This window comes from Dreissena polymorpha, chromosome 5, assembly GCF_020536995.1.
Source record: "Dreissena polymorpha isolate Duluth1 chromosome 5, UMN_Dpol_1.0, whole genome shotgun sequence".
In the NCBI taxonomy this organism is placed as follows: Eukaryota; Metazoa; Mollusca; class Bivalvia; order Myida; family Dreissenidae; genus Dreissena; species Dreissena polymorpha.
The window spans coordinates 28,080,602-28,224,780 of record NC_068359.1 but is presented as its reverse complement, the minus strand read 5'-3'; the positions used below and the strand labels follow the sequence as shown (position 1 = coordinate 28,224,780).

Sequence of the window (144,179 nt, the reverse complement as noted above, 5' to 3'; positions counted from 1 at the left end):
AAATGGTGTCGCGCCTTACTTAAACATAGGATTGTTATAGCAAGTGTCCCCTTCATCATTTACCTTAGAGGGATTTTTTTGACAAAATTTGGCACTTTCAGCAACTTGTTTTGTTTTTATTTGGTACATGCTTCTCTCATTCAGTGATTTAATGACAGTATTGTCCTTATTCTTTTTTCTTTGCATAGAAAGGTGACATGAATCATTGATATTTGTTGTGTTGAGAATTCTGCAGGAAGCTGTGTCCCCAAAAGAAGTACTAGAAACCCCTTTCAGGACACTGCCTTGATCTGAACTGCCTTTCTACCCCTATTACTACATGGAACATCATTGCTAAGCTTATAAAGCTTGCCTACATATGTGTTTTTTGTTCAATTTAACTTTTCCTTCCAGCTTAAATCCCCCCCCCCCCCCCCAACAAATGAGCATTGTATTCTTTCGCTTGGTTGCAAACTCCCATTTGGACCAGATTGCCACCATAAAAATAGCCTAAAGTACATATTTTGTGTCCAAAATATGAAAATTTGTATTGTCTTGAACCTCTAAATGAGAGCTGGCAATGCATTTTGACCATCTGCTGCAGTTAAAAGGCACCCATGACATTATATGCTAGAATATTTCATTGGCGGCTGGTAAATAAATGGGCACCGATCGACAAGGCGCTTTCAAGATTTTACACTTTTATTGGTGTGAAATAACAAGTTATTGGAAGCTTATTGATTTCTACACTTCAAAGTATCTTTGATCTCTCATTTTGACTAATAAGTTTATTGTCTTGGATGAAATTGGATTGTTTTTTGCTTTGAAATTGGCATTTTTGGGATGATTAAAAAAAAACACACAAAAAAGACATTATCAAAATTGCTTAGAGTGAAAATATCTAACAAATTCATTCTTTCCCCACCACACATTAGCCCCACTTGCATGTCTTTTTGGTTTGTTTTGGTATTTTATTGCAGATATTGAACACAACAGCTTTAAATCTTAAAGGGGCAGTTAAGCTTTAACAGGCCTAATATCGCCTTCTTCGGACTGAAAACACCCGCGTGTGAAAATATGATACAGAATGGCCAAATGGACAGCTAATCCAGCCAAACTTAATATATTGGTGCAATATGGATGGGATGATAATAATATGAAAGAAAAACACATTTCAGTAAAAATAAATTTCTCTTATAGGTTACAATACACTAAATACTTTTGGTGTTCAATGCTATACCCTCTAAAAACAAAATCTTCATTTATTTGAAGACACAATTCTCTGTACGGGCACTTGCCATGACTTTATTTTTGAATATTTCTGTGTTCATGTGGTAGGGAAAACATTGTTGTATACTACAAATTCCCTGTTTTGCTTTTAGGTTGGAGACTACATAAGACTTTGACAGTTGGCGGGAAACCATCATCAACTGGAGAGATGCCGGTAAAAAGATGGCCATAAAACAGTGACCGCTGATTCGCATTGAGTTCTTTCTTACATATTGGATGACCTATGTTTTTTATTGTTTAAATCATTGCGGCTTGGAATGCTCTTTAAGAAAAGGTATGGTTATGGGGGTGTCTACGCGCAAAAGTTTGACTTTATTTTTTGTTAAAGTTATTGCTTTTACATTGAATTTGTGCAGGAAATCTTTTGGTATGTTGTGACCTAAACTAACTTATGATAAAATGAAATATCATCTGCAAGTGCAAAATATGACTGGGAAAGCAGATTTTTGGTTATTTCTTAGCAAAAGGGAAGAAAATAAGTGCATTAAATGCATGAATTCAGATTATTTGACCTGGAATAGTTGTTTTTTCAAGTTGACCCCCCACCCTTATATAGTGGAATAAGGGCTAAATTGCTTTCCGACTTAAATTCAACCGCATATTGGTTGACCGTGTCGCGTTAATGTGTTACATGAAGTTAGAATTCAACGCCAGGGACTCCATGATCGAGTAACGCAACTAAAACTTTTGCGAAAAGCATGAACATTCAAACAGAGCCCCATTTCACCGACATGGAATGGCAGGCATTTTTACAGTATGGACAGTGCAGCAGATGCTTAACTGAGCCAGCCTTCATATTTAGTACAATCATGAATTGAGCAAGATTTTATCACTTCATATTATTCATAAAAGTACACTTAAAATACATAAATGCATGTTTTTGTTTCATTTTTTTATCTTTTTCTATTGGGTATTTTGACTTTTTCAGGAAGAGGAATGTCTGCGACTAAGTCAAGGGCCACTGGATAAGGGTTGTTGATGGCAAAACAGGTAATAATATCATTTTGTTATCATGTACACAAGCAAATAAGCATATGTATGATGCTTTAGGTGTGAAAGACTGTCATAATCAGGATTGTGGTCACTCACACCCTTGCCGTCATGTAATTCTCCTCGCAGTTTGTATTGATAGTTCCGCGTCCTGACATGTAAAGCTCGTGCTTTGTTGGCAGCTGAAGTTGGCACTTAACAGGGTTATCCTTGTTCCTGAGCATGTATGCAGTACAGCTGAGTTGATTTGCTACTTGTTACCCTACAATTAGCTTGTTTTTGGTATTGTTTTCTCACAATATGCTTATATTCATGGTTCCGGCTTAAAATGGTGTCGCGCCTTACTTAAACATAGGATTGTTATAGCAAGTGTCCCCTTCATCATTTACCTTAGAGGGATTTTTTTGACAAAATTTGGCACTTTCAGCAACTTGTTTTGTTTTTTATTTGGTACATGCTTCTCTCATTCAGTGATTTAATGACAGTATTGTCCTTATTCTTTTTTCTTTGCATAGAAAGGTGACATGAATCATTGATATTTGTTGTGTTGAGAATTCTGCAGGAAGCTGTGTCCCCAAAAGAAGTACTAGAAACCCCTTTCAGGACACTGCCTTGATCTGAACTGCCTTTCTACCCCTATTACTACATGGAACATCATTGCTAAGCTTATAAAGCTTGCCTACATATGTGTTTTTTGTTCAATTTAACTTTTCCTTCCAGCTTAAATCCCCCCCCCCCCCCCCCCCCAACAAATGAGCATTGTATTCTTTCGCTTGGTTGCAAACTCCCATTTGGACCAGATTGCCACCATAAAAATAGCCTAAAGTACATATTTTGTGTCCAAAATATGAAAATTTGTATTGTCTTGAACCTCTAAATGAGAGCTGGCAATGCATTTTGACCATCTGCTGCAGTTAAAAGGCACCCATGACATTATATGCTAGAATATTTCATTGGCGGCTGGTAAATAAATGGGCACCGATCGACAAGGCGCTTTCAAGATTTTACACTTTTATTGGTGTGAAATAACAAGTTATTGGAAGCTTATTGATTTCTACACTTCAAAGTATCTTTGATCTCTCATTTTGACTAATAAGTTTATTGTCTTGGATGAAATTGGATTGTTTTTGCTTTGAAATTGGCATTTTTGGGATGATTAAAAAAAAACACACAAAAAAGACATTATCAAAATTGCTTAGAGTGAAAATATCTAACAAATTCATTCTTTCCCCACCACACATTAGCCCCACTTGCATGTCTTTTTGGTTTGTTTTGGTATTTTATTGCAGATATTGAACACAACAGCTTTAAATCTTAAAGGGGCAGTTAAGCTTTAACAGGCCTAATATCGCCTTCTTCGGACTGAAAACACCCGCGTGTGAAAATATGATACAGAATGGCCAAATGGACAGCTAATCCAGCCAAACTTAATATATTGGTGCAATATGGATGGGATGATAATAATATGAAAGAAAAACACATTTCAGTAAAAATAAATTTCTCTTATAGGTTACAATACACTAAATACTTTTGGTGTTCAATGCTATACCCTCTAAAAACAAAATCTTCATTTATTTGAAGACACAATTCTCTGTACGGGCACTTGCCATGACTTTATTTTTGAATATTTCTGTGTTCATGTGGTAGGGAAAACATTGTTGTATACTACAAATTCCCTGTTTTGCTTTTAGGTTGGAGACTACATAAGACTTTGACAGTTGGCGGGAAACCATCATCAACTGGAGAGATGCCGGTAAAAAGATGGCCATAAAACAGTGACCGCTGATTCGCATTGAGTTCTTTCTTACATATTGGATGACCTATGTTTTTTATTGTTTAAATCATTGCGGCTTGGAATGCTCTTTAAGAAAAGGTATGGTTATGGGGGTGTCTACGCGCAAAAGTTTGACTTTATTTTTTGTTAAAGTTATTGCTTTTACATTGAATTTGTGCAGGAAATCTTTTGGTATGTTGTGACCTGAGCCAAACACAGAGGTGAATGTAATGTGACCGTCGTGCAAGAGAATGAGATTTAACCGGGAGCGAAGAATTTCTAGATGCGTCAATACGGTCACATTTCAAAACGGTACCAACACGCAGTCTGGTTCCCATGATTAAAGTTTGTTAAAACTTTATTTCTATTCAAGTTTTTCATGCAATAAAATGAAAAAGCATCCGCTCCTACCAAATGCCAGTAAATTAATTTAAATTGCCATTTATTTCTTTTACCAAAAAAAGAAACGCAATTTTTCAAACAAGTAGATTTATACACCATGTCTTTCCGTAGTATCGGCCCTCTTAATGAATACATACGGATTTTGGAAGTGAACAAATACAAATCACGTATGTGTTATATGTCAATCTATAGTTAAATGTGTATTCTTGGACATAACAACGAAAACTGCACCGCAATGTTTTCACAAAATACTCGCTAGACTTAACTCCCTGTAGTAAGCTGTTTCATGTAAAACTGTCTCATAGTATCGGCCCTTCTGATTGGTTGCTTAGATTTGTTAGTATGCACATGTGCTTGTTCTAAAAAAAAGTAAATTGATGGAAAAACGAAACTCTTGCTCATGTTGTTCTTAAAATAGTTTTACATTTTATTCAAAAATAATCGGCATATAAAACATTTGATAAAGCTACTACTACTACTAATCCATAAACAAACTAACAGAATTGTGTGTTACGTAATTAAAAATCAAAGCATCACCCTGGAATAAACATGACCTACTTTCCAACGAACACTGGAAATCATGAGAATGATCGTTGTAATAGTCATGGATAACCATCAAATAAATTACAACTTCCAAAAATTGAAGAAAACATTAACTTTCCAGCACTTCTTGACGGTTTTCGTTAAAGGCGCGATACTATGAGGAGGAGCGATACTATGAGAGTGAGAGATAATACCTCTATTACCGACTTAATAGTATGCAAACTAGGACTAAATATTTATTTGGTGATTATTTCGTACACACCAGAAATTAATTGTAAACCTCTAAATAATCTGAAACAGAAGAAACAAACAAGATTACAGAAATCGTCTCCATCGTGGAGATGTTGAAGATGGTGTCCGCATAACCACCGGGAGGTCACGAATAGTAGAAGAGGCTATACAAGTTTTCAGCGCCACAGACGTCAACCTTCAAAAACCACAGGCGTCGAAGCTCATCCTCAAACGTGCCCAATGAGAAGCATTACTATACATACTTGCAATTGAACAAATGTACTTATTTAATATAACAAAGGACAAAGTTCACCACCACCAAAAAGCTGACAAGACTTCAGCAGTTCAACGGCACTTTCCACGTCGTCCGCAAGCCGTTTTGTGAACTGCAGTCTGTACAGGCCTTATTGCGACACTAAGATTCATAGAGGCAGATTCCCCGGCCTACACTTGGTCATGGTGTCAAGAAGAAGAATTCCAAACTATGTCACAATATTTCGCCACATTTAAGGCCTGTGCGAGATTAACCAGATGTCCAAAGCTTTGTGACGGACTTTGAGGTCGGTTTGTTTTACCTTTTTCAATCATTTGGTAGCGTTAGTCGCGTTATTCATGAGGTATTATGTTTTAGCTTATTCAATAATGTAGTAGTGTGAGAAGAGTTATTCCATGTGCAATTATGTAAAAAGGTAGATGCCAAATCTTCATTCAACCTTTACATTTAATATTTCAGCACTATGGTGTGCGCTTATGATGGAGCCAGGCCGTTGTGAGGTGCATAAACGCAGCGTGCCTTTAGGCGACGTACGAGCGACGCGAGGCCGTCAATACATTGATGCCACTTGATGCGAAAGTTAGTGGCAATTCCATTTCTGCCCGGAATACAGATTACGCTTTCAACAGGTACACTTTTTAATTCCAACATGTATTCGCCCAAGTATACAAGTACTAGTATATACAGTAATAAGACAGTGCATAAAAATTTCGTTTTCAAATATTGTAATAAATTTATCCAGGTATGCTGACCGGGCAATGTCAATAGAGACAGAAGCCGTCTTTGACTATGTTCTTTCAACCTGGCTGGACAGTACCGTATGGAATACTGGTCCATGAACCGGAAAACATTGGGAAGTAACAAAGATGCAGAAGCCATGTTATAAATTCGGTATGTACACCCGCTTGATAAGACTGTTGCCTTTTGTAGGGATGTCATTATCAGGGTGCAGGATTACGTGACTTTGTTGGGTTCCCAATAAAACGTTAATGGATGTATACACACCGGTTATTGCTGCTTTTTTTTCAAATAACTTTTAAAAATAATTTTAGTAAGAAAATCAACTAGACCATAAAAGACCAATTTTTATGCTGCCTATGGCAATATGAAATACATCAGAATTACTTTATTTGATAAACCTGTGTTCTTGTTCAAAAATTTCATGTGTACTGCACGATAATGCTTTACGCAACGTGAAATTTTGTCACCGATTTTAGACGTACTCAAAGCTTTATCCTTATACCTGAAGATATCGGCACAAACTGCAAGGTCTTTAATGCACTAAACAATTTTGCAAAATTTCAATTTCAATATCTTAAGATATTTGCAAAAATAAAGTTCTTTACGGTTTATTTACACTCTGTCCATCCCGTGTACAAATTCCTGAAAACCCCGTTGATTCTGCACCCTGATTATCGTGTCTGGGTCTGCAGGTTTATTTATACTCAGCAATTTTTATATAAATATTCATTTATTTATTTATACTCAAGTATAAGAACGATATCGATTTTTATGCAAAGCATGGCTTACATTGACGATAAATGTGTTTAAGACTTTCAAAAGAACAAACGTCCTTCATTTTACACGAGTTTATGCACCAACTGAAATGGGGGAAGGGATAATAATCATTGAACATGCGCAATTGACGTATCGCGATGTGTGAGCATTGAGTTATATTCATATTAAGTAATAACGAGCATAATCTCTAAGAGGAAAAAGGCGTATGCCTCTAAATCTTACCGAGTAATATTTAAATACTAAAGAGTTATTTTTAGCGAGGCTGTTTTCGGAGAAAACCGAGCTATTGTCATAGCCAGCTCGTCGTCCGCCGTCCGACTTCCGACGTCCGCCGTCCGCCGTAGTCGTCGTGCTAAAACCTTAACATTGGCTCTAAAATCAAAGTGCTTCCACCTACAACTTTGAAACTTCATATGTACATGCACCTTGACGAGTTCTACACGCCACACCCATTTTTGGGTCACTAGGTCAAAGGTCAAGGTCACTGTGACCTCTAATATCAAACTTAATATAGGCTCTAAAATCAAAGAGCTTCCACCTACAACTTTGAAACTTCATATGTAGATGCACCTTCATGAGTTCTACACGCCACGCCCATTTTTGGGTCACTAGGTCAAAGGTCAAGGTCACTGTGACCTCTAATATAAAACTTTAACATAAACCTTAACATTCGCTCTAAAATCAAAGTGCTTGCACCTACAACTTTGAAACTTCATATGTAGATGCACCTTGATGAGTTCTACACGCCACACCCATTTTGGGTCACTAGGTCAAAGGTCAAGGTCACTGTGACCTCTAAAAAAAAATCTGACAAGCTTTCGCAGCCGAGCGTGGCACCCGTTATGCGTTGCTCTTGTTTAAATTCAATATCCTTGTTTTATTCAGTGCTTAGTTTCATTTGCATGTCATTTATGACATCAAACCAGTTATTCTTCTGAATGGACATATTACTTAGCTATGCTACTTTCAATCAAACCTGGAAAAAAAACTTTCCGTTAGAAAGCTTTGCTCGCATTAACGGCTGATTGGATATCGAGATGCTTACAACTAGATTGTAGGCGGAGTCAGAAAAAAGGTCAACTTGCTGAAAAATGCACCGCCTATAGTGGCTCATGGGCAGAGCTTACGTAGTGCGAGTGTCCAGATTTACTGTTGAGATTTGTACGTCATGTGCATAAGATAATAGCGTCGGATGTCCAATAGACATAATAACGCTTTAAAATGGACATTTTACTTCAGATAGCGCGCGTTAGTTAAGCCCGGAAGTCGATTAGACGTAGCGCTGCGATGTCATCGTCTAGAAGAAGACTGGCGAGTTGCCGGTGTCGCTTCTCCGGTGTGCCTTCTTCCTGTATTCCCTAGTTAAGTGACAGAAAAAGTGCGCATTCCAGTTTTCGATAGACAGGAATGAATTTCTGTGTTCTTGCGTATAGTCCATTTTGTTTTATTTCCTTAGCCTGGTATATTGTTCCTAAACCAAGAGATACATCTTTATTTTGAACAAATATACTGTATTAGGCCATATAAAACAATCTTTTATAACAGTCAAATTACATATAATCGTTAAGTATAGAATGCATGTTTATCTATATTTTAACTCAGCGAAAATCTTCTACTTGAACATTGGAACCTTACATAAATTTCAAGATGCACAAACAATGATGATCTCACCTCTCCGTGTCTGACCCCGAACCTCAGCGGCCTGCGCAGCCTCTCTGGTAGGTATGGGCAGAAAACGTCGAAGAACGGACATACCAGCTTAGGGTCAAGCTCCTTCGGATCCTGAATGCCACGGTTACACGAATCAAACCAGTAAGGAACACATGAAGGCATTTAAAATTGCTTAACATATTAAGGCATTCATAAATGGTTTTAAGTAAGAAACCATGCATGTGTTTTTTAAAGTACATGCATTCGAATTAAAAGTCGTCTTATATAAATCACACGGGGATTTGCACCAGGATTTCAAACAATCTAGTTGATCAATTTTTTTCTTATAAACCGGTTGCCGCTCTTTGATTTTAAAGCAAATTTATTGTGCTAAGAGTACTAAACAGAGTACCATATTTTTTTCAAAATAAAACAAGCCAACGAACAGACCGCTACACCAGTCACTGTTGAAGTTTAAAATAAACTTGCAATAATGTCAATACGGGTCTCTATAATTAAACATATGGTTGTACTTGAAAACAATGCCCCATCGTTATTGACGAACGTCTCGAACAAATGACTCACCGGTGACAATGCTGACAAGGAGGCCGATAACGACGCACGTGAGCACGGCAATGGCACTGTACCACATGTAGGACACCGTGTAAAGGCGGTTGATACCACTGCGAATTGAAATATAGTTATCATACATAGTCTACAGGTATGCACCTGTTTTATACTCATAACAAATAGGGAATTAATTAATTAATTGTGATGATTCTGTTTGTGGTTGTTGGTTCAAACTGAAAAAGACCTTTGTTCTGAACATAATTATTTAAATATGCAAGTTGAAGCTTAGTGATGTCACCGCACTTAAAACAATGACTTACTCGTATTTATCATAATTCGAAGTGACGGGATGCGCAAAGTCCGGCGTGGTGGTCGGTAGGAGAGGGATGGGGGTCTTTTTGTTAATAGCAGTCCAGTTGCAGCCGACAGTCTCCAACGGCGGCGTGATCACAACGCTGGTTCTTGTGATAGCTTGGCCAAGTCCACTCCAGAGCAGAAGAGATAGACTGGTTGCCAGTCCTACAAATCCACCCTGAACACGAGAACAGTTAATAACAGGAGAATATTTTCATACTCATACATGTTCATTGTATGTTAAAAAAACACTTGGAAAATAGTGCAAAATCATAATAACTGTAATACATATACAAATGTACTTCTGAAATATGAACACTGTTTGTTTCTGTTATAAACTTTAAAACTATTTGGATTCTCGTGGTAATTGGTATCTATTGGAACCGCAATGTTGATATATATATTTTTATATATTTCGTTTCATATGAAAACGATTGGAAAACGCGATCGCTTACCCATTTGTTTGCCCAAGGAAACAACATTCCCAGGCAAAATAACCCCAGCAATGGTCCTCCCATAATTCCGAATAACGCCCCGGTCAACTGCAACGAGTTATCAGTTTTCATTAAGGACCCTACTACCAGAAACAGATAATATGTCGGGTTTTGCAGCTCGATCAGTACAACGCGGAAAAAGAAACAGCAGTTTCGTTCAAATAAACGTTGATGCTGTGCGTCTATAAATAACTCACTTACAATATAAGTATCTTACATTATTTTATCAGTTTATACTAAAATCAATGAATATCTTTATACCGGAACGTATTTAACACGCACGCTAGTCTTATCTTAGCGGAACAGCGACTTTGTCACACTTTTTGGCGCTTTTTGACATTTTCAACCTTGTCAGTAAGTGCATTAAATTGCTAGAGAGTAACCAAGGAGCTGGAGATCTCAATTGTAAAAAAATTTAAAAGTTTCCCACGAGAAGTCCTCGAACCAGTTTTCTTTGAATGAAAGTGCTATCGCTATAATACATAATGTCTATACGTTAGGTCAATGCATACCTTATAGTGTTGCAACACAATTTAACGATTACAACTTCATTTTCTTATTCATTCGATCGATTCGCTAATGCAACGCTTTATAACGTTATGAATTTCTTATGTTGATAATTCATGTACGAAGCTGTGTTTTCAGTATCTTCATTTTCAAAATCTGTTAACATGTCCTTTAAGTAGCGTTCCATGACAAAACCGTTATCTTTTTATTTTGGAATGAAATATAAGAAAATTTAATATATATAAAGTAACTATAGTTTTTGTGTCACTAATGTGTTTAATTACGTATTCGGGCAATAACAAATAAAGGTTAAACATAAATCAAATGAAACAAAGATAACAAGATAACACAATTAACGTAAAGGATCGGAAAACACAGGGGCACACATAATATGATCAATTTTTAAGAAGATCCATAAATGCCTTAAAACATAGAATAAATACGGTTTAAAGTTTTTGTAATGGAACTCTCCGAAGTCCTTCGTGTTTTTACAATTGCCTTACCGTGAGAATCATCGTGCCCAGAAATGATGCAAGGAAGGCAAACGTCAGACACAGTAGTCCAAACAGGATCACTGGAAATAATGGATTTCCGATGTAAAGGCACAATGTGGGCTGAATAAAATATACGGAAAAAATATATTTTGTTGAAGAATTTGCAAAATCAGTCAACACTATTTAAAGTTAGTGTTGTTCTTGATATAAAAGTTAATTTTGATGGTTGAAATAGAGGATATTTGTTGGATTCGGTGGATTATCGATTTCAATTCACGAGTGATGATAGAAAATAATATTTTCACGAGTGGCACATATATATTTTCTATGAACCACCGAATCCAAAAAAAATTCTTTTTATTTTATGGGTTTTTTTCACCGTTTCTATACATTGTTACAGAGTTTAACTAAAGAATTTCGCTGGGATAATGACGTCATTTCGTCAAAAAATGACGTCATTTCACAGTAAACAGTGGAAATTATCGATAGATTTCACTTTGAATTTTACTGATATTTCTCTATAAACCACCGGAAAGCATAAAATAAAAGCACCTCATAAAAGCACATTTGTAAGGTTCTTGTAAATGTTTTAACACCATTATTGTTTGTGGAAATTCCGTTTTAGCTTTGGACACACAATTCATCATCGCGCATTGGCGCAAGGAATATTAGACTATTTGGTTTATTTTCGTTTGAATGCTACAGTCCGAACAAATATTAATCATGCCCATATTTCAAACATTTACATTGACCGTTTAGTTAAGGACGCATGTCTTGCAGGCAACATGTCGATACCAAAGGTTGTGTTATTTTATTTTACAATTGACCTTGTTAGAGATTGAACTAAGTTGCATATCTTGCATGTGGCATGTAATCTTCGCATGCTTTACAATTATGATAAGTTTTAAATTACCTGTTAAATAATGAACTTACAGTCCAACACAGCCATAATATTCGAAAACCTGATCTTAAAGTGTGGCACGTTGCATAAAGTTCTGTTATTTTAAAACTTCATTGTGCATAATGATATGCATGACGTTAAAGTCCGGATAACCCTTATTTTACACACATTTTACCGTGTCCATATAAGTTTGACATTTCTAGTGCACACATCCACTTAGGCCATATAATAAACCAGACTGAAAGCTATATTAAGCGTCTCTATGAACATTTGTCATATTGTCCGTGATCATCACCCCGAACAACATACTGATAGAAGCATGATCGATTAGTCTTTCGACTAGCACGTGTACCGAATACTTTGGAGAGGAAAGTAGCCCGTGCCGGAGTAATGGCCTTGCAGCGCATGGGACGCACGAAGTCCTCGAGTATCACCGCGGCAACGGCGTTCAGACCGGACGAGATCGTACTGCAAACCACATGCGTATACGTAAATGAATACGTGATGTATACATGAACCATATTATATGTATGAACAATATCTAGTGTGTCCTAAAGCAAGTACAGAAATGAGCGTCGTTGACGTTCAATAAGGATAATAAGGGTCCGGAAATATCAGGGCCCTTATGATTAGACTTCAGAATAAAAGATTTAATATGCCTGAATAATTGTTCATTATTCGTGTGCAAATAAACTCTAGTTCAGTATTTTATGATTTGATTGGGCCATATCTGAGACTTCCGCTGAATATACAAGAGAGCATAAGTCCCGGCAGTCCGTGGTACTGGTTCAGGATGTCCATCATGTACAAGGGAACCAGCTGCAATATAACAATCAAAGCTCTTGATACACACTTGGCACATATAAAGCGTATGTACAGCGATGTTTAGACCTATCTCGTAGATGTAACTGCTGAACGTGTGTCTTTCATGTGATATGGCTCTGGAAATATTAATTTAGATGATGGTTCAACGTAACAGATTTTATACATAATGGCCGATACCATCTGGAAGAGAAAGTAAAATACCTGTAAACGTAAGTAAGATTTGCACGCATAATAATAGAAACGACAATAGGTACCTGATCAGGCTTGGATATGATCCCAAATTGTACGGGGTCACATCTGGCGCTTGCATAGAAGAACATGACAAGACCGGCAATGACGCTGAGAGTAATAATGAACGCCATACCGGGAACATTCAGCCAGATAGAACTGGAAAATTTATTATTTTCAAACGATTGTCGCAACATTTTAAATCGGAAAGTAAATAACACGACAAATAGTTACCAGTGTAAATAAATGGATCATCTGACTATTTGTCCGTATACCAATAATATTATTCCAATACAGGCTACTGTATCGAAGACGTCTACCGTAAAATGCATAGTCGCATAGGCATATGTTTGTTCTTAAGAACATATAAATATCCGTAAGTCGATCAGTTTTAAATAACATTTAATATGAACTCATTACTTTTACAAATAAAATGCACCTGTCAGTTTGGTAGGCTAGCATAATAACGGCTGATTCATTCGATGGTTTATTTCATTCCTAGTTAATGGGTCCGTCGTTTGCTTCAAAAAGGTCTGTTAGCCAGTGAACTAACCTACCACTTTGCTCCGGTCAGTGACTTCACGGACATTGCTCGCTGGACCTGGGCCTGGTTGGTCCCAAACACGCAGCACCAGTGCACGGAACCGCCAAACAACACAGTCCACACAGAGTGTCGCATCCTGGGGTCAGGGTCAAACCTTCAGCGATACAAAAGTACGCGTCAATGCGAGCGTGAAGTACAATTTCATACAGAACATCTTATTTCTTTCCAAAGAAATGTGAATGAACATTTTCAGTTATTTGATCATACCGTCGACCACAGAAAACATTGTTTTTGTTAGTGTCAAAGGGGTTCTGCGTTATAAAGATGACAGCTCGCACCCATACCCGTAGCCAGGGGGGTGCGTTGGGTGCGTTCGCACCCAATCATTTTTGACGAGTAAAAAAATGTACTTTAAGTTGCAAACAACTTTATTTGACGCAGAAACGGTTATTTATTTTTTCAAGGAACCCATTCAATATGCAACCGACAGGTCACCATATAATTAATTCCTCTATTAAGTCATTCCCAAGATAGCGCGTGATTTTTATTTACAATTTATAACCGTAGAATTGTTGAAATCAACAGGAGTTTGGACAGCAGAATTTGAGAAGATCTAGGAAGCCGGTCCCCGCAAAATGGAATTGGAATCTTTGTTATAAATGGATATTTGTTTTCTGTATAATGCATAATTATTAACCTGGCACTCTAATCCGTATAAAATCGATACTTATTTATAGATATTTGATACTTAATGATTGTTTTGTAACTTTTGTCATTGTTATTAATGTCTGTTAAAGCCATAACCTTAATAGATATCATAACAAAATTATGAAGCTCTAACGTATAACAATTACACATCGTGCACAGCATTTTCGACAGACTGCGTTGTCTTTTTGTTATATCCCCGTACAACCATTTTCGGATCCCCTAAATGGTTTTCCAGCAACAAAAATATCAGCTATGCTCAAGACAGGCTCATTTTGTTGTTGAATGACAAGAAAACAAATCATTTCTACAAAGCAATGTAGCTTTTTTGTAGTTTACCAACACTTAATGGCATCTGTTCTGCTCTACATACATAACTTTCCACAATGTTTTAATTATGTCAAACTTGACACTAGGAATGTTCTACACTCAAACAGTTGTTATAATGAATTTAAAACGTTATAACATATGATCAGGTGGACGTTAACGTTAAATGTTTATCAACTTTGACGGATCTTGAGCATATAATGGGCAAATAAGTACATCTTTTTTTTTTCGAAGTCCTGGTATACATTGTTAAGGACTTTGAGACCATAGGGCCAGTAGTAGTTTGTGGTTATAGGGTCTTAATGAAGCCTTAAGTGCTATATTTTTCTGAAATTCGTTTAGAAAAAGATTACTTATTTGTTGAAAATAGTTTAAAAAACAAATAAAGTAACCAGTCATACAATTTTGATTTATTTTTAGTATTGATGCAGATTAGAGAAGACCCAATTTTGTTGATCAGTGTTTGTTGTACAATACACTATTAGCACGTTTAGAGCAATGCTAATCCTCTGGTACTATCCATAGTAGCAGACAAACAATTGTTTTGAAAAAAGTCAAATATTTCCATTTAATTTGCTCGATTTATGAATGGTAGAATGTTGGAATGGTGAAACACACCAATTTTATCACGATTCCAAGAAATAATGCTATTTTATACCGTTCTTATTGTTTGATTTAACATTCTATAAATTTGTTATTGCATATGTAAACAAAGTGTGTACGCGCATACTAGTGTCGGATTAAACACCGTATAAAATGATGTATATCCGTGACTGATCAAAAAAGGTGGTTATTGAAAAACGTGGTGGGGAATACATGTATGTTATATCATATTCATGTCGATCAGTCACTGAGTATGGTCAATGAAAGTGAAATTTCATATACAAAATTCTCTGTAACTTCACTCTCTAAATACAGTTAAAAAGTGACCAGAATGCAGTAGTTTACGTTTCATTTTCAAAATTTTCTAGGGGGAGGACCTCCAAAGCCCCCGATTGCAGGAGGGGGGCATCCCCTCCCGCACATACCCCCTTCGCCACTTCGTTGCTCAATAACAATCGTCGATGGCAAAAATTCGCACCCCCCTTTTCAAAACCCTTGCTACGGGCCTGGCACCGATGGCGACCCTGAGTTAAGTGTAACGAAAAATCAACCTGCCACAACAGGTTGTAAAACCTTGTGGCGGTAATGCATTGCTTTTGATTAAATAACACTTTGAAACAGCGTCCGATATGTAGATTGTGACGTAAATCGTTCGATAGTCGAGAAGGGAAACATGTTCCCAAAGTGTTTACATCATGATACAAGAGAAATAAAAATTGTGATTTCATAATGTTGTAGTTCCAAGCATTTCCAGAATGAGCTAACTCTAGAAGTACGATGCGGCCATGGCTGTTGGCGATTCTCCAGACCTCGCCCATTCCGCCGAGCAGGTTAGAGCCAACGGCGACCAGAGTGATAAGTCCGGAAAACACGATAACCATCTGCACCGTGTCCGCCCACAATACCGCCTTCATGCCGCCCTGCGGACAAACAGACAGACGGACGGAATTGACGAGAATGCTCAATACACCTTCATATGAATTCACAACGATCGGGAATTCGTCATTATGTTCGCTAACGTTTATCAAGGTAACGTGAAAATACTGTTTGGTATGAGGTCGATAAAGCTTATTCCTATGTGAAATTGTAAATGAATCAAAACGGTCTTCTTTTCGAAACATAGCATATTAAATATAATTATTTTTTATATTACGATACTGTAAAATATACGATACTGTAAAAATATAGTTTAAATATGTATTTAAACCATTACCGAAAAAAAAGATTATCGATGTTCACAGAAAGACACTTTAAGGTCAAAGGAAAAGTAAATCACAGCCTCACAATTTGATCATCCATTCGGTTTTTAAGACACTATACGATTGAATAAGATTGGGATAGCAGTGAGTAAATCACACTTACTATAGCAAAATAGGCGAAGGTATTTAAAGTGTTCATTCAGTACTGGCAATACACTTAATATAGCAGTATATCCAATCGTATTTAGTCCACTTTAAATAACCACGGGGTGCAGTGTATAAACTTAGAACACGTACAATAGCAGTATACAAGGTACAGACGGCACCGACCGCTATCACGGATCCCCATAAATGCAACCCAGTTACTGAAACATACGTTCTTCAGTTGAACATTATAAATCAAGGGTGTAAACAGTGTGTTATTTTAATGTTTTAGTCATTTTACTTCAACTTTTCATTTTAACATGACTTACAATGGTGTGCGACATTTGTCGTTAATGTTGCGACATATATCGGCAGTTTAAAAATTTTCGACATTTACTAGTATCGTTAAAGTTGCGACATATATCGTCAGAAGGATTTGCGACATCAATCGTTCCTTGCGACATTTATCGTCACCGTTGCGACAAATCTCGTAGCCTGCGAAATATAACGGCGATGCGACATTTAACGGCGCTACAGCCACAAATCTTTGTTCTGATATATATTCAATATTTTAGTAAGTACATGTACCTAGGTGTTACCATTTGTTATATTCAAACTTTAAATCCACAACGCGAAGTTGATAGCAATCTACTCGGTCATCATATTTAATAACAGGTTTTCGCGCGTAATTTCTAGTCTTTGTAACACAGTCGTCTGGTATTTTTGCATAAAAAGCAATCATATGTTTGGGTATTCAGTCGAATTCAGATTTAAATATGAGGTTATTCATTGGAAACGTTAAGACTAAGTACCTTTAGGCCGTAAAAATACGCCGAAAAATTAATTTTTTTCTCTACGAGTCAGATAATTGCTTATTTTTGCGCCCGCTGGTTGATGGTGTTTCCCGTTATTTGTAAAGAAGCCAGGCTGGTTCCCTTTATTCGTGGTTTTAAATAAACACTTCATGGAGTCTCTGGGCAAAGGGTATAATAGCCATTACTTCGATCAATGTCCGCACCAATATATTCCCATGTTTAAACGTGCAAGATTGGCAAGAACTTATGACATGGATTGGATGTCACGTGACTTACGGTACCTGCGTTCAGGGCTAGCGACGGCGCATACAAGACAATGGCCATGTACAACACCTGAAACACAAAACGTATGTTCACGCTTTATTTTAATTAATGTTCGACACGTGGGTCGCTTATTTGAAGTTAAAATTTAAATCACTTTAACGAGCCTGAAGAGTCAAATTGTTAGTGTTAGCCTTTTGATCCATATTAACCAGAAGCGAATCTATTGGAAACAACTTTGTAGTTTATATTATTCAATTACATAGTTTTCGTTATTATAACAGTACTTCAACTTAAAGTTGCTGTGCTTAATCTATAAAATTAATATATTGAATATTTACCTTAAAAGATACCAAAATCTTTGAACAAGTTCCTTTGAAATACACATACATTTTACTACATTACCGTAATGGAAATGAAGATTTGCAACGTTGACAATGCGTTTTTGTACTGAAAACATTAACGTACTAAATGAAGTATCAACCATGTATAATTTATATACCGAATTCGGATTGTGTCAATATTCAAAAGACATTGACAGGAAATAAATTAACATGGTTTGAGGCAAAAGTTAAACATTTTCACACTATCGTTATTGTAATTTTTTAAATGTTTATTTATGTTGATTGACTGATTATTGTAAACGTGAGGGTTTATTTAAATAACTGTTTAAATAAGATTTAAGAGGAAATCTCGAAACGTTGCATAAACACAGCGAAATAAGTAAAGCATTAATGCCAATTCTGAGACTCGTAAAATTAGATGCTGAATAGCCACGCCCTGCGTAAGCTAAGATTGATATATGTGAGTAATGTATCGTCCAAAGTTATCTTCTGCGATCGGAACAGGATAATCAGGGACGACACTTAACGCGTTCATGGAATTTGTAGTTGGAAGGAATCATTGTCTCAACGGATATCAGGTGTCGGACGAAAGTGTCGGCCCTGATCAGCCTATGTGGACTGCATTAAGTACTTTTTTTTAAGAGCGCGACTCTATCAGTGTGTTACTCACCATCCGCAGAAGGTATATGATACTGGCGAGCACCCGGGTAGGCCGTCCGAATCGTTTGTCTATGTCCTGGACAAATAAAGAATAAACGCTGGTAGATAACAGTACACGTTTACCATTCATAGCGATGGTATTCTAGTGAGGCGACTACACTTTCAGTTTTATGGATTTTTTTAGTAAAAAAAAAATTCTTTACCAAAATCCTATTTAGGTGGAAAATGTCGTCCCTGATCAGCCTTTGTGTACGTGCATTAAAGGGGCCTTTCACAGATTTTGGCATGTATTAAAGTTTGTCATTAAATGCTTTATATTGATAAATGTAAACATTGGATCCAAAAAGTTCCAGTAAAAAACAAGAATAAAATTAAAGACAGATAAAAAAGTAACCCTCAACAAGGCTCGAACCACTAACCCCTGGAGTAAGTCTATCGCATAAACCACTCGTCCATCCGTGCTCATACAAGAAGCGATGTATTTTATACTTAATATATACAATCCTCGTAGTATCCCAAAACATAACGACAACAACAGAACTCTCCAAATTATTAAATCGATTCGCGTTGCAATGCTTTATATTTTTCAGTTTTTTAATCGTCATACGATGCATATTATGGATATTTTAGAGCATGGTAAACGTTCAGTATTACTGTTTCCTCGCAAGTATCATTACTACAACGAAAATGTGCGAATCTGAAACAATTTTTTTTATTTTGTCAATTTACCAAAACGTGAAAAGGCTCCTTTAAGCCCAGTTGTAATTTTGATGTTGAAAATACCTGAAATACGCTGGTAATCCCAAGTTTGTAGAAAATCGGAATGAAGATTTGGCCAGCCCCCAGTGCCGTTATCACCATGGCGACGGAAATCCACCAGTACATCGTGCTGTACACATACACTTCCGCCGGCGTTCCGAGAATCGTGATCGCGGGAATAAAACTAGAGAGGAGCGACATGGCAACCGGAATTGGATGCATGGAGCGGCCGGCGAGCAAGTATTCGTCTGTCGTCTGCTTCTTCCGGTCTTTGATCGCATAAAAGATTCCGATAAACGCGGAGATGGCCAGAGTGCAGGCGAACACCGTGTAATCTGCATCGTGAAATGTCGGCACCGACCCCGTGTTATAACTGTACTTTCCGGATTCTTTCATAGGTCCGTAATGTGATGTTACGTAATAAATTCAATCTTAAAGTGTCCTGTTTAATTACCAGATTACATGTATCTGAACATAGTAAGTTGCAAAATTACATCAACAGCTTGGGCAACAACGTTGGCGTGGCGTCAGCATGCCATTAAAAAGATACTTATTGCATTCATTTATTTCAATGATCATTTTATGAGATACTGCCATATGTGCTCAAAAGTCAACGACATTTAAGTTGAAATTAATTGAATTCATAATGTGCTTAACAGTTAACAACATTTTAATTGACAATTAATTGCATTCATAATGTTCACAGATGTGTTACTGAGATACTGCCACATCTGCTTAACAGATATCACTCAATCTAGACAAATAGCGTCGCTCATTCTACATTAACTTTATTATTAATGGTATTATATACAAATACACTTGCTATCAAAGTGAAACAAATATTAAGTACATATGTATACAAATAGGATCTTACCGGGGTATGTCATCCAGTGTGGTCAGTTTCCGACAAGTGCGAGCCAGAAAACTGAGCCTACCCAAAGTAAGTCGTTGCTGGCCTTTTTCCAATTAGTATTTGTCTGTGAAAAAATGATAACTAATTTAAATATATATGTATTTAAGAAATTAAAAACAAATTACGCTGCAGTAAAGGTAAAGATGAAAATGTGTTGCTCAATCATTCTAAAAAAGAAAGGACTCATTTTAAAACCTTATATTATTTTTGTGTTGCAGTTGTTTGAATTTTCTAATAAATGGTTAACCAAGGAATGGTAGAAAGTATGTTAAAATTCTTCCATCATGGATAAAACTTTCTTATAACTGATAATAATAATTATTATAAAAAATAAATGATTGTTAGAATGGTTATGATATTATGCATAATCTGTTATTTTTCAGTATCTTTGATATAAATGTAATTCTAGTGTTTTATAAATGTGAGTGTATCAATCTCCATGCAGAGTTGTTCCTTGCTCTTGTATGCACCACAGCAATCAAATTATTGTATTTGTGTTCTATGGTAACTTTTTGTTTTGATGTAGACATTTTAGTTTACATAAATATGCTGTTTTATTTTAACCATTTTTTGTTTTTATAATGCCCATGAAATATATGTGTGAGAGGGTGGGGGGGGGTTCGTAAACACATTATAGAACCCTATCTTTCCACTGGCTTTCCCGCCTTTTCTTATCGACACAATATTATAGCCAATAGGGTATACGGACGATACGGACCATGGACCATACGTCCCAGATTTGTGGACCATACGGCCCAGGTTTGCGGACTATACGGTTCAGGTTTGCGGACTATACGGCCCGGATTTGCGGACCATACGGACCATATGTCTTTACGCCATGTAGATCATTTTAATACACAAAATACTACACTGCATAGTATGCTGTGATACTAAACATTTTAAAACTAAAAAACGGGTAATGAAACGTTTGTGTTCTTGATTATTTACCGTTTTCATTCATTTTTTTTTCAAACTTTTACAGTGTTTTCATATCCATAAGTACTTAACCCCTATCGTAAATGAGCAACGTTAGAATAAGTTCAGAAACATCTCCCCTTGAAGTTGAGAAAAATATGAAATTACGCTTACAAGATGAAGCAGATTTTTTAAAACAAACACGTTCTGTGCTATCCCTCCCCCCCCCCCCCCAAGTTGGAAACTAGGTTAAATCGAAATATCTTGGAGATGTATTGACAAACGTTGAATAAATAACAAAATTGAATTTATTTTCGTATAACAGTTTTTGAGTCTGTGTTATAGAAAATTCACAAAGTAAAACATTACGGTTAATAGTGGCTGTTTTTATTCTCCTTGAATTAAATCGGTCCGCGAAACTAGATACATGCCTGATGCTCGACCAATCGTTGGCCCGACACGCGTGTCAAAATCAGGCTGACTTCACACAAATTGACAAGATGTTTTCGCCACACATACAGATCGTAAAACGAAATAAGTATTTGTAGTGTTGCTACACAGTCTCCATGTTTGCCGGCTCTGACAAGTAGCCATAATGGTTTTAATTTAGTACAATTAACCATTGGGTTGGTAGAAAAGAGCAAATAAAGCCATGAAGCGCGATCAAATGACCAAATCAAAACACAATTCATAGAAACACTTCTTATTTATAAATAGATCTAAATATACTATACTTGCTGTTGATTGTTGCCTAAGGTTATCGTCTCAGATGGTTGCATTAGATTGTTGCATACGATTGTTGAGGACTTAAACAGCTAACCGAATGGAAGAACTCCAACTATATGGGCCTGGATCTGGTAAAGCTGGGCTTAATGCATATGCATGAAGTGTGATACCAAATAAAGCTCTGAAGTCTGCACAGGCTAATTAGGGACAACACTCTTCGACTACACTGGATTAGTGTTTAGAAAATACACTGAAACGAAAAATTCATACAGCGGAAAGTTTCGTTCCAAATAAGCATGTGTTGACTGCACAGGCTAATTGGGATAACAGTTTAGGTACATGCTTTGTTTGTTATCCAAGAGTGAAAGTTGTAATTGCACATCGACATTGTCATGGGTAGGTGTTATTAATCACCATCTCAATTCAAGGGCAACAACTGGGTAGTATTAAGATTTTATTAATAGGAAATAATTGGCAGTATGTGAATCTTAGGTTTGTATGGGGCGAAAAAAGTTCAATTAATTAAGACAAACATTTGTTTGTTATTCTGCTCTCTCCGGTGGCCAGTGATTGTATCGAAATTCAAAAGTATTCAAACAGGAACAATTTGTTGTTGGATTATCGGTGTTCAGAGAATATTCATAGATCAATAATGAAAGGAATAATATAGTTAGAATTGAGGATTGAGGAAATATGAATGGAATATTTGATGAGTGTTATGGTTGACAGATTAAAAAAACAATCTACAAACGATCACCAATTCGCCGTTGATAAAGCTCAACAATTCATGTGACAATCGGAATCCTTGATGTGCTTCAAACCGAGTTTTGTAAGTGCCAATTCAACCACGCTCGGAGCTTGACAGGATCTCCGCTTGATGTAAATTAGAAATAATTTTAAAACGTAAGAGGAAATCTTCAAAAAGGCAGCTTTAAATAAATGTATTCACGCTGATGTTTTTTTCTATAGATTCTTTATGTATTGTTTCTAAAGCATTCATGCCAAAGTAATTATCCAAGTATTTCCTCAGCATTGTGCTCTGACACAGGGGAATATACCTGCAAAGAAGGTATCTGTGGTTGGATGAGGTGGTCCATCCGGAAATATTTCTTTTTTTTACACATTTGATACAACTAAATCAAGATTAACAATATTTCACAACTAACAAAATCATAGAAACATACAACGGCTTGTGGCGGCGAGCTTTCGTGGACTTTTTTATTATTGATCATAATATCATTCTTTCAAATCTAAAAACATGAGACTATATTGTTCTTGAAAATTAAGCAAACTGTCACTTGTATTCAAAGATGCATGATCAAAAATAAATGAGAGTACATACCTGCAATGTTTTGTACCTTTTTACTTTAGCAAATCACTCAGCTCAAATAATATAATACAGTTGTTTAATACATATATGGCATCGTTTTACTTACAATAAATTGAATTATATGTCCAAACCAAATCGCTTGACGGTCGCAAGGAGGGGCTATAGTGGGCCCACAATTTTTGCCGTAATGTACCGGACGTTCTCGCTGGTTTTGTGGTTCATGTAGGAAATGCGGAGCAGTTTTCGAAGAAGACACGTTTGTTCAACGGCATGCATTCTGCGATTTGTGTGCGCGTGAAGCGATAAGGTCTTGCAGCCGTAAAGTAGGATGTCGACTACGAGGGACTTGAAGAGCGTATAATTTGCGGGGAAACTTATGGAGTTTCTTAACCACAACTGCTTAGTCTGGCAAGCGTTGCGGTCTTTGTGGCAAGGTTTATTCAGATCTCAGCAGTTCTGGTACAATCCTTGTACAGCGTTCATCCAAATTACTTGAAGCTGGTCACCTCTTCCAGCTTCTCGCCATTCATTTTAGTGTTTTCACTGGAGATGTTGGCGCTGTTCACCATGATCTCCTACTTTTCATTCTGAGCTACATCCCGTATTGAGGTCAAGGAGTTTACTGCTGAGTCAACCCATGTTTAGCAAATATCAAGTTGCGCCGGATGTAGTTGGGGGTGATGGTCTTTTAGCGTCTCATGGATGATGTTCTCAAGGAAAATGTTAAACAGGATGGGGATACTATACATCCCTCAAGGACCAAAGGACGCCCACTGATTTCCTGACGAAATCTTCAATCTGTCAATTGAGAAGTACTGCGCTGTTTGCGTGTCCGTATGGTACTTAAATGACGTGCACGTCCTTTCGACAATGTTTAATCATCAGAACCTACCAAAGGCCATCACGTGAGCACTAAAAAGGAACGCCTCAACTAAAATGAATGGTCTTTATATAATTTTATTTAAATATATAATGCATTTTCCTACCGTTCTTTCTTCCCATCGATACAGGAACACCTTATGTAAGCGTATGCTTTAGCCTGCGGAACTGTGTATCAGGCGCTATTGCAGGTGTATCTCGATGACTTGAAGTTTCTAAGTAAGTCCAAAAGAAGAAGAACCTCTCTTCATCATTTCGCAGTCACTCATGAAGCGACCAGTTCTTTCAAGCATGTCCTTGCCTTGTTGTTCTTGCAATTTCTCCTGGATCTGGAAACTTGTGCGATGCCAAGATCGCTTTCATGTAGCAGGCACACTACCTTGTTTGTAACAAGAGACTTTATCTATGCTAAATAATTAGTTACCTCACTGAGTGCATGTTATAACATATCATGATAGCGTTGACATTTACACTATTTTATATATATCTATAATCATTATGACCTATTCTCACAACTTAAATCATAACATATAACATAAGTATTCAATCACATCATATCCTATTTTGGTAATAATCATCATACAACTATGTGTGTACATTTCATTAAAAGTATGGTTGTTTTTACAACAAAAACAATAACACCAACAACAATTATTTTAGAAATAAAGCTTACAAAAAAGCTTCTAGCGTACGTTAGTGAAATAGTATAATACTTTCGACTGTATTGTATTAGTTGAACAAGAAGGTTGCACTCTAGGAATTGAATTGAGATTTAATAAAAGTATCAACTCGGTCGAATCTAAACTTTCATTTGTTAGGTTATTGAAATAATGACCTTGATATAGAGTATCAGTATAGATATGGTTATTAGTTATAAATTCACACGTAATTACTTATTGGTCGCGATTATTTGATGTAGGTGTTTGAACTGAAAGTTTCTAAGTGTGATGTCGATTGTTGTTTTGTAAGACTTAAAAATAGTTCTTTCCAGTTAAATTCATGCTCTTGGAATATGTTTTGCCATTTTATTTGAAATTTAGGTGGTTCGTTAATGATGTTGTTTATTTTCATTCTGTATAATGGTTTGTTCGGTTTCTGTTTTGTTGTTCGTGTTTATAATAGATTTTATATGTGATGGAATACTTTTGATTAGCGTGTAATACATAAGGAAGTATATCGCTGGGATCTCATACAAGTAGCAAATATTATCAAAGGAATAAAAATCGTTTATTCGGTAATCAAATAGCTGATCGACATATTTAATGTTCTTTTCAAACCAGTCTTTATAGAAAAAGGTTAAACTTTGCGTTTATGTTTTCATTATTCCATAAAATTGTTTTACTATTGCTTTTTTCTTCTAACATATTTGTGAATTGATTCCATGCTGATTGTATATTAGATATAAACATATTTAATTCTATCTGTTATACTAAGTTTGGTGTGTGTCGTGTCCATATAAAAAAAACTCTTCCTTTGGAAGCACAAATAAACAGTAACGTATGATGTGAGAATATGCATACATTTGGCAAAGGTTAACAATATGTTTAACTATCAACGTGAAAATATAAACGAAATAAACACAAACACAAAACATCACGAAATACCTGACGACGAAATACAAAGACAATTGGGAAGATCTAAGCACACCCAAGGTTACTGTCACTGCTTTTATTTGGTTGAGCTATTGTTTGAATTGTGATAATATGATGTTAAGTTTGTTTTACGCTTAAATACGTTGTTAATGACTCTGGGCGTAGTAAGTTGTTAGGGCGTTGTTAGGCAAATTACTTGTCATAAATAAAGCACCATATGTTATGACAAAATTTCTCTTCTGTTTGTGCTACTGACTTTGTAAGTCTCCAACAACTATTCGCATTTGCATTTATTTGCATATAAACACAGAAAACACTCAAGATGCACTCTAATATATTACACTTTATTACATCATATGCAAAGTGAAATACTTTAATCTGAAACAATATTAACATCTATTACTTCTGCTGTGTTGTTTGCTTAACTGTTTAAATGATAGATTAAGCATGTATTCGTTAGCGTACATGTATATGCTAACTCATATTTAACATGTTCGATTCCATACTTGAAAATGTTAACCGAATAATCCTTAAGTAATTATAACGAACAGTATTCCATCAATGTCACTGCATAAACCAAATCATGCATTCCTTCGATATTTCTTTTTTTAAACAATCCCATGTATGCCAAATATCTGAAATGAGAGCTCCCGAATACGCGTGTCAACCACATTGTAAACGAATTATTTCTTTGGGAAACTGCCAAATATCGGCCGGTCATCTCGTATGAACAACTATACGCGTACAAAATCCTCAAAAATTAGTGCCCCTAACGTGTTATTGTACCAAACAAATGTACACTTAATTTTAATTCAAGATATGTCCACGTTTAGCCAGAACATAAAAGGAATAGTTTAAAATATAATGGCATCAAACAAGCTGTTGTTCGAGGCACGGTCCAATATAAGCAAAATATATGATGACTTTCCACACATGTTCTAGAACCATCCAAACTGTACAAACATATTACGTAGGGAGAAGTCAAATATCAGCTTAATATTTTCGAGTAAGCTTATTCGTGCCCACTATTTACAATCGCTCTCAGAAATGACTCTGCTGGTGCTGGAGGAGAATCTCCCACGGCGACATAAGATCTCTGGAATGCTGGTTACCAGCTCAGAGAAAGTCGGTCTGTCGTCTGGTTCCCATTGCCAGCAACGCAACATCACCTGGTACCTGCAACATACGCACATTTATTTATGCATACGATGTCACGCAGTGTTGTGTTTCTTAATGGATTGTATAAGGTGTGTGTCTTAATGAGTTGGTAAATAAGGTTTATTTTGTTAATGTTGGTTTTGATTGGGATGTTTAAATGCGTTAAACAAAGATCAATATTTGAATCGATGAGGGATTTAACCGTGTGAAATTAAATTTCATTGAAATATAGCACGAAAGTGTGTAGACCTGTATGATCTACACTTTGATAAACCGTACGTCAAATACGAAATAATTTGTCGATGGTATGAATACAAGTGAACGATTATTTGAAATGCAGCTCACAGTCCTTGGAATTATTATTAAAGCAAACCATTGGGTATTTTAGATATGAAATCGAAATAAAGGACAGTGCGTACTTAATAATGCTATTTATATTTTTTAAATTCAATATTATAATCTCCTCTGAGGGTAGGCGCAATAATAAAAAGCAATCAAAACAAACAGCTTCACTTTCCACAATGCGTTTACCTAGTTCGTCGTATCACATTTTCCTTAAAAACAACAAAATAGTTCGACCATTGCGAGACAAAATGGTATTTACAACATGATTGCACATATTGCGAAATGATCTCCTGATTTTCAACAGCGATGCCCATACCGATTAATCCAGTAATAATTTGATACATGTACGTACACTTCATCCGGGCAGAAGTCTGGTTTCTCGAGCCGCCTGTTTGTCTTCAGGTAACGCATCATGTCCCAGTTGTCCACGGCCGGGTAGGGACACATGCCTCTCGTAAGAAGCTCCCAGAGAACAACGCCGTACGACCACTGAAACACACACGGTATTTGAATGCATGAATATGAAAGGAAATGGCTACGTAAGCGAACTAGTAATATAATATATAATATATTTCAAATTTTACCAAATTTTAGGTAATCTAAAATTAAAAATATACACATTCTTGTTATTATATTGATAAAGATATATTAGCATGACAAAATTAGACAATATTCATCTGGGACTGCATGTCATTGTAGGTGCAACATCTATATTTATATGAATCCGGTATTAGCGAAAGGCCGATGTCATGTTTAGTTTACTTATTGGTACAATTACAGGTTATATTATATTTATTTCATAATATATCACGTGGACGATCTAGATCTAGATATCTTATTAGTACGTTTTTGATGTCGTGATACTCAATACAAAAAGGTAGTCAATAAGCATGATACTTAATCGGATGTGTACATACAACGTCCGATTTAGAGCTGAAGATTCCGAATTCGAGACTTTCCGGACTCATCCATTTAACCGGAAGTTTCGTAGTCTTGTCACCGGAACTGTAGTACTCCTTCTCGTATACGTCACGTGACAATCCGAAGTCAGAGACCTTAACCGTCATGTCGTCGGCAAGCCTTGGAACATAGGTGAATACATATGTTCTTGTAAAAATAAGTATATTAAAGCATGTTTGCAAACTTTCCAACGTAATTTAACGTTTGACGAGAGGATATATTGTATTTAACGCAAATTATTAAGATATTTGCTTATGCTTTTCATAAATAGTTAAGACTAAACCATCCTATAAAAAAGTCGAAGAAAACAATAAAGCAAATGAGTAAATGGCCATAAGCTTTTAGTTTACGAGAACGCCTTTTAAAGTAAAAATCTATTGTAAACATATGTTTCACTTTACGAATGTTTGCTTATTCACAAATGTTCGATTGTTCTGACTTCTTTAACCGTATGGTTTAAAATTTTCGTAAATAAGACCATTGCTGAAAACTGGTACACGTAGTTACAGTAGCTCCCCGTCATCTTTAAGATCGTTAAGCTAAAACAATCCACATACCCACATACAACAAGATTCTGTACTTCTGTTATGTCTTAAGTAGTTAAAACGTTTACCATGTCGGTACATTTGATCTCAATATATTGCACAAGGTCAATAAATATATTCGGTTCTCCTGCTGAATGTGCATAAGTTAGGCCACTCAAACCATCCCGTACCGTTTTTGGTTCGACAATCTCGATGGAAGATGGTCTTAAAGAACGTGTTCCAAAAAAAACAACAGTCAAATCCCTATTTAGGTAATGATATTTGGCTTTTGAAAAAATCATAATTGCACTACTCACATGCAATTTCTGGCAGCTAAGTCTCTGTGTACAAACTTCAGTTCTGCGAGGTACTGCATTCCATTTGCGATATCAACACCGTACATGACAAGGTCACGGACACGTGGAACCTACCAGTAACAACTGCCAAAAATTATGCTATAAAATGGCATTGCTTTCCGAGCTGAGCAACTCTTATAATTGATATTCATATGACTTCTAGCGGATTCACAACTACAATACACAATATGTGAACAATACAAATAATTTGTTATCAAAATGAACCTTTTTGCTATCTGATTAAAAATGTTCATTGTTACCCTATCAAGACGGCTAGCCAGTATTGGTGTTTAAGTTCAGATAAAATATCACATAATCGATTAAGATAATCCCACACCGTTCCCTATGGGAATGACCTTATACATGAGGGCAAACCCTTTCATGCTTATCAAATTTTAATGGTACGATTTCAAGCATGCTTATCGTCAACTTAGTAATTGTATAGATCCAACGAATTGTCATATCTAGAACGTCTACATTCAAAATACAAATTGACCGTCAGCTGACGCGTACGTTATTGACGTTACGTATGTAGGAGAGAAGGTCGCCGAGTTTCAGGAACGGCAGGACGACCAATGGAAGCCGCTCGATTCCGAAGCAGATACCGACAAGCTGCATGACGTTCTTATGCTCAAAGTCCTTCATAATGAGAGCCTCTTTAATGAACATGTTCACATCCATGTCCTTTGGGTTGTTTCCTGTTACATCGGAAGACATTTTTTAAACGGAATTTACTGCGGAATTTAATCCAAATGCTGTGCTTACCTTAGATAAAATGTTATAAAAATATTTTTTAATAACTCATTAAAATTAAGTATAAGTGAGGGTTCAACAACGTATGAATTGACAATGTCAATATGTAAAAAACGCTCAAGCAAAACTTTCAAATTAATGAACATATTTACGATGGATAGTCTTCGCTGCGACGGTTTTTTCCATATTCTCTCCAACTTGTCGAAGGTATGCTTTGAACACTTGACCGAAATGTCCTAGACAGAAGCATAGGTACATACATAATGTGTACTGATTTCAGTGCTCGAATGAATTAGTGATGTGGTGTTTTAAATATACTTGTGTGTTTTTTTTACGTAAGTTAATGTATTTTTGGTGAAAATATTCTTAAATTAAACAATAGTTGTCCTTCGAAATATAATAATTCGTATACGCCTATGACCAGAAAAAACCGATGGCTTTTAAACGAAGATTTATAACTCAAAATGCACAAACACGGTTACATTTATAACACATATAATTCCACATAAGCGCCAACCTTCGCCAACCGGCTCGCCAAGGATGAGGCACTCGCTGTTGATTAGAAGGCCTTTCTCTTCAAGTACCCTCAGAATCTCGGGCTCCATCTCGGGCAGAAGCGGGGATGTCTCTTTCGCGTCCGAGCTGTGCTCATGTGCTGATGCCAGCTGAACAACTAGGCGCTGCCTGTAATCTGAAATACGCGACCGGTGGTTTGTACCTCAAAACAATGAGTTGGCCAAAGTATGTGACCGTGAAATTTCATTTACAGGATTTTGCGTTTTAAAAGTCACCATTGATATTAATGTCATCAAAACTATTTACTTTTTCTTAAATCGTTACAAGAACATTCTACGCATTTTTTCTAACCATTCTGTCGATTCTGCAGCACATCTGAAGATTGGTTCTCCGACAATCCCTCCAAGGACAGCACGTGCTCTTGCCGTCGGAAGTGCACGTTCAAAGAGTCATGCTGCAGACGACGTGACTTGTTCCTGGTAGAAGTTTGAACCAGCATTACAGTACGTATTTCAAAAACTAAATTACCTCTTTTATCATTTATAGGCATGTAGAATTTTTCTCAGCATGCGTAGTGATTTATTTCTTTAATTACTCGATCTGTGCAGGCACGTATTTTTCATAAAAAGTCAATGTTAAAAAACATACGGATTACTATATGTGTGCTTTAAAAAAAAAGTAGTCAAGCAAGTCCCTCCGTATGGGATGTGTGACTGGCATCACATTGAAGTTTGCTTTGATGCATATTCCTAACCTGAACGCAATGCAAATATCATCGATTGCCTATTTTAGTCTACCTTATTTATTTTAAGTATTTTAAGTAAAGAATTTTTGCGTTCCGTTTATGGTTGCAAATACCTGTGTATATGTGTATCTGTATTGTGTGTATATGTGTTTATTTAAAATACAGCGTGTCATACAAATATCATTAGAAATGACCGTAAACTGTATAGTACGTGAATCTTATAATACAATCACTTGTTAAATGTTAAATTTTTACTTCCCTTGTACATACGGACATTTAAATTGTACTAAGCATATAAGCATATCGACTGTTGTTATGTGCAGGCAGGAAAAATAGGTACCTGCTGTACTTGACGACGGAGATAACGATGCAGGTAACGAGCGCAAAGCAGCCGATGACAGATCCGGCTATGATGCCATACATCGTGTAGACATTGTTACTGTGCGGTGCCATAGATTGCCGTACATCTGGTTCTTCCTGTTCGAAGGCTACTGTCCCAACGTCATAGTCCCGAAATCCAATGGAACACTGAAAGGTCACGAGGAGTATTAATTGCCTCTGTCAACAATATATCATGTGTTTAATGTCAACCAAAAAATGAAATATATTATACAATATAGCGTTAACTAAGGAAATCATAATTTCGCAATAAGATGTTAAATACGATATCATTAATTTCCAAACTCATGCGAAATAATTACTGGCTTATACACGCAAAAAAACGCGGCATTGGGCGTTCGGGGTTGTTTATGTATTGTGACACCAAGGTTTTATGTTGCGCTATTTCGGGTTCGATTTAAAGCTCAATATCTGACTAACTCTTTTGGGGAAATCTGAAAGATTTTATTAAATCAAAAGTTTTTCTGACGTGGCGTATGTTAATAACCGTATAATTTTAGCAAACGTTTACCTTCACTGTCAGATTTTTTCCTTGTGGGAACACGTTACTTTCAACATCCACTTCACACACAATGCTCTCATTGACGCTTTGTACGTGGCACGGAATGTCTTTGTTGACAGTAACACGAAAGTTTTCGATTGGAATGGTCGACCAACCTGAGCCCTGTTTAACACAAAAGTGTACACGTTTATTGTCCAGTGATATTATTGCCATTTAACGAAACCACTGGTTTGTGTTATACTCTTACTTGTATCTTTAAATGTTGTGTGCTAAATATATTGCAAACATTTACAAAAGCATTTTACCTTGATCTCAATAATTGGCTTTTCGATGGAGATGTATCTCCAGCTCTCTTTCAAGACAGGGTCTTTGATAACCCTGACACGCTCAATACTGTTGTTGGTTAGCCAACCGTAGCTGTTAACCAGGATGGGAATGACATGAGTGTCATTCGGGTCTCCTCGAAACTTTCCCGTACTGCAGACTAATGAAGTATCCCCATACGAACAGTTGCCTGGATCCTGGATTTAAACAAGTTTCCTAATGCTTAGCTTATTTCATATAAATAAGTTCAAGAAAATCACTGTATTGTGTTATATATTGTATTACTAATTTACACAAACTCTTAAATAATAAATATTCTGTTAATAACGAATTGTCAAAAAGTATTTAAACAATGTAATGCATGTGTCGTGAATGTAGTTATATGTTTTCAAAGTATTGTCTTTTGTTCTGAATAAAGTTTGAACACTCGTATTCTTATCTGCTCTAAATTTCATTCAATCAAAATCCAATCAAGGGGAATAGTTCAAAGACTGTCACGTTGCTACATATAAAAGCACAAACCATGATGCACATAACAACGCAGCTAGTAATAAGAGAGACATTTAGAAGAAGAATAAGATATTAGTATTCATAATGTACTATAAGGAATTGTTTATATTAAAAAATGGCAATTGCATTTTTTTAAATACCAAAGAAAAAACGAAACAAAAAATCAATGTTAATACATGTTTTATAGTGAAAAAGTGACATTTATTACAAGAGCTAATATTTACACCAGGCTATTGGTTTTGTTTTATCATTAATTGGTTTCAACCATTTTTCTGATGTTAACTTCAGCCATGAACATGATATTTATTTTTGCAAACATGGTAAAAGCATTCACTATGCACGGACGCTGGATTGGTCATTGTTTTGTCAGGATGTACTCTAAACTACCTCGGATACTCTTTAGCATCAAACAAAGTGCCCGAGGTACGGAAACTATACTGATATTACCCCGGAGTATGGCCGGGTGCCTGTAAGCTTGTTTTCCTCACCCGGGTACATTATAGTAAACTTTAGAGTACCCATGCCTTTTAAGCGTATTACAAGGAGAGAAACCATGTAAGAATTATTTCTTTCGTTTCAATCCTTTTCTGATATCTATTGTATTGTGTATTTTTATATATTGTACTTGACAAAAGAAATAAATATGTTTAAACTAAGCGTATTTTCCGTTCCCGTGTACATTATGATATATATTTAAGAGTACCAAGATTACTTTTAAATAGCACCTTAGCCAACAACGACCAATTGAGCAGAACTGCTTGGTTTCTGATACACGGATACGTTGTCATTTGGCCAACCGTTATGTGATAGAGTTTTCTTAGACATCCGTAATTAGACCGACAAGATCAAGCATCAAAGAAATACATAAAAGAAAGTGCTGAAGGCACTTGATTTTATTTCGTTAATTACACACTGCACTGTACGGTTTTTCGAAGACATGTATCAGCATTGAACTGATATCAAATCATTTGAAACAACATCAAAAATTATAACGCACCATATAAACAATGTCTTATTTTGTTTCATGCACTCGATGACTACCTTAATGATCTTGCCTATTTTAGCTCAGTTATAGATAAGAACAGAGGCATTCATAGTGAAATAAAAATCGCACATGCCATTTAGGGATTAAAGTCTATTGTGTAATTTAAAATAAGAGAAAATGTCATATATATGTAGTGTTAAATAGAAATACATTTTTACAAAAAAATAAGGTCAGAAATATGTAATTATACCTATATTTGTAAACCTATATGCATAACATTGTGTGACCACTGTGTATTAAACCTATCCATGTACCATTCTCACGAAATATGTTCACGAACTATGTTTATTTCGTGTTTATTTAGATTATTTATTCTTTAAAATGATGTGTGTTTTTGTGTGTACTTCAACGCATGCTGTTATCTATATGTATGTTAATGACGATGAGCTTTACATGCTTAAGTCAAAAATAAACTATTCTGTTCTGTTCTGTTCTGTTCTGTAAAGAATTGTTTTGTATGCAAGTCTTTCCATTTTGTGCTGTCCACTTCGATGATCTCATCGAATTCTTTTTTCCAAACTGATTGCTACCTGTGTAGCTTGGAATTAATGTCTTAAAGCAGGGAAATGTTGGATATACAAGCTTTGCTTTCGGAAGTTTAAAATGTGTTTTTATTGTGAATAGCCCCGTGAATTTAACTGACAAATAATCAATGCGCTTATTTATTCATCCTCTATATATTTCAAACTCATATATACTTAAGTTTACATGATATTGTGATGAGCTTCAGAGTCCCTGTACAAAATGCAGAACGAGACCAGAATAATCTAATAGCACAACAATACCAGAACCCAGGGCACATTAGGTCCATGGCTGTCAACAGCAGTGAGTTGCACGTTTCTACCAAGGCCGTTTAGTCTCTCTCCTGTCACAGTCATCTTTATGCCGCCGCTATGAATCATAACCACGATGTCATATGTTTGATGCTGTTAGGATATTGTTATATCCCCGATTTAACTTACAATACATGTTTTTTAAATACGATAACACATTCCTTTCGGTTAAGCGCTTAGGTTTTCATTACAAAAATTGTTCAATATTGATTTGTATTTACTTTAGAATGTAAAACTTGATAAATTCTAATGAAGTTTAGAATAACCACTTGGTTTAACAATGATTTTTAAATGAATATTTTGCATGTATGTATATGTTGGTGAGTCTTATACATAAATTATAAACTCTGATTATATCTTAATAAATTAAACACTGGAAAGATTAGTGTGTGTGCGCGGAAAGCACAATTTTAGAGCGAAGTAATATGGTGTTGATCACTGACATAGATGGTCTCTTGAAGTTCTTCTGTTAAGTACTAAGCAGAATTGGTTATGCATATACTTGTTTCATAAACTAAATGCCAGAAATGAAAATCTGAAATGGGCGCGTACATGCTAAAACCAATGAACAGAGGTTTAATGACTCTTATGACATTTTAAGTGCCCCTGTTTAAAAGCGCCATGTAACATAATTTTACCTAAACAGACCATGAGTTTCCATTCTTAAAATGGACCGTGGATTGAATTTCATGTGGAGGCACAATCGTTCAATTTACGTTCAAATCTTAAGATAATAGTATAGGCTATTTATTTGCTATTACCTTTTAGTTGTGACCATTGGATGAAAGGTCAGAACATCCGCATCGGTAATGTAGTGTATTGAAGCCCCTGTCAAAACTGCAGCGTCGATGTTGAGGGAGACATTGAAAACACCCGACATTTTTTTTGTCGGCGTCCGACATGTAATTGTATCATTCGATAGCCTGATAAACAACAGCAACATGTATTCGTTTGCATAAGGTTTTTATTCGTTTGCATTAGGTTTTCTGAATAACAGCTTATTGGCAATGGAAACAAAAATAAGTAAAAATACACCTGGAAAACCAGATATTCAGACTTGATTATGGATGGTAGTATTACTTCCGATTACTTGTAATGCATATACATGTACATTCTATTCATAATAGAAACAAACTGTAACAACAATGGTTAGCACATTTAGGCCAAGTCTCATAATAAGATAACATTAAATTTAAAAAAAAACATAGAAATTAGAAACAGATTGCCATACATGTCCTTGTCTGTGACGTCACATCTATCCTGACCAATGGCAATAGTCCGGTTGCTGCCTGTATTGAGGTGGCGACCACGCAGTACCATCTGTACACCTCCCGACTGTCTGCTGAAGGCGTGGTCGCTGATGTTCAGCCAGGGTTCCTGAACATGTATTTCACTAATGCATTGAATATGATCCCCAATACGTTCGCACTAAATTATAGTTAAATGATGGAAAGACGTTACTTTTTACTTCTTAATAATGTTCTGCCTAAGAATAGCTAAAAATATAACTTCTATTGAAACCAGCTTAATATGTTCTAGACAATCTGAATTTCAGATTCCCAAATGTTATTGTCGGCATAGTTACATATTATACAATTTAAGTATATGCTATTTACTCAAATAAATATATTTTACAACTCAAATTTTATAATTTGGTCCATACATCGGAGCTTAGAACGTTACCCAGACTGTTGTCTCAACAATTCTCATTATTGTAAACATTTTATTCTGCAACTTGTTCCTTGTCTTATTTTACAAATGCCATGTAAACTAATTGGATCCGGTTACAAAAATTAAGTATATTTCATACGCATAATTTAATAAGTCTTCTTTACATTTATCTTATCAGCATGAGTTAGTACATGAATACATCTACACATCAAAATGAAACTAAATATTGAAATATTATTAATATATTACTCAATATAAATGCATTGCGAACCAAATGTAGGTACAAACCAAGAACGAAAATTCCTTATGCGATGTGGCTTCCCCATTGACAGGAATGGTCGAAGTCTGCGTCCTATTTGCCGTGATGCTCACACGAACGAACATTTCATATGAGACGCCGCTATGGTCGAAATCAGACAACGGAGTAGTCAAACATACCAGTCTAAAACAGGAAAAAAAATGTGTTGTCAAAACACACCATAAAATCCTTCATAAAATACCGTCATCAAACAAGACAATGCTACGTGGAATAATATATACCATTTTAAAGCAATTTAATAAGTTACACATATAAGTGTCAAAAACACAATGTTGTGTGCAATCGCTATATATGGAACGAATGAATCGTTAGTTATAACAGTTTTTTTCCACATGTATGTTCATGAAATCTAACTGAACTGATTATTATTGAAGCGTTCAAATGATATGTGTGATTGGTATTAAGAGTATAACGTCAGCAGCTTTAACGGTAACTGTCGCTCGATTGGGCATTGTCGGCCCGGGTAGCACTTTAATGTACTCAACATTTAACTATACTAAATGTACCCCGGGTACGGCAAATATACTGAAACGTACAGGGCATTATAACGCTAAATTGGTCGTTGTCGGGGTTTTTTCCGAATTAATTATGTTCATACGTATGTCAATATTCTGTAAAATGACCTCTATTTGATCGAAACTCTTACTAAAAAGCATGTTGAGGCAGGTTTCGTTCCAATAGAATTTTGTTTCGTATTCCGCAGCGCGTTTTACGACATCGGAGTTTGGGCGGGAATAAAACTCGGGTACAATCTAAAATGGCCGAGCAGACAATGACCAGCCGAGCGTAACTGACTATTTGTAAATAAAGTTAAAGATTGATTACTTGGTTGGAAAATTGCTTCGATCAACGTTATCACATGAGTTGTTGCCTATGAAGGCATGGACTTGTTTTGTCGCATCGTTAGCCCCGAAGTGTCCATGAATGGTCAGCCGGGTACCACCAGCTGTGGGCCCCGTTTCCGGTGTTATCTGAATTAGTATTCGTGTTTTAACATGAAGCATCTGATAAAGATATCAAATGAGCTAATCGTCGTAGCTTTACAAATCTATATAATACTCTTTCTATAAAGTCATCCATCTTATCATCATCTTCTTCATTAAAACATATATAGGCTACACAAGATTTTGCATTTAATAATATGTATAATTACAATAGTAAAAAACGGCAATCTATAAAAAAAATGACCGGAAAAGAAGCTAACCACTCACCAGGTTAATAATCGGTGGACAATAATGTTGAAAATATTTTGTATCATTTGCGATAGCCGATGTTGTGTTGACGCATTGTCCATGACCGGTAGTAGAAATTATCCAATGGCATGTCAACACCTCAGTCCTGTCTCGAAGACAAGCCGCACACTCCGAGTGTATCCCGCAGTCGTCCAGTGACAGCTTTATGACCTTTCATCAAAAACAAAAGAATCGTTTGATAGTATTCCCCGGAATTCAGTTTGCTTAGTTTGTTCTTTACATTGTAACTAAAGTGCTTTAAAACCTGATGCTGCACAGTGGTCTTGCTTTACAAACGTATGCTGCAGTGTGGTCGTGCTTTACAAACTTATGCTGCAATGTGATCGTGCTTTACAAATTTATGCTGCAGTGTGATCGTGATTTACAACGGATGCTGCAGTGTGGTCGTGATTTACAAACGGATGCTGCAGTGTGATCGTGATTTACAAACGGATGCTGCAGTGTGATCGTGATTTACAAATGGATGCTGCAGTGTGATCGTGATTTACAAACGGATGCTGCTGTGTGGTCTTGATTTACAAACGGATGCTGCAGTGTGATCGTGATTTACAAATGGATGCTGCAGTGTGATCGTGATTTACAAACGAATGGTGCAGTGTGATCGTGATTTACCAGCGGATGCTGCAGTGTGGTCGTGATTTGCAAACGGATGCTGCAGTGTGAGCGGGCGTAAGAAACGGATGCAGCGGTATGAGCGTTAAAATAGTCATCGGTATTGCAGTCTTGTAAAGTGATGTGACGTTTTAAAAAACTACAAAAATGCATTAAGAATCAGCATGAGAACTGGATAGCGATATAAAAACTGCATATGATACTATCTGCCCATGATATTACCATGTACCTTCTCCGCCGTATAAACAGATACAATGTTTCTCTTAAATAAAAAAAATAAAGACTATTTTATTTAAAATTGCACGTACGTTGCCGCTGGAAATGTAGAATATCGCTCTGCCCGCTGGGTCCATTGTGAGACTTTCTACGCGAGATGAAGTTGGGGACACCGACAATAGGATATCCAATGTATAATTCGTGTCTAGTTTTGCCTGTACACATGTTAAAATGAAAAAAGATGTTTTTCACTGTGATATGATTTTAATTAATACTCTTCGTCAAATGTGGTCTTTAAATATTAAAATGTTGGAAAGTATTGGTCAGGAAAATTTATTCTTATGATTTGGTGGAATAGCTCTGCGAGATTGTCTATTTGCATTAAATTATCAACAGATCAACATTGGTCATAAACGGGTCACTAAATATAATTCAACTGTATTAATTATCGTACATGATCAATGTGCTTATAATTATAAAATTTCTTTATTAATAAAGGGCAAACATAAACATATGAAAGCGTATATATATATGTAAACTGTTCCAACATTGGAAGATGTGTTGCGGTAAAAGTGTGGGGTATATAACTGTGAATAAACCATCTTTTTTATGGGGATGGGGATTTCACAGTATGTCTGCTTCATTCTGCACCGTAGCTAGGCGCACACGCCGAAGTCTCCAATAGGAATATGTCTGTCTGTTTGTCTGTCTGTCTGTCTGTGTTTGTATGTCTGTATATCCGGTTGTTCCGCATATCTTTCTCCATATATATATATATATATATATATATATATATATATATATATATATATATATATATATATATATATATATATATATATATATATATATATATATATATATATATATATATATAGCGGCGATCTGTATCTTTTCGTTAAACGTTGACTGACATAATATTATTTGTTCTTTCTGACGACACATACCTTGGTTATATCAGATTTATAATTATATCAAAACTAAACTCAGTTCACCTTTCCCCACCGTTTTATCTTATGAAATCTAATCTAAATGCCATCATTATCCATAGCGCTTAGATTTTCACAAGAAAAACGCAAACTTAACAAACACAAATTGAAATAGGCAGTAGTTCAGCGTCGTTACAAAAACAGACCTTCAGAATAGTGCCGTTGTTTGTTCCAAGGACGAAGAGGGCGTTGCCCTGATCCCCATCCGCCCGTGCAGCCAGGCAGGTGATGTTCTGAGAGAAGGGTATGTGGGGTCGGATAGAGGGTGTAAGCGATCCGCTGGTCAACACCCGGTGGTTATATTTTGTGAATCCGCATTTGATGCTGTTCAGGTTGCGCTAAAATGTACCTTTTACCATGAAGCATAATGTTTCATATTATGAAAAGTCGACGTCACAAAGAGAGAGAGAGATTGTATCATGTATTATTGCTAAATTTTTCACTTACAATGTAATTCATCTAAAAACTTAAATTACTATGTAGGGGGGGGGGGGGGTTGGGGAGGTAATGCAATCAAATTGCACAATAAGGTCTTATATGGAAAATCACAATCAGGTCTAAAATTGAAATTGTATATACCCCGCAATTAATTTCGCTATATATCTCCTTGTATAAGACGTTAAATAAATGACGTATATTTAATAATAATAATATATTAGGTACCCCTATATACCTTAAATTTGTGTTTATATCGGATAAAAAAGGGTATGGAGATATATGTTTTTAAAGTGGGACCCCCTAACCTATTTCTAAATCAGAGACCCCGTAACTGGCAATATGTGTGAATATATATATATATATATATATATATATATATATATATATATATATATATATATATATATATATTCACACATATGACCAGTTACGGGGTCTCTGATTTAGACATAGGTCATGGGGTTCCCACTTTAAACACGTGTATCTCCATACCCTTTTTTATCCGATATTAACACGAATTAAGGTATATAAGGGTACCTTATATATTGTTATTTATGAACACGCCATTTATTTAACGTCTTATACAAGGAATATATATAGCGAACTTATTTGCGAGGTATATACAATTTCAATTTCAGACGTGATTGTGGTTTTCGATTTAAGACCTTATTGTGAGATTTGATTGCATTACCTCCCCTACACCCCCCTCATAGTAATTAAAGGAGCCTAGATTGCGGGGTTGTATATAGACCCCGTTTTTTTTATTGACCTCGTAAGTACAGTCTGAAAACTACAGAGACCGCGTAACTGGCACTATGTATTGGTATATATATATATATATATATATATATATATATATATATATATATATATATATATATATATATATATATATATATATATATTCGATTATTAATAGTATCGGGAATCATTGCGTCCATGCTCAACACATTGGTCAATATGGTGGAATAATTATTGTTAAATTAAATTAATCAAAATAGTATTTATCATGGAATTGTTGAAAAAACATTAACAATTTAATTGACACCACAATTATATCGCCGAATATCCTCATTTATGATATTACTGGTCCAAATAAAAGTCCAGTTCACCAAGTTAACGCGATAGCGTTTATATTATATAATCCTTTTACTGACCCTGATACCTTGCGAGTCGGATTGCAATGCATTGCGATGCATTAAAGTGAGGTCAAGATTTTACTGCTGGTACGATGACTTGTTTAAAACATTATACTTTTAAATGATAAACGTTTAAGTTCGAAAACTATGAAAAATAGTTCGGTCCAAACGAATATCGGGGTAGTGAAAACAATAATTTTATAATATTAAATATACTAGTACACAGAAGCATTATGGAAGTAATTACTAGATGTGAGTACATAGTTTGTAAGAAAAAAATGCTCTGACGCTGAAAATCTTCTAAATATAAAGGGGCACACACAAACAGTAGTGATGTCGAGAGTTGAGTGTAAAACTGTTCTATCCTCAAGCCTTTGCATAAGAGATAAAACTGACCACAGAGTTAACAAAACGCACTGTAGTATCCCTGTCTGTACCCAATACTTTACAAATAAAAAGTCAATTGAATTACCTTTTAAATTAATATAAATGTGTTTACTGTATTTTGAGCGTTTTCTACTCCGAAAAGTTTCTGTCCTACCGGTGGGAAATGTTTATTCAAATTTCATCGCACGCTTTCAACGGTAAGCCAAGGTTGAAAAGCTGGGTTAACGGTTAGCCAAGGTTGAAAAGCTGGGTTAAAAAGCTACGCCGAAAAAATACATCGTGTTTACAGTTTTAACCCATTTATGCCTAGCGTCTAGAAAAAATGCCTTGGCAAACAGCGTAGACCCAGATGGTCTCATCAGGGTCTGCGCTGTTTGCTTACAGGAATTTCTGTAAGAAATATTCTAAATATAGAAATAAAAATACTAGACATCCCTAATTTTGGAAATAAATTGATCCAATTTAGAAGGATGGGAGAGTCCACTAGGCATAAATGGGTTAGACTATTTTAAAAACATATATGGTTTACTGGTTACAAACCACATATTTACACCGCAACAAATATTTACAATGATGGGTGTAACCTTTGCGAGATTTAGAGGCACTTTATTTCATTGTAACGGAAATATTTATTTTTTTTACCCATGGTTGTGTACATGCCGGCTCAGCTCCATCTATCCAATCAGGCGTTGATCCACTGGTGTTGTGAAAACACTGCTTTAACTGACCGTCGAAAAAGTCACCAATCGACGTAACGTTGTACACGCACAGAACGGAATGTCCCTGATGCTGTAGCGTTCCACCGTCTAATACAACGTATAACATATTCATTAACATTGTTGCAGCAACGATGGTAGTGTATCCGTGGCAATCTATTTTTGCCTCCATATAAGCTCTAAAGTTAGAGTCATTTGCACAAATCTGTATTATATAACCGATCTCTTTCCCATCATGTTCCGGTCTATTTTTTAAGAAATAGGCGTTGTGGTTATTGTGACTATCGATGGCATAAAATCCGTATATATATCGAAAAGAGACGTTGGGTTTAGCTTTTAATGTATTTGTACCTTCATAGTGAACGTAGAAAGACGTGGCATTTCCGCGAAACAATAACCTTCTAGATAGTGCAAAGCGGCTTGTGCAGTTATTCGTGCTGCAATCAGAGTGCATACTGTTGCTCGCAGGCGAAATGGCTGAGAAAACTGGAAGGAGTCTCGACGGACTGTGAACAATCATTGCCGACACAGGGCTTCCAAACTGGGCTGATGGTGGTATGCCATTTGAGGCCACTATGTAGTTCACAGAAGATATATTGGAAGCTAAGTGCAACAGACACGTAGCGTTGTACGCTGAGCCGCACACGATCATATACAGAGTGTTTTCGAGGGTGATCATCTCAAACACCGAAGGCGGGCATGCACTGGGATTTCCTGGGTCGCAATCAGGGTTGGTCACTTTGTACATAAGATTAGATGGTTCGAGCGACAAAGTGTTGTATTGCATCAAAGAGTAACCATTGTGAATGTATACCTGTCTGTTATGACCCACCAAAACGCGATACGCCTTCTGGTCGGTTGCGTTCAATACTTCTATGACATTTCCCGATGATAACTTCGCAATCGTGAAAACGGTAATCCATGCAACACAAATCATTTTGAAGCGTCCGTTTGTACCAGCATCGAAATAAAAAATGAACAAATTAAAAAAAAACGATAAAAGTCGCTAGAGAATAAATTTCCTTTTCTTGACAATTGTTCTAAACATCACGCACCGCTTGTAACAAAATGTATTCAGAAAGTGTATCCATGTTTCGTTCAAAAGAAATGTTAAAGGGGCCGTCCAACAGATTGGTAAATTGACAAAAAAATTTAAAAAAGTTGTTTCAGATTTGCAAATTTTCGTTTTTGTTATGATATTTTTGAGGAAATAGTAATACTGACCATTTACCATGCTCTTAAATATCCATTATATGCATCTTTTGACGATTTGAAAACCTGAAAATTATACAGCGTCGTGCGACGCGAAACGATGGAATAATTTGGAAAGTTATGTTGTTGTAGTTATATTTTGGGAAACTACGAGGATTGCTTATATTGGCAAAAATTACATCCGCTCTAAGCATGAGCATGGATGGTCGAGTGGTCTAGGCGTGAGACTTTTTACTCCAGGACTCCAGGTGTCAGTGGTTTGAGCCCTGTTGAGGGTTACTTTTTTCCTTTTTTAAATTGCATTCTTGTTTTATTTTAATGGAGATTTTTAGGTCATATGTTTAAATTTATTAATTTAAAGCATTTAATGGCATGATTCAATACATGCCAAAATCTGTTGGACGGTCCCTTTAATGTATTAATAAAAATTCACAAGAATTTAAACTTAACTTAAATAAACCAGGATATTAAATGCTAGTGCGACCCTTAAAAAACTTGACACTACTTAATATTTTATGCTGGAAACAATAAAACAATCCGTCAATTCACAATTGTTCGGTGTGGTTTTAACTTTCTTTGTCCGCGTTGTCCTCACGTTGTCTGTTTCTTGGCATCGATGAACATCAATTATGAGCACTTGAAGACAGGATGACCTGACTTAGGGAGGGCGTATTGTTAAGGGTTTGACAAAAAATTAAGGGCATGAAGGTCAACATAATTATTAAGATAAGTAAAGGAAGATGCTTACAGTTGGGAAAACGACCCTTTTCAACAAAATGTCATAGATTCAAACATGAACATATAAAATGCATTCAATCAAGCGTTTTATTTATAGTTCCATAGATACAAACAATATTAACAAAGCATAGATTACTCCCACATAAAACACCAATTCAAAAACATGTGTAATATTGTATAGTTATACAATGTGACATAGCATACGTAATTCAACTTATCGTCATAAACATTCAAATATTTTTAACGCATTTATACCGATTAAAAAGACAATTCATAATGTATCTGACTAAGACATGCATTTCATAAATCGTCTAACGGTGTAACCAGGGGGGGGGGTTAAAGGTTAACCCTAGTTCCGTCAGTGCATGCGTGGGTCCATGTTCACGTGTTTCCCTCCGAATTTCGATCCTGAGATAAATCAAGGTTTATTTAAGCTTTGTTTTTTAAATAAGTTATTTCGTGTTGTTGTTTTTTTCCGTCAGACATAAACACTGAGTTTGCTTTTCAGCTGTGCTACCATATGCCAAGGTTACATAAATATGTGAAAAATAAAATCAACTATACGTAAGCAAGATTGATGAAAATAAGTATTTGGATTGGGGGCTAAATATGGATAATACATTTCTTTCAGTTGCTCTGTAAGAAACAAATTATGGTGAAATGATTGAACACTAAATCTTGCCCCTGTGAAAACTCAACCCGTACTTAAGCTCAGTTGATGAAACTGTGTATGGAGATATAAGGTCATATAGTAAGTATGTGGATTATTTCGCCTGTCTGTTTGTACGTCCGTCCGGCTGGCTATCCAAACAATCTAGATCCTGCGATTACTCAAAAAGAGGTCAATGCATCTCGGAATGAGGATATAAAACTTTGCACGGAATATGAACGCATTTTCAGTCTGTTTGTGTGTTTGTTAGTTTTTTGTTGTTTGTTTGTTTTGATATAGTTTTTTTGTAAGACGAAAGTGTGGTTGTTATGGTTACAGATATAAGTGAAAAGTAATTTCTGGATCCGGCGACATATCAGGAAACAAATTTTTAGTTGATAAAATTCGATATGAAGATAGAGGGACATGTGTTGATTATGCAAGTTATTTCAGTTTTTAGTTCGTCCAATTTTGGTATGGTCTCAGAAAATGTTAAAAAAACTAATATTTACATCCTGACATAACTTAAACGTATTTAAGCTATGTTAATGGAGCTAATGGAGATCCTGTTTTTACGCCGACAACATTAACCTGTTCGGTGGCTTCTGTTGTGTATGTTTACCAGAGATGTAGACGTTTGTGATGTAACTAAGCTCTTATTATTATAAATATATTTAATGTATTAAATTAAGAAATTATGTTAACTATAGATTACTGCACACATTTTGTTTTAATAGAATCAGTTTATACAGATATCAGATTTTTTTTAACGTACATTTTTCAATTTAACCAACAACAAATACCAAAAGTGTGCAGTGTGTGCAGCTGTTCTTGCTACAACGGGCTTAAATATGGTTTGGACATAATTGAATCAATCACTCACGAAAATTTCTTATAACATACTACGACACACTCACATACACTTTAGGACATCACACATTTTAAGAGCTATCCTTAGCTCCAGATTAAAAGTAAACGCAAATAGATTCCATATGAATGTTCGTCGTATTAAAAACTGCTGTTTAATTTGTTGGCCTTTTTAAGCATTTCTTACCGAAGTCATAAACATATGTTTAAACAAAGTACACACTAGTTTAGTATGTGTTGAAAGTGAACACTGTAACAGATCGTAAATCAAAGTATGAAACATCGACATGATTTACAACTACTACTGGAACAGTTTACCGAAAACTCAATTTGACATTAAGCTTCTAAGCTTCTTTTCTGTACCATTTCGTCGATATAAAACGTACATTTGTGTGTTGTCGGTACTGTCGTTTACAGTAACGATTGGCGTCGGATTGTTTTAATTATACCTATCAAGATGTGTACGGACAAACACAAAATTGCTATTCCAAAATGAATATTGAACATACATTTAAACTACAATAATATAATATGCATACAAGCATTGAATCTGGATTGTAGTTTTTTTAATGTGTGTCTAAATGCGGGAACCAGTTGGCGCAAGTGTCGCTTCGTTATTGGTGTGTAGCCTTTTCTAGTTCCCGAATTATTCTGACATTTTGTCGTCTGCATCTTCGTTTCCGGTTGTCTTGAACCACATAAATTATATGCATTCAGAAAAAGAGGAGCAAGTGTTTACCTTCTACATATTGTGATTTTAATTATTTGGACTTTGACAATGCCATTATTTGCCAGGAAAAGCAGTGCTAATAGGTATAAGTCAAAATGTTATATTCCTCTGGCTCTGGTGTCTGGTTAGTCAATATTAATTGCCGCCTTAGAGTCTTTTGATGATTTTTGCTTTGGCAGACTCTTGGCGTCAATAGTCCACTCTATCTTTTTAATAGCGAGAGTTTTCCTTCTTTGTCTATATTGATGAGCAAGGAATTTGGTGCGCAACATTCAAGCCCCGATATCAAACAGTTAATATCAACGGATTGCAATAATATTTACATACCTGTGTAGATAATTCATTTCTCAATAATGTTCCGTAAGAATTATGTAATGACTCTTTCAATTTTGCACGCCTGACCAATTTAAATCAACACACTACTCACATTTTCCATTCCAATCGCAGTGCCCGCTGTATACCGCAGGTAGATTTTAATCGATAACGCAGCCTATTACACTGTAATGCCTTCTTCTGATATGGTTGATATTTAAATATTTCATAACATGGCGAGAGGTCAGTGATTGTATTGCGATTTAAGCAAAAGTTTAACTGAAACAAATTATGCCTTTTAACTTCAATTCAACGCTATTTGAGGTAAAAATGGACTTCTTAACTAAAACTTTATGAGTTGGTAATGTTATTTTGCAATTTTAAGCATATTGATATAAAAGTATTGTATTTATTTTTCGTTATGGTTTTAACAGACCGGAGTTTCAGCGTTCAGATTTATTCTGAACGCGAATTATTTCAGCTAGTGTCTGGTGACCGAAAAGCGAGTGAAAAATTATGTATTTATGCAAACAATACACTGTAACTCCAATATAGCGCGGTCAATGGGGTCCAAGCCGCGAAACAGCGTTATAACGAATCCGCGTTATAGGTTTTGAGCTCATTTACTTCAGGGCGCTATAAAAAAAAAACAGGTATAGAAAAGCCTATAATATAGGTCATGTATATTGCCATGCTGTGTTGACGCAAATACATGCATATAATCCGAATCGTATCGATAACAGTATACATCCCGCTTTTCTTATGTGCACATTTATCCGATAATCCAATAAAATTGCAACATCACTTAAAAAATAATAATCTTGAACATTAATGACGATATATGTTTAAGAAATTCGTAAAAACAACAGTACGCATATATGCCATTTTCAGAAGTGTTAAAGAGTACAGTGCATTATGGGGCAGAGCTTTCATTGGACGAGCGACTTTATATTTAGATTGAATGCAATACGACTCATGTACAAAAAAATGTTTAATTGCGTCATACGCATGCAAAAAACGTGTTTCCCGGGGACTTTCTGATACCGCGCGAAAATGAAAGTGAAACTCTGTTAACAATTGCCGGTACACTGTAAATAAATCGTCTGCATTATTTAATTTTTTATTCACGAACTGAAAGATTAAATGACATAATACTAGTATGATAATGAAATGACAGAAAAAGTTGTTTTATACAGTAGGCAGTATATTTCACAGCTGCTCATTTAATATAGTCAAACTGCAACCATATCAAAGTAAGAATGTTTCAATCGTTTTGAATTACTTGAATTGTATAACTATCCCGCTTGCACTTAACTTACAGAAATTATCGCACTGAAACGCTCTGATGAGGAATACATGTAATAAACACTGACACGCGAGTTTTTCACACTTTTATTGACATTACACAACAGATTAACACCAATTAGCTGTCGGTATTGTTTAACCTCGAGGAGATTATAATCGGTTCAACAAACGGTTGAATAAAGCAATCAACATGACTGTGATTGCCGCCATCTTTGAATTGTCTGAAAATACATGAAGTTGCATAATACGGATTTGAATCACAAATCAAATGGAAGGTTGGAGAAAAAATGGGATCCAAGCACCCTCCGCGTTATATTGGGTTCAGCGTTATAACGGAGCGCTTTATATTGGAGTTACAGTGTACAACAAACAAGTATAAACGTTGAAAGATTAATTAATTCCCGTAAAATTCATGTAAGATTTGTTGATTTACAGCATGTTTACTTTAATCTGGAGAGGCCGTTAGTTCCACACACAGCAATATCATTCATATTTTCACTACTTGCATGGTAGCTAAAGAAACTTCAGCGTACAGTTTAAATAGTATTGACGTACCTGTACGCTGAAGCCAACCCCGTATCGAAAGTCAACCAGAGTCGTAACATATTTATGTCACGCTATAAATCAAAGAATGCTCATTTTCTTGGATACATTTCTACATATATTGGTGAATGAATATAAATTACTGCATCGAGGAATATTTTAAGGTTCAAATGTTTCAAATGCATCTTACAATAGACGAAAATAACTCTCATCAGTCTGAAATTCACATATTTGACGCCATTGTCGCTTTGTCACGTGACGAGTTTTCATTTGGATACTTTCGGATCGACCTTGACATTTTATGCTGAAATTGTGAACATTGCTTTTGTTTTCTGAAATCTATTATTTGTGATTAACAACATACGTCTGGTGGATTATAAAACTGATTTTAATGTGAATCGAGTAGTTTTAAATAATATTTACTTTGAGTTTGTATTTACACTACAATTTGTTAACAAAACAAGCCAGAATAATCTAAAATACCGGGAAATGTCATTCTGAATTTGAAATCACTTGAGCACATGGTATTTTACTAAAAATAGAAATGACGTCATATGACCTTTAATCTCGGTAGATTCGCATTTCAAGAAAGTTTGTCAAATGGCTGTTTTTCTCGATATGTAAGAGCAGAATAGATAAATTTTAAATATTTAAGATAGTATTTTGTGAAAGAATATATCAGTTAAATGTGAAAAGGTCAATCTTTCCAATCAAGTGGTTGATTTGGGCCAATAACTGCATTTAAAAGCTGTTTTGGACCGATCTTTGTTAACTGTCAACGTTTCTGGAATTTCTGGTTGACTTTCTTAATGAGTTCGGTCCATAACTATAAAGTCGCTTCAGTCAAAAATCATAAAAAGCGACATTTAAAGTTATGGTAGCCAGAACTACTTGCATGGTTGACCTAGTATCATGATGTCGCATTGAAAAGGAGAGTACTTTACAGTGATTCATTTTGAAATCTACATCAATGAGTCCCTGGGACTCGCATATTTTGAAACAAATTACAATGGGTCCAAACTGAAAACAATGGGTCCCAGATTGTGTCTTTGTAAATTCGTTACAAATAATCTACTCGTTTTGAATTACTTGAATTGTATAACTATCCCGCTTGCACTTAACTTACAGAAATTATCGCACTGAAACGCTCTGATGAGGAATACATGTAATAAACACTGACACGCGAGTTTTTCACACTTTTATTGACATTACACAACAGATTAACACCAATTAGCTGTCGGTATTGTTTAACCTCGAGGAGATTATAATCGGTTCAACAAACGGTTGAATAAAGCAATCAACATGACTGTGATTGCCGCCATCTTTGAATTGTCTGAAAATACATGAAGTTGCATAATACGGATTTGAATCACAAATCAAATGGAAGGTTGGAGAAAAAATGGGATCCAAGCACCCTCCGCGTTATATTGGGTTCAGCGTTATAACGGAGCGCTTTATATTGGAGTTACAGTGTACAACAAACAAGTATAAACGTTGAAAGATTAATTAATTCCCGTAAAATTCATGTAAGATTTGTTGATTTACAGCATGTTTACTTTAATCTGGAGAGGCCGTTAGTTCCACACACAGCAATATCATTCATATTTTCACTACTTGCATGGTAGCTAAAGAAACTTCAGCGTACAGTTTAAATAGTATTGACGTACCTGTACGCTGAAGCCAACCCCGTATCGAAAGTCAACCAGAGTCGTAACATATTTATGTCACGCTATAAATCAAAGAATGCTCATTTTCTTGGATACATTTCTACATATATTGGTGAATGAATATAAATTACTGCATCGAGGAATATTTTAAGGTTCAAATGTTTCAAATGCATCTTACAATAGACGAAAATAACTCTCATCAGTCTGAAATTCACATATTTGACGCCATTGTCGCTTTGTCACGTGACGAGTTTTCATTTGGATACTTTCGGATCGACCTTGACATTTTATGCTGAAATTGTGAACATTGCTTTTGTTTTCTGAAATCTATTATTTGTGATTAACAACATACGTCTGGTGGATTATAAAACTGATTTTAATGTGAATCGAGTAGTTTTAAATAATATTTACTTTGAGTTTGTATTTACACTACAATTTGTTAACAAAACAAGCCAGAATAATCTAAAATACCGGGAAATGTCATTCTGAATTTGAAATCACTTGAGCACATGGTATTTTACTAAAAATAGAAATGACGTCATATGACCTTTAATCTCGGTAGATTCGCATTTCAAGAAAGTTTGTCAAATGGCTGTTTTTCTCGATATGTAAGAGCAGAATAGATAAATTTTAAATATTTAAGATAGTATTTTGTGAAAGAATATATCAGTTAAATGTGAAAAGGTCAATCTTTCCAATCAAGTGGTTGATTTGGGCCAATAACTGCATTTAAAAGCTGTTTTGGACCGATCTTTGTTAACTGTCAACGTTTCTGGAATTTCTGGTTGACTTTCTTAATGAGTTCGGTCCATAACTATAAAGTCGCTTCAGTCAAAAATCATAAAAAGCGACATTTAAAGTTATGGTAGCCAGAACTACTTGCATGGTTGACCTAGTATCATGATGTCGCATTGAAAAGGAGAGTACTTTACAGTGATTCATTTTGAAATCTACATCAATGAGTCCCTGGGACTCGCATATTTTGAAACAAATTACAATGGGTCCAAACTGAAAACAATGGGTCCCAGATTGTGTCTTTGTAAATTCGTTACAAATAATCTACTTAACATGATACGCCTTAGCCAGGGGCTCTTTTATGCAATTTTACAGCTTAAAAAAGAAATAGGTTTATAGCAAGTAAAATCTTTATTTGTTTTACTTAAATAACAAACAGTGAAACTTATAACATCTTAAACAGAGAACTTTTAACTTATTTAACAATTTGGACTGACTACAGTTTTGATAAATTGGATGACTAGTGTTTATAATTTTTTGGTCAAAATTATCCCTTTCAAACAGTGTGACAAAAGACAATTTCTGCTTTGGTCAAAAGGTTTACACCTTCAATACAGATTTAGTGTAACAACACTCATACTGTATTTAAGGTGTATAGCCTTCTCGCCTTGTTTTTTCTTCAAACAGGGAGAGCATTTTCCATAAATTCATTCCTGACAAAATTGCACAACTTCACTCTCATAAGTTTGTCTTGGTTCCCTACAGTTAAAGTGTTCCTGAATTTGGTCAAGACCTTATTCTGTACATAAAAACCCCTCTCACATCCTGCAGTATGAACAGCAGAAGCCTGTGTTGTTATATGTACTAACATTCTACGTTACATAGGACAGAATGCTGTACGATCTGTATCACTATTATGTATGTACCGTATAAAAATAAAAGATGCTATTTATTTCAGAACTTGCACATTTTTAATTGTCACTTTAGAAAAAACAACAATGATCAATTAATCAAGAATAGTATAATAACATCGCTTTACAATATAACTGTCTGCGCTCACAACAGACAAACACAAAACGTGTTTTCCGCCGTTTATTCTTCACATTAAACCACATGTTTAACATCGAGGCTGCGTTATCAATAAATATCTACACACTGAGCGAGTTTTAATTGTTGAGGATCAATTTTGAAAACCTTTTTGGTTGGCATTTTCTTTGTTTACCATCCGGGACAGCAAATTAAACGTCCAATGAACTTTTAATAAAACGCCGTAACTGATTGGATAATTGATATATTTCAACCAATCAAAATACGCGTATTACATTCTGAATGTAGTAATGTTACTTTCGTTCTACTTTTCAAAACGGTGTTAACATGTGTTTCGCTTATCTCCACGAATCGAACTCGGTATCATGTACAACTTTGACGATGTTGAAAATCGGACTTTTTAAACAATGAGTCCCGAGTACACACATGTTTGAGAATGATGCGTCCCCAGAAAAAAACGTGCGTCTGGCACGCAGGACGCACATCAAAATGAATCACTGACTTTATTGAAATAGACAATAGGCCAAGTAAACTTAAAATTTTGTTTCCTTTAACATATTATATGTACCGTACTAATCCCTGATATCGAGCGAGTCTAATTTTTATCTTTGTTTACATGATGAACGCGGCTCTCTTGATGACGTCACCCGCATGCATCCGAGTATTTTGTTTCAATAACATTACTACGCTTGAACATTAATACAGACACAACTTAAATGAGGAAAAACAGGTATAATTGCATTTCAAAATCTTACTTCCAACTGCACTATTCCAAATATTATTGAACCCCTATTTCATGCAATTGTTTCAGTCCTCTTCATTAAACTTCCACATAAATTGCAAAGCAGAGCCCCAGATATGGATTTGTGAAATTAGTAACAGTACTTCCACTGACAGAAAGAAAAGGAGTAACGCATAAAATCAATTAGTACCTGTACTACCATATCCAAAAATACAGGTAATACTGTACTACCCGTGTTCTTGGATATTGAAGGGTGTATAACTGACTTTACAGAAACATTTGCAGCAATTAAAATAAATATATGTAGCTTCTTAAACAGTTACTGTATTAGGTTTTCCATTCTGAATTATGATGCTAATACAACTACACATTAAAACTCATGACTAATACTATTTCTTCATTTTTGTTGACAAGAAAACACAAGCCAACTAGTAAGCTAAGTAAATAAACACTTATTTCACTGTCTCATCCGTTTCCCATCGTGTTTTCTAACGTTTTACGCCACCGATGCAATCAAATCATTTAATATCGGGGCGACAATGTCTTTTTCTGGGTTTACAGATTTAATGTCAGGATGGTTAGAAGACACCGTATGTAGTCATTATATGACAACAAAGTGTTGTTTTGAGCCGCTTTCGGTTAAGCCGGCATTTAATTGCGCACAGACATATCGTTTTTGACGGATTTACAAGTTACAGGAAATCACGCGACAGAATAGACAATTTTATATGAACCCAGTCTACAACTTTTCGGTAATTTAAATTAACGAAAAGCGCCGTTAGGTTAGAGACCAACAAATCACGCCGCGCTGACGCAGACGTATCGGTACGGCCAGATTTTTTTCGTAAAATGGATATTAATGTCGTAATTGTACGTCCAGTTTATAAAAATAAATGTGTAAATCTTCATGAAAAAGGCGTATTTACGGCTGTACAACCCTTATCTGGAGCTCTGGCAAAGTGATGCAGACAACTGCGCTTGTGTAAACAAAACACTTTCATGTTTTTGATTTATTTTAAAGAAAATTCTTTTGCTTTTTCCCAATTCTCAGAACATGTTGCGTGGAACAATCTGTGAATGAACATCACAAAATATGTAACATAATGATATACACATGTTCAGTGGGTATAACCCGTCCCGATTGGATGCTAATTTGATCAAATATTTAAAAAGTAACATATATGCCGAAATTTTATTTGTACAAATTGCAAACTTTTGTGTTTTTGCAATTTTTGAGCCCTTTAACATGTCAATGCTGTTCAAAGAAGATTGACCGATAAAACAGAAACTTGTTAAATCAGGATGCAGGATCACAGGACTTTGTGGGTTTCCCCCTTTTAACTTAAATGGATGTGTACAGAACAGTAAGTGGTGTTTTATTTCAAATAACTTTTTAGAATTATTTTTCTTAAGAATTTCAACTTCTGCATAAAAGACAGATTTTTATGCTGTTTATGGCAATGTGAAATACATAGGAATTATTTAATAAGCTGTGTTCTTGTTAAAAAATTCTGTATCTACTGCATTCATTGTACATGGTTATCCTTCGTGCAACGTGAAATTTTGTCAACGATTTCAGACTTATTCAAGGATATATTCTTATACCTTAAGATATCGGCAGAAACTGAAAGAAAAACTGTCCTTTAGAGTTTAGGAACTAAAAATGTTTGCAAATGTATTTCAATAACTTGAGAATGATGTTTGCAAAAATAATCTTCTTAACAGTGTGTTTACATTCTGTCCAGCCCGTGTGTAAACTGGGAAACCCTGTTCATTCTGCACCCTGTAAATTGTAAATGGAAGTTAAAAAAAAAAGTTCAATTACTGTTTCAGTTTGTAAAAATATGTTCAGTGAATAGAATTTTCGAAGTTTTGATGGCCTAATGCTTATTTTTATCAAGTACTCTAGCTTTTCGGATGTGACGTCTCGATACCAGGTAAACAATGCCCTTAGTGGATGTAATTTGCGGGTTAAGGTAGCGCACCTCTAATGATTTCCCGCGATTTATTTTACGATCATTGCGGATCTTCAATGATCGGTTATTTCCGAGAGATGCATTATATTTTTTACAAAGTTCGAATTTTGTTATATGTTTACGTAATTCCTTTAGAATACATTATTTTCACAATAAATATTGCCTTTGATCCAAATATCATCTGAAAAAATACGATTTCGCGATTTCTTCATAGATTGGCGAGCCTTTTTACCTGTTTACTTATGAATATTTAATTTACTTTTTGCGACACATTTATTTCTTTTCTAACATAATTTGATTTAATGTAGCATATATGCTATGTTTTTTGTTTAATATGTTGAAATTTTTATGCACATCCTTCAATTTTTAAAATTAAAACAACGTTATGGCTAAATTGGGTGATTTACTGCTGAAAATACGAATGATGCATGTTGCATTTTTGTTATTATTTCAAAAAGTAAACGGTAAATCTGTCTATTTCTTGGTATTTTTGCTGTATATAGTGTTTCTATAAAAACTATGCTTAAAATATAACTTAAATGATACTATTTTGAATTTTATGATTTTATAATTTACCTTAGATAAACATTTGTAAATAATAAATGTCTGTAAAAGAATACTTATTTCATCTTGTTTAAATTTTAAACACCTTTACTGCATCTATACACACCAACAGCATGCCCATATTTGGAAATTTGAATGAATTATGGAACTTTTATATACCCCAGGGGTGAAAATAAACTGTACAAAAGCTGAGCGTAGGGTGGTTTTGAAAAAAACGGTAATTTTTTTTAAAAAGCATGGAAAGCCTACCTACAAATTTGCATGTAGTTCAGTGAAATGATGCTGATTAAGAAAATAATTAATTAGATTATATTTGGATATGTGCCCATTAGAGGTGCGCTACCTTAAACACGCTGTAACACTTAGGAATTTCCATAAGACCATGTGCTATAATAAGGTTTCTCCTGCTGGTGCAACTGACGTTTTATTTTGTGTGTATTTGCATGGTTTTAGTCTTCCATTGCCTTTTATTGGAGAAAAAAAAACATGGTTTTTGACAGTGAATAATATTGTTTTAAATTTGCGTTGGTTGCCAAGATCACTTTTGTTACTTTATACCGATAACTACTTAAGAAGACATTTTACATGTGCATTTTAGTTTTGCTGGTGATACCGGGTTCCAGACTGACTTTTCACAGCTTCAGAATGCCCAGTTTACACAGTTTGAGCTGTCAAACTCACAAGGGCAGTCACAAGATTTCTTCTCGCAGCCTGAAGACATTCCTGCCAGACCTTCCACAGAGGTACTGCTGTATATAGTTACGTGGTGGTGTTTTCCATATGTTTCAATGACTGCCAGAACATAAGTTAAAATGATTTTTTCACACAGTGTAAAGTTTATTTCCCAAATTTGTAAATTATTGCTTCACATTTAATATTTTGTTGGATGCTTTTAACATCTGATTGTTAATGTCAATTAATGATTCAAACCTTGTTAAATGTGTTTGTTGTTGGATAACATTTGATTGTTCTACAATATTTACTTTCCTGCAGAGTAACATTATTTTTGCAATGGTTTGTCATTAGTAATGTACCATGAATTTGAAACTGAACATTAATAAACTTTGTTAATCTGCTATTCATGGAAATTATTTGATTTTACTCATTGTTTCTTCTTATTTTTTTTTCTACTAGGGACATCGCCAACAATATGAAAAGTATATATCCAAGCCTGCGTTGTTTCGAGGTCATGCTCGTAGCCAAAACAGTCAAAATAACACAATATCTATTCCTCAAACGGTCAAATCTGTAGATTTTAGCAACTCCAATTCTCAGCAACAATTAAGCATCCAGAAAGCAAGAGCAAAAGAAAGGGATGACAGGTACTACCTATTATTCATACAAATAATTCTAAATAGCAATAATATGTCTGTTATATTATTACATTAGTTCATTATATAAGGACAAAAAGCTGCATGAATGTTTCAGCAATTGATATTAAAAAGGGCCTTTGCACAGATTATGGCATGTATTGAAGTTTGTCATATAATACTTTATATTGATAAATGTAAACATTGGATCTTAAAAGCTCCATTTAAAAACAAACCAGAATTAAATTCAAGAAGAAAAAAAGTTAACTATCAACTGGGCTGGAACCATTGATCCCTGGAGTAAAAGTCATTCGCTTAGACCACTCCGCTATCCGTGCTCATACAATAAGTGATTTATTTTATACTTCATATAAGCAATCCTTGTAGTATCTCAAAATATAACAACAACAACAGAACTCTCCAAATTTTTCAATTGTTTTGCGTTGCAATGTTTTTTTAATTTACAGGTTTTTAAATCGTCAAAAGATGCATATGATGGATATTTTAGAGCATGGTAAATGATCAGTATTACTGTTTCTTCACAAATAGCATAATTTGAACGAAAATTTGCGAATCTGAAACATTTTTTTTTTTGTCATTTTACCAAAACGTGAAAAGGCCTTTTTAAGAAAAGTTGTGAGGGTACATACAGGGGTGGCGAAACAAAATGTCCAAGTAGCCTGAGTTGTACATTTGCTTGTCTGGGCAACTGATTTTTTTTCTATTAAGTTGTCCTTGGACAACCAGTTGTTAAAAAAATTGGGTCGAGAAATACAAAAAAACATAAAAGCCATAATTACGTTTAACAAAACTGAATGTTGACACGAGATTACATTGTCATTGCTATTTTTGGAGCAATAAAGCAAAAATATGGAGTTAACCGGCCCACAAAAAAGGAACCCGTCTGAATTTTCAACATTCGACCCGAATGTTAGATAGTGTACAGACTGGTTTCTTTATTTTTACAATCAGACAGAAATGAAAGTATAGGATTAAGATAATGAACTCACTGTCTAACGTGTTATTTCAGACGACTTAAACAGAAAAAATGGAGCGTTTTTTTAATTGTATTAGATTATGATGGAACTTCTTGAGTCTACTTCACAGTTTCTGACAGAAAGTTAAAACTTATGTGACAACTAAATGAGACCGTGTTAGTAATTTGACACACTTTGATAATTTATATAATCATTAACAGACAAGTGTAGTTCGGAAACGGACCAGTAAAATTTCCTAAATGGTTGTCCGTGGACAAGTATAGTTTTTAGCCGGATTTTTTTCGAAAAAATCTCGGCTTATAGATTGATGTTGTCGGGCGGGCGGGGGGGGCGGGCGGGCGGGCGGGGGTGGCGGCGTGCTCGAAAATGTTAAAGTTCTTATTTCATGGTATAACTTTGGTATGCTTGGACCTAGAGTCTTCAAACTTGACATGAAGGTTGGCCAGGATTAACAGATGACCACTGGTCATTTCAAGGTCATTCATTTGAAGGTCAAGGTCACTGTGACCTTCAATATAAAAAATGTTAAAGTTGTTATAACTTTGGTATGCTTGGACCTAGAGTCTTGAAACTTGACATGAAGGTTGGCCATAACTAGTTAGTAACCACTGGTCATTTCAAGGTCATTCATTTGAAGGTCAAGGTCACTGTGACCTTGAATGTAAAAATGTTAAAGTTCTTATTTCATGGTATAACTTTGGTATGCTTGGACCTAGAGTCTTCAAACTTGACATGAAGGTTGGCCAGGATTAACAGATGACCACTGGTCATTTCAAGGTCATTCATTTGAAGGTGAAGGTCACTGTGACCTTCAATATAAAAATGTTAAAGTTGTTATAACTTTGGTATGCTTGGACCTAGAGTCTTGAAACTTGACATGAAGGTTGGCCAGAACTAGTAAGTAACCACTGGACATTTCAAGGTCATTCATTTGAAGGTCAAGGTCACTGTGACCTTGAATGTAAAAATGTTAAAGTTGTTATAACTTTGGTATGCTTGGACCTAGAGTCTTGAAACTTGACATGAAGGTTGGCCAGAACTAGTAAGTAACCACTGGACATTTCAAGGTCATTCATTTGAAGGTCAAGGTCACTGTGACCTTGAATGTAAAAATGTTAAAGTTCTTATTTCATGTTATAACTTTGGTATGCTTGTACCTAGAGTCTTCAAACTTGAAATAAAGATTGGCCAGTACTAGAAGATGACCACTGGTCATTTCAATGTCATTCATTTGAAGGTCAAGGTCACTGTGACCTTAAATGTTAAAATGTTAAAATTGTTATAACTTTGGTATGCTTGGACATAGAGTCTTCAAACTTGACATGAAGGTTTGCAAGCACACTTAGATGACCACTGGTCATTTCAAGGTCATTCATTCTAAGGTCAAGGTCACTGTGACCTTGAATGTAAAAATGTTAAAGTTCTTATAACTTTGGTAGGTAAAAATGTTAAAGTTCTTATTCCATGTTATAACTTTGGTATGCTTGTACCTAGAGTCTTCAAACTTGACATAAAGGTTGGCCAGTACTAGAAGATCACCACTGCTCATTTCAATGTCATTCATTTGAAGGTCAAGGTCACTGTGACCTTCAATGTTAAAATGTTAAAATTGTTATAACTTTGGTATGCTTGGACCTAGAATCTCAAACTTGACGTAAAGGTTTGCAAGCACACTTAGATGACCACTGGTCATTTCAAGGTCATTCATTTCAATGTCATTCATTTGAAGGTCAAGGTCACTGTGAACTTAAATGTTAAAATGTTAAAATTGTTGTAACTTTGGTATGCTTGGACCTAGAATCTCAAACTTGACGTAAAGGTTTGCAAGCACACTTAGATGACCACTGGTCATTTCAAGGTCATTCATTTGAAGGTCGAGGTCACTGTGACCTTGGATGTAAATATGTTAAAGTTGTTAATACTTTGGTATGCTTAGACCTAGAGTCTTCAAACTTGATATGAAGGTTGGCCAGAACTAGTAGATGACCACTGGTCATTTTAAGGTCAAGGTCACCGTGACCTTGAATGTAAAAATGTTAAAATTCTTATTTCATGGTATAACTTTCTTATGCTTGGACTTACAGTCTTCAAACTGGACATGAAGGTTGGCCAGCACTAGTAGATGACAATTGGTCATTTTAAGGTCATTGAAGGTCAAGGTCACTGTGACCTTGAATGTTAAAAATTAAAAGTTGTTTTAACTTTCGTATGCTTGGAAAAAGTTTGATATCCGAAATATTGGAGTTACATTATCTAGGTCAAGTTCGAATATGGGTCATGCCGGGTCAAAAACTAGGTCACTGGGTCACTTAGTGCATTTCAAGGATTTAGCATGGTGTCCGCTCTCTAATTGAAGTAGTTTTCATCTGATCTTACCTGATCTTACCTACCAGTTTGAATATGGGTCATGCCGAGTCAAAAACTAGGTCATGGGGTCACTTAGTGCATTTCGAGGATTAAGCATGTTGTTTGCTCTCTAGTTTATGTGGCTTTCTGATTTATTTTGATATTCTAAGACATTTTTATGCCCCCGAAGGAGGGCATATAGTGATCGGACTGTCCGTTCGTCTGTCCGTCCGTCTGTCCGTCAGCCTTTGCGTTAAGATTTCGAAAAATGCTCATAACTTCTATGTCGCTTCAGATAGCAATTTCATATTTGGCATGCTTGTGTATATGGACAAGGCCTTTCCATACGCACACAAATTTTGACCCCTGTGACCTTGACCTTGAACTTAGGGTCCGCGTTTAGGTTCGAAATCTGCGTTTAGGATTTGAAAAAAGCTAATAACTTCTACCAAGCGTTTACACAGTTATACTTTTATGTAGTGACAAAGTTACAGTTGGGGGCATCCGTGTCCTGTGGACACATTTCTTGTTGGATACTAAATGTCAGAGTTGCATTAACCCTGACACCGTTTTTGCCATATTAAATGTTATTGTTGTTCATGTATATGCATGCATTCAAAACATAACACAAGGTTTGCTCATGCCTTGAAAAGTACTTACATTTCATTTTGACCTTTGAACAATATTTCAGTAATTTAAGTATTGCATTGACAAAAACACGAAAGGTACTTTCCTGTCATTTAAATCAAAAATCCGGCTTCAATGCGGTCATCTCCGACCGCGGAACTCTTGTTTTTAGATTTCGCCACCCCTGACATAGAAAAGAAAATTGCCAAACCAAAGTTAAAACTGGTAGAAATTTATTGACAAAATGTGTCTTTGAAAATAAACAGTTTTGAAATTAAATTAATAAAACTATGAACACAAAATATCTGCATAATACTTGTAGAACTTTTTCATTTTTCTATTATCGAGTAACTTTATAAGTTGCCTCGGTCGATAGATACATAATAAATAAATATTGCGAAATTATTAAGCAATACAAATGGGAATGGGATTTAAAGGTCTATCATAATGTTTGTTATTAAAATGCCATTATTACCATTGTAGCCTACTGTATCCTTTTGACTTCAGCCTGTGGACTCCCTTATTTCATATTTCAGAGATATGCTGAACAGCATTGTTAACATAGTGAAGGAATGTTCAGATGAGGTAATGTATGCTTTTAGATTTGGATTATCTTTCCAAAAGTGGATATGGTATCTTTTGAACTGTTAGAAAATGTACTGAAAACGTTTTGGAAACATTGTTTTGGCATGACTTTATATTTTAATGGTTGGTTATCAGTTAATAACAATATAGTGATAATGGTGGTGAGGTGGTGATTGGACCAGGGATATTTATTTATGATTACTGGGTATCAAGAGTTAATGGCCAAATTTGTTAGTGATCTGTCTACTAAAAAGATGTTCTACAAATCCAATTGAATGTCACTTTGGTAAATGGGTCCTAGTTATTAAAACCCAGAAGTCAGTTATGAAAGCAAATTGATTGCTTTTTAAAGTCTTTTTCATAATGATGTTATTGTTGCTCTTCAGGTGAAGAATAATCTCAGCACTTTGAAGACATCCGAAGACTTTAACAGCGAATGCCTCAAAAATTCAATCAAATCATGTAAGGTATTTTATTATTTTTGTTTAATTCTGAATACAATTTTTCAGAGCAAATATACTATTATGATTTACATATTGTTCAGGGTGTGGGAGCGTTCTTTAGATTCCCTCCAAAGACACCAAGTATTGTCAAGACCCAGCAAACAGACTCGAGAGGGTTTCAATAAGTCTGAGGCTTTTGATGCAATCAAGCTACAATAAATAGGTTTAACTTAAAAAGGGTGTTACAGTTAGTAATGAGCATGTCTCAAAAGCAATAGATGGATCCGAGATTTGTTTGCAACTCCTGCCTAAAGGCATTAATTTCTATTCATCGCATCTAAAAATCACAAACATCACCATATGCTCATTTTAAAATCACAAACGAAAAATTTAATGTGTTGTTTTTATAAAATGGTAGAATGCCCAAAAGGGATGATTGGACATGACAAATTTTGCTCATAATGTATGATTTTTTATGCTGCCCCAAAATTTATTTTGGGGGGAGCATATAGTCGCCGCTTCGTCTGTCCGTGCGTGTGTGTGTGCGTCTGTCCGTCCGTGCACAATTTTTGTCTGGGCTATTTCTCAGCAACTAATGACCGGAATTCAATGAAACTTTATGGGAAGCTTTACTACTAAGAGAAGATGAGAATATTATCAGCGGGTTCTGGTCGGATGATTTTTCACAGAGTTATGGCCCTTTGAAATTTTCCATTAACTGTACATATAGTGCAATTCTTGTCCGGGCTATTTCTCAGCAACTAATGACCGGAATTCAATGAAACTTTACGGGAAGCTTCACTACCAAGAGGACATGTGCATATTATCAGCCGGTTCTGGTCGGATGATTATTCACAGAGTTATGGCCCTTTGAAATTTTCCATTAACTGTACATATAGTGCAATTCTTGTCCGGGCTATTTCTCAGCAACTAATGACCGGAATTCAATGAAACTTTATGGGAAGCTTCACTACCAAGAGGAGATGTGCATATTATCAGCCGGTTCTCGTCGGATGATTTTACACAGAATTATGGCCCTTTGAAATGTTCCATTGTACATATAGTGCAATTCTTGTCCGAGCTATTTCTCAGCAACTTATTACGGGAATTCAATGAAACTTTATAGGAAGCTTCACTACCAACAGGAGATGTGCATATTATCAGCCGGTTATGGTCGGATGATTTTTCACAGAGTTATGGCCCTTTGAAATTTTCTATAAACTGTACATATAGTGCAATTCTTGTCCGGGCTATTTCTCCCCAACTACTGACTGGAATTCAATGAAGCTTTATGGGAAGCTTAACTACCTTGAGGAGATCCGCATGTTATATGTGGGTTCTAGTTAGATGATTTATTTAGAGAGTTTTGGCCCTTTGAAATTTTTAAGTTGCTAAACCATCCATCGTATTATTTTGTCCAAAGTTATGCCCCTCAAGACGTTACCTTTTATCTGAATATATAGGGCAATATTGTGACAAAAAATCACTTTGGGGAGCATCACCCGTCACCGACGGTTTCTTGTTTTTCAGGACAAGCTGGTCATTTCACAGGACATGTTATTTAATAAATATCAACAATTGTTACTGTATATTGTGCATGTGTTTAATGCCTTATAATTGCTTTCCCTGTGGCTGAATTGATAATGGAATTACATTATTCTACTTTAAGTGCCTTACTGTTCTAGAAAATTACCCTCAAAAACCAATTAGCTATATGGTGTCTGCCTTGAAATGAAAATGAGTGTTAATATAGTTTTCATGACAGTGCTATTTACTTTTATGATCTGGGAGAATGGGGCTTAAATCATGTGCATAAAGTATCTTCCCAGATTAGCCTGTGTAGTCCACGCAGGCTTATTAGGGATGGCACTGCCTGCTTTTGTGGAAATTTTCATTTGCAGAAAGTTTCTTCTAAACAAAAAAACAGTCTAGGTGGAATGTGTTGTACCAGACTGCACAGGCTAATCTTGGATTAGCAAATGCATTAAGCCCCATTTTCCCAGAGCGAGGCTCACATGTAAATACATATCAATGCTGTTAAGTGACAGAGAGGCTTGAAGAGTCTAGCACAAGAATCCTGAAGGCCCTGCAGAAAGATGAGAAGAACGAACACATGGCTCAGATCAACGCTCTCAAAAAGGAAATTGAGATGGTATCATGTTCTGTTTAAAGTTTAAAGTTTGTTGAGTCACTGCAGTAATTTTTTTTACTTTTTTCTTTATAACAAATTGAATTAACTATTTATTTATTTTTATTCTTTAAGAAACTCTTTGCACAATTATTGTTTACACTGAACTATTTATCAAATGTCTAACATTATTATATTAAAGCTCTGCTCATTGTTATATGAAACCTGTCTTTAAAAAAAACACACGTTTTTACATCAGTTGAGAAGTGACTTCTGTACAAAGTACATACGGGTTATATATTTTGGCTATTGCAGATACTTGGTTAGAGGTTTTGAATCTGAAGGACATGTCAAAAACTGATACACTATTATATTTTTAAAAGGACCAATATCTTTCAATACTTTATAAGAAAATGATTATGTATATAACCCAAATGTCTTGTTTTAGCAAATTATTTATTTGTATACTTTAAAATAATAAATAGTTGTTGCTGGGTATCATTGTTGACATAGAAAATATAGCAATATTAGTAAAAATGTTTTAAATGGAATGTACTGAAGTACTGCTATGCAAACTTTTACTAATGCTACTCTTATTTGTTTTAAAAATCTTATTGAAGTGTGCAATTTCTTTACATGTGATTGTATTTTAAAAAAACATGATATGGGAACACCTGGAGGGCTGCTTGTGGGGGGCCTCCCGGATAATCATGTCTGCTCAATAACTCAGACAGTGTAATTTAATCATCATGAAACTTGGCGAGAATGCTTATGGACATACTAGTAATATCTTGACACAGTTTGCTTAAATCACTTAAGAATTATGGCCTTTGACTTTAAAAAAAAATTGCAAAATTTGCCTTTTCCGCTCTTCAGTTCAGACAGTTTGAATCAGTTAGTAAAACACAGTGATAATGTTTGTGGGCATGTGTGCATTTGGAAGTTAATGAGGTCCCTCTGTGCCTGAGGCTGCATTATGCAAGGATATCCCAGCACAAGATTTAGGTGTGAAACGCATGTACCAACCACTGCTAACCAGACAGCTAGCCATGTTCATGGGCATAATTTCTCGAATAAGATTCATAAAGTTATAAAGTCAGGTCAATTCAACCTTTCCATCTCTTGCTCAAATAGTTTAAAGTAAATCATAATGAAACTTGGTGATATTGTTTGTGGACATATTATCTCAGCCAAGCTTCTTATCCTACTTGTCCAGCTTTGGCACATGAGGCACTTATGAATTTTTGCCTGACGGAATCATAAAAATATATTCTACAAAATTAACTTGTCCCAGCTTCTTCTTCATGAAGTACCTGTTAACACTTTCCCAATTGAGGAAAAATTACCAAATTCCCTAAAACCGTCTAAAAAACATTTCAAAAAGGTGATCAAGTTGCCTCAATTTCATTTGAAAGCGCGTTATCTGCCTGTGAACAATTAAACTGAGCACTCAAGGGGAACATTTCAAACAAAAGTAAGAATATTTAAATTGGTTTGTGCAAGTAAGTATACAGCAATTAAAGGACCCATTATTCCTAATCTGAAGATTCCACAAAACGAAATTTCCAAATTTCATTGTTTTTCACTCTTATTTTCCCAATATGGACAGGGCCAGTACTTTTCCCAATTTGGTAAAACAAATTGCTGTGTTAACCCATAAACTCAACTAGTTTTAATCATATCATCATCAAACTTGGGCAAAATTTTGGAAGACAAAATTTTGGTGATTTAATTCACAGCCAGATTGCTTAAAAGACTTCTAATAATAATGTAAAATGTGTTTTATTAAAGTGATATTATGGGCATTTTTTACTGTTGAATTGAGCTGAAGAAAATTAACAGGTCAAAAGAGTAAGTTAAAATGTGGTTACTGACCAATTATCTGCAACTCATCTTGCTACCAGTTGTTTATAAAAATATATATTTTATATTATATATTTTACGTGACCCACCCAGTCCTGTAAGCCGAAATGATCCGTAAAACAAAATGGTGTCTTTGTGTCGTATAAACGAATCTGCACTAAAACTAAATTTAGGTTCACATTGTACATGCGTGATCAGTTGTCAAACGAAAGTACTTTTGATATTCAAATGCATTATTTTTCTCTTTCCGGGATATTGTTTTAGTATGTTGATGCTGCATTAACAAATATAAGTGTATATGAAGTGAAAACACACAAAAAAAACAACGGTTGCGATAGACACCTATAAACTGTTAGATGCCCATAATATCACTTTAATGTTGTTCATAGTAACGCAATCTTCAACTATGCGTATCTTTGCGAGTAAACTCTTGTTTTGAAAGCATATATGAAAAAAAGCTAGCATTGCATATGTGTTTATCTTAACTATTCCGAAAAAAATATTGATCTTAACACAGTGGGGATACTAAGCATTGTTTTAATATCTGCCTCTATATAGAGGTAATATAATTGAATATGATATGACAAAGTAGCCAAGAAGGGGGTACCTTACAATTATGTGAAAGATTTAAACCCATTTATATCAATTGTGTTCTCAATAAAAAATGTCAATGAGAGGATTATTGTAAGCAAAACAACTTGTAGAAAGATGAGCATATTCGAGAACTTATCCAGCAGAAAGATCAGCTGAACTCCTCAGCTATGGAAAGCCTTTCTAGCTCTTTGGAAGCCTTTAAAGGTTTGTTCCTGCAACAACAATCACAGGCTGAAAAGAAACTTCAGGTAAATTGATCTTCTGCTATTATGCTTCTGTTAACCATGTTTAATCTCCAACTTGTGTGCATATTAGCCTATCAGAGCTTATTACAACTTAAAATAATTGCCCACAGTGTGTCTGACAATTGGATAATATTGCCTTTGTTATAGTACTAAAATTTATTAAATGAACTTTACAAGAAACATGTCTTGTTTTACATCAAAAACATCATTAAACATGACAAACACTGTAAATACAAATACAATTTTTGTATCTTTTAAAAAGGGAAAATATGCAGGTTTCTTTTGGCATTGATGGCAGTGACAGTGATTTGTATATGATAAAAGTTTGTTTACGCAATGTTACTGTACAGTGAAGGGAACAAATGTTTTAATAACTTAACCCTTTACTACTTAAATACGTATTTTGACACATTTTTAGCCCTTCAGAAAATTTAATTTAATTAAAGACCTTTCTTAATAGATTTCAGTTTTAAAGGCTTCATTTCCAACCCTTAGATACTGATGAGCAGCAAACATCATAAAACCTGAACAGACTGCGAGTTACTTGCAGGCTGTTCTGGTTTTATGCTGTTTGCACATAGCCATTTTCACTTTGCTTCTGAGAGGGAAAGAGTTAAGCACTGCAATTTACAGCTAGTCGTAACTTGTTCTGTTTTTTTAAGTTATTTGACAAAAAAGGGAATTTGACAAAGAACATGTGTTTTAAATTCTGCAATTTTGATTAATGCAGGTGAATATGCAGCTGCATTATTAAGCCTCAGCTGTTTGTATTAGCATTAACAATTTGCTGGTTGTTAATTTAATGGTAAACCTTACTCTACTGAACATTGCCTAAATATTGTATAAGTCTGGTTAGCTCAGTTTGTAGAGAATTTGATCACAAATCCTAGGTTCGATTCCAAGCTGTGCCAAATCACTTTTGTGTGCATTGGCCACAAAACTTTTTATTCAAGTAGGGTAGTTGTGAGTTACTGGCATTAGTACAGTATATGCACCTAGTACTGGTAAACCAGATGACCCAGGAAAAGTCTGAGTAGGTAAACCTGAGGTTAACTGCGTGATATGACTGAAATACTGTTGAAAACAGCAAACAATCCAAATAAATAAACTAACAACTAATGTCAATTTCAGAGAATGTTGGACTTGAGTGAGGAACATTTGCAGTCGGCAAAGGAGTTTGAGACTTGCCAGAGACAGGGCAACAAACACATCCAGGAAGTGAAGTATACCGCACAGAGACACGCCCAAGACTTGGACAAGCGGTACATTTTGTTATTTACTGGTACTTTTTTTTTTTAAAGGCATCTCAGCTAGGGCTATGGCTTAAGTATTGTGCTGTTAACAGATTTTTAAACTAAAAACTTTTATTTTGATTATTTCTTGTTCTCTTTGCTTGCATCAAACTTGAAGTTAGATTATGTACAGGTCTCAGACTGCATATGTGACTTGAAACTGATTAGCATAAATATTTTTAAGAGATGTTTGGGTGATTAAACTTACTTTAATTACCGGGATAAAATATGATTTCATATTATCCTTTTAACTAGAGTTTAAAAGAAAATCCCTAGTTTTTGCCTAAAACAAAATCAATAAAAAGTCCTATATTTGTGTTGGGAACATTGATTTATTGTAGAATTCTCTGGGCAACTAAGCTGTCAGCCTGCTACAGGTCTCAGTGGTATAGTGGATATGGTGTCTGCTCAGCGATCAGGAGGTCCCAAGTGTAATCCTTACTCTGGGGGCATTCTCACAATTTTCTCCCAAGACACAAAGTACTGGTACAAAATGACTGTAGCGCCACAATAAGCCTTTACATGCTTTCTAGAATAAAAAAGGTCTTAACCTAACAAGCCTACTAATTGATGTGTTTGGTTGCCGCAGGTTGGCTGATGAACTCTTGATGCTGCGGGACGACTTGGAGAGACAGAAACGAGACCTTGAAGGTTTTTTCCAAGCGCAAATTATAACCATGCACCAAAAGCATGAGCAACGAATTTTAAAAGGTTATTAGAACATTTAGCTTCTGATCAACAGCATGGTACTCTAAAACTAGGTCATGCTTATCTGAACAAAGTCACTTTTGAAACCAGATCACAACCGCTGTTTCGGAAGAAGTTTTTGGAGTTAGGACTCAGAGAGTTTCCACCTCATGTGTCCATATTTCCTCATTTCTTTTAGAAAAACCACTAATACACAATGGGTTATTGTTTAAAGAAATATATTTTCAATGAGATCAAAGGATATTGTTATTAGGGACTTTGATATTAAAATAAAAATATTAACTTCCTTTTGTACAATCTTCGGATGTGGCACACCACGTCCGTTAAATCATTCTTGAATAAGCATTACAAAGCATTCTCTGTTATTTTCTGTGGTTAACCTTTATGTGTTATTAAGCACATTCGCTATTATGATAATATATTCATTAATTTTATTTTGTGGTGTCTAAGTTATTAAATTAATTCTGTTTTCAGAACATTCAATAAACACGTCTTCTTTAAACAGATGATATTGCTCATGGAGAATATTTCAGACATAGTCATGCATTAATAATAATTTTAAAGTTTTGTATTCAAGTCATGAACACAATTGACTTACAATCCGTTTTCAAACAAAAAACAAACATAAAAATGAGTGACATGTGAAAGTAATTTTTATAAGAAATTCTACTTACCTTTCATTAGCATGGTTTTCCGGAGTTGAAAGAAGGCAATAATTTAAGTGTGATCATTTCAAATGTTCGGCTACTGGTAAAATTTAATAAAGGGACTGAATAAAATTAAGATTTAATAAAACAAATGTCATAGATTCAAAAAATAATGTATGCATTATATTCAACCAAGCAAAATCATTCTCCTGACAGAGAAAAGGTGATAAAATGAGTTTGTTGATAAATAATGGTTTAAGGAAAATAAAGCGTTTGTAATGCCTCTGATGAAAATTTGGCACTAATATGTAATACCATGATTGCGTTGTCTTAACTACATTCCACATTCAAAAGCATGCTTGGAATAGTGGTAATGCATTACTTTTTGCTAATAGAGGTCGTGGGTTCAAACCCCAGTGCAGGCACATTTTTTTAATTAACTTTTTTTCTTGTAATTGTAAGCAAAACTATTTCAAATATTGCAGTTGTTAGAAAATTCATTAAATGACCTTTTCAGTCTTGTCAGTTTTCCACAACTGACTATTCAGCAATATAGCCAAAAGTGTTGCTAACTTAGAGGATATTTGTATGTGCACAATTTCTCTTAGTTAAAATCATCACAAACCTTTGTTCACATTTATAATTCTAAATATTTATTTATTGCCTTGAATTTTCAATTTACGAGAAAATTAAACCACCATGTAATAAAAGTTGTCTTCTAATAATTTAAATGCATTTTTGAATTGTGATTCCTATTTTTAATGCACTGATAACTGGATGATTTAGGGGTAGCAGAAAGTTTGCAGCGCCTGCCTCCAGTAAGTGCTGACTCAGTAGGACAGGCCTCTATCCTGAGGGACATCTGTAGGACTCAACAGAAAGAGCTGGAGAAGTACATCAAGACCCAGTCATCTGAACTGAACAGGCATTTCCTTAAGGAAAACAAGGTGAACAATAAACATTTAAAGCTTCCTTACTTTCTAGGAAAGTGAATGGAAAACGTTACTAATAGCGCATTAAAAAAAAAATATGACCAATGAAACAATAAAAGTTTCAAAACTTTCCTTTGTAAAGTCTTGAAAAACTAATTTTAAAGCATGGTCCATTGAATAAAACTTCCTTAAAATATTGAACTGATAAGAAACTGAAGTATCTGTGCACTTAAAGTTTGTTTCACAATAGTTCATCAATAAATTTTCAAACTTGATTTAATATTCAGATATTTACACTAATAAAATCTCAGAGTAACAGTTTCTTTAATTGTATAAAGAAACCTTTGGTTAAACTTAATATTATCATGAACGAAGCATTTCTGAAAAGAGGTTAATTTGTAGTATCCAAACTAATTAAAACTGATTTGTCTGATCATTTGGATATATTATGCAATAAACACTTTGCCCTTGAAAATCATGTCATACCGGTATGTATTATTGATGAATGATGCACTGTTCATTCATGTGATTAATTGACCCATGATTTGACTGGACAAGTTTGCCCGTGTCAATCTGCAAGTACTAATCTTTCTTCAGACATTCATTATAAACCAGTCATACTACCATATTAATCTGAGTCGTGTTTTGGGAAAAGAGGGTTAATGCATGTGCATAAAGTTTTGTCCCAGATTAGCCTGTACAGTCTGCTCAGGCTAACATGGGATGACACTTGCTGCCTTAACTGGATTTTTGCTAAGAAGAGACTTCCTTTGAATGAAAAATACCATACGATCAGAAAGTGTTGTCCCTGATTGGCCTGTGTTGACTACACCAGCTAATCTGGTACAACACCATGTGCATATGCATATGTATTAAGCCCCATTTTTCCAGAGTGGTTGAGGCTGATTTATTTAAATTTAGGTGCAATGGTAATGATGAAGTGGACATTGAAATAGTCTTGCAGTCAATAAAGAATAGCCCCTATCCCCATGCAATGAGCTGTCTCAAGACCTTTTCAAAGGCTTTTAAGTCTGTTTTTCCCCAGGAAACAGACACTAGTGTCAGCTCAAGCCGAAATCTTTCAATTCAGTCAGACTTATAATTGGTAAAGGTTTAAATTCAACTGACTATTGTGTTTTTGTTTTTTAGGAACTATTTCAAAGGCAGCAAAAGGACATGAAAACTAAGATAGAATCCAAACTGGAAATTTTGGACTGTAATCAGAAGCAACTTTCCTCTGAAACGAAGACTTATTTAGAAGATATCAAGCAAACATTGGAGACCAAGGTGCTTCCCTGGCAGAACAATGATATTGTTCCCAAGAAGATTCAGGAGCAACTGAATGAGCTTCATGACAAACACCAGGCAGAGATACGTAGACTGGAATCTGAGATGGAAAAACAAAGAAAACAGAGCCTTGAAGTGCGGACAAGAACAGTTAACAAGCCTGAAGATGAAGGCAGTATGCAGAATGACGTGTTCAAACTTTCCAATGTGTATGATTTCAATAAAGCTGATATGGACTCCAACAGAAAAAACGTTGTAAGGTCAGGCACAATATTCAATAATAAAGGTCAGGAATTTCTGTCGCCCCGCCCCCCACAAGGCAAGTGGAATAGCCGCACGTTGTTTGGCAGAGCCAACCCATCCCCATCTCCAGTTGCCACTGTGTTTCCTCAAAGGCAGCTGCGTAATGAAATTATTGAAAACGCTAGCATTTCTTTACAGCAAATGCCCTTTGAAGACAGGGACAGAATAATGTCCTTACAGGCCTCTGTTAATCCTTCAGCAAATAATGGAGGGGCAGCAGATGACAGTCATACAAACGGCTTGCAGTCAAGTTTATCTGCTGCTACTGTTACAAAGTCGAAACCTGGAAGGAAACGGGGTGGTAAAAGGAAGAAAAAAAAGCAAGAAAAGAATGGTCCTCCACAATCTAAAATGATGGAAGCAGCAAGGGCGACTGAGCAGGAACGCAACCAGTTGGTGAAAGTGAGCAGCAAACCTTTGGATGTTTTTGCTTTCCATGATCCCACCTCACCTCCTCCTAGAGTAATGAAGTCAAATAGAGGAAGTTACAACGGCAAAAGTGAACGGTAAACGATTTCAGAGTGATTATTGCAAATATTTCATTTGTTTATCTTGTGTGTTTTTTCTCTAATGTTTTGTTGTAAAAAAATTAGTACAGAACCATTTGAGCTCATATTATTAATGCAATGTGAGTTGCTCTTTGGGAAAACAGGTCTTGATGCACATGCTTTAAGTATGGTCTCAGATTAGCTTGTGCAGTCGGCATATCAGGGATCACATTTTCCGCTTTTTTGGAATTTTCATTTAAAGGACGTCTCTTCTAAACAAAAATCTAGTCTACGCAAAAATTGTCGTCCCTAATAAGCCTGTGTAGACTGCTAATATGTGACAACACTTTACACTTGTGCATTAAAGGGACCTTTTCACAGATTTTGGCATGAATTGAAGTTTTTCATTAAAGGCTTTATATTGATAAATGTAAACATTTGATCTAACAAGCTCCAGCAACAAGTAAAAATAATTTAAAGGAAGAAAAAAAGTAACCCTCAACTCGAACCACTGACCCCTGAAGTAAAAGTCTAACACTTAGACCACTCGGCCATCCATACTCTTACAGTGAGTTATCTATTTTATAATTTATTCAAGCAATCCTCGTAGAGTCACAAAATATAACGACAACACAAACTATTCAATCTTTTAACGTTGCAACGCTTTATACTTTTTATAGGTTTTAAATCGTCAAAAGATGCATATAAGGGATATATGAGGGCATGGTGAATGTTCAGTATTACTGTTTCCTCACAAATATCATAACTACAACGAAAACATTTTTTTTAATTTTGTCAATTTACCAAAACATGAAAAGGTCCCTATAAGCCTGGTTTTCCGCTAGTCGGCTCATGTTATTGTAATAATGAATATGAATAAAATCTTTTTCCCAGAAATGCACATGCACGGTTAAAGGGGCCTTTTCACACTTTGATAAATTGACAAAATTAAACAAAATTGTTTCAGATTCGCATGTTTTCGTTTTAGTTATGATTTTTTGAGGAAACATTAATACTGAACATATACCATGCTCTAAAATAGCCATTATATGCATCTTTTGACGATTTAAAAACCTAAAAAATATAAAGCGTTGCAACGCAAAACGATTGAATAATTTGGAGAGTTCTGTTGTTGTCGTTATATTTTGTTAAACTACGAGGATTGCTTATATAAAGTACAAAATTCATACTTCATTGTATAAAAGCACGGATGGCCGAGTTTTCTAAGTGATAGACTTTTTACTCCAGGACTCCAGGGGTCATTGGTTTGAGCCCAGTTGAGGGTTAGTTTTTTTTAGTTTTTTTTATTTTATTCTTCATTTCTAATCGGAGCATTTTAGATCCAATGTTATCTTTTATCAATATAAGGCATTTACTGGCAAGCTTCAATACATGCCGAAATCTGTGAAAAGGACTCTTAAAGTAGTCAAAAACAAATGTAGCTTTTACTAAAGGATTAAAGCATTGTTAATGTTTATAATTGACTTCTTATTATCCATGTTTTTCCTACTGTTTACTTTATCATCATGTATTACAGGGACTCTGATAACTCATGGACTTCTGCTTATAAAGATGTGAGTAACTAAAGCCTTTCCTGAAATTGACAAAAGGATACTTGATAAACAAGTTAGCTTAGAATATAATGTCTAATTAGTTAATTTATTTTCTGTTTAAGATAAAATATAAGGAAAAATCATTCCATGTTTTCCAGTTGCATGATATTTCTCATATAAGTTACCATTGTAAAGTTAAAAATTCTTGCAAATAGCTATGGTATCTTACTAACCTAGTTATATAATTAAAACAATTGTGTTGTTACAAAGGATTGTCAATTACAAATGCACGTGAATTTCAATTCTTTTTACATCCTTATAAAACAATCAGAATGTACTTTCACAGCCCCTTTTGCTATCATTAACAATAACACATTATATGAATGTCAAGAGCATATTATAATTAAATGTATATATGTATATTCTTCCTACATGTATGCTGTTATATAATTATAATTATAGAGACTGTCATAAATATGGTTGACAGATAACTTTGACACTATACTCGCAGTAAATATGTAAGTTTATAATAATTAAATTAGTATGAATAAGATATTATACTGTAATGGTACTCCATTAAGGGACTTTAAATTATTATAATTGCTAAAAAAAGGTGTTTTTTTTATGTCCCCCACTATAGTAGTGGGGGACATATTGTTTTTGCCCTGTCTGTTGGTTGGTCTGTTGGTTTGCGCCAACTTTGCAATAACTTTTGCAATATTGAAGATAGCAACTTGATATTTGGCATGCATATGTATCTCATGGAGCTGCACATTTTGAGTGGTGAAAGGTCAAGGTCATCCTTCAAAGGGGCCTTTTCACAGATTTTGTCATTTTTTAACTTATTCATTAAATGCTTTATATTGATAAATGTAAACATTGGATCGTAAAAGCTCCAGTAAAAAATCAAGAATAAAATTAAAAAAAGGAAAAGAACATTGCCCGGAGCAGGTTTCAAACCAGTAACCCCTGGAGTCCTGCCAGAGTCCTGAAGTAAAAACGCTTTAGCCTACTGAGCTATTCCGCCAAGTACACATCCTTCAAGTATTTTATACCGTATATAAGCAATCTTCGTAGTTATACAAAATTTAATGACAAAAACAGAACTCTCCAAATTATGCAATCGTTTCGCGTTGCAACGCTTTATAATTTTCAGGTTTTATAATCGTTAAAAGATGCATATAATGGCTATATTAAAGCATGGTAAATGTTCAGTATTACTGTTTCCTCACAAATATCATAACTAAAACGAAAATGTGCGAATCTGAAACAACTTTTTTCAATTTTGTCAATTTACCAAAGCGTGAAAAGATCCCTTCAAGGTCAAAGGTCAAATATATGGGTCAAAATCGCTCATTTAATGTACACTTTTGCAATATTTCAATATTCAAGATAGCAACTTGATATTTGGCATGCATGTGTATCTCATGGAGCTGCACATTTTGAGTGGTGAAAGGTCAAGGTCATCCTTCAAGGTTAGAGGTCAAATATATGTGGCTGAAATCGCTCATTTTATGAGTACTTTTGCAATATTGAAGATAGCAACTTGATATTTGGCATGCATGTGTATCTCATGGAGCTGCACATTTTGAGTGGTGAAAGGTCAAGGCCAAGGTCATCCTTCAAGGTCAAATATATGGGTCAAAATTGCTCATGTAATGTCACTTCTGCAATATTGAAGCTAGCAATTTTATATTTGACATGCATGTGTATCTCATGGCGCTGCACATTTTGAGTGGTGAAGGGTCAAGGTCAAGGTCATCCTTCAAGGTCAAACGTCATATACGGGGACATAGTGTTTCACAAACACATCTTGTTTGTTCATTGAAAACCCTAAAAGCATGTCAGTCTTTGTCCTCCCTTTGACAATCAATGTAGGTTCACCATAAACTACTGCGCTGTTTTTTCATTTGAAGTCTGATGGAGATAGTAGTATGAATTCCTCACCGTCACTGTCCATCACTGAAATCTTCATACGAAGGAAGGTCCACACTGACAAAGCCAGAGTTACAGAAAATATAGGTAGTAGCATCGGTCTGCTATTGGTAATGTATATCTGTAGGCTGCCCATTTCTCTTTATGTTTATTCCTTAATCAAAATTAATACTGTACCACTATCAATTTATTATAGATTCTGTTGTTATTTAAACATTGTACTGATTTTTTTCAAAGAATATGTGTGTATATACATGTATATCGTGTGTGTGTAACTAACACATCTTATAGTTTAAATTTTAGTTTGAAATCTTTGTTTAGCTTGTTTGCATCAGAAGCCATAGGCTTATTGAAACGCTCTTAATTGATTTTCTGGGCAAAACCAGTACTTAAGTGTCTTTGGGGCAGATCAAAAGACACTTCTGCATATATATAGTACAGATTTATAAAATTGTTGTGTTGTCAATTGGATTAATTAAAAAAAAATGTATGTTTATTCCAATGTAAATAAATGTTTACAGTTAACAGCAACACAATTTCATTATCATTCAGGAGCCATTGTTCCCCCTGCAAGCTTCACCAATCTTGCAGAGATGTGCAGTACCAGTCTGGAAGTCTCCAGCATCTTGTCACAGGTATGTGTAGTACCAGCCTGGAAGTCTCCAGTATCTTGTCACAGGTATGTGCAGTTCCAGCCTGGAAGTCTCCAGTATCTTGTCACAGGTATGTGTAGTACCAGCCTGGAAGTCTCCAGTATCTTGTCACAGGTATGTGCAGTTCCAGCCTGGAAGTCTCCATATCTTGTCACAGGTATGTGCAGTACCAGCCTGGAAGTCTCCAGTATATTGTCACAGGTATGTGTAGTACCAGCCTGGAAGTCTCCAGTATCTTGTCACAGGTATGTGCAGTACCAGCCTGGAAGTCTCCAGTATCTTGTCACAGGTATGTGTAGTACCAGCCTGGAAGTCTCCAGTATCTTGTCACAGGTATGTGTAGTACCAGCCTGGAAGTCTCCAGTATCTTGTCACAGGTATGTGCAGTACCAGCCTGGAAGTCTCCAGTATATTGTCACAGGTATGTGTAGTACCAGTCTGGAAGTCTCCAGTATATTGTCACAGGTATGTGCAGTACCAGCCTGGAAGTCTCCAGTATCTTGTCACAGGTATGTGTAGTACCAGCCTGGAAGTCTCCAGTATCTTGTCACAGGTATGTACAGTACCAGCCTGGAAGTCTCCATATCTTGTCACAGGTATGTGCAGTACCAGCCTGGAAGTCTCCAGTATATTGTCACAGGTATGTGCAGTACCAGCCTGGAAGTCTCCAGTATATTGTCACAGGTATGTGCAGTACCAGCCTGGAAGTCTCCAGTATCTTGTCACAGGTATGTGTAGTACCAGCCTGGAAGTCTCCAGTATCTTGTCACAGGTATGTGCAGTACCAGTCTGGAAGTCTCCAGTATCTTGTCACAGGTATGTACAGTACCAGCCTGGAAGTCTCCAGTATATTGTCACAGGTATGTGCAGTACCAGCCTGGAAGTCTCCAGTATCTTGTCACAGGTATGTGTAGTACCAGCCTGGAAGTCTCCAGTATCTTGTCACAGGTATGTGCAGTTCCAGCCTGGAAGTCTCCAGTATCTTGTCACAGGTATGTGCAGTACCAGCCTGGAAGTCTCCAGTATCTTGTCACAGGTATGTGCAGTACCAGCCTGGAAGTCTCCATATATTGTCACAGGTATGTACAGTACCAGCCTGGAAGTCTCCAGTATATTGTCACAGGTATGTGTAGTACCAGCCTGGAAGTCTCCAGTATATTGTCACAGGTATGTACAGTACCAGCCTGGAAGTCTCCAGTATATTGTCACAGGTATGTACAGTACCAGCCTGGAAGTCTCCAGTATATTGTCACAGGTATGTACAGTACCAGCCTGGAAGTCTCCAGTATATTGTCACAGGTATGTGTAGTACCAGCCTGGAAGTCTCCAGTATCTTGTCACAGGTATGTGCAGTACCAGTCTGGAAGTCTCCAGTATCTTGTCACAGGTATGTGTAGTACCAGTCTGGCAGTCTCCAGTATCTTGTCACAGGTATGTGTAGTACCAGTCTGGAAGTCTCCAGTATCTTGTCACAGGTATGTGTAGTACCAGTCTGGCAGTCTCCAGTATCTTGTCACAGGTATGTGTAGTACCAGTCTGGAAGTCTCCAGTATCTTGTCACAGGTATGTGCAGTACCAGTCTGGCAGTCTCCAGTATCTTGTCACAGGTATGTGTAGTACCAGTCTGGCAGTCTCCAGTATCTTGTCACAGGTATGTGTAGTACCAGTCTGGAAGTCTCCAGTATCTTGTCACAGGTATGTGTAGTACCAGCCTGGAAGTCTCCAGTATCTTGTCACAGGTATGTGCAGTACCAGCCTGGAAGTCTCCAGTATCTTGTCACAGGTATGTGCAGTACCAGCCTGGAAGTCTCCAGTATATTGTCACAGGTATGTGTAGTACCAGCCTGGAAGTCTCCATATCTTGTCACAGGTATGTGTAGTACCAGCCTGGAAGTCTCCATATCTTGTCACAGGTATGTGCAGTTCCAGCCTGGAAGTCTCCAGTATCTTGTCACAGGTATGTGCAGTACCAGCCTGGAAGTCTCCAGTATCTTGTCACAGGTATGTGTAGTACCAGTCTGGAAGTCTCCATATCTTGTCACAGGTATGTGCAGTTCCAGCCTGGAAGTCTCCAGTATCTTGTCACAGGTATGTGCAGTACCAGCCTGGAAGTCTCCAGTATCTTGTCACAGGTATGTGTAGTACCAGCCTGGAAGTCTCCATATCTTGTCACAGGTATGTGCAGTTCCAGCCTGGAAGTCTCCAGTATCTTGTCACAGGTATGTGCAGTACCAGCCTGGAAGTCTCCAGTATCTTGTCACAGGTATGTGCAGTACCAGCCTGGAAGTCTCCATATCTTGTCACAGGTATGTGCAGTACCAGCCTGGAAGTCTCCAGTATATTGTCACAGGTATGTACAGTACCAGCCTGGAAGTCTCCATATCTTGTCACAGGTATGTGCAGTACCAGCCTGGAAGTCTCCAGTATATTGTCACAGGTATGTGCAGTACCAGCCTGGAAGTCTCCATATCTTGTCACAGGTATGTGCAGTACCAGCCTGGAAGTCTCCAGTATATTGTCACAGGTATGTGCAGTACCAGCCTGGAAGTCTCCAGTATCTTGTCACAGGTATGTGCAGTACCAGCCTGGAAGTCTCCAGTATCTTGTCACAGGTATGTGCAGTACCAGCCTGGAAGTCTCCATATCTTGTCACAGGTATGTGCAGTACCAGCCTGGAAGTCTCCATATCTTGTCACAGGTATGTGTAGTACCAGTCTGGAAGTCTCCAGTATCTTGTCACAGGTATGTACAGTACCAGCCTGGAAGTCTCCAGTATCTTGTCACAGGTATGTGTAGTACCAGCCTGGAAGTCTCCATATCTTGTCACAGGTATGTGTAGTACCAGCCTGGAAGTCTCCAGTATCTTGTCACAGGTATGTGTAGTACCAGCCTGGAAGTCTCCATATCTTGTCACAGGTATGTGCAGTTCCAGCCTGGAAGTCTCCAGTATCTTGTCACAGGTATGTGCAGTACCAGCCTGGAAGTCTCCAGTATCTTGTCACAGGTATGGGGTTCTCACCAGCAGAATTCTGATCTGTTGCAGAAATATACTCCCGTATCGTTGAAAACGTGTTATGTTTTATGTGTCACTTAGGCTGTAGTTCCATATTAAGTTTCTGTGTTATAAATGCTTTTTGCTGGTATAACTGTTTGAAGCTGCCTTTTGAATCTCAACACAGATTTTCGTTTAGTACGAAATGTTTATAGTAGATTCCACTGTATTCTATGTTAATCTGCACAAAGCATATTATTTGTTACATTTTTCTCTCATAACCATGGGCATTGTTTTAAAAATAATGCTATGTACTTTTTATACACCCGTATTATGAAAACATCCAAGCAGTGGAAAATATTTATCCAGAGCATAACTGTGTCTATGTCCAGGGTCAAGGTCACAATTTTAGGTCATAGGTCGAATGTCTGAAATTTGTCAGGAGCATAACATTGTCCAGCATAATGAGACGTTGTGCTGCGCTAAAGAACCAGGTCTATAGGTCAAGTTCAGAAGCCAAAATAGTGTTGAACAAATTAGAAATATAAAAAAAATGCATAAGTTACTACCATACTGAGTGGCAAACATTGTAACAAAGTTCCTTAATCAAAGGTCAAGGTCACACTTTTAGTTCAAAGGTCAAATAAAATAAATCAATTAGACTTGGTCCAATCTTGGTTCATTTTTTACTGACATCATTTTGACAATGACTATTGTTTCATTATTTTTTGAGCTTATGTATTGTCAAAAAGGATTTTGCTTTTAAAGGGATCTTTTCACGTTTTGGTAAATTGACAAAATTGAAAAAAGTAGTTTCAGATTCGCAAATTTTCGTTTTAGTTATGATATTTGTGAGGAAACAGTAATACTGAACATTTACCATGGTCTAATATAGCCATTATATGCATCTTTTGACGATATAAAAACCTGAAAATTATAAAGCGTTGCAATGCGAAACGATTGAATAATTTGGAGAGTTCTGTTGATGCCGTTTAAATTTGTGAAACTAAGAAGATTGCTTATATAAAGTATAAAATACGTCTTTCATACATACTGAATGGTCGAGCGGTCTAATTGGTTTTTACTCCAGGACTCCGGGGGTCACTGGTTCGAGCCCTGATGCGGTCTACTTTTTTTTCCCTTTTTTTAAATTTTATTCTTGATTTTTTACTGGAGCTTTTTAGATCCAATGTTTTCATTTATCAATATAAAGCATTTAATGACAAACTTCAAGACATGCCAAAATCTGTAAAAAGGCCCCTTTAAATTACCAGTAGTTCTGTTTCCCTTATTTGGGATTTCCATTAGCCTTTTCCCTTGTATATTTGCCTTCCATTAGCCTCTTTCTCCCCGTTTGTTCAATTCCAGTAGCCTTTTTCCCCTTATTTGTGCCCTCCATTAGCCGTTTTTTCCCCTATTTGGGCTTTTCATTAGCCGTTTCTTCTTATTTGTACCTTCCAGTAGCAGTTTTTCCTTATTTGTGCCTTCCAGTAGCAGTTTTTCCTTATTTGTGCCTTCCAGTAGCAGTTTTTCCTTATTTGTGTCTTACAGTAGCCTTTTATTCCTTATTTGTGCATTCCATGAGTTGTTTTTCCCTTATTTTCGTCTTCCACGAGTTGTTTTTCCCTTATTTGTGCTTTCCAGGAGTCCCTTTTCCCCTTATTTGTGCCTTCTAGAAGCCTTTTTTTCCTTTTTTGTGCCTAATCCATGAGTTGTTTTTCCCTTAGTTGTGACTTTGATGAGTCATTTTATCCTTATTTGTGCCTTCCATTTGTTTTTTCCCTTATGTGTGCCTTCCATTTTCCAGGAAGGGAGACAGGTGCGTCGCTCAACAGAGAAGCGCAAACTTTGTGACTATGATGGCGAGGTATTCCAAATATTTCAAGCACAGAAATGTAGACGATATTAGCAACTGAACTTCCAACAGAAATATTTTACACCATTATGAATTAGTAAACTGTTTTAATTTTGTCATTACCAAACATTTTTATCCCCGCCAAAATTTCAGAAGGTGATATAGTAATTGTCTCCGTCCGTCCGTCTGTCCTTCCGTCAGAAACTTTGTCCAGAGCATAACTCCAAATCTATTCAATGGATTTACTTTAAACTTAGAATATAAACAGATGGCAACTAGGAGAAGTGCTATGACCAAGAACCATAACTCCTACCTTAGTTTTTGAATGATCTCCCTTTATATAATTTCAAAGTAAATTTTTGTCCGGAGCATAACTCTAAATCTACTGAAGGGATTTTCTTGAATGTTTGTGAAATATAAACAGATGGCAAGTAGGAGAAAGCAGTGACTAAGAACCATAACTCTATCTACCTTAGTTTTTTAATTATCTCCCTTTATTTAATTTCAGCAAATATTATTCTACTCTCTAAAACAAATGTTCTCATACAAGCAAACACATTTTGGTGGGGATGGCCATGTTAACATGGCTCTTGTTTCATTTACTTACTGACCACTTTTCCATAGTTCATATAGTTGATTATGTAAAAATTTTAAGTTTCAATAAATCTGTTATGCTTCTCCTAATCTCATATTGAAATTATTTTGATCTAATTTTATTGTTTGAAATTGTTATGCAAACATTGATTATTGTTAAATAATTTGGAACATTACACATTTGTTAAATAAATTGTAAACATCACAAATGCCTTACAGCACTTCTATCTAATGTTCAGCCTAGTACCATGAATGTTGCAACTAATTTTGAACATAATAAGCAATGTCCAGCTTTTCTGAAAGCAATAGGATTGTGTTATGGTCTTCTGTTTTGTGAAAGTCTGGTAAGGTGACCACCAACCAAACCCACATTTACTGGCAGAGGGTAATGTACCTGGACTGCCTAGAAGAGTAGTGGATGTACCAACCACTATGCTTACCAGGCAGCTGCGTGGTTGGTATTCTTGGACAGGGCTTTTCATGGGCGGTATTTTTCATCAACAAGCACAATTTCATGTAGTCATGCAGTTTCCCATTGGACCCGTGTGCCCCTTTACCAAAAGGCTAATCTCACATGGACATTTGTTATTCAACAGAAAATACAGATGTTTATATACCAGTATACAAAAAATGCTTTCCAACAAGGACAACATAGTTCATTTCTGATTATTGTTTTATTACTAGAAACGCGCTCATTTTGTAAAACACTAACAATTATGACATAAAAACCTTACTAGCCAGATATCAAAACATTGAATGTGCATAAACAAAAAGCTCAAGTAACAAATAATAAAATAACATTACACCAATTTAGTTAATTTAACATTTTTTGTGGTACACTCCATATCATTTTGGAATGTAATGTATGTACAAGTCCCCACTTGACTAAGAAACGCTGTTAAATAGTTTATGTTGCGACTAATTGCAAACAATTGTCCAAAGTAAACAATATGTGTAATTTTTAATACAAAATGTTCAACAACAAATAGCATTAACAATAAGTAGCAGTTTTCGGTAGACAACAAGGCTTTCCTGAGCAAACACTTCTGCATATACTGCAAATCTTTAAAAAAACTCCTAAACTGGCATTCACGTTTTAAATGTCTTGCATCATTATTCATAGCATGTGTTGCAAACAAAAACTGACCTATGATACTGATATCAATAATGAATGATTTGCAATACAATAATATGGTCGAAAGTTGCTGTGATATTTATACCTTAAGTCTGGGCCATTTGATAAAACATTCCTGATTTTAAAACATGTTCTTTGTTAAGAAACGAGTCCCATAAAACAATGGCAAACAACTATTACAAATACATTAATTTAAAAAAAAAGATATCTATCTATATATATGCTTTATAAATCCTACAGTAAGAGACAAACAGGTGTAATACAATAATCATTTGCTATGCAGTGAACACTATAAGAATGAAATATTTGAAAAACACATAATTTAGAGACAAAGTGGATATGAAATATGGTAAGAGCACAACTTAAGTGAATTTGTAACAAAGAATAGTTAAAAGACAAATTTATTTTGTTATAGGGTATATACTTTGACAAATCACAAAAAGTAAAGAAAAAGGTAAAGAGTTGCTAATTTAGGAATAATTACTGGTTTTCCATTTATGTCAAAGGAATACCTGATCATCTTTATTGAAGCAAACATGTATTACCAGAGTGATCATCTGAATATTTTAGTGTATCAGTGATTGCATTTTTAATGCATAGTTTTTATATGGCTTGGAGACAATTTTGAATGAATTCGTCCATCAAAATATGAATATCTGCTCTTTGTGCAATATCATATTTTTAAAATGCTTTTTATCAGCAAACTATCCCGTAAATAGTCTTATCATATTTCATCTAATAATTTGTCATCTAACTACATTTCAAATTGCAATGAGACTTGAGAATTTGTCCACTAATTCCAATAAAACTACAGAATTTGTCCACTAGAACCACTAACATCTTATGCATCTAACTTCAGCATACTGTGTACAGCCTTTACAATACAGTTTGCGCTGATTCCGTACTTCTCCATGAGCTCTGCAGGCTTGCCACTGCGTGGCACCTCCTTCACAGCAAGTTTCTTGATCGTGATGTCCTTCTCTTCGGACAGGGCCCCGGCTACAGCGTCACCCAGACCCCCTGTAATGTACAAACATTGGAGTTACTAATAGACAACCTGTGATGTAGAAACAATAATAACTAATAGATTACTTTGGTAAATGTATGGCTAAAATATCAGAGGAAAAGGGCTAGCATTCCATTTTGGGGAATACTTTATCAACAAATTTGAGAAAAAGGAATACCTTTTCTGAGGTAAACTTGAGAGAAATGCATCATTTTGATCCATAATCTATGAGTCAAGTTCTTGGGGTCATATGTCCCTTACAAAATACCAATAGGACTTAACAATTAAAACAAGACTATTGCCAAGCAATAAGTCCCATACCGGTGAAAATCCACCATTTTCAGCAATATTTCTAGTCTATTTGTTGCCATAGCAACCAGAATTCTTGACGTAGGAACAAAATGAAATGATGTGCATAATCGCCATATTGCCATCTGTCCATGTTTGAAGTTTCATGAAACAAGGGCTGTTTGTAAAACGTGCACGCCCCTCATATGGGCTCTACGTTGTAGTGACAGCCATTGTGTGAATATGTTTTTTGTCACTGTGACCTTGACCTTTGACCTAGTGACCTGAAAATCAATAGGGGTCATCTGCAAGTCCTTATCAATCTACCTATCAAGTTTCATGATCCTAGGCATAAGCGTTCTTCAGTTATCATCCGGAAACCATGTTACTATTTCGGGTCACCGTGACCTTGACCTTAGACCTAGTGACCTGAAAATCAATAGGGGTCATCTGCCAGTCATGATCAATGTACCTATGAAGTTTCATTATCCTAGGCATAAGCGTTCTTGAGTTATCATCCGGAAACCATTTTACTATTTCGGGTCACCATGACCTTCACCTTTGACCTAGTGACCTCAAAATCAATAGGGGTCATCTGCGAGTCATGATCAATGTACCTATGAAGTTTGATGATCATAGGCATAAGCGTAATTGAGTTATCATCTGGAAACCATTTTACTATTTCGGGTCACCGTGACCTTGACCTTTGACCTAGTGACCTGAAAATCAATAGGGGTCATCTGCGAGTCATTATCAATCTACCTATCAAGTTTCATGATCCTAGGCATAAGCGTTCTTGAGTTATCATCCGGAAACCATTTTACTATTTCGGGTCACCGTGATCTTGACCTTTGACCTAGTGACCTGAAAATCTATAGGGGTCATCTGCCAGTCATTACCAATCTACCTATCAAGTTTCATGATTCTAGGCATAAGCGTTCTTGAGTTATCATCCGGAAACCATTTTACTATTTCGGGTCACCGTGACCTTGACCTAGTGACCTGAAAATCAATAGGGGTCATCTGCCAGTCATAATCAATCTACCTTTGAAGTTTCATGATTCTAGGCATAAGCGTTCTTGAGTTATCATCCGGAAACCATTTAACTATTTCAGGTCACCTTGACCTTGACCTAGTGACCTGAAAATCAATAGGGGTCATCTGTGAGTCCTGATCAATCTACCTATCAAGTTTCATGATTCTAGGTATAAGCATTCTTGAGTTATCATCCGGAAACCATTTTACTATTTCGGGTCACCGTGACCTTTGACCTAGTGACCTGACAATCAATAGGGGTCATCTGCGAGTCATGATCAATGTTCCTATGAAGTTTCATGATCCTTGGCCCAAGCGTTCTTGAGTTATCATCCGGGAAACACCTGGTGGACCGACAGACCGACCGTGAGCAAAGCAATATACCCCTCTTCGAAGGGGGGCATACAAATATGATGAACTTTTGAAGTTATCGCAGGATCCAGAAAAGTGTGACAGACTGACTGACACACAGAGTACAAACCATAAGTCCCCTCCGGTTTCATCTGTAGGGGAATAATTAAATCTTCAAAGAGTTGAGTTTTAAGGCAGTCGACTAGGTTTCAATCAAAATATTGGAAACAAGAGCTGTCTCCATAGGATGACATATGCCCCCGATAAATGCTTTGATAGAAGTTATGAGCATTTTTCAAAACCTAAACGCAGATTTCAAAACCTTAACGCGGACCCTAAGTTCAAGGTCAAAGGGGTAAAAATGTGTGTGCGTATTGAAAAGCTTTGTCCATATACACATGCATACCAAATATGAAGATTACATCTGCAGCGACATAGAAGTAATGAGCAATTTTCGAAACCTAAACCCAAAGTGTGACGGACAGACAAAAATAATACTTTATTTTAAGACAAAATATAGTTTTGCTAGTAATGCTAGTCAGTTTTATCAATCAATATCTGGATGAATTCAGCATAATTTGTTAATGATAAATTTGTAACACTGCATGGAACAATGATTATTCATTTACATTGCTTGTTCATTGATTTTTTTTGTAAGAAACAGACAATGCATTAAAGCCTGTAACTTTAACTGGCAGACTTTATAAAATAAATTAAACAAGGGCTGTTTGTAAAACATGCATGCCCCCCATATGGGCTGTCCGTTGTAGTGGCAGCCATTGTGTGAATACGTTTTTTGTCACTGTGACCTTGACCTTTGACCTAGTAACCTGAAAATCAATAGGGGTCATCTGCGAGTCACGATCAATGTACCTATGAAGTGTCATGATCCTAGGCAAAAGCGTTCTTGAGTTATCATCCGAAAATCATTTTACTATTTCAGGTCACCGTGACCTTGACCTTGTGACCTCAAAATCAATAGGGGTCATCTGCGAGTCATGATCAATCTACCTGTGAAGTTTCATGATCCTAGGCATATGCGTTCTTGAGTTATCATCCGAAAACCATTTTACTATTTCGGGTCACCGTGACCTTGACCTTTGACCTAGTGACCTCAAAATCAATAGGGGTCATCTGCGAGTCATGATCAATCTACCCATGAAGTTTCATGATCCTAGGCGTATGCATTCTTGAGGTATCATCCGGAAACCATTTTACTATGTCGGGTCACCGTGACCTTGACCTTTGACCTAGTGACCTCAAAATCAATAGGGGTCATCTGCGAGTCATGATCAATGTACCTATGAAGTTTCATGATCCTAGGCCCAAGCGTTCTAGAGTTATCGTCTGACAACCACCTGGTGGACGGACCGACCAACAAACCGACCGACATGAGCAAAGCAATATACCCCCTCTTCTTCGAAGGGGGGCATAATAATGATGCCCTCTGTAAACTGACCCCATTCGTAATGATCCTCCACAGTAACAATTAGGCCCCCAGTTTCGCGGGCGTTGCTCAGAATGGTAGCAGCGTCGAGAGGTTTCAAAGTGAATGGGTCGATGATTCTTGCATGGACCCCATCAATGGCCAGTTTGTCAGCTGCCTTCATTGCCTCCACGAGGGTTACACAGCACCCAATTATTGTCACATGGTCTTTGTTACTCTTTCGCACAACCTGAGTGGATCAGAAAGCATGTTAAAATATATTCTTTTAAAGTGATTTTTTTTCTTTTTTAAAGTATGCAAAAACTATATACTTTGGAATATTCTAAATAGATAATAAAAGAAAACATTTGCAAATTGCTGGGTTCTATAAAAGCAAACCTAATTCCTCTGAGCCAACCAGGCCCTGTGTTCACAAAACGATTTTGCAATCAAAAATCGATTTTAACTGACATCGATTTTCTTTTTTGCCTATCAACTACAATTGAAATCCATTTTCAATGACAAGCAAAATCGATTTTTAGTTGCAAAAAATGTTGTGTGAACACGGGGCTTTCTAACAGCGTTCTTATGCTTAAGATGAACTGAACTTGCAAACAAATGTAACCATCATGATCTTTCCCAATCAATTTTCTTCAATTTTAATTGGTCTGACTTTTCAAAAATACTACTTTTTGAGTCACTATTGGAAAGCTTTTGTACGCATTGTAACTAATTACCAGCTGTAAAAGAAAAAGAAACTGCCATAGTTTTTAAAAAGAATTTTAACCTTAGCTTTCCCGATCTCAAACGTTTCGTCATTTGCATAAATGGTGGCTATGTTGGGCCTGCTGGTACGTATGAAGCACACGCCCTTGGTGTTCGCAGCCAGCTCCACCGCTCGCTCGCAGGACACGGCGTCGCTCGGGTAGAACACCGTGGAGCCTGGCACGGAGCGGAACATGGCCAGGTCCTCCAGGGCCATCTGGGAGGGACCATCCTCGCCTGAACGGGAAGTAACATGAATAAGCTTCAAATTATGGGCAAACATCCCTTGGATGTCTTGTATTAATTGCAGTGAAAATTTCATGTTCAACATTGCTCTTGAGTTAAAAAATGTTTCATGAAATATTTGTTACTGACATAGCTCTTTAACAAATCCTAACTTATATATTTCAAGGAACAGTTACCATGTGATATCTTGAGGGAATCTTACATTTTATTTCAGGCAAAAGTGTATGTTTGTCCTAGTTCTTGAAGAAATCCTAATATGTGGTTCTGGAAACAATTCACTTGTCTAAAGAGTGCCAACTTGCAGTGTTTTTTTTGGATGAAATATTCGGCGTTATTCGGCCCCATTCCCCCATCTTTCAAGTATATATTTTTCCCCCAAATATTTTTAAAATTCCCCTCTCGGAAGTGTTATTCAATTTTAATCAATACCTCATTTAAATACGTCTTTCGTTACGAATTTACTACAATTTTCCTGAACTGCATGTTTACTTTATTTTAGCCTTTACCGCAAACCGTACGTAGTTCACTATCACGACTTTCGCTTTACGACATCTACCGCAAACCATACGTATTCCAACATGTTGCACAACAACAAAAGCTATCGTTAAAAAATTGACAAATCTGTTTTAACTTAAAAATAAATTTATATTCTTTTCAAACAAGTACAACTTAAAAGTCAGTCTTCTTTAAATGCCAGCAGTGAAAAGCCAGAATTGTCCGGTCAAGAGAGTGTTCCTCATTTTCTGTGTAACACATCCTTCCAAACTTGTTCATGCCCAAACTCTAGTTCTATTTGCAGTAACAGTGACCTTCACGTGCCAGGGATATGATGGATGCAATCCCAGGCTAGGTCTCAATCTGAGCTGCCCACACACAATAGTTGAATGCATACAGAGACCTTGACCTTAACTGACTAGCGCAAAATACATGCCCACAAACATTTCCAACAATTCCATGACTATCACGTGCAAACTATCGGGAGCTTCTTGTAGACAAGGTAAATTCATATACCGCCCACAAACCCAACCGCCAACGTGGTCACATTATACACTACTGATTTTTGTTAACCAGTTAAACAACTATGCAAAATCTTATTGCACTCAGTAAAAAAAAATGTAAGAAGACCTATACTTTTATTACATAGAAATTCATGGCGTTTATAGATGTAAAGAAATGACACTCAACAAATTCATAACACTTCAAATTGTTGCTCTACTTAACTTAATTGGTTTTATAATTTCCCCCAAAACATAATGCTTACATAGCAGACCAAGACTGATTTCCAGATTACATACCTATGGAAACGCCAGCATGGGAACCAGCAAAGTTGACATTTGTCTGAGAGATGGCGCCCATTCGTATCTGATCAAACGCGCGGGAGAAGAAGGCTGCAAACGTACTGCAGAAAGCCACGGTGCGGTCACGTGTGGCACAACCTATGGCTACTCCTACAAGGTTCTGCTCCGCAATGAAGCATTCGATGTAGCGGTCCGGATGTGCAGCCTGAAACAAAGTTACCCTACAAGTAGCTGCGTGATAGGGGGAAGTTAATTACTGAATAAAGTTTACTTTATTTTTCCTGTAAATGTTCTGTATCAAAAATCGACCAAGCTTTTGAATATGAGAGAGGGGAGGTAACTTATGGAAACAGCTGAATTGCAAAACAACTCTGGTCCACTTACAGCTAGAATGATATGTGTCGTGTTCTGTGAAAGCTGGTCATAATGCATGTGCGTAAAGTGTCGTCCCAGATTAGCCTGTGCAGTCCGTACAGGCTAATCAGGGACGACACTTTCCACCTTAACTTGATTTTGGGTAAAGAGGGACTTCCTTGAAACTAAAAATACCATTACTGCACAGGCTAATCTGGGACGACACTTTACGCACATGAATTAAGCCCAGTTTTCTCAGAACAAGACACATAATAAATATCATATTTTGGTGCCCTGTAGCATTAAACACTAGTAGACTGCATGCAACAGAATCTCATGTCCAATATGGCATCTTTTGTTTTCAAAATCATTGATTACCTCTGATAAGTTTGTGTATTAGGTTCTGTGACTACAAACATATGTCAGCTTAATCTTTGTCTAATTTTTACATCTTAAACCAGTGAAAATTGAAGCTCAACTTTCAAAAGCATTTTATCAGTCATTATTGACGGTACAATAGGCAAAAGTTCAATAAGAACACTCCCATTAATGTAAATTAGCACCAGCCTTAACATCTAATACCACTCATATAAATTTTGTTCTGGTGTTTCTCAGATTTTTAGTTTTATACTGGAGGACTTTTAACATTTACATTCTTTTAAGTAACAATACAAGTATTCAAGCTTTATTTATTAAAACTGTTAATATCAACAACTGCTTTCCCAGTGCTGTCTCCTCCTATGAGTTGTTTGACGTACCTTAAACTTGTCAGAGAACGTAGAATTCTTGGTGTCTCCATCCAGTGCTATGACTCTGCTGTTGTTTGACCCCAACTTGGCCAGAGCGACGCCATAGGCTAATCTGGTGGCAACCTGAAATAAGTATTTTTGGAAAGTGCACAACAACAATTTAGCTTGTGTTATAAACTTGGTCTCTGCATCCTAAACATTACAGCCTTTCAACAAAGTATTAAACAAAAGAAAATATTCATGTGAATTATCTGATAAATATGCAGTACATTACGGTTTCAAATTATATATATAATATATATTTATATAATATACTACAATTAGAAAGACTATAACAAGACCATCACAAATATGTAACATGTAATCCTGATGAAGGGCAAAATGGCAGGAAAAATGTTGAAGTTAAAATATAATTAATAACTTTTAGATGAAATTTGACTTCACTTTCATACTCAAATAATATAATTATTGAATTCAAATCATACAGATACAATGAGTATTCCAGACAAAACTCTCTTTCCAGACAATGTCCATTTTTCAAGATCAGTTTACTAAACCTGTATGCATATCATTTCACTGTACCTCTTCCCCTATCTTGTAATTGGGCGGCTTGTCGAGATGAATATTTGTGATGTCCACTGTGGGGACTGAGGTAGTGATGGATTGAGGCCGCAGGTCGAAGGGTCCTTGACTCTGCATGTTTTCCTTGATGTGAGCAATCACTTTGTCAGCCTTGTCGCCAAGGGGCTTGCCATGCCAGTTCAGCATGTCCTCTATGTCTGCAAAAAGACATGCAAAGTTTGTGTCATTTTGGTGCTATTTGTGTCATTTAAATTAGAGCGAGAATTGCAGCCACGCTCTGAGGAAATGGGGTTCAATGCATGTGCCTTAAATGTATTCCCAGAATAGCCTGTGCAGTCCGCTTTCTGCTTGATTGTATTCTTAATATTAAGAAAAAATCAGCCCCTTGCAGTCTTTATTTTACACATATTTGAAGGACAAGTTCGTGTGTTTGCAGGACAAGTGAAAATTGTATGTCCTGCATGACAAGTGCATTATCAAAATAGTTGTGTACCCTGAAATGTCATGTGATGTGAATTGTTATATTTTAATATATGAAAACATGTTATAATAGCAAAGACTTTAATGCTCAGCAGATATCTTGTATTTACACTTTATGTTCAGTGAATTTTTCAGGGCAAAAAAAGAATTTAGAAGCTCTGAAAAAACATTTATAACCTCCTATTCCTTGCATTTCCATTTACCAAGGCAGTGACCCAATTTTAATTCACTTTAGTCTGTTTGTAAGGTACTTGTTTGTCTTGTCTAGTACGTAAGTTTTCTGTCTCACTGTTTGGCAATTGGTTCCTTTCCATAAATGAAGGAGCGCTTAGTATAATAAGATATGTCCCCTGCTGGTGCAGCTGAAGTTTTACTATGAAATGATTTTGGTTTGAAAAAAATGATGATAAGAAGTTATGGTTTTTGGTTTGTAACACAACCAGATCTCACCTGGGAATCCCCTTCCCTTGTAGGTCTTGGCGAGGATGCAGGTTGGTCTGCCCTTGACCGTGCTGGCATCATAGAGTGCCTTACACAGCACCTCCACATCATGGCCATCTACCACGTACGTCTCCCAACTGCCAATGTAACACGACAACTGCATCATGAGATGGGGAGCATTTCAACTAAATACATGCAGTACACGTACGTCTCCCAACTGCCAATGTAACACAACAACTGCATCATGAGATGGGGAGCATTTAAACTAAATACATGCAGTACACGTACGTCTCCCAACCGTCAATGTAACACAACAACTGCATCATGAGATGGGGAGCATTTCAACTAAATACATGCAGTACACGTACGTCTCCCAACTGCCAATGTAACACAACAACTGCATCATGAGATGGGGAGCATTTAAACTAAATACATGCAGTACACGTACGTCTCCCAACCGTCAATGTAACACAACAACTGCATCATGAGATGGGAGCATTTCAACTGAATACATGCAGTAAAAACAGAGATGAGTACCAATAAGGCAAATTTAAATTAATTATTTATTTAAGAACAAGAGCTGTGTTTGTGAAACACAATGGCTCTTACTGCAGTTTGAAGCAGCACAGCAGCTATTTTAGAGAAAATTGTTACTTCATCAAAAATCAATGAAATGGAACAAAACACAAACTTGACCTGTAAGATCATAAAATCATAAAGTGTTATTCTAAAGACAATTCCAAGGCCAATAACTTCATATCTGCAAGCAATTAGGAAAAAAAGTTCAAAACTGTTATTCTAGAGAAAAATTGTAATGCCATGGCCCATAACTTCGCCAAGAATCAATGGACGGAAACAAAATTTTGGACTTTATTTTTAAGTAATACAGATAGACTTACACAGCAAGGTAAATACATTTAAGCCTTTCAAACAAAAACAAACTCTGAAAACGGACACCAGAAAGAGAGACGAATTGACAGACAGACAGATGGACAGTTACATGAAAAAAAAAACAAGAGAGTAAATTGTGCCCATAAAAAGAGCTTTCAAGGCTTTTTCAGTCTGAGCTATGGACCACCACACATTGACTGGCCGAAACAGTGTTTACTTCATAAGTGAATTGTCATTTATAGAACTCTGTAAAAAAAATACTATTTGTAAATAGTCAACAGAGACATAACGTGCTTTGATGAATAACATGATGTTTTGACTGAAATGATGCATTAAACATTTGATATTAAATTTTATTGATAGAATATTACAAATAAAATTGAATATTATTAATATGTGTGTACCTGTCTCTTACTGTCCCTTAACAATTGTTAAATTGGCATGGGCTTAAAAAAAAAGATTTTATGAGAAAAAACTCTATATCAATTTAAACAAGAGCTGTCAGAGGACAGCGCGCTTGACTATTTGAGTGCTTGACAGTATAACATAAGCCATCATGGGGAAATTATTCCTACCTATTCAATAAGGTCAAGGTAATATAGTCATATTCTAAGTGGAAGAGAACCATAATTAAAACATATTGATCGCTTATGTTTTAAAGAAGTTGTACTTTATAGACGATTCTGAGTTCAGGTATATTTTCCATAATCTATTGAACATTTGTTGAGACATAAAACAAAGTAATAAGATTTTATTTCAAGTTTGATAGCAATAGCTTGGGTGGGATGGTTGGACGGTCCTTCAAAAATTAAATAAATAACAAGGGCTGTTTGTAAAACATGCATGCCCCCCATATGGGCTGTCCGTTGTACTGGCAGCCATTGTGTGAATACGTTTTTTGTCACTGTGACCTTGACCTTTGACCTAGTGACCTGAAAATCAATAGGGGTCATCTACGAGTCACGATCAATTTACCTATGAAGTGTCATGATCCTAGGCAAACACGTTCTTGAGTTATCATCCGAAAATCATTTAACTATTTCGGGTCACTGTGACCTTAACCTTTGACCTTGTGACCTCAAAATCAATAGGGGTCATCTGCGAGTCATGATCAATCTACCTATGAAGTTTCATGATCCTAGGCATATGCGTTCTTGAGTAATCATCCGAAAATCATTTTACTATTTCGGGTCACCGTGACCTTGACCTAGTGACCTGAAAATCAATAGGGGTCATCTGCGAGTCATGATCAATCTACCTATGAAGTTTCATGATCCTAGGCATATGCGTTCTTGAATTATCATCCGAAAATCATTTTACTATTTCGGGTCACCGTGACCTTGACCTTTGACCTAGTGACCTCAAAATCAATAGGGGTCATCTGCGAGTCATGATCAATCTACCCATGAAGTTTCATGATCCTAGGCGTATGCGTTCTTGAGTTATCATCCGGAAACCATTTTACTATTTCGGGTCACTGTGACCTTGACCTTTGACCTAGTGACCTCAAAATCAATAGGGGTCATCTGCGAGTCATGATCAATCTACCCATGAAGTTTCATGATCCTAGGCGTATGCGTTCTTGAGTTATCATCCGGAAACCATTTTACTATTTCGGGTCACCGTGACCTTGACCTTTTACCTAGTGACCTCAAAATCAATAGGGGTCATCTGCAAGTCATGATCAATGTACCTATGAAGTTTCATGATCCTAGGCCCAAGCGTTCTTGAGTTATCGTCTGACAACCACCTGGTGGACGGACCGACCGACCGACCGACATGAGCAAAGCAATATACCCCCTCTTTTTCGAAGGGGGGCATAAATATGTGTTTGTTTTTCTACCATGTTTCAAAGAAAAAAATACTTTTTGGGTTGGGGGGGGGGTGGGAGGAGTATATAAATGTGGGGGTGTGGTAATTTATTAGTTGATCTTTCAACAACAACAAAAATTGGGGAGGGGGGATTCTGGGGTGGGGCGTGGGGTATGGTTTGGGTGGAGTCCATTGTGGTTTGTCAGGTAAGTGTAAAGGTAAGTTTTCCAAGTCTAAAAGCAAGTCTGAAAGCAATAGCTTTTTTACTTTAGGAGTAAAATGGACCAAAACACAAAACTTAACCAAATGTTAAATTATCTAAGTTTAAAAGGGGCCATAAATCTGTCAAAATGCCAGTCAGAGTTAAATAACTTATGATAGTTAGTAATTGTTGCAAGTATAAAAGCAAAAGCTTTGATACTTAAAAAATAAAGTGAACCTAAACACAAAACTTCACAAATTTTCAATTTTCTAAGTATGAAAAGGGAACATAATTCATGCTTGATACAGTTGTCTGCTCTTGTTTATAGATTGGGGTCATGTTGGTAAAGAAGTATGCAAAATATAAAAGCAATATGTCAAGGGACATAGGAAATATTTGAGGTGGTACGCAATCTTTAACATTCCAACGCTCACGGTAACGCCGACGCCGGGGTGAGTAGGATAGCTCCAATATATATATAGTCTAGCTAATAAAAGCAATATGTCAAGGGATATAGGAAATATTTGAGGTGGTACGCAAACTTTAACATTCCAACACTCACGCAGACGCCGACGTCAGGGTGAGTAGGATAGTTCCACTATATATATTTCATATATAATAGCCAAGCTAAAAAACAACATCAGAATAAAATTATGTAATGTAAACACGCAAGTTACACACACTTAACATTAATCTTTGACTGAAATTGCCATACAGTCAGATTATTATATTGTTGTTTTTTTGTTGTTTATTTTATAGTGGTACATGTGGTCATAATACAATGCCATCATTTTTACCTTTTATATTGTAAGGCCCCAAGGGTTGTTTATAAGATAAAGTACATGTTTCAAAAACTACCCAAAATGTTTCAAAACCTACCCGAAAGCTTTAAGCCTGGCCTCGTACATGTCCATGTGGTGTTGCAGCATGGCTGGGTCGCTCTGGCCCAGGCGGTTAATGTCGAATATAGCGACCAGGTTGTCTAGCTTGTAGAAACTAGAGAATGCGAGGGCCTCCCAGATCGACCCCTCTGCACTCTCACCGTCACCAATCAGGCAGTAAACACGGTAACTGTGTGCAGAAGGTAGTCATATACAGGGAAGTGGAGTACAATTTCAAGTGCGATACAAGACAATGGAAACCCACAGTACATGTATTGCAATATTTCTTTTATTATATACCAGCTCACAATTAACAAAAGGGCCCTATTTGCAATACAGGGAATAATCTAGAAATTACTATCTATGGGTCCCTGAACTCGCAGATTTTAGACCAATGAATCCCAGGCCAAAATTAACACCTTGAAAAAGAATGGGTCCCAAATTTTGCAAGATACCAAAGGTGAAGAAAATATGTCTAAATCACACTAGCTCAATAACTATACTTGCATTAAACTTTTAATTATCTCAAAAACTTGTTGAAACCCAAAAAAACAAATTCAGAGTTATCACTATCTTGCATGTTTGCCTTCACATAGGCTATAACATTAACATGAATGTAACCTGTTACAACATTTCAACTTGATTCAAATCGATGATATTATTGTTAACATCCAAATTGCAAGCTTGATAATATTATTGTTTACGTCCGAATTGCGAGCCGTTGACCTACCGTTATTAAAGTTTAGATTTGTTTGTTTTGGATTTAGCCTCAACACTTTATTTCGGAGGCATTTTTTCTGTATTATTTATGACTAAGTTACACAAAGTTAAAGCAGGATTTCATCCGGGGACTCTAGAAAATATCATAAAAGGGACATTGAAAATGTTTAAAAGGTCGATTCTAATTGGTTCGTATTATACAGCAGCAGCTCCACTAGAGCCAATAAAAGACTTGTTTGAGTCTTCAAGCCTCATTCGGTTAAACTCAGCGTTCATTGCTACACTCTTGGCTCGTACACAAGATGGTTTGTACGTGTCGTGATTGGCGTATGCGTTAACGGATACAGTTCAGCAATGCGTCAGAGTGGACGCACATATTTCAAAACGCTGTGTCTTTTCGATATTTGTGCGTCATAGACGCGGGACGCACATGTAGATTATTCCCTGCAATATATCGCTCACCTGTGTAGAATGTGGCCAATTTTTAGATCTTTCTTTCTTTGAAATTTTGGGTTAATGCAGAAGAATTTTGGGGAGGGGTACAATAAAAATGAGAATTTTATATTTATTACACCGGTAATATTAAATACTATAAGTACTCAAAATGGAAATTCTTTTATAAAGCAATGTTAATGTTCTTTAATAGCTTCCATGAAACAAGAGCACCGAATAACGGGTGCCACGCTCAGCTGCAGGTGCAGTTTTGAATAAATGAAAGCTTGTCAGATTATTTTTTTTAGGTCACAGTGACTTTGACATTTGACCTAGTGACCCAAAAATGGGTGTGTCATGTAGAACTAATCAAAGTGCAGCTACATATAAAGTTTCAAAGTTGTAGGTTGAAGCACTTTAATTTTAGAGCCAATGTTTAAAACCTTAACAAAATGTTATGGTTTTAGCATGACGCGGACGGCGGACGAAGAGCTGGCTATGACAATACCTCAGGTTTTCTCCGAAAACAGCCAAGCTAAAAAATGAAGTCCAAGTCAGTTTTCACAATGCGATCAAACCAAACAGTTACACACATGTTTTAACTAAACATAAACAAGAGGGCCATTAGGCCCTAAGGCGCTCACCTGAAAGCCAAAGGAACTAGACTATTCTGAAAAAAATGCAAGCTGATTCATGAAGATTATTTTGGACCAAAAATGTGACTTTTAATATGTTTTTTTTATATTTGACCTTGTGACCTAGTTTTTGAGCTCATATGACCCAGCTTCAATCTCTGGCAAAATTTCATTGGGACAAATGTTCTGACCAAGTTTCATGAAGATTGGCCCATAAATGTGGCTAATATAGTGTCAACAAGTTTTCACTAAAGCCATTTAAGGACAACTGCCCCCCCCCTGGCGGCCATGTTTTTCAACGAACCATAACCATTTTCAAACTCACTTGAGCTATTGTTAGAACAAATGTTCTGATCAAGTTTCATAAAGATTGGATAATAAATGTGACTTCTAGAGTGTTAACAAGGTTTTGTAGTAAATAACCATTCAAGGAAAAATGCCACGCCCCCTTGCGGCCATGTTTTTTAACGGATCTCAACCATTTTTGAACTAAGCCCAGATGTTATTAGTTCAAATATTCTGACTAAGTTTCATAAGCATTGGACCAAAAAAGTGACTTCTAGAGTGTTAACAAGGTTTTACCATACAGTAAAGCCATATAAGGAAAACTGCCCCGCCCCATGGCGGCCATGTTTTTCATTCAACTGGAACCATTTTCGAACTCGTCCAAGATATTATTGGGACACAAGTTTTGACCAAGTTTCATGAAGATTGGACTAAAAATGTGTGACTTCTAGAGTGTTAACAAGGTTTTACTATAGCCATATAAGGAAAACTGCCATTCCCCCTGGCGACCATGTTTTTCAACCAACCGGAACCATTTTCGAACTCGTCCAAGATATTATTGGCACACATGTTCTGACAAAGTTTCATGAAGATTGGACTAAAAATGTGACTTCTAGAGTGTTAACAAGGTTTTACTATAGCCATATTAGGAAAACTGCCACGCCCCCTGGCGGCCATGTTTTTCAACCAACCGGAACCATTTTCGAACTCGTCCAAGATATTATTTGGACACATGTTCTGACAAAGTTTCATGAAGATTGGACTAAAAATGTGACTTCTAGAGTGTTAACAAAATAAATGTTGACGACGCACAACGCACAACGGGCAAAAGGCGATCACAATAGCTCACCATGACCACGTTGTGCTCAGGTGAGCTAAAAATAAATCTAACCAGATGCGTTTGTGAAACACAATGTCCCCCTATATGACGTTTGACCTTGAAGGATGGCCTTGACCTTGTGAAGGATGACCTTGACCTTTCACCACTCAAAAATGTGCAGCTCCATGAGATACACATGCATGCCAAATATCCAGTTGCTATCTTCAATATTGCAAAAGTATTCATAAAATAAGCGATTTGGGCCACATATATTTGACCTCTGACCTTGAAGGATGACCTTGACCTTGACCTTTCACCACTCAAAATGTGCAGCTCCATGAGATGCACATGCATGCCAAATATCAAGTTGCTATCTTCAATATTGCAAAAGTATTTATAAAATAAGTGATTTGGGCCACATATATTTGACCTCTGACCTTGAAGGATGACCTTGACCTTGACCTTTCACCACTCATAATGTGCAGCTCCATGAGATACAAATGCATGCCAAATATCAAGTTGCTGTCTTCAATATTGCAAAAGTATTCATAAAATGAGCGATTTTGGCCACATATATTTGACCTTTGACCTTGACGGATGACCTTGACCTTGACCTTTCACCACTCAAACTGTGCAGCTCCATGAGATACACATGCATGCCAAATATCAAGTTGCTATATTCAATATAGCAAAAGTTATTGCAAAATGTTAAAGTTCATAATTCTTAGAAAAAGGTTTGATACACTTGTCTGCTCTTGTTTATTGATTGGGGTCATGTTGGTAAAGAAGTATGCAAAATATAAAAGCAATATGTCAAGGGACATAGGAAATATTTGAGGTGGTACGCAATCTTTAACATTCCAACACTCACGGTAACGCCGACGCCGGGGTGAGTAGGATAGCTCCAATATATATATAGTCTAGCTAATAAAAGCAATATGTCAAGGGATATAGGAAATATTTGAGGTGGTACGCAAACTTTAACATTCCAACACTCACGCAGACGCCGACGTCAGGGTGAGTAGGATAGTTCCACTATATATATTTCATATATAATAGCCGAGCTAAAAAACAACATCAGAATAAAATTATGTAATGTAAACACGCAAGTTACACACACTTAACATTAATCTTTGACTGAAATTGCCATACAGTCAGATTATTATATTGTTGTTTTTTTGTAGTTTTTTTTATAGTGGTACATGTGGTCATAATACAATGCCATCATTTTTACCTTTTATATTGTAAGGCCCGGAAAAAAACCGGAACCATTTTCGAACTCGTCCAAGATATTATTGGCACACATGTTCTGACAAAGTTTCATGAAGATTGGACTAAAAATGTGACTTCTAGAGTGTTAACAAGGTTTTACTATAGCCATATTAGGAAAACTGCCACGCCCCCTGGCGGCCATGTTTTTCAACCAACCGGAACCATTTTCGAACTCGTCCAAGATATTATTGGCACACATGTTCTGACAAAGTTTCATGAAGATTGGACTAAAAATGTGACTTCTAGAGTGTTAACAAGGTAAATGTTGACGACGCACAACGCACGACGCACGACGGACAAAAGGCGATCGCAATAGCTCACCATGACCACGTTGTGCTCAGGTGAGCTGAAAATAAATCTAACAAGATGCGTTTGTGAAACACAATGTCCCCCTATATGACGTTTGACCTTGAAGGATGGCCTTGACCTTGTGAAGGATGACCTTGACCTTTCACCACTCAAAATGTGCAGCTCCATGAGATACACATGCATGCCAAATATCAAGTTGCTATCTTCAATATTGCAAAAGTATTCATAAAATAAGCGATTTGAGCCACATATATTTGACCTCTGTTCTTGAAGGATGACATTGACCTTGACCTTTCACCACTCAAAATGTGCAGCTCCATGAGATGCACATGCATGCCAAATATCAAGTTGCTATCTTCAATATTGCAAAAGTATTAATAAAATAAGTGATTTGGGCCACATATATTTGACCTCTGACCTTGAAGGATGACCTTGACCTTTCACCACTCATAATGTGCAGCTCCATGAGATACAAATGCATGCCAAATATCAAGTTGCTATCTTCAATATTGCAAAAGTATTCATAAAATGAGCGATTTTGGCCACATATATTTGACCTCTGACCTTGAAGGATGACCTTGGCCTTGACCTTTCACCACTCAAAATGTGCAGCTCCATGAGATACACATGCATGCCAAATATCAAGTTGCTATATTCAATATAGCAAAAGTTATTGCAAAATGTTAAAGTTGGCGCAAACAGACCAACCAACAGACCAACAGACCAACCAACGGACAGGGCAAAAACAATATGTCCCCCACTACTATAGTGGGGGACATAAAAAGGTTGGAAGTTATTAAACATGATTTTCAAAATAATTAACACAATGTTTTGCCCTCAAAGTGAATCAAGCTTATTTGTTAATGTTACCTGCATGATTTGAATCAGTTTTTAGTATGGAATGCCCAACATAGAAATATTGTTATCTGATATTGATAGCTGATTCACTTTTTCAATAGCTACAAGCCTAAATTCAGTAAACAACTGCTGCTCCTTTTTAGGCAGTTTACTGTTAGAATGTGCTACTTTTTACATCAATCAACGCTAATGTAGTGTCGCTGATGTTGTTATAAATGAACTGAATATAGTATTGAATCCAGGAGCTCAAAGGGATTTCGTACTTGACTTAAAAAGGGTATTTCATGCTAAGTGAGTCTGATAAAAGGGCATATTAGATTTAAATTATTTTACCAAAGGCAATATTAAATGTGATTCATTTTAGTAGTTAGTTTGTTGATTGTTATACCATAACATGAAGAGAAAAAGTATTTATTTTTTGTGTAGAACATACAAGTATTACAATTATTTGTATACACACAACCTAATACCAGAAACTGGTAACTGTCAAATTCATTAGTTTATTTTAAAGTCAAAATCATTTTATATTGTATTATATATTTATTATTAAAAACACACACATATTAAATAGTTTTCCTATGTTGTTTTGATCTTATTATTTATGTGATGATGTTACTGGTAAAAAAACTAATTTGTATTTTCAATAATGATCTAAAAATAAAGTGAGGACTCGTTTTAAATTTGCAACATTGCAAATCAAATCAAAAGAGTGTATCCAAAAATTCCATCTGAGCTAATAGCAACTTCAGAAAATCCAATTTTCACTGACTTTTCACTGATAACCATTTATTGGCTATACAATCATTTGATACAAGGGCGCGAGGTACTAACGGGCTTTGCAAAGGGCATAGTGCAACATTGAACAAGACGGCCATGAGCCCTACAGTGATAATGTGAGACCCAAAGGAACTAAGACTATTCTGAAAAACAGCAAGCTGATTCTTGAAGATTGGACCAAAAATATTACTTCTAAGAGTATTAACATGATGCTTTTAATTCGATCTTGTCACCTAGATTTTGAATTCACATGACCCTGTTTATTAATTATAATAATAAATCTGGCTACTATTGTGTCAAAACATTTTCACTATTGCCATATATTTAAAACTGCCCCACCTCCCCTGCGGCCATGGTTTTCAACAAACTCCAATAGTTTTTTTAACTCCACCGAAAAATTATTAGAACAAGTGTTCTGACTAAGTTTCATCTCCATTTCACTTAAATGTGACTTCTAGAGTGTTTACAAGGTTTCACTATAGCCATAAAAGGAACAAGATGCGTTTGTGAAACACAATGTCCCCGTATATGACGTTTGACCTTGAAGGATGACCCTGACCCTTCACCACTCAAAATGTGCAGCTCCATGAGATACACACGCATTTCAAATATAAAATTGCTAGCTTCAATATTGCAGAAGTGACATTACATGAGCAATTTCGACCCATATATTTGACCTTGAAGGATGACCTTGACCTTTTACCACTCAAAATGTGCAGCTCCATGAGATACACATGCATGCCAAATATCAAGTTGCTATCTTCAATATTGCAAAAGTATTCATAAAATAAGCGATTTGGGCCACATATATTTGACCTCTGACCTTGAAGGATGACCTTGACCTTGACCTTTCACCACTCAAAATGTGCAGCTCCATGAGATACACATGCATGCCAAATATCAAGTTGCTATCTTCAATATTGCAAAAGTATTCATAAAATAAGCGATTTTGGGCACATATATTTGACCTCTGACCTTGAAGGATGACCTTGACCTTGACCTTTCACCACTCAAAATGTGCAGCTCCATGAGATACACATGCATGCCAAATATCAAGTTGCCATATTCAATATTGCAAAAGAATTCATAAAATGAGCGATTTTGGCCACATATATTTGACCTATGACCTTGAAGGATGACCTTGAGCTTGACCTTTCACCACTCAAAATGTGCAGCTCCATGAGATACACATGCATGCCAAATATCAAGTTGCTATATTCAATATAGCAAAAGTTATTGCAAAATGTTAAAGTTGGCGCAAACAGACCAACCAACAGACCAACAGACCAACCAACGGACAGGGCAAAAACAATATGTCCCCCACTACTATAGTGGGGGACATAAAAAGGTTGGAAGTTATTAAACACGATTTTCAAAATAATTAACACAATGTTTTGCCCTCAAAGTGAATCAAGCTTATTTGTTAATGTTACCTGCATGATTTGAATCAGTTTTTAGTATGGAATGCCCAACATAGAAATATTGTTATCTGATATTGATAGCTGATTCACTTTTTCAATAGCTACAAGCCTAAATTCAGTAAACAACTGCTGCTCCTTTTTAGGCAGTTTACTGTTAGAATGTGCTACTTTTTACATCAATCAACGCTAATGTAGTGTCGCTGATGTTGTTATAAATGAACCGAATATAGTATTGAATCCAGGAGCTCAAAGGGATTTCGTACTTGACTTAAAAAGGGTATTTCATGCTAAGTGAGTCTGATAAAAGGGCATATTAGATTTAAATTATTTTACCAAAGGCAATATTAAATGTGATTCATTTTAGTAGTTAGTTTGTTGATTGTTATACCATAACATGAAGAGAAAAAGTATTTATTTTTTGTGTAGAACATACAAGTATTACAATTATTTGTATACACACAACCTAATACCAGAAACTGGTAACTGTCAAATTCATTAGTTTATTTTAAAGTCAAAATCATTTTATATTGTATTATATATTTATTATTAAAAACACACACATATTAAATAGTTTTCCTATGTTGTTTTGATCTTATTATTTATGTGATGATGTTACTGGTAAAAAAACTAATTTGTATTTTCAATAATGATCTAAAAATAAAGTGAGGACTCGTTTTAAATTTGCAACATTGCAAATCAAATCAAAAGAGTGTATCCAAAACTTTCCATCTGAGCTAATAGCAACTTCAGAAAATCCAATTTTCACTGACTTTTCACTGATAACCATTTATTGGCTATACAATCATTTGATACAAGGGCGCGAGGTACTAACGGGCTTTGCAAAGGGCATAGTGCAACATTGAACAAGACGGCCATGAGCCCTACAGTGATAATGTGAGACCCAAAGGAACTAAGACTATTCTGAAAAACAGCAAGCTGATTCTTAAAGATTGGACCAAAAATATTACTTCTAAGAGTATTAACATGATGCTTTTAATTCGATCTTGTCACCTAGATTTTGAATTCGCATGACCCTGTTTATTAATTATAATAATAAATCTGGCTACTATTGTGTCAAAACATTTTCACTATTGCCATATATTTAAAACTGCCCCACCTCCCCTGCGGCCATGGTTTTCAACAAACTCCAATAGTTTGTTTAACTCCACCGAAAAATTATTAGAACAAGTGTTCTGACTAAGTTTCATCTCCATTTCACTTAAATGTGACTTCTAGAGTGTTTACAAGGTTTCACTATAGCCATAAAAGGAACAAGATGCGTTTGTGAAACACAATGTCCCCGTATATGACCTTTGACCTTGAAGGATGACCCTGACCCTTCACCACTCAAAATGTGCAGCTCCATGAGATACACACGCATTTCAAATATAAAATTGCTAGCTTCAATATTGCAGAAGTGACATTACATGAGCAATTTCGACCCATATATTTGACCTTGAAGTTTGACCTTGACCTTTTACCACTCAAAATGTGCAGCTCCATGAAATACACATGCATGCCAAATATCAAGTTGCTATCTTCAATATTGCAAAAGTATTCATAAAATAAGCGATTTGGGCCACATATATTTGACCTCTGACCTTGAAGGATGACCTTGACCTTGACCTTTCACCACTCAAAATGTGCAGCTCCATGAGATACACATGCTTGCCAAATATCAAGTTGCTATCTTCAATATTGCAAAAGTATTCATAAAATAAGCGATTTTGGGCACATATATTTGACCTCTGACCTTGAAGGATGACCTTGACCTTGACCTTTCACCACTCAAAATGTGCAGCTCCATGAGATACACATGCATGCCAAATATCAAGTTGCCATATTCAATATTGCAAAAGAATTCATAAAATGAGCGATTTTGGCCACATATATTTGACCTATGACCTTGAAGGATGACCTTGAGCTTGACCTTTCACCACTCAAAATGTGCAGCTCCATGAGATACACATGCATGCCAAATATCAAGTTGCTATATTCAATATAGCAAAAGTTATTGCAAAATGTTAAAGTTGGCGCAAACAGACCAACCAACAGACCAACAGACCAACCAACCAACCAACCAACAGACAGGGCAAAAACAATATGTCCCCCACTACTATAGTGGGGGACATAAAAATGCCTGGCCCCTTGGTGGCCATGTTTATCACGAGTGAATTAAAATAGATATTCCACCGAATCCAACTCTTTTATTTTATCGTTCACCGTTTATATACATTGTTAAAGAGTTTAACTAAAGAATTTCGCTGGGATAATGACATAATTTCGTTAAAAAAATGACATTATTTCACAGTAAACAGTGAAATTATCAGTTTTAATTCACTGATATTTCTCTATAAACCACCGGAAAGCATAAAATTAAATGATTTTACAGTAGCTGAATAGATGCCAGAATTGGGACAGATTTCACCACTTACTCTGCCTTGTCAAAGTATTTCCCAGTATAGGCCATGCCCGCTGCACAGCCCAGACCCTGGCCCAGGGAACCGGTGGCCACATCAATGAAGTTCAGTCTCTGTAAGACATAGCAAAGGGAAATATATTAGCCATGCTCTAGATAAATGGGTCCTAATGCATCAGCGCAACGTGTCATCCCAGATAAGCCTGTGCAAACTGCACAGGGTAATCAAAGACAACACTTTCAGTCTTCTCTTGGTTTTCATTAAGATGTGACTTCCTTTAAACAAAAACCGTAAAAGCAGAAAGAGACTTCCTTGATTAGCCTGTGCAGACAGCACGAGCTCATCTGTTAAGGCACTTAAGGCACAAGCATTAAACCCCATTTTCCCAGCATATATGTTAAGCTCAATACAAGTATAGATTTTCAGAAATCTTTAGCAAAACTGGCACATGCAAAGCATTAGAGCAATCAGTCGTAAAAATTGCAATATTTTGCTTACTACACTTAAAGCTTCAGAGAAAGCTGTGGGAAATGTTTGTAAAAGGTACTTGATTTGTAACTTGCAAAAAATTGTTCATTTGGCTTAATGCATGTTAACTTTCTTATTTTGGAGCAAATGTTTTTTAATGTTACATTTGAAAAGAAAATTAGATTACAAACAAGAACTGTCTCCATCGGAAGACATATACCCCCAAAAAACGCTTTTCTAAACCTAAACGCAGATTTCCAAACCTAAACGCGGACCCTAATTTCAAGTTCAAGGTCAAAGGGGTCAAAACTTGCATGCGCATGCAAAGGCCTTGTCCATATACACATGCATACCAAATATGGAGGTTACATCTGAAGCGACATAGAAGTTATGAGCATTTTTTGAAACCTAAACCCAAAAGTGCGACGGACAGACAGAAGGACGGACAGACAGACGGACGGACATTGTGACTGCTAAATGCCACCATACCGGGGGCATAAAAAAAGTCCAGTTTTGATATAGGACAATAACAATCCAACATGCACAATCCAAAATGCACAACTTTATAACATAAGGAAACAAGAGCACCGCCTTGCGGGTGTAGACCGCTCATCTATTTTTCTTTTTAAAGGTGTAGGGACCTATCTCAGTTTCAATCACAAAGGAGGGAGGGGTGGAGTGGAGAGGGGTGTATAGTGTAGGGGTGTGGTCATTTAAAGGTAAAATCCCTAAAGGTGCGGTTTATAGTCTGCTTCTATATACATATTCAGCCGACTTCACAATCATCCCCCCGATCATTGGGATCTAAGTCGTCCGTTTGGATATGGCGCACCAGGCAGCCACGGCACATTGGCTTATTTCCCTCACAGGTACCCATTTATACACCTGGGTGGAGAGGAGCAGATGTGGGACAAATTTCTTGCTCAAGGAAATTTCAGCGGTCAGGGCGGGATTCGAACCTGGGACCTCTCGATCCCTACGCCAGCGTCCTACCACTGCTCCACAAATTACATTTATTACATTATCTTCCAAAAATGCAAAAAAAATGCGAACAAAAATATTTATTTTTTGGGGGGGGAAGGGATTCTTGGGTGGGATGGTTGGATGGTATTTCAAAAATAAAATAATAAAAATAAATATTTGTTTTTTAACCATGTTTGAAAAAAACAAGAGATGTGTTTGTCAGAAACACAATGCCCCCTATTGCTCCACTTTGAAAAAAAAAAAAATGTTTTTTTTTACCTTTGATCTTAAAGGATGACCTTGAACTTCCACCACTCAAAATGTGCAGCTTTATAAGAACGCAGCTTTGAAATATATTTTATTGACCTTTGACCTTGAAGGAACCCCTTACCCTTGAAGGATGATCTTGACCTTGAACTTCCACCACTCAAAATGTGCGTCATGATAACGCCGCTTTGAAATTATTATTTTTTACTTTTGACCTTGAAGGATGACCTTGACCTTGAAGAATGACCTTGACCTTGAACTTCCACCACTCAAAATGTGCAGCGTCATGAGAACGCCGCTTTGAATTTATTTTTTTTAATTGACCTTTGACTTTGAAGGATGACATTGACCTTGAAGGATGACGACCTTGAACTTCCACCACTCAAAATGTGCAGCTTCATGAGAACACCGCTTTGAATTTATTTATTTTTGGGACTTTGAAGGATGACCTTGACCTTGAACTTCCACCACTCAAAATGTGCAGCTTTATGATAACGCCGCTTTGAATAAAAAAAAATAATTGACCTTTGACCTTGAAGGATGACCTTGACCTTGAACTTCCACCACTCAAAATGTGCAGCTTCATGATAACGCCACTTTGAAATGTTTTTGTTTTTTTACCTTTGACCTTGAAGGATGACCTTGACCTTGAAGAATGAACTTGAACTTGAACTTCCACCACTCAAAATGTGCAGCTTCATGAAAACGCCGCTTTGATTTTTTTTTTAAATCTACCTTTGACCTTGATGGATGACCTTGACCTTGAAGGATGACCTTGACCTTGAACTTCCACCACTCAAAATGTGCAGCTTCATGGGAACGCTGCTTTAAAATTATTTTTATTTTTTTGACCTTGAAGTATGACCTTGACTTAGAACTTCCACCACTCAAAATGTGCAGCTTCATGAGATACACATGCAATTGCCAAATATCAAGTTGCTATCTTCAATATTAAAAAAATTGTGGCCAATGTTAATGTTTTTGGACGGAAAAACGCCATATATTTGACAATTGACCTTGAAGGATGACCTTGACCTTCACCTTTCACCACTCAAAATGTTCAGCTCCATGAGATACACATGCATGCCAAATATCAAGTTGCTATCTTCAATATTGAAAAAGTTATGGCCAATGTTAAAGTTTTCCGACGGACAGTCACCATAAATTTGACATTTGACCTTGAAGGATGACCTTGACCTTGACCTTTCATCACTCAAAATGTGCAGCTCCATGAAATACACATGCATGCCAAATATCAAGTTGCTATCTTCAAAAGTGAAAAAGTTATGGCCAATGTTAAATTTTTTTTTCGGACTGACGGACAGACTGACTGACATACTGACAGAAAGTTCAACTGCTATATGCCACCCTACCGGGGGCATACAAATTTTTTTTTTGGGGTGGGGTGTTGGGGGGTATAGTGTGAGGGTGTGGTGTTCATTTATTAGATGATCTTTAATTTTAAACAAGAGCACCATACCGGGGGCATAAAAAAAGTTCAGTTTTGATATAGGACAATAACAATCCAACATGCACAATCCAAAATGCACAACTTTATAACATAAGGAAACAAGAGCACCGCCTTGCGGGTGTAGACCGCTCATCTATTAGCTTTTTAAAGGTGAAGAGAGTGAAGAGGGGTGTATAGTGTGGGGGTGTGGACATTTATAACATTATCTTCCAAAATGATAAAAAAAATTCACAAAAAAAAATTACGGGGGGGGGGGGGGGGGGGGGGGGGGGGGGGAATTCTTTGGTGCGATGGTTGGACGGTATTTCAAACATAAAATAATAAAAATAAATATTTGTGTTTTTAAACCGTTTAAAAAAAATAATTAGGGGGGGGAGGGGGGGTATAGTGTGATGGTGTGGTGGTAATTTGTGAGATGATCTTAAAAAAAAAAAAAAAAAAATTGCGGGGGAAGGGGTGAGTTGGGGGGGGGGGGTATAGTGTGAGGGTGTGAGGGTGTGGTGTTAATTTGTGAGATTCGGGTGGGGGGAGGGGGGGGTGGGGGGATTCTTGGGTGCAATGGTTGTAGGGTACTTCAAACATAAAATAATAAAAATAAAGTTGTTTTTTAACCGTTTAAAAAAAAAATTGGGGGGGGGGGATGGGGGGGGGGTATAGTGTGAGGGTGTGGTGGTCATTTGTGAGATGATCTTAAAAAAAAAAAAAATAGGGGGGGGGGATTCGGGGGGGGGGGGGGGAGGGGGCACGGGGGATGGTTTGGGTGGAGTCTATTGTGGTATGTCAGGTAAGAGTAGTTTTGTCAAAGTATCAATCAAATCTAATCATAAATAAAGAAGTTATGGCAATTTTAGCAAAATTTAATAATTTGACCTTGAGAGTCAAGGTCATTCAAAGGTCAAGGTAAAATTAAACTTGCCAGGTACAGTAACCTCATGATAGCATGAAAGTATTTGAAGTTTGAAAGCAATAGCCTTGATACTTAAGAAGTAAATTGGATCGAAACACAAAATTTAACCATATATTCAAAGTTACTAAGTCAAAAAAGGGCCAAAATTCCATAAAAATGACATCCAGAGTTATGCAACTTGTCCTTTTACTGTACCCTTATGATAGTTTGCGAGTGTTCCAAGTATGAAAGCAATATCTATGATAATTTAGGGGTAAAGTGGACCAAAACACAAAACTTAACCAAATTTTCTAAGTATAAAGGGCCCATAATTCCGTCCAAATGCCAGTCAGAGTTACATAACTTTGCCTGCACAGTCCCCTTATGATAGTTAATAAGTGTTGCAAGTATGAAAGCAATAGCTTTGATACTGTAGGAATAAAGTGGACCTAAACACAAAACTTAACCAAATTTTCAATTTTCTAAGTATAAAAAGGGCACATAATTCTGTCAAAATGCCAGTCAGAGTTACATTACTTTACCTGCACAGTCCCCTTATGATAGTTAGTAAGTGTTGCAAGTATGAAAGCAATAGCTTTGATACTTAAGGAATAAAATGGACCTAAACACAAAACTTAACCAAAATTTTCAATTTTCTAAGTATAAAAAGGGCACATAATTCTGTCAAAATGCACGCCAGAGTTATCTAACTTTGTCTGCCCAGTCCCCTCATGATAGTTGGTAAGTGTACCAAGTTTGAATGCAATAGCATTGATACTTTCTGAAAAAAGTGGACCTAAACGCAAAACTTAACCAAAATTTTCAATTTTCTAAGTATAAAAAGGGCACATAATTCAGTCAAAATGCACGCCAGAGTTATCTAACTTTGCCTGCCCAGTCCCCTCATGAAAGTAAGTAAGTATACCAAGTTTGAATGCAATAGCATTGATACTTTCTGAGAAAAGTGGACCTAAACGCAAAACTTAACCGGACGCCAACGCCGACGCCAAGGTGATGACAATAGCTCATAATTTTTTTTCAAAAAATAGATGAGCTAAAAAATGGGAGGGATTCAGGGGGGGGGGGGGGGGGGTTCAGGGGGGGATTCGGGGGCGTGGGGGTTGTTTGGGTGGAGTCTATTGTGGTATACCAGGCAAGAGTTGTTTTGTCAAAATATCAATTGAATCTAATCATAAATAAAGAAGTTATGGCAATTTTAGCAAAATTAAATAATTTGACCTTGAGAGTCAAGGTCATTCAAAGGTCAAGGTAAAATTCAACTTGCCAGGTACAGTACCCTCTTGATAGCATGAAAGTATTTGAAGTTTAAAAGCAATAGCCTTGATACTTTAGAAGTAAAGTGGATCTAAACACAAAATGTAACCATATATTCAAAGTTACTAAGTCAAAAAAGGGCCATAATTCCGTAACAAGAGGGCCTGAAAGGCCCAAAGTCGCTCACCTGAGATAACAAGATATTAATGGGAAAAATCTTCTGACCAAGTTTCACAAAGATCGGAAAATAAATGTGGCCTCTAGAGTGTTAACAAGGTTTTACTATAGCCATATAAGAAAAAATGCCCCACCCCCTGGCAGCCATGTTTTTCAACCAACCGGCATCATTTTTGAACTCATCCAAGATATTATTGGGATGAATCTTCTGACCAAGTTTCATGAAGATCGGACAGTAAATGTTGCCTCTAGTGTTAACAAGATTTTACTACAGCCATATAAGGAACAAGATGTGTTTGTGAAACACAATGTCCCCCTATATGATGTTTGACATTGTAGGATGACCTTGACCTTGTGAAGGATGACCTTGACCTTTCACCACTCAAAATGTGCAGCTCCATGAGATACACATGCATGCCAAATATCAAGTTGCTATCTTCAATATTGCAAAAGTATTCATAAAATAAGCGATTTGGGCCACATATATTTGACCTCTGACCTTGAAGGATGACCTTGACCTTGACCTTTCACCACTCAAAATGAGCAGCTCCATGAGATGCACATGCATGCCAAATATCAAGTTGCTATCTTCAATATTGCAAAAGTATTCATAAAATGAGCGATTTTGGTCACATATAATTGACCTCTGACCTTGAAGGATGACCTTGACCTTTCACCACTCAAAATGTGCAGCTCCATGAGATACACATGCATGCCAAATATCAAGTTGCTATCTTCAATATTGCAAAAGTATTCATAAAATGAGCAATTTTGGCCACATATATTTGACCTCTGACCTTGAAGGATGACCTTGACCTTGACCTTTTACCACTCAAAATGTGCAGCTTCATGAGATACACATGCATGCCAAATATGAAGTTGCTATCTTCAATATAGCAAAAGTTATTGCAAAATGTTAAAGTTGGCGCAAACAGACAGACAGACCAACAGACCAACAGACCAACAGACAGACAGGGCAAAAACAATATGTCCCCCACTACTATAGTGGGGGACATAAAAATGCCCCGCCCCTTGGAAGCCATTTTTTTCAAGCAAACATAATTATTTTCGAAGTCATCCAAGATATCTCTGAGCCCAATCTTATGACCAAATTTCATGAAGATTGGACAATAAATGTGGCCTCTAGAGTGTTAACAAGGTTTTACTATAGCCATATATAGCCATATAAGGAAAAATGCCCCGCCCCTGGTGGCCATGTTTTTAGAGCAACCAAAACCATTTTCAAACTCATCCAAGATATCATTGGGACAAATCTTCTGACCATGTTTCATGATGATCGGAAAATAAATGTGACCTCTAGAGTGTTAACAAGGTATTACTATAGCCATATAAGGAAAATAGCCCCGCCCCTGTGGTGGCCATGTTTTTCAACCAACCGGCATCATTTTTAAATTCATCCAAGATATTATTGGGATGAATCTTCTGACCGAATTCCATGAAGATCGGACTATAAATGTAGCCTCTCATCCAAGATATCATTAATACAAATCTTCTGACCAAATTTCATTAAGATTGGACAATAAATGTGGCCTCTAGAGTGTTAAGGTTTTACTATAGCCATATTAGGAAAAATGCCCCGCCCCCTGGCGGCCATGTTTTTCAACCAACCGGCATCATTTTCGAACTCGTCCAAGATATTATTGGGATTAATCTTCTGACCAAGTTTCATGAAGATCAGACAATAAATGTGGCCTCTAGAGTGTTAACAAGATTTTACTATAGCCATATATACCCATATAAGGAAAAATGCCCCACCCCTTGGCAGCCATGTTTTTCAAGCAAACGTTACCCTTTTCGAACTCATCCAAGATATTATTGAAACCAATCTTCTGACCTAATTTCATAAAGATTGGACAATAAATGTGGCCTCTAGAGAGTGAACAAGGCAAATGTTGACGTCGCACAACGGACAACGCACGACGGACGAAAGGCGATCACAAAAGCTCACCATGAGCACGTTGTGCTCAGGTGAGCTAAAAATGACAACCAGAGTTATGCAACTTGTCCTTTACTGTCCCCTTATGATAGTTTGCGAGTTTTCCAAGTATGAAAGCAATATCTATGATACTTTAGGGGTAAAGTGGACCAAAACACAAAACTTAACCAAATTTTCAAGTATAAAGGGCCCATAATTCCAACAAAATGCCAGTAAGAGTTACATAACTTTGCCTGCACAGTCCCCTTACGATAGTTAGTAAGTGTTGCAAGTATGAAAGCAATAGCTTTGATACTTTAGGAAAAAAGTGGACCTAAACACAAAACTTACCAAATTTTCAATTTTCGAAGTATAAAAAGGGCACATAATTCTGTCAAAATGCCAGTCAGAGTTACATCATTTTGCCTGCACAGTCCCCTTATGATAGTTAGTAAGTGTTGCAAGTATGAAAGCAATAGCTTTGATACTTAAGGAATAAAATGGACCTAAACACAAAACCTAACCAAAATTTTCAATTTTCTAAGTATAAAAAGGGCACATAATTCTGTCAAAATGCAAGCCAGAGTTATCTAACTTTGCCTGCCCAGTCCCCTCATGATAGTTAGTAAGTGTACCAAGTTTGAATGCAATAGCATTGATACTTTATGAGTAAAGTGGACCTTAACGCAAAACTTAACCGGACGCCAACGCCGACGCCAAGGTGATGACAATAGATCATAATTTTTTTTCAAAAAATAGATGAGCTAAAAAACTCAATTTTTCGATGATTCAAGGGCTGTTACTCAGGAATGACCTAGTCAATTGGGCTGATTATCGAACTTGACCTAGATCTTATGACCTTACAAATTTTCATGAAGTGTGGCGGAGATCCTATGAAATTTGCTTGAGATATTTAGCGGAAATGAGAAAAACCGCAATTTTTCGATGATTCAAGGGCCGTAACTCAGAATTGTCTGGGTCAATTAGGCCGATTATCGAACTTGACCTAGATGTTATTGCCTTACAAATTTTTATGAAGTGTTGCGAAGATCCTATGACAATTGCTCGAGTTATTGAGTGGAAAGGAGAAAGAAAAAAAACGCAATTTTTCGATGATTCAAGGGCCGTAACTCAGGAGTGTCTGGGTGAATTCGGCCGATTATTGAACTTGACCTAGATGTTATTGCCTTACACATTTTCATGAAGTTTGGTGAAGATCTGATGATAATTGCTCGAGTTATTGAGCGGAAACAAAAAGAAACAAGATATGTGTTTGTCAGAAACACTATGTCCCCTTTTGCGCTGCTTTGAAGCTATATATTTGACCTTTGACCTTGAAGGATGACCTTGACCTTTCACCACTCAAAATGTGCAGCTGATGAGATACATATGCATGCCAAATATCAAGTTGCTATCTTCAATATTGCAAAAGTTATTGCAAATGTTAAAGTTGGCGCAAACCAACCAACAGACCAACAGACCAACCAACCAACCAACAGACAGGGCAAAAACAATATGTCCCCCACTATAGTGGTGGGGGACATAATAAAAACAATTTTACGATGATTCAAGGGCCGTTACTCAAGAGTGTGTGGGTCAATTTAGCCGATTATCGAACTTGACCTAGATGTTATTGCCTTACACGTTTTCATGAAGTTTGGTGAAGATCTGATGACAATTGCTTGACTTATTGAGCGGAAATTAATCCGGACGGACTAACGGACTGACTAACTGACTGACTAATGGACTGTGTGATTTTAATATGCCCCAGAACCTATGTTCTGGGGCATAAAAAGGCATCTAGTGCCCATTTTCGAGGATAACATTTAGCTGAAAAAATGCATTTTTAAATCAAAATTTGAAAGGAAGTTTACATTTGAAAGATGATATTACATATATATAAGAAAGTTAAGTATGTAATGAATGAACACTAATTATCCATAAATAGGAAATGCCTTCAGAGTTTTTGTATTCTTTGGCTGCATTTATACCAATTATAGGGTGAATTAAATTATACCAGTTAAAGCCAATTATACTTTAGAAGTCGGGCTAAGGATCGAAAGTTCTCAAAATACATTTGGAAATCATCAAGGTGAGCAGGGTTTTGTGTGGTTGTTGTTGTTAATCATCAGAATAGTTAAACAAGAGGGCCATGATGGTCCTGAATCGCTCACCTGACTAACCTTGCTACATCAACTTAAATTCTATCAGACCCATATACAATCCCAAGAAAGATTTCATTTATTAATACATTCTGACAAAATTTCATTAAGGGGTGATGAAAACTGTGACCTCTTTCATCTACACAAGGTTTTACTAGAATTGACCCGGTGACCTAATTTTTGACCCCAGATGACCAATATACGATCCAAAATCAGATATTATCCAGATAAACATTCTGACCATACTTCATTAAGATCAGATGAAAACTATGACCTCTATTGTCTACACAAGGTTTTTCTATGATTTGACCTAGTGACCTAGTTTTGACCAAAGATGACCCAAATACAATCCCAACCCAGATTTCATCAAGATTATATCAAGATAAACATTCTGACCATACTTCATTAAGATCAGATGAAAACTATGACCTTTATTGTCTACAAAAACGTTTTTTAATTTGACCTAGTGACCTAGTTTTTGATCCTAGATGACCCAAATTCAATCCCAACACAGATTTTAATAAGACAAACATTCTGACAATATTTCATTAAGATCTTATGAAAACTGTGACCTCTATTGTCTACACAAGGGTTTTCTATGATCTGACCTAGTGACCTAGTTTCTGACCCCAGATGACGCAAATACAATCCCAATCCAGATTTTATCAAGATAAACATTTTGAATAAATTTCATAAAGATTGGATGAAAACTGTGACCTCTACTTTCTACACAAACAAATTGTTGACGGTTTTTCTATTATTTGACCTAGTGACCTAGTTTTTGACCCCAGATGACCCAAATACAATCCCAACCCAGATTCCATCAAGATAAACATTCTGACCAAATTTCAATAAGATTGGATGAAAACTGCGACCTCTATTGTCTACACAAGGTTTTTCTATTATTTTACCTAGTGACCTAATTTTTGACCTAGTGACCTTATTTTTGACCCCAGATGACCCAAATACAATCCCAACCCAGATTTCATCAAGATAAACATTCTGACCAAATTTCATAAAGATTGGATGAAAACTGAGACCTCTACTGTCTACACAAACAAATTGTTGACGGACGCACACACAAACACACGCACACAGATGCCGGACATCACACGGTCACATAAGCTCACCATGTCACTTTGTGACAGGTGAGCTAAAAATTGGGCATAGTTGTGTGTTTCACAAAGATTAATTCATCCACAAATGTACAATAACCAGCAATCATAACCCATTCGGAAAGGTGAAGACCTTTATTTGTTGTGACATGCTGGAGTTGTTTAAAAGAAAATTAATGTTGTTTGCTTGTAAAATGAGTAGTTTCCATCTAATTAAATCACTTAAAACTGATTAACAGTAGCGCTACTAGCCATGTTAAGTGGCTGCAATCTTTGCTTATAGCAGCAATGCTAGTCATGTTAAGTGGCTGCAATCTTTGCTTACAGTGGTTATACATGTACTAGTTATGTAGAGTGGCTGCAATCTTTGCTTACAGCAGCGATAATAGTCATGTAAAGTGGCTGCAATCTTGCTTACAGTAGTGATATTAGTAATGTAAAGTGGCTGCAATCTTTGCTTACAGCAGCGATACTAGTCATGTAAAATGGCTGCAATCTTTGCTAACAGCAGCGATACTAGTCAAGTAAAGTGGCTGCAATCTTTGCTTACAACAGCGATACTAGTCATGTAAAGTGGTTGCAATCTTTGCTTACAGGTGTAGGGTGGCCCTCCAGATCTGAGGAGAGTTTTCGTAGGTTGAGAAGTTCCTCGACAGAAAACAGACCCGCCTCCGCCCAGGCTGCGTACAGGATGGGGCAAGCATGGCCCTGAAATAGATATGAGCTTGCTCTGGTATTTGGGTTAAGTGTCATCCCGGATTGGCCTGCGCAGTCATCACAGGCTAATCAGGGGCAACACTCTGTCTTTATGGGGTTTTTTTTGTTTAAGCGTAGTCTCTTCATTGTGAACATCTAGTTTGGGAAAGTTTGGAAAGATGCGCAGGCTTATCTGGGACGACACTTTAACCACATTTATATTACCCTGTTCTCCCGATGTGAGACTTATACATGTACATAAGTCTTTGGGGGAAGAAGAGGAGAATAGTGGTGAAAGATGGCAGAAAATAATCTGTTACAGGGTTTTAATCATTGTCATAGTAACGGGTTACCAAACAAAACATGAGCAGTATTGCCAAAGTTCATGATTTAGGCTTCTAACCCACCCTCAATTAACTTATCTGTATTAAACAATTACCTTATATTTACTATGTAATTATCCCCACACTTTTTGAAAAGCGTGGGGATATTGTGGTTATCTCCGCCATCTGTCCGTCCATCCGTCTGTCCGTCCGTCCATCCTGGCCACTATTATCCTACACTATAAGCACTAGAACCTTGAAACTTACACATATGGTAGCTATGAGCAAATGTGCAACGGTGCACTATTCAGAATTTTGATCTGACCCAGGGGTCAAAAGTAAGGGGGGTTGGGGTGGGGCTGGGTCAGAGATTTTCACTTATTTTTATGCCCCCCGTATGGTGCATTACAGGTGTAGGGTGGCCCTCCAGGTTATTTACTCACCTCCATTTAAAGCTTATTACTTCCCTTGGATTTGTTTTTTTGACCTTTGACCTTGAAGGATGACCTTGACCTTTCACCACTCAAAATGTGCAGCTCCTTAAGATACACATGCATGCCAAATATGAAGTTGCTATCTTCAATATTGCAAAAGTTATGGCAAAATGTTAAAGTTGGAGCAAACACACAAACAAACAAATCAACATTCTAACAGACAGGGCAAAAACAATATGTCCCCCACTTTAGTGGTGGGGGACATAAAAAACTAATCCAATGGAAGTAATAAGCTTTAAAGGGAGGTTAGTAATGAACCTGCCAAATGATAAAAAAATTAAATAAATCAAAGTGGCGCAGGAGGGGGCATTGTGTTTCTAACAAACACATCTCTTGTTTTATGTTATTTTACATTAACTTCTTCATTTCTACACCGATTCACTTCCAATTGATACTGGACATCTCTTATGACAATACGGTCAATCTCAACTATGCATGGCCCCATTACCAACCCTAGGGTGCCCCCTGGGTCAAACATGCGGCGTGGGGATACGCGTCGGCCTCTGCCCGCGCCATTTCTAGTAATTAATAGTATTGCAGGGCCCCTAAATTTACTGACAAACTTCTTATTCTTCTACACAAAAAAGTAATGAAAACACTCTGGAGAAAATGTAAGTTAATATACAAATATATACCCGTTATACTTTATATTTAGTTTATGCGCTCAATCTAAAACAAGAGCTGTTTGTAAAACATGCATGCCCCCCCCATAGGGGCTGTCAGTTGTAGTGGCAGCCATTGTGTGAATAAAACATTTTTGTCAATGTGACCTTGACCTTTGACCTAGTGACCTGAAAATCAATAGGGGTCATCTGCCAGTCATGATCAATGTACCTATGAAGTTTCATGATCCTAGGCCTAATTATTCTTGAGTTATCATCAGGAAACCATTTTACTGTTTCCAGTAACTGTGACCTTGACCTTTGACCAAGTGACCTGAAAATCAATAGGGGTCATCTGCCAGTCATGATCAATGTTCCTATGAAATTTCATGATCCTAGGTGTAAGCATTCTTGAGTTATCATCCGGAAACAATTTTACTGCTTTGAGTCACTGTGACCTTGACCTTTGACCTAGTGACCTGAAAATCGATAGGGGTCATCTGCCAGTGATGATCAATGTACCTATGAAGTTTCATGATTCTAGGCGCAAGCATTCTTGAGTTATCATCAGGAAAACATTTTACTGTTTCGAGTCACTGTGACCTTGACCTTTGACCTAGTGACCTGAAAATCAATAGGGGTTATTTGCCAGTCATGATCAATGTACCTATGAAGTTTCATGATCCTAGGCGTAAGCATTCTTGAGTTATCATCCGGAAACCATTTTACTATTTCGAGTAACTGTGACCTTGACCTTTGACCTAGTGACCTGAAAATCAATAGGGGTCATCTGCCAGTCATGATCAATGTACCTATGAAGTTTCATGATTCTAGGTGTAAGCATTCTTGAGTTATCATCCGGAAACCATTTTACTATTTCCAGTCACTGTGACCTTGACCTTAGACCTAGTGACCTGAAAATCAATAGGGGTCATCTGCCAGTCATGATCAATGTACCTATGAAGTTTCATGATCCTAGGACTAAGTTTTATCATCCGGAAATCATCTTATGGACGGACCGACCGACGGACCGACCGACATGTGCAAAACAATATACCCCCTCTTCTTCGAAGGGGGGCATAATAACGGATTTAATGCATATGCGTAAAGCGTTATCCCATATTACCCAGGTCAATTTGCACATGCTAAGTAGGGACGACACTTTCTGCATAAACTGGACTTTTGCTAATAAGATACTAACTTTAAACCCAAAATTCCATATGGCGGAAAGTGTTGTCCCGTGTTAGCCTGTGTGGACTGCACAGGCTTATCTGGGAAAACACTTTAGGCACATGCAATAAAAAAAGCATTTTTCCAGATGGCTCATATTGATCATAAAAGTGGGTCAAATGTCATTACTATTTATTACACAAAAGGTTTGAAAGGCCGCATAAACTGTCTAATGAGGTTAAAATCATGTCAAACATTTGGTGAATCTGTCTAACATGCTTGCTACCTGAAATCTTGTTTAATGCAACCAGTACTTGGTTTTATGTTTTCACAATACATGTAATACAAAATATCAATCAATCAATCAATACCATAATCAACAAAAAACTTCACAGTTTTTAACCAGAACCTCTGAGTAGCTGGTAACTGATTATCAATTCTACCAAAATGTTTGTGTTACATGGAGATTATTTGAACATATGATACTTGTAACATGGATTATGTGACATATTCATTCATAATTACTAAAATGTTCATTATAAAAGGGAAAAAAACATTAAATGAATCATCACACAATCAGACCACCCAACCCGGCAGTTGAAACACTTACTATATCCTGTATATAATAGCCTTTTAAGTTTTCCAACACAAATATATTCCTGTAGTGGAGTACTCCAGTTTTTGGATAATCAATCATTTACCTGTTATAAGGCAGGCAATATAGGATTTGAACTTGACCCTAAATTGTTCAATACTCAAGCTGGGTGCAATACATACACAGATTTCAGTGATTTTTCTTCGCTTTATATTTTACAGCCTGTGCCTTTTTGATTGGGAAAAAAAGCGCGATAGACCCGGAAATTAGGAAAAATTAAACGTTTTTAATATGATTATATAAAATAACAGTATACCAATTGTTCATAAGTGCATGTTCAACTGCTTTCTAAAATTCATATTATTAAGTGCTAGGGAATTATATTGCTTTATAATAAGCTTAATAAACTAACTATTGAGTTTATTGAAAAAGTTTGGCATTTGGTGGAAATTTTGGTCTGATATTTGGGAAAAAATGTCGTTTTTTGCCATTGGGAAACAGCCTGTAAGAGGCTGTAATTTTGGGCCAAAAAAAATCACTGTATTTACTGAACATGAAATGACATTCTGTAGGGACGTTTTTTCTCGAACAATTATCATATTCAATCTTATAAGCAAACCATTATGTTAATAATCTAACTGCATATCAGCCCTGATTCTTACCATTTTAACTTGTTATAATTGCATTTGTAAACATATGAGCCTCACTATTAGAAAATGGGGTAAAAAACATGTGCGTGAAGTGTAGTTCCAGTGTGCATGAAGTGTATTCCCAGATAAACTTGTGCAATCTGCACAGGCCAATCAGGGACAACACTTTCCTCTAAACTGGATTTTTGCTAAAAAGAGACTTCCTTTAAACAAAACATACCATAAAAGTTAAAAGTGTTTTCAATGATTAGCCTGTGCAGACTGCACAGGCTAACCAGGGACAACATTTGAATTAAGCTCCATTTTCCCAGAACAAGGCTCATATTTAACACCTTATTTATTAAAAGATAACAGAAACATTCTTCTTAAATCTGTAGACAGGTTGTATATCATTTTTAAAAGTGAGAGTACACCTCTAATAAATTTCTCAAGTATTTGACTTGTCATTCCAATCATTAAATAAATAGACCTGATGGCAATACAAGGTCACCTCTGTTTTAGTAAAGGTAACAGTAATTCTTGTTTGGCAACACAAAGTTGTGTTTAACAAGTTTTAATGATTATATTTGCATCTTAATAGCAAAATGACTAGCCTTATACAGAGATTTTTATACAGGCTACGCTTCGGCATGAACCTTATAATCAGTGTTACATGATCAAAGCATTTTTCTCTTAATATATTATTGGCCTTTTTTTTATTTTAACTGTTAAATCAACTGTTTCAAACATTTTAGAATTAAAAATGTAGGTTATCATTCCAGGATATAAATCCAATCCATTTCATTTTGTTCATTTATTTGTTATTGTTTGATTTTTTATGTCAGTTTTAATGCATGGATTTTTCTATTACATTTGTTTAATTATTGCTTGAATACTTGAGAGCTTTAGTTTTTCATGTCAGTTGTTTTATGTTTATGTAATTTTCATATCTTAAATGAACAAGAGCTGTGTTTGTGAAACACAATGTCCCCTACTGCGCTTTGAAGCAGAACAGAAGCTATTTAAGAGAATATGGTATATTTTTTAATGTAAAGGTCACAGTGACCTTGACCTTTGACCTAGTGACCTCAAACCATGTTTGATTGTAGATCTCAATGAGATGCATGCACATGTGAAGTTTAAAGAACATACATGTATACCAAAGAGTTTTCATTTTATGAGCAAGGTAAAAGTTTTGGGACAGACACACACATACAATGACAGACAGACAAGACAGACAGGCGGGCGGGCGGGCGGGCAGGCAGGCAGGCAGGCAGGCAGGCAGACAGGCAGACGGACAGACACACAGACAGACAGACACAGACAGACAGACACAGAAATGTACTTTAAAATTCCATTGCCTAGCTAATTTTACCAAACTCTTCCGAGGTGAAGTTTTACATGTACAAGAAGGGCACTAGGGTCAATCATCAGATATGTCGTCTGCTAAGGGTCACTTGTGTAGAAATGGAAACACTTTTGCAACATCAAACATTTTTCATATATTTTTACATCTTTGGTGTACTTTTATAGCATATAATATCGTGAGCATTTTGTTGCAGGATTTCCTCAAAGTATATTTTAGCATGTTAATAACATGGTATCCATCCATTTGAGGGCTTCAGATAAAGGAAGGATTTAAATATAAAGTGATATATAATATTATATTTTGTCACATTGTCAAGTGTGTTCATGACTACATGTATTGTGGTGTATTGAACAATTTTAACATTCCATTTAAGATAGATGATATAGATACCAAGACTTTTAGTAAGACTAGCAAATAGGGACACATTTTTGTTGATCTTCCAGGAATGAACTTTAACTTAAAATATATTTAAATCAAAATAAACTAATAAAAAAAATGGTATTTTAGAACTTTACTTTTTTCGTCGTTTGTGGTTGACTTTTATTATACTTATGGAAATGGGAAAATAATGTGACCCTAAACAAAAGTGTGCATTCCTCTGTGACTGTTAGGTATTTTATCATTACAAACATATAAATTTATAAACATACAACAAAACAGACATGAATTTGGGAAAGAATGTCAAATGGTATCAATGAATGTATAATAAAACAAGAGATGTGTTTGTCAGAAACACAATGCCCCCTACTGCGCCGCTTTGATTTAAATACTTTTGTTTTTGATTATATCCCTTTAACAAATAATATTACACCTCAGAGATATAGGTCCTTCTATATCTATATGACCGGTTTCAGTCTATAAAATTCGATAGAGGAACCTAATAGTATATGGACCGGTTACTATTTTTTGTATATGGACCGTTCAGGGTTACACACCACTAAATTTGCACTGTTTTACTGTAAAATGACGTCATTTTTTTAACGAAATGATGTCATTATTCCTGCGAAATTCTTCAGTGTATCTCTTTTCAGGGTTTTTTTTTACTAAGAAAGTGACGCCGATATTCGGCGTCTTCCCCTACCAGAATTTGTTCCCCTAAAAATACAATTTCCCCCAAATATAATACATTCCCTCAAAGAAATGTTTGTTTTCCTTTGGGTCAGTCCACACTTATCCAATTTGTACCATGTACAACGATCTCTCTCTCTCTCCCAACGAAAACACAAAACTGGGATCCCCAGTGATTCTCAATATAGCAATTAAAATACGTCATGGAAATTTTATCCGGGCAACTGACTGTGACTATTTCACTGGATTCCGATCTTGCGCGAGTAGGGTATTTCGTCAATTAATTACCGGGAACCAGTCGAATTTTCATCCGGGTTATGTGGAAGACAATATGTTCACGGTGCCTATACCAACTGACTTTTTAAGATCTGTGTGGGGAGTAAAATATCAACAAAAGCGCGACGCAGGTAAGATTTTTAAGCATTACTTTTTTAATATTTTACCATTTTTAATGGGATAAAGTGGAGAGCCTGCTCATTCATGAGAGTTTTCTATAGGTATCATCATTTTATAAAACAAAAAAGTATTTTTTCAATAAAGTGCAACCGCGCGTTTGAACGGTTAGTAAAAGGTAGGATCAGTGTGGGGACATTATTTTATTTTGACACAGAAACATCACATCTGGAGAAATTAAGAAATAAACTTTATGGGCAGAGCTTACAATATATCATTTTGCATTCATGTTCAGGTTTCTGTTATATATTTACGAAACAAAGTTCAAGAAAAATGTTCTTACAGAAATATGATCTGTGTGGTATACGTTTTAGAAGGATCTGTGTGGTATACTGTTTTTAAGTTTTTCAGTTCTATTCAGTTGTTTTTAAAAAAATGCTTGTCAACAATGTATTTGAAACTGGATTTTTAAATGCGATAGCATATATTACACATAATGGCTATACATTATTGTATTAAATTATATATTATTTTTAATATTATATTTGCTTTAAGGTATGGCTCAATTCTCCGAATGCGGAAAAAATGTTGAAGAACAGAGCTGGGCTATTGCGCCACACTAGGAGACACGCTAACTCTGGAAACTATTACTGCTGTGGGAAAGCATTTCAGGTAAGATTAAATACCTTAAAAATAGTTACATTTTTAATCAGTTATACTAACAAACAGATGAACGGATTTTCTTGAAACAACACAAATATACAATATATCTTATCAATCAGGTTATCGTATATTTTGAAATATTTCAATAATTGTCAAATCGTTGGTAATTTAAAAATAACGAACGCGTGTCATCTGATACTAACATTTTTGAAATAGCGTGTTTACCCACTGAAATGTCACGTGAATAAAATAGTTTTTTTTTCTCAGGATTCCTACAATCTTAGAAGGCATAGGGCCTCAAAGCACGAAGGACCCAAATGTCATGTACAGTGCGGCAGGAGCTTTGCGGACAAGTACCTACTCGCGGCTCACGAGAAAAGTGCAAAAAAGATGGATTGGTGAAAAGTTACCAATGTGGGTTGGCAGTTAGGAGTGAGAATGACCTCAAAGAGCACGTCAAGACCCACCTGCCGGACATGTGTTATAGGTGTGAGGAGTGTTTTAAAACGTACCAACGCAAAACAAATCTTTCTCGAGACGTGAGGACCTAACATAAATCCGTAAATACCGATAAAAATCATAATAGTTTACAGTTTGTCTGTGTAATTTGATTATCATAGTTCGTTATTTTTTACGTTGTTTTATTTTAACTTTACTTTTCAAAATGATTCTAAAGTTATCCTAATTTGATAAGTTTGTATGTTTCATTTAGTTCGTTTGTGTGTTTCTGTTGAAATCATTCTCAAATAATTGTGCAATAATTTGGATTTACGTTATTCATTAATATATCGAATCTGTGATTTGTGTTATCGAATCTGTGATTCTTTTTTAATTATAACTTGATTAAAGTTTTGCGATGTTTTTTTTCGTTGATTTCAATTTTATATACCGTTGTCACGAGCCAGTTCGATAATCATAAGCAGTCAGGTTTCCTAATAGTAGTGATTTTCACGATTGAGTTACATAATTAACCGCCTGCTTATACTTGTTCTAGTCCGTGGTAATTGACAGTAAACAATGTGTGCAATGAGGTTGTGTATACACTACAATACTCCTTAATGCGAAATATGTCTTAGTATTCTTTACAGCTGCATCCCACCACAACACAAGAGGAGAATCGTACATATATAATCATTTAATATAATATTTCTTCATTAACTTTTTATATTCTCTTCAAAATAATTAACGCTAAAGATAAGGATACACTTGTTACTATAAAAAAAAACGACATAATGTATAACATGACGTTAACACCAACAAATGGCGAATGATTGTCAAGATCTATACTGTGTAATAAACTAATGCAACAATATTAATTCGAAATATAAGAAACATAACACACACACACACACACACACACACATATATATATATATGTTTCTACTATGTCCATTATTTTATTTTTAGTAAATCATGCCGGTTACCTTCAGCTTTAAATAACAACAAAATATAAAATAATGTCGGCAATGTAACATTTTTGCCGTTTAAAGTTTCTTTACAATGATGCAAGGCACTTTGAAATCGATGACAAACCAATGCGTCTGGTGGATTCTGTTTTATCAGTCTTTATTTCAACTTTGATTTTAAATCACACATATTACTCCAGAAAGAACATACCTTTGCTTTTTGTCAACCTGTGTAATATTTGACACAATTTCTATTGCAGAATGTGTGTCCAAATGCCAAAACAAACGATTGTATACACTATCCGAAGAAATATAATAAAGGCATGGATGTGTACCGTATGATAATGCACGCTCATGCATACTCTAACATAACATATGATAAAATTTCAATTGTGTTCGTCTATCCCCAGTCTTATTGTTGGCAACAGTTTGCACTATCGTTTTGTCTCGCCCGCTCCCACCGTACTCCTAGTGTCCCCTTCTGTATAGCATTCCTGTCTCTTGAAACTGTTTCCTCTTTTTTTCTTCCCTTAACTACTACTACTACTACTACTACTACTACTACTACTACTACTACTACTACTACTACTACTACTACTACTATTACGACTATTACAACTACTACTGGTACTACTACTACTACTGCTATTTGTAGTAGTAGTTATTGTAGTAGTAATAATAACAAGGGCTGTTTGTAAAACATGCATGCCCCCCATACGGGCTGTCCGTTGTAGTGGCAGCCTTTGTGTGAATACGATTTTTGTCACAGTGACTTTGAACTTTGACCTAGTGACCTGAAAATCAATAAGGGTCATCTGCAAGTCACGATCAATGTACCTTTGAAGTGTCATGATCCTAGGCAAAAGCGTTCTTGAGTTATCATCCGAAAATCATTTTACTATTTCGGGTCACCATGACCTTGACCTTTGACCTTGTGACCTCAAAATCAATAGGGGTCATCTGCAAGTCATGATCAATCTACCTATGAAGTTTCATGATCCTAGGCGTATGCGTTCTCGAGTTATCATCCGAAAACCATTTTACTATTTCGGGTCACCATGACCTTGACCTTTGACCTAGTGACCTCAAAATCAATAGGGGTCATCTGCGAGTTATGATCAATCTACCCATGAAGTTTCATGATCCTAGGTGTATGCATTCTTGAGTTATCATCCGGAAACCATTTTACTATTTCGGGTCACCGTGACCTTGACCTTTGACCTGGTGACCTCAAAATCAATAGGGGTCATCTGCAAGTCATGATCAATCTACCCATGAAGTTTCATGATCCTAGGCGTATGCGTTCTTGAGTTATCATTAAAAAACCATTTTACTATTTCGGGTCAACGTGACCTTGACCTTTGACCTAGTGACCTCAAAATCAATAGGGGTCATCTGCGAGTCATGATCAATGTACCTATGAAGTTTCATGATCCTAGGCCCAAGCGTTCTTGAGTTATCGTCTGACAACCACCTGGTGGACGGACCGACAGACCAACCGACCGACAGACCGACGGACCGACAGACCGACATGAGCAAAGCAATATACCCCCACTTCTTTGAAGGGGGGCATAATAATAGTAGTAGTAGTAGTAGTAGTAGTAGTAGTAGTAGTAGTACTAGTAGTTGTAGTAGTAGTAGTAGAAGTAGAAGTATTAGTAGTAGTAGTAGTAGTAGTAGTAGTAGTAGTAGCGAGTAGTAGTAGTAGTAGTAGCAGTAGTAGTAGTAGTAGTAGTAGTAGTAGTAGTAGTAGTAGTAGTAGTAGTAGCAGTAATAGTAGTAGTAGTAGTAGTAGTAGTAGTAGTAGCAGTAGTAGTAGTAGTAGTAGTAGTAGTAGTAGTAGTACTAGTAGTAGTAGTAGTGGTAGTACTAGTAGTAGTAGTAGTACTAGTAGCAGTGCTAGTAGTAGTAGTAGTAGTCGTAGTAGTAGTAGTAGTAGTAGTAGTAGTAATAGTAGTAGTAGTAGTAGTAGTAGTAGTAGTAGTAGTAGTAGTAGTAGTAGTAGTAGTAGTACTAGTAGTAGTAGTAAGTGTATTAGTAGTAGCTGTTGTTGTTGTATTGAAATAATTCAAATTAAATTAAAAAAATATATATTGTCGTTATTATTTCAATTTATCCGTAAATTGCAGGAACACGGATACCACACAGATCATTTTAAACATGTATACCACACAGATCATATTACTGTAAGAACATTTTCTTGATTTTTTTTCGTAAAAATTTAACAGAAATCTGAAAATGAATTCAAAATGATATATTGTATGCTCCGCCCATAAAGTTTATTGCTTAATTTCACCAGAGGTGATGTTTCTGTGTCAAATTAAAATAATGTCCCCACACTGATCCTACCTTTTTCTAACCATCCAAACGCGCGGTTGCACTTTACTAAAAAAATACTTATTTGTTTTATAAAATCATGATACCTATAGAAAACTCTCATGAATGAGCGGGCTGTCCACTTTATCCCATTAAAATTGGTAAAATATTTAAAAAGTAATGCTTAAAAACCTTACCTGCGTCGCGCTGATATTTTACTACCCACACAGATCTTAGAACGTGGTATAGGCACCGTGATGTTTGTGACCCAGAAATAAAAGACATTTCTTCAGAGTCTGTCAATTATCTGTCAAGTACATCAGTCAACGAGTTAATTAACACACTAAGTGAATTCATGGAGAGGAAGGTTTTGGAGGAACTAAGGAAGGAAACGTTTACACTGTTGGCTGATGAAAGTACTGATTCCTGCAACAGAACCCAATTTTCATTGTTTGTCAGGTGGGTTAGTGCAAAGGGCCCCGTGGAGCACTACTTAAGCCTTATAAACATGGATAAAGTAACCAGTTTAGCTCTTTTGACAGCTATTGAAACATTCTTCAGAGGTAAACATCTACAGTTAGAGAAAGTAAGATTTGTTGGACTGGATGGTTGTAACACCATGAGCGGGGAAAAGAAAGGTAAGCATATGTATGCAATAGTTTCAATAAATTAATTTATTGAGGAAATTTTTAATTTTTTTAAATAATACAAAAACAATCTTTGTAATTCTAGACATCCTTACAAGAAATCTGAAAGCAGACGACTTAACTTTAAATCAGTAAAAAAAAATAACAAAAATAACTGGGTCTGTATTATTTTTCATTGTAAGTTGGAAACAATGTGGCAAAAGGAGAATTTATTCATGTAGTTTTTAACCAAGTTCTTCTTTTGTTTCAATGTTTATATCTTAAATAAAAAATCTCATTTTAATCTGATTTTAATTTTGCATATTAAAGGTCTACAAAGAAGAATTCGACATGAGAGTCCCCTTTCCATATATGTGAATTGCCGTAACCATCGCCTAGCTTTGTGCTTCGTACATCTGCTTAAGGAAAGTGATCTTTTGAAGGAAGTAGATGGTTTACTGATTTCCATATGGAAACTGTTTCAATATTCTCCAAAGAAAGCAGCTGTCTTCCAGCATATGCAGGAGGTTTATGGAGAAAGGCCAATCAAGTTTGTCAGAGCTGCAACAACAAGGTAAATGGCAAGAAATTATTTTGATATCAGCAATAATTGTATCAATCAGTCAGCAAGCAAATTCTTCTTTTTGCAATGTTTCTTAAGTCGTCTGCTGCAGATGCGTTAAAAAATGAATATAAAATTCATTTCGTAATCATGTGTTAACAGAACACACATTATTTGCAGGTGGTTATCACATCTTCGGGAATGTGTTAGGTTCATTAGTAGATATGAACAGTTGTTGGACACATTTGACGCTCTCATAGAAGACTCTAGAGAACCCGAAAGTCTGGGGATCAGACATTCAGCCACAAATAGAGGCGTCATTGCCATGATTCATGTACTTGTTGATGTGTTAAAGCCTGTGAACTATCTGTCCCTTTACCTACAGCAAGACTGTGGCACATTCACTGTGAACTATCTGTCCATTTACCTACAGCAAGACTGTGGCACATTCACTGTGAACTATCTGTCCCTTTACCTACAGCAAGACTGTGGCACATTCAGTGAACTATCTGTCCCTTTACCTACAGCAAGACTGTGGCACATTCAGTGAACTATCTGTCCCTTTACCTACAGCAAGACTGCGGCACATTCAGTGAACTATCTGTCCCTTTACCTACAGCAAGACTGTGGCACATTCAGTGAACTATCTGTCCCTTTACCTACAGCAAGACTGTGGCACATTCACAGAGTTATCAGCTAGAGTAAAGAAGTGCACAGATGATCTGCATGACATAGTTCATAACTACCAGAACATGACTCTGATGGGACTAGAATTCGGGTAAGAACTAGAATTAAAAACAAGGTGTTCAGAAAAGCCCAGTTGTCACTTTCTGGTTGCTTGATAGTTGAAAGTTATGGGTTCTTTTGAGAATAACTTTAAACTAGTTGTGCATGTCTTGTGGACCAGTTTCAGCAGACAACTTAAGAAAAGGTAAACAAATTATGATGAGCAATTTCTTGCTTAAAACACAATCTTTTAATTGTTTTCTCAAACTTACTAATGTATATTATTCATTTAGCAAAACACAAATAATGTCGAGGGTTTTATAATTTTTTCCAATTTTAATATGAAGATGTTCAAAAGTCTTCTGCTAGTCCTACTATGAAACAAAATGTTGTCTGTAGCTAAGAGTTTAGAAAAAGTAAGTTTTGGCCTAAATACTGTAGTGTGATGGACAGATCAGGGATTAAAAATCACTTACAGATGACAGGCAAGTGATTCCAAAATTATTAACGGTGAACCCCATCATGGCATGTCATCAAAAATTCAGATGTCCAGCATATACGTTTTGCGACTTGTAAGTCTTAATTACTAATTAAACTTACCAGATGACATTTCTTTTCATTTCCAGTAAGTGTGAGATGTTTGACATCATTACAGATAGGACTACTCTAGCTAGACAATTGAGGGCTGGGGTCCAGATGGAAGCAATCAACGCAGAAGGTATGAGTATATGATCATATTATTTTCTTTTTTTAGTTAACTGTAAATCATAATGTTAACAATCTCACTGTAATGTACCAGATGAATAGAAAAGAAAATTATTCATAGTATATAATCCAAACATGTTTTGGAGTTGAGCACTGTCTAGAAGAAGTACAACTACACCGTTTCTACAGTATGCAAGTTGAACAGTGTTCAGACGATATAGAATAGATTTATAAGACCATCATTCATCCATTATAGTAAGATAATTTAACTTGAAATCATTTGCTGTACCATTAGTGTGTGTTCACATAATAGAATTAAAAATGAATGTTAAAAAATGTATTTCAGGATTTTTGAGACTGTATGGTGTGCCTTTGGTACTAGCTCTAGTAAATGAGGTAGAGGATGCCTTCAGCAACCACTCAACCGTGCTATCTGCCTTTAGTTTCCTGGATCCAAGTCACCTGCCAGAAGAGGCAAAGGATGTACATGATTATGGAAAGGTTAATCATTTTTTAAAGTTTATATTTGTATATTTTTTTTCAAAAAATGCCTTTAAAATGCCAAAAGGAAAGCACCAACAGATCTTTTGAGTGAAAAAGGCTGAATAACATTTAAAATTTGAAATGAACCAGAAAACATTTTGACAAAATGAAAAATTGCTCATCATGCATTTTAAATAATTTGTTATTTAACAACGGCTTCGGTCCATATACGGTTTGTGGCTGCCTGGCTGGTCACTGTAATGCCATAGGGACCTCAGTGGAGTTAACTATTTCTTAATTACTTCCCTTGTAAAAATGATCTGCACCTGCCATATGAGAAATAGAAATTATCTCCCTTTAAAGCTTGTTACTTCCCTTTGATTTGTTTTTTACCTTCGACCTTTAAGGATGACCTTGACCTAGACCTTTCACCACTCAAAATGTGCAGCTCCATGAGATACACATGCATGCAAAATATCAAGCTGCTATCTTCAATATTGCAAAAGTTATGGCCAATGTTAAAGTTTTCGGACGGATGGACTGACCGACGGACAGTTCAAATGCTATATGCCACCCTACCGGGGGCATAAAATCCTGACATAAATAAACCGAAAGTGTGAATGATATTGTTATTATTTAATGGAATTCATTTAATGAAGCAGTGATGTGAATCTTACAATATGATTTATCTCCCTTGTTAACAGGTATGTACCGTTGAGTGTGTAAGTATTCTAGGAATATATCACATATTGTAAATGTCAATAATACATTTTGCCAATAGCTGGATGTTTTTACCATTTCTTACTAGTTTATTTGACAACAAGAGCTGTCACCATAGGATGATTTATGCCCCCTATAAACACTTGATAGAAGTTATGAGCTTTTTTCGAAACCTAAACGCAGATTTCGAAACCTAAACGCGGACCCTAATTTCAAAGTCAAGGTCACAGGGGTCAAAATGTATGTGTGTATGGAAAGGCCTTGTCCATATACACATGCATACCAAATATAAAGCTTATATCTCAAGGGACATAGAAGTTATGAGCATTTTTCGAAACCTAAACGCAAAGTGTGACGGACAGACAGACGGACAGTGCAATCACTATGTGCCTTCCTTAGGGGGCATAAAAAGAAGACCTTGACTTGTTCACTTGTGTAGCAGATTATTTATTTTCCTTGTGAAAACCTAAATGTTGGTTGTTGCTGACAGTGGGAATGTTGCTAATTACCAGCCTTGAAGGGCTTAACTAATACTCCATTCATTCTTTGAAACAAGCCAACATACCTTAGACATGACAAATCTGTCACTTGCAGGATCACGTGGGAACTCCGTGCTGTAACGCATCTGGTGGAAAAATAACACGGACATTATTTCTGCGGCAGAGGCACATGATGTGGGATGCCTAGGAATAAAACAAATGACATGCATTTTATTCTCAATTAATCTACAAGCAAGATTCAATTTCTTCGGTTCTTTTCACCACTTTGGGAATGGGGACAGGGCCCTTGGGATTGGAAAAAATAATATTTTTTCGACAAATATTGGAAAATTAGTGTACTTGTTGTTGTTTTTTGCTAGCATACAAACAAAACCCGGACTTCACCTTATAACTAATGTTACAACTGTCCTGTAACAATAACATCTTCTTTAAATGGTCGCAAGCACCATCTGAATGATGTATTTTTTTATCAGAAGCATTATGGTAAAGGAAAAAAATCGCAGTCTGACAACAACCATCAATTTGTGCTATGTTCTCATTAAAAATACCAGTAATTAATTGATAAGCAACAGTACATAAAACCAATGTCATCGCGACTTTCCTGAAAACTGAAAAAAAATCACAACAATCTCGCCGACAAGTCAGTTTTCAAAGGTTTTATCATTTTTTAATGCAATTTTTATTAGTTACTCCATAAAATGCTGTCCATGAAAATTTCAATTACGCTTTTAAGATGTCCATCAACTGTTTAACAGAAGTTTAAGTTAAATTAATTGGTATTACATAAAAGATAATATGAGGCTATGGTATTATCCATATATCTCATATTATCGTGACTTCAATGAAAAAACCTCAAGAAGTGCTGAAAATTTAATGTTTTTTCAATTTTTAGATGTTGCAATTTACTTGATGGTTATAATCAATGACGATTACGACAATGTCTAATGATTTCCGGTGTTCATTGAAAAGTAGGTTATGTTTATTCAAGGGTGATGCTATGATTTTTAAATAACAGAACACACAATAATGTTAGTTTGTTTATGGATTAAAAGTAGCTTTATCAAATGTTTTATATGCCGCTTATTTTTTAATGAAATATAAAAATATTTTAAGAACAACAAGAGCAAGAGTTTCGTTTTTCCATTGAGAAACTTATTTTAGAACATGACTATTGCCAAGCAATATATTTCCCCTACCAGCTCCACCATTGTAAGAAATTCTACCATTGTCAGATCATTTTTTTTATTATTTGTTGCCATAGCAACAAAAAAAATTGACGTAGGAACACAATTAAATGACGTGAATAATGTCCGTATTGCCATATATCCATGTTTCAAGTTTCATGAAAAATTATGAAGAACTTATAAAGTTATTGCAGGATCCAGAAAACCACCATTTTCAGCAGTATTTATCGATTATTTGTTGCCATAGCAACCATAATTTTTTTATGTAGGAGCAAAATAAAATGACGTGCATAAATTTCCATAATGTATATATTGCCATCTATCCATGTTTCAAGTTTCATGAAAAACTCCTGTCCGGTTATAAACTTGACGTTGGGCTTTGGGGAGGAGTGTAAACGAACGAGCCTAAGCTATGAAACAAGTAAATTGACTTTAAAAAAAGACCGAGTCGACTTGTGGCCGATTCGACTCATCATACAGTCGGCGTCAAATATACATGTATTGTACTAGTCGAGCAAAAGAGTGCAAGTATGCCGGAAAAAAACAATATGTCACCTACCCAGAATTGCTCGCCTGCGTTGCTCTTATACTATCGATCCTCAATTGATTTGCCATGTCCCCAAGGGACTGGAGAGTCTTCGAATCTGGACAGTGATATTTAGCCATGATGTCAATCCAACTGATCTCGACGAGATCTACGGGTTAAACGGTGAAGGTCGCACTGGTTTCCGGTCACAGTCAATGAAAAATGGTTCCCAAAAATGTGCGTGAGTACTTCTTTCCTGGGTTAAGTCCTTCTAGTACTGTATGTATTTCAACGTTTTTCAAGACTGCCACTGTTTTATAAATACATAAGTTTTAACTCCGTTCATTTCCCACTACCATAATGCTATGCTGAAGGCACAAGAAATAAAGTCAGGGAGATAAAAACCCGGATACATGCACGTACGCGTTCACAATTTAAATTAATATTTATCTAACTTCATGTTGACCAATCATTTACATGTTCCAATTTCAAAACCATCCTAAACGTGACTTAAACTAGGATGCGGTAAACAAGACCGCATAACCTGCTGTATTAGTATGTGTTTTATTCTTTTTAACGGGATTTCAACATGTCCACATGTGTATGCGTGTGGTTTATTTATGCCAATTATTATTAATAAATTGAAGTTGATTATTAGTCCACTTTCACTTTTTATCACTCTAAAGGATATACTAATGCATGTATGTTATATTTATTGAAGTGCCATGCTTCCTTTTAGGTACACTTCAGTAGCGCTCGATTGGTCATTGTCTGTGCGGGTTCTACTTTAATATACCCCGGGTACACGTATGCTTAAATGTACCCCGGGTAAGAAAATATACTAACTCGTACCCGGCCAATTAAGAACCCGAGTTTTATTCCCGCCCAAAATCCGAAGTCGCAAAACGCAATGCGGAATACGAAACAAAATTGTCAGTGAACAAACCGGCCTCGATATGTCTTTGTAAGTAGGAGTTTCGATAATAAAGAGGCAATTTTACAGAAAACTGACATAAACATTAACATAATAATTTTGAAAAAAATAGCAGACAACGACCAATTTAACATAAGAATTCTCTGGTACGTTTCAGTATATTTTCCGTACCCGGGATACATTTATGTAGTACCCGAGCCGACACTGACCAATCGAGCGTAAGTAACTCGTGCTCATGTCGAGCTTTTGAGATCACCTTTTATATTTCGACTGTACGTCTGCGTACGTCATCCGTCGTGCGTCCGCATTTACCTTGTGAACATTCTAGAAGCCCTACAGTATGCATGGCCAAGAAACTCAGTCAAAAGATTTGTCTAAATGATATCTCGCTTTAGTTCGAAACTGGGTCACATTGGGTCAAAAACTAAGTCAATATGTCAAATTAAAGAAATAGCGTGTGAACACTCTAGCAGATACATTTTATGCGCAATCATCATTTTGCTCAGTAAATTAGGTTTTAATGATATTTTAACTGAGTTCGGAAATGGTTCCAGTCCGTTAAAAAACATGACCGCCTGTGGGCGGTGCAGTTTTCTTTAAATAGCTTTATAAACACATTGTGAAAACTCAAGTAGTCACATTTTCCAATAATCATGAAACTTTCGTCAAAACATTTGTTCAAATGAAATCTCGACCGAATTCGAATATGGTTCCGGTCCGTTGAAAGACATGGTCGCAAGGGAGTGGGGCAGTTTTCCATTCACATCTGTAATGAAATCTTGCAAACACAGGTCCAAGTTTTGGCTCAATCATTATGAAACCTGCTCAGAACAGCTAGTCTCATGAAACCGGTCACCTTAAAAAAAGCTCTAAAACGCTCCGACCGGCTGAAAAATATGGCCGCTAGAGAGAGGTGCAGTTTTGCTTGTATGATTTAATGAAACATTGTAAACAATTTATAATTTGTTGTAAAATCATTATTAAAAATGCTTAGAATATGTATTGTTAAATACTTTGGACTTGTTCGAAAATGGTTCCGATCCGTTTAAAAAATATGGCGAAACCTTGTGAATACTTTAGACGTCTCATTGAACAATCTTCGCGAAACGTGCTCATGCAGAACGTTTGTTATAAATTTTAATAATATACCGGCCGAATAAGTACATGTTTTGGATCCGTTACAAAACATGGCTGCCAAGGGGCGGGGCAGTTTTCTCTTATGGCTGTAATGAAACCTTGTGAACTCTCTAGAAGTCATATTTGTTGCCCAATCATACGACAACTTGCTCAAAACATTTGACGTGTGCCAATAATCAAAATAGTTCTGGTCCTGAGAAAAACATAGCTGCCCGGGTCGGGACAGTTTTCCTCATATTCCATATTGAAACATCGTGTGAACATCCTAGAATTGACAGTTTTACAAAAATCACAATAAATTTGCTTAGAACATATGTTCTAATAATGACTGGACCAAGTTCATTTTTTATAATGCCATTGAAAAAGAGCTGCGGCGAAAATGGGATGGTCTTTTTACCTTCTTTGGCTATAAACTGAAACTTTACCAGCTCAGAACAGTTACGTGTCTCTGCGTCCAAGGAGAGCGCCGCATGGCATTTCGTGTTATTGAATATATGTACTGTACGTTAGCGAGTAATAACTACTAACTAGATATTAGTTTCATACAGACTGAAATATAATTTGGCAAAAAAAAATATTCGTGACTTGCATTATTAATATACATTTGTTTCCTCACTATACAAGTATAACGAAAATTCCATCAAAGATTAATCCGTAGTTGAACTCCCTCAAAGTAACAAAAACAATATATGGATACTCGGGCTCGATTGGTCAGTGTCGGCTCGGGTACTACTTACGTGTACCCCGGGTACGGTAAATATACTAAAACGTGCCCGGGAATTTTAACGCTAAATCGGTCGTCGTCGGCTTTTTTTTAAACTTAATTATGTTCACTTATATGTAAATTTTCTGTTTAATGGCCTCTATATTATCGAAACTCATACTAAAAAAAACATTTCGATGCAGTTTTTTTTAAAGAAAAGTTTGTTCAAGATAAACAATACCGTTTTAAGGTATTCGGTAGCGCATTTTACGACATCAGATTTTGGGCGGGAAAACAACTCGGGTACATTCTAATGTCGACCGGGTAAGTTTAAGTATTTTTACCGTACCCGGGGTACATGTAAGTATACTTAAGAGTACCCGGGGTACATGTAAGTAGTGCCCGTGCCGACAATGACCAATCGTGCGATACTCGGAGACTTCAACCACCAGATATGGACTGCGTAAGTGAAACACTCAATAATGTATGTAAATTAAGATACATATGACGGAGTCTCTGGTCAATAGTATTTTTTTTAAGCAAACTGCCATGGTGCCCACATGAAACAAAACATAATTCACCTGTTCTAACAAACACACCAGCCGTTGTCCGTAAGTAACGACGCAACCTGGCTTAGGAACATCAAACCATGACGTTTTCAATGAACGTCCGTTAAAAAGTGGACGACGCAACCAGCCGCTTGTTTCTTTAAATAAGCATTCAACAATTTATGGCCATTTTGGATATTTTTCCATACGCATTTCGCAACATAAATCTAAAAGCAAAAGACAAAGATAAAAATGAGTAATTATAAGGAGAAACCCTGCCTATACCATTGTCTTTTTACTCAAAATTAAAACAGACCGTATCGTAAGTTGCATACTTATATATACAGATACATACGCGATTGAAGCATAGTCAAACGCCATGCAGACAAGTCGCCAAAACAAAGATCTATCGTCTCCAGAAAGACCGGTTGAAGAGACTTGAAATGCGTTGTTCAGCCATAAACAGAGCCAATCGTCGTCGGATACCCACGGCTGCTGATTACGCTCCGCTTATCTATCTCTACGAATGGAGAGTAACGTAATGAATAGACCGGAGGTGTCCGACGATGAGAGGCAATACTAAATTAAACCATACGGAAATACGAAGATCTCTTAACTCACTAGAACGTGTCTTTTTGTTTTCCGCCGAGAAAATTTGACATCAGATCATACAGGTAGAACATTTCCATGACTAAACGGATTAGAGGTACGCTTAAATGCGGGTAGGTACCATATACATCGTACTACCAACGCTGTGGTATGAATCTGGTCCAATGACATTCATTATACTCCTGCTGTTTGTTCGCAAATCGTAGTTTTGCGTTTTGGTTTAGAGTGGCGTTTACTTGTAGTCATTAATGTTTCTCCTAGCTTAGTTTCCAAAAACTGACATCTGTCAAGTGTCCATTGATAGGTATTTGTTATTAATCACTAACCGCCAGTCTTATATTTAAATACACGTAAATTAACCAACTGCAAAAACATAATAGCATCTCCAAATCTATCACATGCAAACGACTAAAATACGTGCATCAGTATGTTGAATGACATCACTAAAACACGGAGATAAGAATAACTGGTGCGATTTACGTACCCTTCGTGCCATGTATAATACACGTGTTACTGCTTACCAGTTACCAATTGTGACAAGAAATTATATGTTAACCCAGTCTCATCAGTCGGTTAGAGTTCTCTTCAGAAATACGATGCCCCAGGTAAAAATCGCAGCAATTGAACTGTAAAATAAAGATGTTCAACACAAATTGACGGAATAGTTTGTCATACACGTATAGAAGTTGATCACATTAACGTGTAATGCATTCATTAAAGTTGATAACTACGTAGCTGCGAATGCAGTTTGATGTATCTGAAGTTGATAACTACATAGCTGCGAATGCAGTTTGATGTATCTGAAGTTGATAACTACATAGCTGCGAATGCAGTTTGATGTATCTGAAGTTGGTAGGCAGTTATAGCAGCAATGAGTGTACTGATAGTGGTAGGCTGTTATAGCAGCAACGAGTATACTGATACTGGTAGGCAGTTATAGCAGCAACGAGTATACTGATACAGGTAGGCAGTTATAGCAGTAACTGGTATACTGATACTGGAAGGCAATTATAGCAGCAACTGTTATAGTGATACTGGCAGGCAGTTATAGCAGCGAGTATACTATACTGGTAGGCAGTTAAAGCAGCAACGAGTATACTGAGACTGGTGGGCGGTTATAGCAGCAAGGGTTTTACTGATATACTGGTAGGCAGTTATAGCAGCAACGAGTATACTGATACTGGTAGGCAGTAATAGCAGCAACGAGTATACTGATACTGGTAGGCAGCGAGTATACTATACTGGTAGGTAGTTATAGCATCAACGAGTATACTGATACTGGTAGGCGGTAATAGCAGCAACGAGTATACTGATACTGGTAGGCAGTTATAGCAGCAACGAGTATACTGAGACTGGTAGGCAGTTATAGCAGCGAGTATACTATACTGGCAGGCAGTTATAGCAGCAACGAGTATACTGATACTGATAGGCAGTTATAGCAGCGAGTATACTATACTGGTAGGCAGTTATGACAGCAACGAGTATACTGATACTGGTAGGCAGTTATAGCAGCGAGTATACTATACTAGTAGGCAGTTATAGCAGAAACGAGTATATTGATACTGGTAGGCAGTTATAGCAGCAACGAGTATACTGATACTGGTAGGCAGTTATATCAGCACCGAGAATACTGAGACTGGTAGGCAGTTATAGCAGCAACGAGTATACTGATACTGGTAGGCAGTTATAGCAGCACCGAGTGTACTGAAACTGGTAGGCAGTTATAGCAGCAATAAGTATACTGATACTGGTAAGCAGTTATAGCAGCAACTGGTATAGTGATACTGGTAGGCAGTTATAGCAGCAACAAGTATACTGATACTGGTTGGCAGTTATATATAGCAGCAACGAGTATACTGATACTGGTAGGCTGTTATAGCAGCAACTGGTATACTGATACATGTAGGCAGTTATAGCAGCACCGAGTATACTGATTCTGGTAGGCTGTTATAGCTGCAACGAGTATATTGATACTGGTAGGCTGTTATAGCAGCAACTGGTATACTGATACTGGTAGGCAGTTATAGCAGCAACGAGTATACTGATACTGGTAGGCATTTATAGCAGCACCGAGTGTACTGAAACTGGTAGGCAGTTATAGCAGCAATAAGTATACTGATACTGGTAAGCAGTTATAGCAGCAACTGGTATACTGATACTGGTAGGCAGTTATAGCAGCAACTGGTATACTGATACTGGTGGGCAGTTATAGCAGCAACGAGTATACTGATACTGGTAGGCTGTTATAGCAGCAACTGGTATACTGATACTGGTTTGCAGTTATAGCAGAACCGAGTATACTGATACTGGTAGGCTGTTATAGCTGCAACGAGTATATTGATACTGGTAGGCTGTTATAGCAGCAACTGGTATACTGATACTGGTAGGCATTTATAGCAGCAACAGTATACTGATACTGGTAGGCAGTTATAGCAACGAGTATACTGATACTGGTAGGCAGTGATAGCAGCAACGAGTATACCGATACTGGTGGGTAGTTATAGCAGCAACTGGTATACTGATACTGGTAGGCGGTTATAGCAGCAACGAGTACATTGTATACTGATACTGGTAGGCAGTTATAGCAGCAACTGGTATACTGATACTGGTAGGCAGTTATAGCAGCAACGAGTATACTGATACTGGTAGGCTGTTATAGCAGCAACTAGTATACTTATACTGGTAGGCAGTTATAGCAGCAACGAGTATACTGATAGACTGTTATAGCAGCAACTAGTATACTGATACTGGTAGGCAGTTATAGCAGCAACGAGTATACTGATACTGGTAGGCATTTATAGCACCAACCGTATACTGAAACTGGTAGGCAGTTATAGCAGCAACGAGTATACTGATACTGGTAGGCAGTTATAGCAGCAACGAGTATACTGATACTGGTAGGCAGTTATAGCAGCAACGAGTATACTGATACTGGTAGGCAGTTATAGCAGCAACGAGTATACTGATACTGGTAGGCAGTTATAGCAGCAACGAGTATACTGATACTGGTCACAGGTGGTTAGCGTGTGGCTATGATATTAATTAGTGAAAACATCATTTTGAATGATAAATAATCATATTATAACGAAAAATCAACTTTTCTGAAAAAAAAATTACTATCAAATATATATATAACAAGGTATCCAACTCGAAATCATCCGAAAACGGGGTGCATCGCTTTGAACAGCCATTACATCATCAATTTTGCAGCGATGTTCATGAACCCGGTCTTATTCAACGCAGAAATGAATTGCCTTTCTGGAAATGTATATATCTTGTTATATGTCTACACATGCTGGGTCAAATTTTAAGAAATAACACGATACACAATTCGCTTGACCTACTTGACAATGATCAGACCGTAGTTATGAATGAAATCTCCAGTTGTAAAGACACACCTTCGCATTGGACCAATGAAATCACTCGTGTGTTTAAAATGTCAGTTAGTTGAAATATATGTAAACAAAGGTTTCAAACGGCGCTGGACAGTTAGTTTTGATGCATAATGCAACGGCAAGCACGGTAAGAATGTTTTTTCACACGTTTTATTGAATTATGGTATCGAGGTCCGTGAACTTTGCAGGGAAAATGCCCTTTACTCCGTGAAGATTTCAATCATGAATACGGTCTGATCGATGTTTACTGGGTGACGAGAGTTGTGTATTGTGTTATTTCTTAAAAGTTGACCCAGTATTTGTAAAAATATTGCAAGACATATACATTTCCAGAAAGTAAATTCATTTCTGCGTTGAATAAGACCAAGATCGTGAAAATCGCTGCAAAATTGATGAAGCAATGGCTGTTCAAAGCGATGCACCCCGTTTTCGGGTGATTTCGAGTTGGATACCTTGTTATATATATATTTGATAGTGAATTTTTTTCTTTATAATATGATTATTTATCATTCAAAATGATGTTTTCACTAATTAATATCATAGCCACACGCTAACCACCTGTGATACTGGTAGGCAATTATAGCAGCAACGAGTATACTGATATTGGTAGGCCGTTATAGCAGCAACTAGTATACAATGTACTGATACTTGTAGGCAGTTATAGCAGGAACGGGTATACTGATACTGGTAGGCTGTTATAGCAGCAACTAGTATACTAATACTGGTAGGCAGTGATAGCAGCAACAAGTATACTGATACTGGTAGGCAGTTATAGCAGCAATGAGTATACTGATACTGGTAGGCAGTTATAGCAGCAATGAGTATACCGATACTGGTAGGCAGTTATTGCAGCAACGAGTATCCTGATACTGGTAGGCAGTTATAGCAGCAATGAGTATACTGATACTGGTAGGCAGTTATAGCAGCAATGAGTATACCGATACTGGTAGGCAGTTATTGCAGCAACGAGTATCAGGATACTCGTTGCTGCAATAACTGCCTACCAGTATCGGTATACTCATTGCTGCTATAACTGCCTACCAGTATCAGTATACTCATTGCTGCTATAACTGCCTACCAGTATCAGTATACTTGTTGCTGCTATCACTGCCTACCAGTATTAGTATACTAGTAGGCAGTTATAGCAGCAACGAGTATACTAATACTGGTAGGCAGTTATAGCAGCAACGAGTATCCTGATACTGGTAGGCAGTTATTGCAGCAACGAGTATACTAATACTGGTATCAGGATACTCGTTGCTGCAATAACTGCCTACCAGTATCGGTATACTCATTGCTGCTATAACTGCCTACCAGTATCAGTATACTCATTGCTGCTATAACTGCCTACCAGTATCAGTATACTTGTTGCTGCTATCACTGCCTACCAGTATTAGTATACTAGTAGGCAGTTATAGCAGCAACGAGTATACTAATACTGGTAGGCAGTTATAGCAGCAACGAGTATCCTGATACTGGTAGGCAGTTATTGCAGCAACGAGTATACTAATACTGGTAGGCAGTTATAGCAGCAACGAGTATACTAATACTGGTAGGCAGTTATAGCAGCAACGAGTATCCTGATACTGGTAGGCAGTTATTGCAGCAACGAGTTTCCTGATACTGGTAGGCAGTTATTGCAGCAACGAGTATCCTGATACTGGTAGGCAGTTATAGAAGCAACGAGTATACTAATACTGGTAGGCAGTTATAGCAGCAACTAGTATACTGATACTGGTAGGCAGTTATAGCATCAACGAGATATTGATACTGGCAGGCAGTTATAGCAGCAACTAGTATACTGATACTGGTAGGCAGTTATAGCATCAACGAGATATTGATACTGGCAGGCAGTTATAGCAGCAATGAGTTTACTGATACTGGTAGGCAGTTATAGCATCAACGAGATACTGATACTGGTAGGCAGTTATAGCAGCAATGAGTATACTGATACTGGTAGGCTGTTATAGCAGCAACTAGTATACTGATACTGGTAGGCAGTTATAGCATCAACGAGATATTGATACTGGCAGGCAGTTATAGCAGCAATGAGTATACTGATACTAGTAGGCAGTTATAGCAGCAATGAGAATACTGATACTGGTAGGCTGTTATAGCAGCAACAAGTATACTGATACTGGTAGGCAGTTATAGCAGCAACGAGTATACTGATACTGGTAGACAGTTATAGCAGCAACTGGTATACTGATACTGGTAGGCAGTTATAGCAGCAACGAGTATACTGATAATGGTAGACAGTTATAGCAGCAACTGATATACTGATACTGGTAGGCAGTTATAGCAGCAACAAGTAACTGTCACCAACTGGTATACTGATACTGGTAGGCAGTTAAAGCAGCAAAGAGTATACTGATTCGGGTAGGCAGTTATAGCAGCAACGAGTATACCGATACTGGTAGGCAGTTATAGCTGCAACAAGTATACTGATACTGGTAGGCTGTTATAGCAGCAACTGGTATACTGATACTGGTAGGCTGTTATAGCAGCAACAAGTATACTGATACTGGTAGGAAGTTATAGCAGCAACGAGTATACTGATACTGGTGGGCA

The 144,179-nt window shown here is 36.4% G+C and overlaps 4 protein-coding genes and 3 long non-coding RNA genes across 9 annotated transcripts in view; 2 read left to right on the top strand and 5 right to left on the bottom strand.

Annotated features, from left to right (window-relative positions):
* LOC127881494 (uncharacterized) overlaps positions 1–9,824 on the top strand; it is a 21,402-nt gene extending 11,578 nt beyond the window's left edge. Inside the window, exons 11-16 of the long non-coding RNA XR_008050057.1 lie at positions 1,362–1,423; positions 2,198–2,259; positions 3,951–4,012; positions 5,943–6,112; positions 6,226–6,374; positions 8,241–9,824. This is a non-coding gene — a long non-coding RNA (uncharacterized LOC127881494). The remainder of the gene's footprint in view (positions 1–1,361; positions 1,424–2,197; positions 2,260–3,950; positions 4,013–5,942; positions 6,113–6,225; positions 6,375–8,240) is intronic.
* Positions 9,825–9,845: 21 nt separating this feature from the next.
* LOC127831131 (sodium-coupled monocarboxylate transporter 2-like) lies at positions 9,846–19,781 on the bottom strand. The gene is made up of 12 exons (XM_052356121.1): positions 19,410–19,781; positions 18,637–18,702; positions 17,643–17,694; positions 16,700–16,767; positions 15,969–16,123; positions 13,582–13,722; positions 13,051–13,183; positions 12,705–12,790; positions 12,324–12,442; positions 11,092–11,150; positions 10,031–10,126; positions 9,846–9,854 (listed from the first exon to the last, which is right to left on the bottom strand). Exons 1-12 carry the CDS (start codon positions 19,779–19,781, stop codon positions 9,846–9,848), a joined length of 1,356 nt encoding a protein of 451 aa, XP_052212081.1.
* A 6,287-nt stretch (positions 19,782–26,068) lies between these two features.
* LOC127881492 (hepatocyte growth factor receptor-like) lies at positions 26,069–43,503 on the bottom strand. The gene is made up of 20 exons (XM_052429398.1): positions 42,377–43,503; positions 39,917–40,108; positions 38,874–38,996; positions 37,912–38,103; positions 37,526–37,671; positions 36,670–36,823; positions 35,942–36,087; positions 35,472–35,633; positions 34,663–34,768; positions 32,304–32,519; positions 32,008–32,160; positions 31,438–31,625; positions 30,704–30,828; positions 30,354–30,527; positions 29,989–30,072; positions 29,597–29,781; positions 29,045–29,154; positions 28,161–28,323; positions 27,596–27,732; positions 26,069–26,916 (listed from the first exon to the last, which is right to left on the bottom strand). The coding sequence occupies exons 1-20, from the start codon at positions 43,385–43,387 to the stop codon at positions 26,766–26,768; spliced, it is 3,918 nt and encodes a 1,305-aa protein (XP_052285358.1). The 5' UTR covers positions 43,388–43,503; the 3' UTR covers positions 26,069–26,765.
* A 3,055-nt stretch (positions 43,504–46,558) lies between these two features.
* Positions 46,559–82,124, top strand: LOC127880586 (uncharacterized). 2 transcript variants are annotated; one of them, XM_052427897.1, is made up of 15 exons: positions 46,559–46,729; positions 56,136–56,280; positions 56,672–56,859; positions 61,355–61,403; positions 61,790–61,865; positions 63,889–63,998; positions 66,542–66,679; positions 67,808–67,938; positions 68,558–68,679; positions 70,110–70,270; positions 71,405–72,351; positions 73,871–73,907; positions 75,803–75,908; positions 76,374–76,456; positions 81,274–82,124. In XM_052427897.1, exons 1-15 carry the CDS (start codon positions 46,695–46,697, stop codon positions 81,373–81,375), a joined length of 2,430 nt encoding a protein of 809 aa, XP_052283857.1. In that variant the 5' UTR covers positions 46,559–46,694; the 3' UTR covers positions 81,376–82,124. The 2 variants fall into 2 exon arrangements, with proteins under 2 accessions (XP_052283857.1, XP_052283859.1); XM_052427899.1 differs by lacking the exon at positions 46,559–46,729 and adding an exon at positions 53,877–54,361.
* A 446-nt stretch (positions 82,125–82,570) lies between these two features.
* Positions 82,571–134,720, bottom strand: LOC127880587 (transketolase-like). The gene is made up of 12 exons (XM_052427900.1): positions 134,316–134,720; positions 132,638–132,755; positions 117,121–117,234; positions 105,822–105,919; positions 95,856–96,047; positions 92,081–92,208; positions 91,151–91,347; positions 90,578–90,691; positions 89,463–89,670; positions 87,944–88,158; positions 87,190–87,406; positions 82,571–84,070 (listed from the first exon to the last, which is right to left on the bottom strand). The coding sequence occupies exons 1-12, from the start codon at positions 134,420–134,422 to the stop codon at positions 83,892–83,894; spliced, it is 1,887 nt and encodes a 628-aa protein (XP_052283860.1). The 5' UTR covers positions 134,423–134,720; the 3' UTR covers positions 82,571–83,891.
* Positions 94,309–94,788, bottom strand: LOC127880608 (uncharacterized). The gene is made up of 2 exons (XR_008049642.1): positions 94,613–94,788; positions 94,309–94,467 (listed from the first exon to the last, which is right to left on the bottom strand). It is a non-coding gene; the product is annotated as an uncharacterized LOC127880608 (long non-coding RNA).
* On the bottom strand, positions 98,934–105,517 carry LOC127880609 (uncharacterized). 2 transcript variants are annotated; one of them, XR_008049644.1, is made up of 4 exons: positions 105,317–105,517; positions 102,802–102,965; positions 100,768–100,907; positions 98,934–99,205 (listed from the first exon to the last, which is right to left on the bottom strand). It is a non-coding gene; the product is annotated as an uncharacterized LOC127880609 (long non-coding RNA). The 2 variants fall into 2 exon arrangements; XR_008049643.1 differs by lacking the exon at positions 105,317–105,517 and adding an exon at positions 103,118–103,307.
* Positions 134,721–144,179: the final 9,459 nt, after the last annotated feature.

Bases quoted from the DNA above. Each gene is read 5' to 3' on its own strand.
- LOC127831131 (XM_052356121.1), bottom strand. From the start codon at position 19,781: ATGAAAGAATCCGGAAAGTACAGTTATAACACGGGGTCGGTGCCGACA. The intron at 13,184-13,581 runs GTAGGTTAGTTC...TAAATTTTCCAG, and splicing joins TCACTGACCGGAGCAAAGTG to TTCTATCTGGCTGAATGTTC. The intron at 12,443-12,704 runs CAGATATGGCCC...GCATGTGGTTTG, and splicing joins TGTATATTCAGCGGAAGTCT to CAGTACGATCTCGTCCGGTC.
- LOC127881492 (XM_052429398.1), bottom strand. From the start codon at position 43,387: ATGATTTGTGTTGCATGGATTACCGTTTTCACGATTGCGAAGTTATCA. The intron at 34,769-35,471 runs GTAATAGCAAAT...TATGATTCATAG, and splicing joins CCAATGGTCACAACTAAAAG to CGGCGGCATAAAGATGACTG. The intron at 28,324-29,044 runs GTGAGTAGTGCA...CTATGTTCCAAG, and splicing joins TTAGCTGCCAGAAATTGCAT to GCTTGCCGACGACATGACGG.
- LOC127880587 (XM_052427900.1), bottom strand. From the start codon at position 134,422: ATGGCTAAATATCACTGTCCAGATTCGAAGACTCTCCAGTCCCTTGGG. The intron at 117,235-132,637 runs GTATGTTGGCTT...TATCTATTTCAG, and splicing joins ACAGATTTGTCATGTCTAAG to GGCCATGCTTGCCCCATCCT. The intron at 96,048-105,821 runs GTAAGTGGTGAA...TTCTGCACACAG, and splicing joins AAATACTTTGACAAGGCAGA to TTACCGTGTTTACTGCCTGA.
- LOC127880586 (XM_052427897.1), top strand. From the start codon at position 46,695: ATGCCATTATTTGCCAGGAAAAGCAGTGCTAATAG. The intron at 66,680-67,807 runs GTAAATTGATCT...TGTCAATTTCAG, and splicing joins AGGCTGAAAAGAAACTTCAG to AGAATGTTGGACTTGAGTGA. The intron at 68,680-70,109 runs GTTATTAGAACA...TGGATGATTTAG, and splicing joins TGAGCAACGAATTTTAAAAG to GGGTAGCAGAAAGTTTGCAG.